Source organism: Hemiscyllium ocellatum, chromosome 26 (assembly GCF_020745735.1).
Source record: "Hemiscyllium ocellatum isolate sHemOce1 chromosome 26, sHemOce1.pat.X.cur, whole genome shotgun sequence".
NCBI classification, from domain to species: Eukaryota; Metazoa; Chordata; class Chondrichthyes; order Orectolobiformes; family Hemiscylliidae; genus Hemiscyllium; species Hemiscyllium ocellatum.
The window spans coordinates 2,977,106-3,121,284 of record NC_083426.1 but is presented as its reverse complement, the minus strand read 5'-3'; the positions used below and the strand labels follow the sequence as shown (position 1 = coordinate 3,121,284).

Below are 144,179 nucleotides of genomic sequence, written 5' to 3'. Positions count from 1 at the left end.
AGTGGGCGGCACGGTGGCACAGTGGTTAGCACTGCCGCCTCACAGCGCCTGAGACCCGGGTTCAATTCCCGACTCAGGGGACAGACTGTGTGGAGTTTGCACGTTCTCCCCGTGTCTGCGTGGGTTTCCTCCGGATGCTCCGGTTTCCTCCCACAGTCCAAAGATGTGCGGGTCAGGTGAATTGGCCATGCTAAATTGCCCGTAGTGTTAGGTAAGGGGTAAATGTAGGGGTATGGGTGGGTTGCGCTTCGGCGGGTCGGTGTGGACTTGTTGGGCCGAAGGGCCTGTTTCCACACTGTAAGTCTAAGTCTAGTCTAATCTCGACTGCCTGATTCTATGGGCACAGAGCTCATATCTCACAGACCACTTCACAAAGTGCCTCAGCTCAGAACTTTGCGCCATCCTGACGATAAAGGTGGCTTCTTTCTCTAAACGAGTAGTGGCCTTTCATTGGCTGCGTGAATTCTTTAATATAGTCTCCATCTGTGAAACTGAACTGTTTCAGTCCATTGCAATAACTTTGATATTAATGAATGATTTGCTAGACTATTTTAAGTGAAAATTAAGAACCAGTCACATGACTTTGGGTCTGGAGTGACATGTAGGCTTTACAAACATATAGGCCTGACCTATAGGACTCCTTTGGCTATAAATTCTGTGAGCATGATCTTAACCTACACAAGCATCTGATGAAGGAGCAGCGCTTTGAAAGCTAGTGCTTCCAAATAAACCTATTGGACTATAACCAGGCCTGACTGATTACGGTTAGGTTATTTCAAAGATATTATTGAACCAGAACCAGAATGCGCTTCGGCGGGTCGGTGTAGACTTGTTGGGCTGAAGGGCCTGTTTCCAAACTGTAAGTAATCTAAAAAAAAATGTTTTTTATAATATAGGGCCATCAGATTTTAAACAGATGGGCACTTTAAATCCCTCACATTACCTCACACATTATTCACCCCAGTCAACAAGCCTTTTCCACATCAGGAGAAAGTGAGGACTGCAGACGCTGGAGAGTCAGAATCGAAAAGGCTGGCATTGGAAACGCAGAGCAGGTCAGGCAGCATACAAAAACACAGAGTGCCACATACACAGCCAACACACAAAGATAACACCAATTTTATCAAAAGGTTTTTGATTGTTTGTGATTGTGCGTTTTTGTTGTCTGTTGCTGATTGTTTTGTAATGTGTTAGCCAAAGTTACATGACTTTGTTTTATTCTTGCATAGGACGTGGGCATTGCTGGCTGGCCAATGTTTATTGCCAATCCCCCATTGCAATGTGGATTTGATGTCAAGGGCAGTCCCTCCCAGCCCACCATGAACACAGGGTTGTGAAGAAACTTATATTGGACTTGAAATGTTGACTCTGTTTTCGGGAGTCTCACCCACTGGGATCGAATAGTGGAAATAGGAAACAATGAGTTTCTATTGGCTTAGAAACAGCAGAGCTCACACCTAAGTTTCTATTCATCCTTCACGGTGGCTAAGTCACTCTTTCAAAACAAGTTGAAACTAAGCCTTACCAGTGGAACACAATGGCTAGGTGGAAGTAAAAAAGTCACCATAATCTTACCAGGTCATGAGAGAGATAGAGAGAGAGAGAGAGAGAGAACCCGTGATAGTTTAACCTGAAGATCACTGAAGATGAGAGGAGATGTTGACAAAGCAGAACCTTCATGGGAATCTCATTCAGTGCAGGAACGGAATCTGCACTGTTAGCATCACTCCACATTGCAAACTAACTGTCCAGCCAACTGAACAAATCAACCCCTTAGATGACACAACATTAATGTTAAAGCAATAATCAAACTGACAAAGACATCTGGTTGATGCTTGTGAGGGCTCAGATCGACGTTAGATAGTCCACCGCTTTTGGAGACAAGCAATAGAGTGGACTGGGTGGTTTACTGTGAGTGATTTTGTGCTGTTGATGGCAGGCTGTAAACACCTATCACGTGTAGCACACAGAAACTGAAGACTGCAATGTTCACTCCATTGCTGTCAATAGCTTGTTCTCACCCAACACGATCATAAAAATCAGAATATATGATGGACCAGCACATGATTGATGCATACAGTGGCAGTCACAGAATTCTACAATGTCTAGCTGCCAGGTTTCAGTGCCTGCCGTATGTTTGCCTGACAATATAGGCTGTGCTGACAAACTTCACGATTCTCTTCTTTTCCCCTCAAGGACAAGAGGGAAAAGCATTCTCACATTAGCAGCATCACAATTTAGGCCTTAACTCCCAAACTGCATTTGTCAATAGTAATTGAAGTCTCAGAATTTTCAATGAAAATGTGTTTATGTGCCCTGATCATCACTCAAATCAATCTTTATGTGTAATTCATTTAGCCTCTCTTATTAAAAAAAGCACACAAATTATTTGCATGCATTTGTGATGAATTTTAGTCAAATGAAAATATCTTGGTCCATTATCTCTTTATTTTATGTGGCAGTTCCTTTATGCTTTGATATTATGAACATTTTTTTTAGAAGTGGAGGAAGGATTGTAAAACAAATACATTGCAAATAGCAATTCTGATCCTTGCAACTACTGTTAATAATTGATAACCCAGACAGCAAGATTATCTGCATAATACGCCAATAGAGATGTCACATCACCAATATTAACAGAACATCTATTATAAACACACAGCAAGCTACTGTAATGAAAATATTGGCTGCACAATGCTGTAGGAAATACGCAAGGTGGTAAAAGAGGAGGAGGTGTGGCATTGTTAGTCAAGGTCAGTATTACGGTAGCAGAAAGGACTTCTGAGGACACATCTACTGAGATAGTATGGGCTGAGGTCAGAAACAGGAAAGGAGATTTCACCCCATTGAAAGTTTTCTATAAGCTTTTGAAAAGTTCCAGAAATGTAGAGGAAAGGATTGCAAAGATTATTCTGGATAGGAGCGAAAGTAACAGGGTGGTTGTCATGGGGGATTTTAGCTTTCCTAACATTGACTGGAAATACAATAGTTTGAGTACCTAAGATAGGTCAGTTTTTGTCCAATGTGTGCAGTAGGGTTTCCTGACACTGCATGTACACTGTAACAAGAGGCGAGGCCACATTGGATTTGGTACTGGATAATGAATCAGGCCAGGTGTTAGATTTGGAGGTAGCTGAACACTTTGGTGATAGCGACCACAATTCAATTAAGTTTAATGTAACGATGGAAAGGGACAGGTATATACTGCAGAGCAAGGCTTATAGCTGGAGGAAAGGCAATTATGGTGATTAGGAAAGATTTAGGATGCATAGGATGGGGAAGGAAACTGCAGTGGATGGGCAAAATTAAAATGTGGAGCTTATTCAAGGAGCAGCTACTGTGTGTCCTTAATAAGTATGTACCTGTCTAGCAGGGAGGAAGTGATCAAGAGAGGGAACTGTAATTTACTCAAGAAATTGAAGCTCTTGTCAAGAGCAAGAAAGAGGCTTATGTAAAAATGAGATGTGAAGGCTCAGTTAGGGCACTTGAGAGTTATAAGTCAGCCAGGAAGGACCTAAAGATAGAGCTAAGAATAGCCAGGAGGGGACATGATAAGTCTTTGGCAGGTAGAATCAAGGAAAACCCTAAAGCTTTCTATAGTTATGTCAGGAATAAAAAAATGACTAAAGTAAGATTAGGGCCAGTCAAGGACAGTAGCGGGAAGTTGTGCACGGAGTCTGAGGAGATAGGAGAGATGCTAAATGAATATTTTTCATCAGTATTCACACTTAAAAAAGACAATGTTGTGGAGGAGAATACTGAGATACAGGCTATTAGACGAGATGAAATTGAGGTTCATAAAGAGGAGGTTTTCACAATTCTGGAAAGTCTGAAATAGATAAGTTCCCTGGGCCAAATGGGATTTATCCTCGGATTCTCTGGGAAACTAGGGAGAAGATTGCAAATCTTTTGATTTTGATCACTATGTCATTATTGTCTACAGGAATAGTGCCTGAACACTGGAGGATAGCAAATGTTGTTTCCTTGTTCAAAAAGGGGAGTAGAGAAAATCCTGGAAATTGTAGACCAGTGAGTCTTACTTTGGTTGTGAGTAAAGTGTTGGAAAGGATTACAAGAGATAGAATTTATAATCATCTACAAAGGAATAATTTGATTAGAGATAGTCAACAGTTTTGTGAAGGGTAGGTCGTGCCTCACAAACCTCATTGAGTTCTCTGAGAAGGTGACCGAACAGGTAGATGAGGGTAAAGCAGTTAATGTGGTGTATATGGATTTCAGCAAGGCATTTGATAAGGTTTCTCATGGTAAGCAATTGCACAAAATACAGAGGCATGGGATTGACAGTGATTTAGTGGTTTGGATCAGAAATTGGCTAGCTGAAAGAAGACAGAGAGTGGTGGTTGATGGGAAATGTTCATCCTGGAGTTCAGTTACTAGTGGTGTACCACAAGGATCTGTTTTGGGGCCACTGCTGTTTGTCATTTTTATAAATGACCTACATGAGGGAGTAGAAGGATGGGTTAGTAAATTTGCAGATGGCACTAAAGTCGGTGGAGTTGTGAACAGTGCAGAAGGGTGTTGCAGGTTACAGAGGGACATAGATAAGCTGCAGAGCTGGGCTGAGAGGTGGCAAATGGAGTTTAATGTGGAAAAGTGTGAGGTAATTCACTTTGGAAGGAGTAACAGGAATTCAGAATACTGGGCTAATGGCAATATTCTTAGTAATGTGGATAAGCAGAGAGATCTCGGTGTCCATGTGCATAGATCCCTGAAGGATGCCATCCAGGTTGATAGGGTTGTTAAGAAGGCTTTTATTGGTAGCGGGATTGAGTTTTGGAGCCATGGGGTCATGTTGCAGCCGTACAAAACTCTGATGCGGTTGCACTTGGTATATTGCATACAGTTCTGGTTGCTGCATTATAAAAAGGATGTGGAAGCTTTGAAAAGGGTTCAGAGGAAATTACCAGGATGTTGCCTGAAATGGAGGGAAGGACTTACAAGGTAAGGCTGAGGCACTTCAGACTGTTTTCGTTAGAGAGAAGAAGCTTGAAAGGTAACTTAATTGAGACAAACAAGATAATCTGAGGGTTGGATAGGGTGGATAGTGATAGCCTTTTTCCTAGGATGGTGATGGTTAACACAAGGGAACATAGCTTTAAACTGAGGGGTGATAGATATAGGACAGATGTCAGAGGTAGGTTCTTTACTCAGAGAGTAGTAGGGGTGTGGAATGCCCTGCCTGCAACAGTAGTAGATTCACCAACCTTAAGGGCATTTTAATGGTCATTGGATAAATATATGGATGTCACAGAAATTTGAGGGTGCATACATGAGGATCAGTGGTCGGCACAACATTGTGGGCTGAAGGGCCTGCTCTGTGCTGTGCTGTTCTATAATGGAATAGTGTAAGTTAGGTGGGCTTCAGATTGGTTTCACAGGTCAGTGCAACATCGAGGGCCGAAGGGCCTGTACTGCACTGTATTGTTCTATGTTCTGTATTCTACCTCCGCTACTGAAGCTGGGAGGAGGAAACATTTTTGTTCCTGTTGTAAACAATATCTCAAAACCAATGGATGGGTTTCAATGAATCTCAGGACGCAGGCAAGTTCGGACCTGGGAAGATCTGATAAATTTTTGGGGAAAGGTGTAAATCCAGATTGTGCATTCTTCTGAAATTAACATTAAGAGATGGATGAATTGACTATTTTTTAGAATGTTGTGATGCAAATTTTCACGGGTGTCAAAATGGGAGCAGAGTTTTCAGAGCAGGTTATCGGACATTGATTGGTTTGAAGCCACTTTAGTGAGATGATTTCTTAATAACAAAATGGTTTCTTTTTATCAATTCATGAAACAGGCAGGCCAAATGTAGACATGTGGAAGATAGGAGCAAGACTAGATTATCCAACCCTAGTGCCTGTCACATCTTTCAATATGATCACAGCTGATCATTGAGCTCAATACCCTAATGCCTGACCTGCTGCGCTTTTCCAGCAACGATGCTACCTGACCTGCTGCGCTTTTCCAGCAACACATTTTCAGCTCTGTTCTCCAGCATCTGCAGTCCTCACTTTCTCCTAGAAGATTTTGACCTACTGCGAATCCTCTTGCAAGAATGCCTTCCTTGAAGAAGCTCTCTTCCTCCCTCTACAGCAGATTCTCCTCATTCCTGAAGAAGGGCTCATGCCTGAAACATCAATTCTCCTGCTCCTTGGATGCTGCCTGACCTGCTGCACTTTTCCAGCAACACATTTTCAGCTCAATACCCTAATCACAGCCTCACCCTCAAATCTCTTCATCCCTTTAGCCACAAGAGCTAAATCTACCTCCTTCTTGAAAACACATAATGTTTTGGTCTCAACCACTCTCTGTGGCAGTGAATCTCACAGGCTCACCACCCGAAGAAACCTCCCATCTCAGGCTTAAAATGTTTACCCCTTATCCTTACACTGCGACCCTGCATCTGGACTCCCCCATCGGGAACATCCTTCCTCTCTTTACACTGTTTAATCCTGTTAGAATTCTATCGGGTTCTATGAGATTATCCCCACACCCTCATTCTTCTAATCTCCAGTGAATACAATCTGAATCAACTCAACCTTGTTCAACTTGAGAGGATGCAGAAAAGATGCTGCTGTGTTGGAGGGTTTCAGTTGTGGGGAGAAGCTGAATAAGCTGGGGCTATTTCCCCTGAAGATTCAGAGGCTAAGGGGTGACTTTATAGAAGTTTACAAGATCATGACAGATAGAGTGAATAGCCAAAGACTTTTTCCCAGGGCAGAGAAGTCTAGAGGGCATAGGTTTAAGGTGAGAGGGGAAAGATTTAAATAGGGCTTGAGGGGTAACTTTTTCACACAGAGGATGGTGCGTGTATGGAATGAGCTGCCAGAGGAAGTGGTGGAGGCTGATACAATTACGACATTTAAAAGGGATCTGGATGGGTATATGAATAGGAAGGGTTTAGAGAGATAGGGACCAAAGGCTGGCAAATGGGACAAGGTCAGATCAGATGTCTGGTTGGTGTGGACGAGTTGGCCCTCAGGGTCTTTTTCCATGCTCTATGATTCTATTATTCTCTTCATAACATCTGCACTTCTTCTATGGCAAGAACATCTTTTCTCAGATAAGGAGACCAAAACTGCACATAATATTCCAGAGGTGGTCTCATCAATGCCCTGTATAATTGCAGCAAGACAGGCCTCTACCTGTACTCAAATCCCCTCACTCTGAAAACCAATATACAGTTGCCTTCTTTACTGCCTGCTGCACCTGCACACTTACTTTCAGCGACTGGTGTACAAAGACACCTCAATTTTGTTGAACGTTATCCTCTCTCAACTTACAGCCACTCAACTAATAATCTGCCTTCCTATTTTTGCTACCAAAGTGGATGACCTCATATTTATCTACATTATACCACATGAGTCAGGCATTTTTTCACTTCATGAGACTGTGCAATCACACTGCAACATCTTTGCATCCACCTCACAGCTCACCCTTCCATCTAGCTTCATATCATCTGCACATTTTGAGGTATTACAATCAGTTCTCTCATCTAAAACATTAACATGTAGTAGGAAGAGCTGGGGTCCTCGCACTGATCTCTGTGGTACTCCACTGCCATTCATAAAAAGACTCATTTATTCATAAACAAAAAAGTGAAAGAGCTGCACATGCTGGAAATCAGAAACACAAACAGAAATTGCTGGAAAAACTCAGCAGGTCTGGCAGCATCCATGAAGAGAAATCAGAGTTAACATTTCAGGTCTTGTTCTGAAGAAGGATTATGGACCCGAAACGTTAACTCTGTTTTCTCTGCGTAGATGCTGCCCCAATCCCCCGCACTTTAATTTTACACATTAATCTCTTATGTGAAGCCTTAAGGATGAGCTGGGTAATTGTAATGATGTTGGGTTCCAACAGGCTGATGGAGATATGCATCAACTTTGTGTTCTCTTTAGCTTGTTAGTTTCTGCAATTCAACATCAATAACCCAGTATCAATGTCATTTCAGACAGTCATGGGTTTAATTTCCATTTTGGAGTCGTGACAATCCAAATGATGGAAAATATGTTGGTGATGTATTTTTGATATTGCACAGTGCTATAAGCTTTGCGTGGGAAATCTGGACCACGGCATGATAGAGCATTGAACCAGCCCATTAAATCTGTTATGATGTTTTTCACAAAGAAGCCCTCCTTTAATCTCACTCTCCCTGTCAATCACGATATATTATTAATATTCCACGCAATCTAATCTCATTCTTTTATTTATGGGTTTCCATATTTTTAATATTCAGGTGGCATAGTGGTTAGCATTGCTGCCTCACAATGCTGGGGACCCAGGTTTGATTCCAACCTCGGGTGACTGTCTGTGTGGAGTTTGCTCATTCTCCCCATGTCTGCGTGGGTTTCATCCGGCTGCTCTGGTTTCCTCCCACAGCCCAAAGATGTGGAGGTTAGATGAACTGGCCATGCTAAATTGCCCACAGTGTTAGGTGCATAAGTCAGAGGGAAATGAGTCTGGGTGGGTTACTCTTCAGAGGGTTAGTGTGGACTTGTTGGGCCAAAGGGCCTGTCTCCACACTGTTTCTTTACAAGAAACCTCTGTGAGGTACAATAATTTAATATAATACTACCTGACTATGAATTCAGATTAAAAAATCTCACCATGGCATGTTGGCCAATTTGAAATCAGCTTCAAAATCTGGAATTAAAATACTGGTAATGGGAAGTAAGCATAAAGTGATCAGAATTGTGGCTGAACTCCAGCTGGTTTAGTCATGCCCTTTAAGGAGGGAAAGCTGTTGTCCTAATTTGGTCTGGGATGATAAGTGACTCCAGACTAATATCAACCTGACTCTTGACTGTCCTCTGATGTGTAACTTATCGGCCAAACTATCACCTCCTCCAGGACAGTGAGGGGGTGGACTGCCAATTTCAGCCTCGATCACATCATGCAAGCAGCTATTTACATTCCCTCTGAACATAATATTTGGAGGCTACTTCAGCTGCTATTTCTGGCAGAGAGTATCCATTGTCTAAACAATCCCAATACGAACAGATTGTTTTCTAACACTGATGTATAATTCTTTTTATGGTTATCATGAATTTCTCTGATTACAACCTTACTGATCAAAGGAAAAAGGAAGAACTTCCATTTATATCGAACTTTTCCCAACTATAAGACATGCCAAAGCAGGTTACAACCAATAAAATACGATGAAGTGCTGTTGTAATGGAAGAACTGTGGTAGCTAACAAGGGGAAGCAATGATCTAGTGGTATTGTTGTTGGACTGTTAATGCTCTGGGGACCAGGGTTCAAATCAGGCCATCCCAAACTTGAATTCAAGAAAAATCTGGTCTAATTACCATGAAACCATTGTCGGTAAAACCATCAGGTCACTAATGTCCTATAGGGAAGGAAACTGCCCTCCTTACCTAGTTTGACCAACATGTGACTCCAGACCCACAGCAATGTGGTTAACTCTTAACTGCCCTCTGGACATTTAGAAATGGGCAATATATGCTGGCCCAGCCGGAGATGCCCACATCCTGCGAATGAATAAAACAAAAATCTGTACACCGTAAGCTCCCACAAACAGCCAGACCTTAGGCTTCAGTCGAAGCGGATAGGAACGTGAGTGATGAGAAGATGATCATCATCAATAACTGCGCTACGAGTTCAAGAGACAAGTATACAGACACAGCCATAGGCCCACACTCTGGAGACGGGAGGCAAGGCTTTAATGAGTCCAGCTCCAAGTCTCTGTCTAACTGAGGCCTACTGTGAATGCTTCATTGCATTATGTTAATCATTTCATTCTGCCTTAATCATTAGCACTGCGGGTGAGTTAGCACGCAGTGCACCATCACTGAAAGCACAGCTGAGGCACCTATTAATACTCTTGGTAACAGCGTCCAGCTCAGCCTGCACTGAAAACAAAATGAGCAGGTTCTTAAACGTGTAGATAAGAAAACATTAGAGAGCAAAAGCTGAGAGATGGTCTGACAGCAAACACAACTGAGGTCTTTCCAGCTTTCTGTACCATTTGCTGTTTTAAAACAGGAGCTCTCCCCATTACAGATCTGCTTAACCCTTCAATATCCACAGGCAAACCCAGTTGCACAAGTGAAGAACAAGGGTCTGATGGGAAGGCCATTTCACGGACCAGAACTCAGTGAGTGGATCAGGGTAGGGAATGGTTCAGGGGACTGCAGACCTGTCAAAGGATTGTGTTGATGCTGTGAAGTGCAAGGACAATATACTTGTTCTGATTTGCTTCAGAGCACACAGTTACAACAAGAATGTTGCCTCATAATGCGCTATTAATAAAACATCCCATGGCATTTTATGAGGCAGCAGCTGAGGGAAGAGGTTAATTTTCCTTTCCCAGTTGCCTCACATTTTACTGGATCTGCACTTTTTAAAAAAATGCTGAAAAATGTGTTGCTGGAAAAGCGCAGCAGGTCAGGCAGCATCTAAGGAGCAGGAGAATCGACGTTTCGGGCATAAGCCCTTCTTTTGACTTTTTAAAAAATGTCAGGTTTCTAACATCGCAACGTCACCCTGTAATGTGGCTGGATCTAACTCTGTGCAAATAGATTTTGAATGGGTTAAAATTTCACCCATTAAAATGCTGCTTTTCTCTCACTCTCTCGTGCTGTCTCCAAAGAGGCTTCCTTTCCTGAGGCAAGTTTTCCAGCATTTTTCTGTTTTCATCTCGACATCACTTCCTTGCTCTACTGGCCAATGCCCTTATGTTAAAAATAAAACTCATTTTCTATTTTGTTTCCCTTTCCTGTCTCTCACCTTTACACTTCTGAAGAGAAATTGTTTTGTTCAAATAGAAGTTGACCCTGAACTGACCTATCCTGTCACCCCCCCTCCCCCTCTGAGAGCAATCACAGATTTTGTGTGGGAGATGGAGGGGATGGCAGCGAGGCAGAGAAATGGCTGGGAAATAAAAACAGATCCCATTTTCCTTTTAAATGTGTTTTATTTTAAATCAAACAAATGCACTTAACCTGATATCACTGCCAGGGCATGCACACTGCTGCAGATCCATGATGAATAGAAACATTGAGGATGGGTCTAGTGGTCCAGCAGTGATTTCTTGATGAAGCAGGGAGATTATCTATCAGCACAGAGGCACTGAGTTGCTGTTGCACGCTGAGCTCATTCAGTTAAGCTGTCGGACCCACAGAGCCAACACCACACTTCATCAATATCCAGGAGACGTTCTGAGAGCAGAGACAGCTACACATTAGCTGTGTGCACGTGAGAGTTTATTAGAATGGCCTGCTCTTCAGTATTTTACATACACGGTCTGCTACTTAATCACAGGCTCCAATCACCTTCCTCCTCTGTCTTATCCTGTGAATGACACACTCACCTCATATATTATTAACCCTTGTGTGTATTTTTATTCACTCATGGGATGTGGGCATCACTAGCAAGGCCATTTGTTGCCAGCATCAATTTCCCTATAAAAGGTGAAGGTGAGCTGCTTTCCTGACCCGCTGTACTCCATGTAATGTAGACACATCCACAAAGCCCTTAGGGAGTTTGAAATACACAGCCCAGACCGTCACACAACCTCCCATCCATTTACACTTCTCATTGCTGTCGAAAAACTGTCAGCATCATCAAAGTCGTCGTCGTCGTCATCATCATCATCATCATCATCATCAGCATCATCAAAGTCCTTCCCACCTCGGTAATGCTCTTTCCCAACCTCTTCCGCCAGGCAGCAGAAGCTTAAAAATACCAACCAACAGATTCAAGAACAGCTTCTTCCTTGTTGTTATCAAACTGTTGAATGGGCCTCTCCAATTTCAAATATTTCAGATCTAATGTTGATCTTGCCTTTGTGTGGCTCCTGTGCAGCCGTAACCTTGTATGCCTCACTCTGTCTAAGTGCCCTATGCTCTGTAGGCCCTTATTTGTAATGATCTGCCTGCACTGCTTGCAAAACAAAACTTTTCACTTTACTTAGGTACAAGTGACAGCAATAAATCAAATCAAATTTTATGCAAAAATGTAGGATTCAAGATATAATTCTAAGTCAGGATGGTACAAGACTTGGAGGGAATTTTGCCTTGTGTTTGAGATGGTAGAGGTTCTAAGTTTGAGAGTTGGTTTTGAAGAAGATTTTGCAAGTTAATCCAGAGCATCTTTTAGATTATTGAGGAAATCTGTGAATTTATCTTGTGCTAATTAGGTTCCAATTTGTCATCTCCTGTGTTACAGATTCCACTCTGTACGCCTTTAGAAATCGTGAGTCCACCGAAACTATCTTGGTGATTTGGAATTTCCTCCAAATATTGAAGAATTATTGAAAGGAAATTGAGGTAACATGTGAATGGTGCTAAAGTCAACGAGAAAGCCTGCAGTTTGAAAACCTGCAATAACCAGTGCTGAGCAGCAAAGATAATCCCACTAAATGTCAAACTACAGTTTCCAAAACAATAGTATACAAGTCAAATGGCTGGTTAAAAGAAGTCAAGAGCAAGTGAAACAAGCTGCACCTTGTGTCTCACCTTGAACCCTGTATCCAGATGTGGTCAGACTGTATTTTGAACACTATGTCCTACTCTGCAGCGAGACATAAACATTGAGATGATAAATAGAGGAGCCATGAGGCTGATTTCTCAACGTCAGAGCCTGAGCTACAGACAAACATAACAACTTATAAACAGAAGTGGCTGATCCATCAAGATTAATTCATGACGGCTGAAACATTATGACTGGACACTTCCTCATTCCTTCTGGAGGTAATGTCCTGAAAGTGACAAAGGAAGCAGAATAGCCAAGACCAATTAAGAAAAAATACTCCACAAATATTCTTCTCAAACCTCTGTCCAGGAAATCACAGTGAATCAGTGTTATCTATAAAGATTGTCACCTTCTATCAATGATTCCATTCACTGATCCAGCTGCTTCCTAAAGACACAAAGAGTCAGTCGATCCCACACCAGTCTGCGTTGTGCTCCAGAGTTTGACTGTGCTCTCAGTAGCCAGCCAACTGTTCCTCATACTCTGACAGTTTAAACTGACATCCCCTAATCCTCCTCAATTTGTTCAATTTGAATAATCCACCAGCAGGCACATTATCCAGAGACTCCATTATGTTATAGCTCGTTGTGGGGAACCAAAAGGTTTTTATTTCTAGTTTCAGAGGAAGTTTCTGAGAAGTGACCTGATAGAGCAATGGAGGTTTCTCAAGGAAATGGAAAAGATACATCCAGAATATTGCTTAATGTTAAAATGTAATAATGGATGTGGGTGATGTGGTTTCAAACTAGCAAAAGACAATCTTAAAGCTGATATTAACAGATTCTTCTTCACAGAGAAAATGACTAACAGGTTTAATAAACTCTGAGATAAAGTATGGAAGGATAAAAAAAAGGAATCACTCAGGGAAATAAAAACAAGTGATAGCCAGCCCTTAAGCCTATTCTACCAATCATTCAAAAGATCATGGCTAAATTGTAAACTAACTCCATCTAGTCATTTTGATTTTATATCCCCTAATCCCCATACCAACAGAAATGGATCAATCTCAGTTTTAAGGTTTTCAATTGGTCCCCAGGGTCAGCAACTTTGTTGAGAGAGAGAGATCTCGATAGTGAGTTTTGAGAAGATTTATAGCTCAGGTTGAGGTTCTGGGTGTAGGTTTGCTCGCTGACATTTTGTCACCATACTAGGTAACATCATCAGTGAGCCTCCAGATGAAGCACTGGTGGGATGGCCTGCTTTCTATTCATGTGTTTAGATTTCCTTGGGCTGGTGATGTCATTTCCTGTGGTGATGTAATTTCCTATGGTGATGTAATTTCCTGTTCTTTTTCTCAGGAGGGTGGTAAATGGTTCATCCGGAGGCTCACTGATGATGTTACCTAGTATGGATGAAACATCTGAAAACAAACCTTCTAGCTCCGCAAGCAAACCTATACCTGGGGATCTTGATTTCCAATTTCCTTTGTGTGAAGAGGTACCTTTTGACATCACCCTTGAATGACCAAGCTTGAATGTTAAGTTTCTGCCCTTTGCTCTGGACACTCCTCCACCACCCACCCCAGAAGAAAGTATTTCTCACGACGCACCTCCAGTTCCATAGGGACATTGGATAATTCGATCGGGGAGGTTGTCTGTGGGGATATTTTGATTGGATTAATTAACTGTCAAGTAAGTATTTTGTGATCATTTTCATCATTGTCTCCAATAGATTTCTCCCACTCACTCTACCACCCTGCAGAGAGTAATAACAATTTTTTTGTTCATATGACATCATAAATTCTGGATGGAAGAATGTCCGCTTATTCCCATAAGATAGTCACAGTATGCATCAACGATGCATTGGTTTCTTTTCTTTTACTCTACAAACATGACATTTTCAAACATAGCAACATTTATTTCAGTGAAAATAAGCAGCTGGTGAGGAAATACATTGTACACCTGTATAAACGCTCCCTGCCATTTACTGCCATTCCTTTATCATTTGCTTAGTCAGCTGGACTCTTCCTCAGTGTCAGTCCATGGTCATGATTGGCCCAGGTATGATACTACAAATGGAGGGACAATCTGTAACACTTAACTCTTGAATTGCCTCCGTGTACTGGGATGCCTTAGGGGAAATAATTTACAAATGCCTTCTGTACAAAAGGAGAAATGGTGTGGCCGGCAAAATGCTACAACTTGCCAAAGCGAGGACCTATGTTGTAGGCATTAAATTCAAAGTTCCTCTCTTCTCCAATCTTGGCTCTCTAGACATTTTGCTGCTCATATCATTTTAATTATGTTTTGAAAGAACAGAGAAAGACTTGACTGATGTTTGAACTCTGGGATTTTGGATCAACACTTACAATCCACAAAGACACAGCGGCCAGCAGCAGAAGCTTCGTCACTGGCTGGTGTTGAACCACCAACCTCACTGTTAACAAATGAATGCACAGACCAATTGTCCCATAGAGAACACAATGATCAATCTCTACCAACACGTCTGGCTCAGAACCAGACACAAGATGAGGAAAACCCCCAATGATCAGGAATGGCAGGTCCAAAATTCATGTTTCCACTGAGCACATTACAGTCACTATGAAATCCTCTGGGAAGGAAGAAGAGATACAGAGAAAATACTGATGGGGAAAAGAGAAGAGGTGCTGAGTACAATAAAGTTTTGTGTGTTTTAATTCAGACTTCAAAGTGGCTGTGGGGGGATAGAGACAGTCACACATCTCCTTCTGGAATGTGCCTTCACAAAGGAAGTCTGGACAGAGAGGCAGTGGTTTTTGTCAAGATTCATCCCGAACAGCTCCGTGATGCAAGATTCTGTGAAGTACAGTCTGTTCCCAGGACACAGACTGAGACAAACATCAACTGCTCTTGAGGGCCACCAACTCAGTGAAAAATGCTCTTTGGTCTGCCCAAAACTTGTTGGTCTTCCAGAGCAAGTATTGCAGACTGGTACATTCCAAGGTCCCAGCTTAGGTGCTGAGAGAAGCACTAAACCTTGGGGCAGCTGCTGCCAAGGCTCAGTGAGGAAAGATCACTGTCTGAGGGCTTCTTGCCGAAGGGAAATGGGGATCCATTCAGTTATTGGACCATTCCAGGGTCTCAAATATATGTAATGTAGTCTTCTATAAATAAGAAATGCCTTGGGTATATTTATTGGATAGAGTCAAGAGTTTATTTGTTTTTTCATATGTTACTGTACAGAACCCAAACTGCTTTAATGACTGTGTATGCATATAAAGATATTTTTTATGAATAAAGTATATTTTTGAAATAAACAAAATTCAGCCACATCCTGCCAATTACACACCTACCACTGCAAATCTCTGCACAGATATACCTATCCATCTTTAACCACATTCATACTTGTAGCACAAAGTCATGCCTCAGATCTGCCTGAATTTGTACTGTTTTTGTACAGTATTGATAATACTCTGGGTGTTGCCAGCAGATATTGTATTTCCATAAGATGGCAATCACAAATGTGAAGGAGAATTTGCCAAATGATCTTTGATCAGTTAAATCAGATAATGCTGTGGTTTTTATTTTCTCTGTTCCGCTCCAATATCCAGCACGTGACCTCCTCTAATTGATGTGCAGTCCTCCTTCCTCATCTGGTCAACAGAAACTGTTGCCCAGACTGTGCCAATTCTTCACTTCCATTCAAGCACGAAGATTACACATTGAAACTAATGCAGAGCTTACAATATGCATTTAACTCCCTATAAAACGACAACTTCAAACTGAGATTTGGTACAGCACAAAGTAATGAACAGAGAGAGCAATTAATCAGATAAGAGAGAGCAACTTATCTCAAATTGGTGAAGCTAGCATTCATTATTTCTCCCTGGTTGCGCTGAGTAGGTGGGGGTTGTGCTACCTTCTTGAGTCACTGCAGCTGAAGGTGTTATTACTGATTAGGTACATTTCATTAGCTTGCTTAAGCAGACTCCAACCTGTGGACTCCTGGGGTGGGGGGAAGTGCTGAGTGAACAGGGTCAGCCATACAGATTGGGGGTGGTGGGAGCATGTTGGGGTGTTTAGGGTGTTGGGTGACAGTCCAGAGAGAACACAGGCAGTGTTCACATTCACCTCACCATCATTTAGACCATCAGGACTTCCTGTCTCTGTCAACAAGACTTTAAATGAAAAATCCCATTCTGAGCAACATGGCAAATACAGAGCCTGCAAACTGTTACCTTGGTGACCATCTCTCCAAATTATCTCCCAAGTTCCAGGACATCCAATAGCTGCTGTCCCATAATTTTACCAGATTGAGTCCTACTTTTAATCAAGTGGTATTTTTATTGATGTTTTGGGAGCCCACATTCTGTAAATTCCACTGGAAAGCAAAAAATGGTTGTTTTTTAATCAAGATTGATTTTCTGGACACTATTTTCAAACATCACGACAAGAACAGAAAAGAAAAGCAGATCCAGCTAGCTGACTGATAGCTGTAAGCAAATATCTACTTTCTTAAAAGCACAATTGAAACACTGTTCACTGCAACATTTTTGTATTATGAATATTGTACAGTATTATAGTTCAGATGAAGTATCTGTGATTAACTAATCCATTTGGAAAGAAGTCCATCTACCCAAACAGTTTGGGAATTCTACTGTTGGATTATTGGAAATGCAACTCAGCTTCAGGGAGGTGGTCACATGGGTTTTGGGCAAGAATCACATGTTGATCAAAAGCAGGTCACAACAGGAGGGCATGTTCTGAAAATGATATGAACAACAACCCACAATCTGACAGTCATTTACTGATAAAGGCTTTGCATTCAAGTCCCTCCAACTTCCCTTCCAAGCCACTGACTTTGAAGTGTATCACCTTTCCCTTAGTATCACTGGGTCACAATCCTAGAACTCCCTCATTAAGGGCACTGAGTGTCCATGTGGATTGCAGTGGTTCAAGAAGGCAACTCATCACAATTTTCTCAAGGGCAACTAGGGACGGGGAATAAATATTGACACAGACAGCAACTCCCACATCCTGAGAGTGATTTTTTTAAAATTTCAGATTTTTTGAAAATCTGAATTCCAAATTGCAAAAGCCATTGTAGAATTTCAACTTACTGTCGCTGGGTTATTAGTCCCAATGCCATACTAAGTCCAGAAGCAAAACTGCAAGACCATCTCACATAACACAGTTGAACATCATAGCTTTGATGGCAGTTACCATAACGATAGCAAGGCTGTAGTTAAGTATTTTAATTGTGGAGCCCAGGAAAAGAGGTCAATATCTCTAGGATTCCAAGAACAGAAGGGAAGAGGAGATAAATTACGCAATGGAGAGTGAACAGCAAGGCTTGGTCTTAAAAAAAATGACAGATGGTAGGAGCAAAGAAAAAAAATGAAGGCGAAGAGAATTTTCACTCCATGAAACCCCAGAAAAAGATTAAATTAGACTGAAGTGCAATGAGTGTCAGTTTCAACACAAGGAGGAGGCAGATTGTGTGAGACTCCTAACATGAAACACATTACAGGGTAGAAATGATGTCTTAGTGGTAGTATTGCTGAACTGTTAATCCAAAGACCCAGATAATGATCTGGAGACCCAGGTTCCAATGAAAAATCTGTAATTACTGGCCTACTGATGACCATGAATTCATTGATGTTTGGCAGAAAAATCCATCTGGTTCACTGATGTCTTTGAGGGAAGGAATCTGCCATTCTTACCTGGGTCTGGCCTCAATATGACTCCAGACCCACAGCAATGTGGTTGACTCTTAACTGCCATCTGGGCAATTAGGGATGGGTAATAAATGCTGAACTAGCCAGCAACACCTACATGTCATGAATTAATTTTTAAAAGAGCAATGCCCTTTCTGCTTATTTAATCAAAGGGTTTACATTGTCCGCACCAAACACTGCTAGAATAGGGACAGCATTGGGTTAGATACAGACTAAAGCTTCCTCCAAACTGCCCCAGTTAAATATTCCCAGGAGAGAGTTGGATACAAGGTAAAACTCTACTCTTAAACTGAAACTAAATCTCCTCCATCTTGTCCACATCAAACACTCACAGCACAGGGACAGCACGGGGTCAGATACAAAGTAAAGCTTTTCCTGTGCTGTTTAATATTTGCATCGTACTATATCCTGCAAAGTGCAGTCTAGTATTATCTCACAGCACTGAGGGAGCGCTGCACTGTTGGACATGCCATCTTTAATATTAAACTGAAGCTCAGTTTCTCCCCAGGCGAATGTAGAAGATCCCGTAGCATTATTCAAAGTGAAGCGAGGTTCTCTCCGTCTCCTTGTTAATCCCTCAAAAAATTCTTAAATCGTCCAATCTAGTCATTAAATCAACTGTTATTCCTTGGCACTTACTGTGATGAAATGGATTTCAGCGGGATAACAGCACCGTAAAACTACTTAATTGTATAAAACAGCGTGGGACGTCCTGGGACTGTGAAAGGTGCTACAGAAAAGCAGGAATTGCCTTTGCGTTGTATCTTCCAGCTCTGATTAAAGCAGTGACAAATAGAGTATGACATTTGGCAACAGGAGACACAATAACATCACTGCACCCCGTGGTGTTGCCGGGTTGTGTCAGGGGGACTGTAACACTGGAGGGAAGGACAATGACTGAGGCGACGGGCTTTACACGTAACTGCAACAGACGTGCAGTGGAATATTTATATTTCCTGACGGCGCACACGCGGCCAGTGCATCCGTCAACAAAATCTGTCTGTAATCTCAAACCCCATGGACCGGGTGGCTGATTACATCCGCATTTTAAAAGTTGTTGCATTTCCTCCAGCTCCCATTCTAAGGTTGGACTCATCTTTGTGGGAGTGTCATTTTCTCTGAATTCGATGGGGAATTCTGCAAAATGATTGAACATTAAAATAATTGTGGGGAGGAGGTGATAAAAGGGACAGCCTTCAAAATGATGGGAGAATTTTTTTTCGTCTCGGTGTCATTGCAGAGATTGTGAACGTACGGGACTGCAGTGAATACACCATCAAAACTGTCCCCCAAAGGGTTAACCTCTCGGCACTGCTCATTGGATGGTTGGCTTCAATCCTCTGGCCAATGGGCTGGCGGAGTTGGCAAAGAGTTGCGGATGGATGCCCCTCTCCTCCAATAAGGACAGAGCAAAGAGCAGAGAGATAAACAGACTGGGCTTTTGGAAAGAACGAGTGCGCAGGGAGCCGAATGGCCAGAGGCTGGAGGACGGAGCGGGAGAGATAGACGGGGATCTGCAATCTCAATCTGGGATCTTCCTGCCCCGGGACCTGCTGCACGGGATTTCCTGGCTCTTTCCGTCTCTCCATCCTACCTTCCCCCAAACCCAAAAGTCTGCCCGTTGCAGCCGCCTCCTCTCTCGGATCTAATGGGTTTGCAGGTTGGACGTGCCTCTGCACTGGGGAAGGGAGCAGCGCCGCTCTGTCCCTGAATGTTGATCCGCATTGAGGGAGGTTCGAAAGGCAGGCGGGGAACCGGCCGCCGGGATCACCGGGAGTCACAACATTTGATCTTCTCAGCAGAAAGTAAAACTTTTCCTGCCTGGACCAGTATGTGAGCGGTGCAAATTGGTAAATACTAGTCATGGTTCAAATCCCAGCAGTGAGTTTTGTTGTTAAATGCAGGGGGCTGGCACCGTGCCAGTTTCCACTTGCTGTCTGCACTCTGTTCAATTATTGATGGCTTCAAATGCAACAACCCCCTGGTGCCAGAAATGCCTGCTTTCAGCCGAGCTGCCTCCCTTGCGTGGTATGATTCCTGGTCTACCCTGTTACACTCAGTGACCACTTCCTAAAGCCTGACAATGTGGGTAAGCTGCCTGTGGGAGTCTCACCTGAGCAGAGGATACCATTGCGGAGTCTCCCACCTCACTGTTTTACTTCTCATCACTGTGTGCGCCAACTGCCCCCTGAGTGTGTTGTCTCTGAACTGCCACTCCGCCTGCATCTGTGCAAGCAATATCGTTAGCTGTTCTAAAAAGGAGCTGGTTAATATCCCCAAGTCTCTGCCAGAATATACAGCAGTCCTGGACCTCAGCTACAACAGCCTGACTCATTTGCGAGCGAAGTGGACCACAGTTCGCCTGTTCAGACTCCACACTCTGCTTCTCAGCCACAATGGCCTGTTCTTCACGTCTGAAGAAGCCTTCACTGAGGTGCCGCATTTGAAATACCTTGATCTGTCCTCCAACAAGCTGAAAGCTTTGGAAGAGTTACACTTCCAAGGGCTAGAAGATTTGGAGGTGCTGCTGTTGTACAACAACCAAATCTCACAGATTGACAGGACAGCGTTCGAAGGCTTGGACAGCCTGAAGAAGCTGTACCTCAGCCAGAATCTGATCGCTCGCTTCCCGCTGGAGTTGGTGAAGGAAAATACCAGGCTGACAGCACTGGAGCTTCTAGATGTGTCCAGTAACAAGATAAAGTCTCTGCCTGTTCAGGAGCTCAACAGTTTACCTGCGTACCTCAAAAACGGCCTGTACATCCACAACAACCCTCTGAGCTGCCATTGTAACCTTTATCTCATGGTCACCCAATGGCATGCTCGGCAGTTCAATTCTGCCGTGGACTTCAGGAATGAGTTCAAGTGTGTCCTTCCCTTTAACCACAAGGTGTCCATCAAGCTCTTTGAGCTGCAAGAAGACTACATGAACTGCAGTACTGTCATTGACTCTGAGGTGGAGGCCTTCCTTGAAGGGACGTTGACTTTTCACTGTGACACCAGACTGAGGAACATGAACAAAGTATGGGTGACCCCAGACAATGAGACCATCCAGCCTGGCCACAACAACCGAAGTTTGAAGGTATTTCCCAATGGCAGCCTGTGGCTTGGTAATCTGAGGCTGGAAGATTCTGGAATTTATACTTGCCTGGCCACCAGCAGCCAGTTCAATGAGACAATCCACGTCCAACTGAAAGTTCACAATTCCACAGTGAGCCCTACACACGAATCACTGAACACAGCCTACACCACGCTGGTTGGCTGCGTTGCCAGCGTGATCTTGGTTCTCATTTACTTGTACCTCACACCATGTCACTGTCGGTGCAGGAGCAAAGCCGAGAAGCAGAGGAGTCAGCAAGAGGAGAGCATTCACTCATCCATGCTGAGTGCCGCGTCCACCCATGATGTTTCTGGGGACAAAGCCGCTATGGATCGACGAGTGGCCTTCATAGAACCCTCCAAGGATATGCAAGGGCAGAATGGGAAACTCAAACCCAATGCTGTGGAGGAATTTGAGGACAAGAGACTCTTGACTGTGCCCAGAAAGAAATCTGACTGCGGTTCTGTTGGCTCCATCTCCTCAGACTGTCCCATTGTCGTTTAACAAACTTTCACCATGTTTGTATTAGGCACAGGCTCCAGGCAGGATGCAGGGTGAGGGCTGCCAATGCTTAGTATCCGAGCGTGGGAATAATCCGCAGCTGACTCTCTCAATTGGACCAAAGCTATTTGCAGAGACATAGATCAGGGACATGGTGGGTCAGCAAACTACATGGTCAGAGTGAGATCTTAATTGTCTGCAATATTACATAATATGTATTTATTTTCCTAAATTACTTCATACTCCCAGCTGACTGAGTAGGCTTTGCAGTTTCACAACGGTGACCAATCTACTTGCTGCATCTGTGACTGGGCCTGAATCAATGACTGCAGTCAATGGCATTGTCCAATCAGAGAATGCTTCAATGTGACACCTGTGCATTCGAGAAAGGCTGCTTGCAAAATCCAAATCCAATGAAAGGCTGTACCAGCGTGGGGTTGGGAGGGGTGAAGACAAGTCTCCAAATTTCTGCTGGTGAGTTGGGGGACCACGTTTTACCAGCAACGATTTCCAATAAACATCCAGGTCTCTGAAGAGTCTATGGCTTGTGAATTCATTCAAAATCAAGCTGCTGTTCTTGCCTCTGGTGATTCTAAAAGTCCAAGTGTTTGGGAAGAGTCAGCCTGTGTTTCCACTCCGTGTGTTGTATGGGCCAGTGACCACTGCATGAGCAGCTGCTGTAAAACCCTGGAGGACAGGCCCAAAGCGTCACATTGTGTGTGGTCACTGATCTCTATTGGTTCACTCTGCCTGAACAAGTCTTTTTCCCACCGACGCAGTGAGATGAAATGAATGAGGAACAAAAGGGATTTCATAGGGACACAAATCAAAAACAATATCCAGGACATACTGGGAAAGAAAGGGAGCGATTCATGTATATCTGGTAATGTTCAGCTGCACCTGTCTATAGTATTGCTTGTGTTGTCTCATTTCATGTATGTGTAATTCATTTCAGATGTGGTTCGTAATGTTGGATTCAGCATGCCCAGGGTTAAAATGCAGGTTATAATCGGGCTCCCTGCTCCCTGTCTGCAGGTCTGAATTGGGTTCTGTTGTGACCAGTTCACTGCACTCACTCATAGTATAAAGATTAAGGGAAGCTACTGGAGGGCAATATTAGCTGGTCTTGAAACTACAGCCCAGCAAGAGTTAACAGCCTTGGGTTAGGAGGAGACAAAAGTGAACAGTGGAAATGGATTTTAAAAACTCATCGGAGCCAGATACTGAGTGAGACAGACATCTTTTAAAGAAAAAGAACTTGCATTTAGGTAGCACCTTTCTCAGCCTTAGGATGGCCAAAAATGTTTCATAGTTAATGAAGTTTTTTTTTATGTGGGCTTGTTATAATGTAGGAAACACAATTCTGATCTTTCCATTGTTTAGCATCAAATATCCCTTGTCCCTGTATTTTGTGTGTTGACTTGTATAATACTGTTACTATTGCTGTCCAGTGTAGGCACTGCAGTACATGAATCATTGAAGACTCGTTGCAGCAGGCAGGGAAGCTGAATGTTGTGTGTCTCTCGCAACTTAGCCCAATGTACTGATCAGCTCAGGCAGAATCCTCCTGAATGAGAATTGCATTAACTAAAATTTCCAATGAATATGTTAAATCCAGATTATAATGAACCTTATAAAATAAAAATGTATATAAGTAAAACCTAATTAGTCACAACTTCAAATGGACGCTGCATGTACCTGGCTATACTGCATGTAGCTGCTGGTAGATGCAAGTATTTACTTTTAAAAGATATAGTGATTTATGTCTTCATGGTGTCTGTAATTGTAGATAGTCTATGTCAGAGCAACAACAGGTCTGAGGAATTTAGGCAACCACACATGGAGAATGTTGCTCATGTCTCATCATCTGTAGCTAGTTTTCTGTGAGCCTCTTCTATTTCCTCGGCTATTTTTCATCATGGCTCTGGTTTGAGGAAGGGAACGCACTGATCATTCGAGAAACATGTGATGGCAGGAAAGTATCTATTGATGCCTGGGACTGTTGTCTGGTGATCGGAGATGTGGGGTGGGGTGGTGATGAGAAGGACAGTTATTGTGTGGAAGGTCCCTGACACTTGGCATATGTGGTAGAACCATCTTTATCCAGATTTACCAGAATAATCCTTGGACACAAATGGTTAAACTCCGAGGAATAATTATCCATTTGGGGTCTGTTCGCTGGAACTCAGAAGATTATGGGGTCATTGGACCAAAGATTTCCAAGCTGTTGTGGAGAACTGTTTCAATCGATAGATGGGGACTATCACAGACTGGGCAGACTAGACTGGAGGGCACTATTTGAAACATCATGCCAGGGCTTTTCGGAGTGAAAGCAGGAAGCATTTATACTCAAAGGTGGCAGAAATCTGGAAACTTGAAAGACAATCAATGCTGAAATGATTGTTCATTTTAAATCTGAGTTCAGTAGATTTTTATATCGCCAAAGATAGTAAGAAATATGGACAAAGGAAGGCAGGCACATTTAATTTGTAGATCAGTCAAGATCTTATTGAATGGAATAACAGGCTTGAGGGGCTGAATGGTCTACCTCTATCTATACAATCCCACTCGAATTAACCTACATGACATAGAATCTTCTTGGAGCAAGTGAGGACTGCAGATGCTGGAGATGATAGCTGAAAATTTGTTGCTGGAAAAATGCAGCAGGCCAGGCAGCATCTAAGGAGCAGGAGAATCGTCGTTTCGGGCATGAGCCCTCATTCCTGAAGAAGGGCTCATGCCCGAAATGTCGATTCTCCTGCTCCTTGGATGCTGCCTGACCTGCTGCGCTTTTCCAGCAACACATTTTCAACTACATGACAGAGGTAAACTGTACAGCTAAGCTCCTTTTAATAAGTGTTGCTTAGTCCATTTAAGGGACATTGCAGTCAAAGTGCATTTGTAGTCGAGTGTTGCAGTTACAGAGGGGGATTAATATGGTGCAGTGAGCAGAGAGTTAGAATACTGGAGTACTGAGGAGATGTTAGAGATCTGATGTTTATACTCTATGAAAAATGTGATTGTGCAAATTGAATACGTAGAATGTGCAGAAAGTCACATAATAACTGAGAAATAGAAGGAACGATATCTTTGCATTACGGGCAACATCAAGCTCCTTCAAACAACACAGTGATAAGTGTCTAGATATTCTGTACTATTAATGTTGGATGCAGAATAAACATTACCCCAAGACACTGGGGGGAATTCCCCTCTCTCCTATTTGAAATAGTATCATGGATTCTGTGCACCTACCTAGAGAATAAACTTCAGATTAATGTTGCATCTGAAAGCTGGCACATCTGGCGTTACAGCACTCCCACTATCACAATGGCAGTGCCACACTGGATAATTGGCTGTAGCTGAGCCACTGTAAGCATCTGGAGAGGGTCCAAGTCTTCTTCAGCCTCTCATTATCTGCAGCATATCACCAGCCTCTGGTAAAACCAAACCCAAGAACTTTAAACCTGACCCATACCAGGAACCAGTTTTCCTGGTCCTTGCACAAGGTTCATGTGTGAGCTTACTGTACAGAGTTATGCATCTTCCTCAGCCAGTGCATGATGTAGGATTGGGATCTGGGATCCTTCAGCCCCTGAGTCAGTAATCAAACCCATCACTGTGGCTGCTTGTAAACTCAAAGATGTTTAAAGAAATCAATGTGAAAAATTGTTCTGTCCTTAGTGTTGTTGAATGTGTCAGGCCTAAAACATTGTTTATCTTGCTGGTTTTTGTCTAATGTCTTGTAAGCAGCCTAAAGGAGACTGCAACTGTGATCCATGTTCCATCTAATGTTGTGATGTTAGTGAGAATTATCTCGTTGGGTGACTATAAACTCACCTTTGCTGTGTGCACTGAATCTATACCATAATTCTCCCTCCAACCCTCAGCATGTCTTCCCATATCAAGCTACACCAGATATTATTTTCTCTCCCTTTTTCCAGCCAAGCTAACAGTTCGGCAGGTACCAGATGCCCCCTGGTGGCAATGGTCTATTTGGCTAAAGAGGGTATCACAGAAAGGCCCATTGCTTTCCATTGCTGAACACTCAACAGGAAAGTCAAGGTTTAATGAGCAGGAGATTTTGCTCAACACTGTTTCTCCTTTCGGGTTGAGAGACATGGAATCTGATTACAGATTTTCCCTAGTGAACCAGTGACACTGTTTTTGAGGATCTTTATTTTTGAAATGGCAATATTTTTAACGTGTAAGTCAACCTGTTGTTATTTTGCGAATTCCTGGCTGCTCCAGGGCTGATGAACAATTTCACCTGCAGATCTGTGCGTAGAGCTGAATTAAAGGCACATGAAATGGAAAGAAAGTGTTTCATTTGAGTTCTCTTGGGCTGAGCCTCCCCCACCCACCACCCACAGAGAGAAATCCACACACCCACATATGTGTACACACTCTCAGACCCACACACTTGCAGATCCACATACACACAAACATATTCACACTGTCAGATCCATACACAAACAAACATGTACATTCTCTCTCTCTCTCTCTCTCTCTCTCTCTCTCTCACACACACACACACAGATTCAAACACATAAGAACACTGAAACTCAAAAAACCACGCATACATGAAGAAATACATGTATACACAGTTGGAATCATATGCACAGACTTACACCAATACACACTCAGAGACACAGATACACACTGAAAACAAAAAACTGAAAAACTGGCACATGATGCACATAGAACCATAGCCACAGATACCATACAGAGAAACACAGACTTAGACAAAACCAGATAGATGCACAAATAAAGACATGCAAATGTACAAATACACAGACACACATATAAATCTAATGTAGACACATGCATACACAGACACTCACAGTTCATCACACGAGTTAGTTTGAAGCTGATTTGCTTTCAGAGTTAATTCATCACAACATTTTATTCTTCAGTAGTTCCTGGTTGAAGCTGCTCAGGTCTAGCAGCTGTAGTTGTCACCAGATGTCAGCTGTAGTGAACAGACACCATAGAGGCTGAGAGAATGAGCAACAGGCCATTCAGCTCACCTGCTCTGTACGGGTTTGAACACGGAAAGAATGAAATAGAAGGTTATGCTGACATAGTGAGATAAAAGATGGGAAGGGAAGACTTATGTGGAGCAGAAACAGCGGCACCCATCAGATTAAATGGCCTGATTTTGTCCTAGGAACTCTATTACAAAATTCTCTCAATCAGCACATCATCTTATTCATGTGTTTATCCAGTTTCATATTCACTTTAAACACTCATTGTGGTAATGAGTCCCACTTTCTCATTAATAGAAAAACAGAAAGTATTGGAGAAACTCAGCAAGTTTGACAGCGTGAGTGGAGAGAGAACCAGTGTCCCACATTCTCCTTATTCTCTCATCAAATGTTTTTTCCCCTGAATTCCCTCTTGGATTGGTGCATGTGTACTTTACAAATACCACACATTCCAGACTTGGGGTTTCCAAGTTTCATTATCACACATGTCTTTCCATTCCTACTTCCATTCTGTTCACTGTCAGAGCAGTGATCAAAACCTAACACACTGGATGCCTACCAGCAACCTACTAATTACAAGCGATCAACACACTGTTCGAAAGTCCGTTCTCTCCCGCTCCAAACGCCAGATTTTGTCCATTACAAACCGAATCACAGTCGCAACTGAAAAATGCAATTGCAATGGAATATACTGAGTTGCTCTCACACTGTGCTGTGGGGCGTGAATCAGTTTTGAGGTTGAAGCATTATATTGTATTTGTCTATTGCTTTTTGCTTTTACATGTTGTTTGACAGCCTAGTCTAAAATTAAATCTGGTAGCTGGAACTAGCCATGATTGTTCGAGACATAGAATTTCATTTTGTAATTTTCTTTCTATGAAACTCTTTCCTCAGGGGTTTGGCCTTTTGATTTTAAACAAAAAAAAGGTGACAACTGGCTGCCACAGACAGTGGTGTCAGAATATTCCGATGACACAGAACAGCAGTAACAACCTGAATTTCTGTAGCGATTTTCACCACTGTAGGACATTCCAAAGTACTTTGTGAAGTATAGTCACTGTTGTAATCTTGGAAATGTGGCAGTCAATTTGGTCACAGGCAGCTCCATAGACAATAATGTGACAATAAAAACAGACATTTGCTGGAGAAAATCAGCAGGTCTGTAAAGAGAGAAAGTAGAGTTCATGTTTTGAATCTGACATGACCCTTAAGAACTGGAATGGCTGGAAACTAGTTTATATAGTATTGACAGAGGGAGAGGGGTGGGAGTGGAAAAGACAATGAGGGACTCATAGCAAAAGACAAATGGAGTGCTAATGGTGGTAAAGAAGACATAGAGATGTGATAATGAGATATAATGTGATAATAACTGGATAGTGCCTTTTTAATGATATTAACAGATGGATAAAGTTTGGATACTGAGAATAGCTCCATGCACTCTTTGAAATAGAGCCATGGAACCTGCTACATTAGTTTGAGAGGGAGGTGAGGGTTTCAGTTAATGTTTCATCCAAATGATGGCATTTCTGACAATATAACACACCCTCAGTCCTGGAGTGTATCAACCTCTGGAGTGAGACTTCAACCCACTAACCTTTTGACTCATAGGAACGAGTATCACCCACTGAGTCTCAGTGGACAGCACGTTCAGATCCAAGGGTGCCTTTGTTTAAGGATGATTTGTTGTGGTTCTGTTCGCCGAGCTGGAAGTTTTTGCTGCAAACGTTTCGTTCCCTGGCTAGGGAACATCATCAGTGCTATTGGAGCCTCCTGTGAAGCGTTGCTTTGATGTTTCTTCCGGTATTTATAGTGGTTTGTTCTTGCCGCTTCCGGGTATCAGTTTCAGCTGTAGTAGTTTGTATGTGGGGTCCAGGTCGATGTGTCTGTTGATGAATGTTCTTGCCGCTTCCGGGTGTCAGTTTCAGCTGTAGTGGTTTGTATATGGGGTCCAGGTCTATGTGTCTGTTAATGGAGTTTGTGGATGAATGCCATGCCTCTAGGAATTCCCTGGCTGTTCTCTGTCTGGCTTGTCCTATGATGGTAGTGTTTTCCCAGTCAAATTCATGTTCCTGGTTGTCTGAGTGTATGGCTACTAGGGATAGCTGGTCATGTCGTTTTGTGGCTAGCTGATGTTCATGGATGCGGATTGTTAGCTGTCTTCCTGTTTGTCCTATATAGTGTTCGGGCTTATTAACAGACACATAGACCTGGACCCCATATACAAACCACTACAGCTGAAACTGACACCCGGAAGCGGCAAGAACATTCATCAACAGACACATCGACCTGGACCCCACATACAAACTACTACAGCTGAAACTGACACCCGGAAGCGGCAAGAACAAACCACTATAAATACCGGAAGAAACATCAAAGCAGCGCTTCACAGGAGGCTCCAATAGCACTGATGATGTTCCCTAGCCAGGGAACGAAACGTTTGCAGCAAAAACTTCCAGCTCGGCGAACAGAACCACCACAACGGACACCCGAGCTACAAATCTTCAACCAAGGATGATTTGGAGATGCCAGTGTTGGATTGGGGTGCACAAAGTTCAAAATCACACAACACCACTAGCACTAGCATTCAGAGCGCAGCTCCTTCATCAGCAGGTTGTGGAGTAGGACCATAAGACACAGAATTTATAGCAAAACATTACAGTGACATGCAACTTCCAAATAAACCCACTGGACTATAACCTGGTGTTATGTGATTTTTAATTTTGTTTAAGGAGATATAGCAATATTGTATAATTGCCAGCAGACATTCAGAGGTTCATCTTGAATAAAAATTTCTGTTACTAGTAGTGAAAATGGAATGGTTCCATGTGAGCTCTCCCAATTCCTATGCTTCTGTCGTTACTACACTACAAGGTGATAACTATATAAACAGGGACGTCTGCTGCACAGGAAATCAAATTACACTAACACAGTGGAAACAACTCAGTGAGAATTTCAGGGCCCAGTAACATACTGTATCTCAAAGAGACAGTCCTTCGCATTACCCCTGTCCCGGTTTGGGGTTGACAGGTAATGTTCCTATACTCATGCATGTAATAGACATTTAGAAATTAACCAGCTCTCCAAAATAGAGTATGGTTGTGAGATCTTAACTTGAAAATGAGATAACAGTTAATGGGGGGATGATGGGAATAGAATCCAAAACGTCTGGCCTCCAGTGCCTTCTGTTACTGACCCTAATATAAAACTTTCAACAACTTTTCCAACAGGGTTCCCACTCTGTTGGCAGATATTCCTGGAGGATTTATCATCCAGCTCCAATGTCCTACCTAATCCCTCCCCTTGTTTGAGATTGGTCACAGACATCCTAGCTGAAAATGTGTTGCTGGAAAAGCACAGCAGGTCAGGCAGCATCCAAGGAACAGGAGATTCGACGTTTCGGGCATAAGCCCTTCTTCAGAATTCCTGAAGAAGGGCTTATGCCCGAAATGTTGATTCTCCTGCTCCTTGGATGCTGCCTGACCTGCTGCGCTTTTCCAGCAACACATTTTCAGTTCTGATCTCCAGCATCTGCAGACCTCACTTTCTCCTCACAGATATCCTAGTAAAGTACCAATTAGAGAGCAAGACCCTCCTTGTTACTGGATTGGACGATGCATGAAAACCTGACTAACAGGATTTTTTTCTGCATAACACTCATATTTAAAAAATGTAAAGTCACCATAGTCTTACTAGACCATCAGGTTGCTCTCCCATTACAGAGAGAAAGAGAGATGATTGGTGGTGGTTTAACCTGACGGTCATCATGCCTCAGGTGAGGGAGAGAGATTGAGAAAGAGAGCCCATCCTGGTAACCTCTGCCGGTATGGGGATTGAACCCACACTGTTAGCCTCACTCTGTGTTATAAGCCAACAGAATTAACCAACAAACCCTTCCCCTCTTCAACCTTTCTGTTTACAGACAATGAACAAATAAGTTGAATGCAAAACAGTAAAATGACATTTTGTTTAATCCCACTCTAGATATTTCTCCTGGAAATTCCAGAAGTTTAAATCTTTAAGTCTTAAAGAGTTTAGGAATTCTAATCCTCATACAGGGTGGTTTTAGACAACTGTCTTTCACTTCAGAAAATCTGGATAATACCAGAATAATAATCCAGAAAGTCTGAAGTGCCTGAATGATAACATCAGTGGATATTTCAGTAAAACTAAATGGCACTGTTATGGCTAAATATATACACTTGTTGAAGAACACCTGAAAAAGAGATACATATATTTATGCACTTCCAATAAACAATAATCTCAAAAGGCACATCAAACGGGGCGGGAAATACTAAATCTCTTTACAACAGGCAGATTCTGGGATAATAATGAAAACTTCTGAGTTCTGAGGAAGGGTCACTTGACCCGAAACCTTAACTCTGATTTCTCTCCACAGATGCTGCCAGACCTGCTGAGCTTTCCAGCAATTATTATTTTTGTCTCTGATTTTCAACATTCACAATTCTTTTGATTTTTATTAAGGAAAACTTCCTATTGACCATAAAATTACTTTGGAACTTCTGAAGAATGAATATGAAAAATCTGCTCCTGAAATTCACACAGCTTTCAATTCTAGATAGTAATTATAAAATGTATAACTGCATGCTGCCATATCTCTGAATCTATATTTATGACTGATACCTGTTTGGGTGAATTGTACTATTCAATCTTCTCAGCAAAGTGGTGACAATATTTTTATTTTGTACTCACTGACTTTTCCAGTATTCCTTGTTAGGAACCAATGTCAAAGGATCCCAACTTCGGTCACCAATCTGTGCTGGGTGAGTTGGGATAACACTAATAATTGAACTCAATCGTTTGAGAGGGGAGTGTTCCAGGTTCCAGCACCTGATTATTACCCAGGAAGTACTCTTGCAAAGTAGAGGGGCTGATGGGACCAGAATTCACTGTGAGACCCTGCAAGGTCAAATAAGGACTTGAGAACCCTTGGTAACTGCGTTGAGAAATAGAAAATTGCTTCTGGGAGCGATGAAGGGTTGAACACTCAGTGGACACTATTTCAAAAATGAGAAGGCTCTGAGTAGAGTAGTTGGGAAATTTTCTTGCCCTCAGGACGAGGCCTAATTAGCAGGAAGCAGTGAATGTAAATTGCTTGGTTGTAGAGAGGAAGGAATTGGGAGATATAGTGCAAAGAGAAAGGAGGAATGAGAATGATGAAGGGCTGCAAGGGGGAAGTTGGGATTGCTCTCTTGTAGTTGGATAAACTAGTTCAATTGCAGAAGGAGGCTATTCAGTCCAATATACCTGCGTTAGTTCTTTGAAAATCCTATTCAATTAATTCCACTTCCCTGCCCAATCTCTATTGACTTGGAAATCTTATATCCTTTAATCATGCATCCAATTCCCTTGAAGGGGTGGTGTTGAATTTTCCATCACTGTGCTGTCAGGCAACATCCTGTATTTTAAAACCAAAACTCTCCTCTGGTCCTTTTGCCAAGTATCTTCCTTTTGTTACTGATTCTTCTGACAACGAAGAAAGTTTCCCTCTGCCTACTCCCTTTAGGAATTTAGAACACTTCTATTAATCTGCCTCAACTTTCTCTGCTCTAAAGGGAACAATCCCAGCTTTTCCAACTTGTACTGTTACTAATAAAATTTATCTACTTAAGAGACCTCTCTTTTGTAATTTTCATGACCTTATTTCAGTCACTGTTTTCATGGTTTTCAATTAGTCTGAAATTAAAGATAAATGGATGACCTGATTTGCCGGACAGATTCCTCTACATCCCAACGTGTCGTAATATTTTTAATTAAAGATATTCTCATTATACCAACACTGAGTCATTACAAAGTGATTGGTTTTAGCATGAATTATTTGCTGACAGTATGAGGAAATTTTGCCATCTAGGCACTATTAACTCACATTGTTAACTTACATTAGTTGAAAGATAAAAATTATCCAAATGCTATTATCCTTTGATCAACGTGGTATGATGTTCTCCGTGTCTCTAATGTTAGCTAAACATCTATCATCATCTCAGCCTGGTCAATAAAAAAACCCATTAAGTGATTTTGTTTTAAATACATAACCCCAAGCATGGCCCTAAATTGTAATAGCTGTGGCTTCAAGGTCTGATTTGAAGGTTTGAGTTTGAGATGACACTGATTTAAGATGACACCCTTAGTGCAGTACTGAGGGAGAGATACAACATCAGACGAGCAACCGTTTGGGTTTGATAAGGACTCGAGTCAGAGTCTTCTCTCTCAGTTAGATATAAACAATCTCAGGGCTCTATCCTGAATAAAAACAGGGGAGTTCTTTCTGGTGTTCTGTTCAATGCTAATCCCTCAACCCATATCACAAAAAAAAGTGATCTAGATATTTTCCTATGGCTGTTTGTGGGATCTTGCTGTGTGCAAATTGGTTGCTGCATTTCTACATGACAATAGTGACTACACTTAAAAAAAAATAAACACTTTAATTGGCTGCAAAATGCTTTGGGATGTCGTGAATATATGAAAGATGCTATACAAATGCACTTTCCTCATTAGTGTAATAAAGTTTTTCAAACATTAAGAGTAATAAATTTTGCTTGTAAAATTAATATGTACACTTAAAAACAACATTTTAAAAACTGCCATTATACTGTCCATAATTTCCCCACTATCTGCTTTACTGCTGTGAAATTTAAAGAAAGACATTCCAAAGATCAGATGTGGGTCACTGACCTTGACATCAAGGCTACGTCTGACCAAATGTGGCATCAAGGAGCCCTGGCAAAATTGAAGTCAATGGGAATCGGGGGGCAAGCTCTCTGTTGGTTGCTGTCATACCTGGTACATCGTCAGATGGTTGTGGTTGTTGGAGGTCAGTCACCTCAGCTCCAGGACAGCTCTGCAGAGGTTCCTCAGAGTAGTGTCCTAGGCCCAACCATCTTCAGCTGCTCCATCAAAGACTTTCACTCCATCTTAAGGTCAGAAGTTCAAATGTTTGTTAATGATTGCACAATATTCAGCACCATTCATGAATTCTTCAACGCTGGAATTATTTTGGGAGATGTAATAGGTTTTTAAACATGCACAGAGACAGCACATGATGAAGGGAGGAGGGGATGAACAAATAGAAATATCTGAGTAATAGAACTCACCAGTTAGAGGAGTCCTTAATAACAAGAGAGAGAGAGATCCCTTACTACCTCCCTCTCTAATTATTAAGGGCTCCTCTGACCGGTGGTATGGTGGCTCAGTGGGCACTGCTGTCTCACAGCCCCAGGGACCTGGGTTCAATTCCACCCTCAGGCGACTGTGTGGAGTTTGTGCATTCTCCCTGTATCTGTGTGGGTTTCCTCCCACAGTCCAAAGGTGTGCAGGTTAGGTGAATTGGCCATGCTAAATTGTGCATAGTGTTTGGTGCACTAGTCAGAGGGAACTGGGTCTGGATGAGTTACTCTTTTTTTTATAACGGGTGGCACAGTGGTTAGCACTGCTGCCTCACAGCGCTGGAGACCCAGGTTCAATTCCTGACTCAGGCGACTGTGTGGAGTTTGCACATTCTCCCCGTGTCTGCGTGGGTTTCCTCCGGGTGCTCCGGTTTCCTCCCACGGTCCAAAGGTGTGCGGGCCAGGTGAATTGGCCATGCTAAATTGCCCATAGTGTTAGGTAAAGGGATAAATGTAGGGGAATGGGTGGGTTGCACTTTGGCGGGTCAGTGTGGACTTGTTGGGCCGAAGGGCCTGTTTCCACACTATAAGTAATCTAATCTATTCTAATCTAATCTAATCTGTTACTCAACCTCTTAGCAAGGGTTCCACTTTCCCTTCTCTGAGACCTGCCGGAAAGTTTACCTACTACATTCAGAAGGGGGCGGGGGGACTCAGAGGGTCCCACTCTGCCCATCGCCATTCATTTAACTAGCATTGGGAGTTAATAATCCAATAAGACATAAAAGCAGAAGTAGGCCATTCAGCCCATCAAGCCTGCCTTGCCATGTGATGAAACCATGTCTGATGTGATAATCCTCAAGTCCACTTTCCTGCCTTTTTCTCAGAATCCTTGATTCTCTTACTTGTCAGCTGACTGCTGCCATCTCGCACAGCAGCACTTTGTTGCAACATCTCCTCAATATCCTGAAAACTATAAAAGAATACATCTCAGAAAAGGAGTGTGTTAATGACCAGCAACACGAATGTTTCAGCAATGTTTCCTATGTGCTTATTCACCAGAGAGACGAGTTGGAATCCACAGGGACAACTTGGTAAGGTTGGTAAGCAGCAAAAGCAATTCACATTTATAGTGCCTTCAACTTAGCAAAGCATCCCAAAGGTCTTCACAAGAGTATCATCAAACAAACTTTGCATGGAGCGACAAAAGAAAATGAGATCAAAACTTCAATCAAAGTAGTAAGTAATGGCATTACCATCACTGAATCCCCTATTTTCAACATCCTGAGGGGTTACCATTGACCAAGAACTGAACTGGACAGGTCACATAAGTACTGTGGCTACCACAGTAGGTCAGAGGCTAGGAATATTGCAGTGGGTAACTCACCTCCTAACTCCCAGAAGTCTGACAATAATTAACAAGACACAAGTTAGCAGTGTCATGGAATAGTCCTTAGATGGTGCAGCTCCAACAGCACTCAAGAAGCTCAACATCATCCAAGGCAAAGCAGCCCATTTGATTGAAATTGACACCACATTTACAAGCGTTCACTCCCTCTACCATTGATGCTCAGTAGCAGCAGTGTGTACCACCTAGAAGATGCACTGCAGAAATTCACCACAGTTCCTGAGATAGTAACATCCAAACAATGCTCCCTTTATTTGTTTTTGGTGCATGGATCTCCAAGATCTGTGCACAGCAATGACTGCTGAAACCAGAAGTAATAGAGTCATAGGGTGACACGATGGCTCAGTGGTTAGCACTGCTGCCTCACAGTGCCAGGGACCCGAGTTCGATTCCAGCCTTGGGCCACTGTTTATGAGGAGTTTGCACATTCTCCCAGTGTCTGCGTGGGTTCCCTCTGGGTACTCCAGTTTCCTCCCACAATCCAAAGATGTGCAGGTTAGGTGAATTGGTCATGCTAAATTGCCTGTAGAGTTAGGTGCATTAGTTAGGGGGAATGGGTCTGGGTGGGTTGCTCTTCGGAGGGTCAGTGTGGACTAGTTGAGCTAAGTAGAGTGCTACAGAACAGAGATAGGCCCTTTGGCCCAAACTGGTCCATGCTGACCAAAATGCCCATCCATGTTAACTTCATTTCCCTGCACTTGGCTCATGTTCTTCTAATCCTTTCCTATCCATGTATTTGTCCAACTGCCTTTTAAATGTTGTTAAAGTACCTGCCTCAACCACTTCCGCATGTCAGCTCATTCCATATGCGTACCACCCTCTGTGTAAAAAAGTTGTCCCTCAGATTCCCTTTTATTCTATCCCCTCTAACCTTAAACTGATGTCCTCTAATCCTCAATTCCCCAACCCTGGGAAAATGCCTGAGTGCATTCACCCTATCCATGCCTCTCATGATCTTAAACACTTCTATAATGTCCCCCCTCAGACTCCTACGCTGCAAAGAAAAAGGTCCTTCCCGAATCTGAATTCATTGTCAGTCTCAGCTGATAGTTGAAGGCACCCTTTGAAGTTCAATATGTGCAACTTATCAGACAAATGTCAATTAAAACGAGATGTGAGCTTCTTTAGATTGACCTAGTTGATTGACTTCAATAATTTTAAATAAAATAGCAGATTCAGTTCAAACACTGCTTTTTTTTCCCCACCATGTGCCAGCTGTGTGTGGAATCTTGAATAGAGCTTATGGGGAACCCAAGACCACTACCATCTAGAAACACAAGAGCAGCAGACACATGACTGGAAAAAGGGGGCCCACAACTGGAATCTTTTGAAAGCCTGTAAATTTCACCCACAATTAACGACCTAGAACCCAGTGTGACTGCCTCAGTTGGTCAAAACAAAGCAAAGACATTTTGTTCTGCAGAAAGTAACATTAGTTCTATAATTTACAGAAATTTATAGCATTTTCCATAATAAACTAGAATGAGTAAACAATGGATTCTCTAGATTACTAAGTACCAGCCTTCTTAACATGTAAATCTCATCAGTCAAGTGATAACACTGCAGTAACAGAGCTGACTATCTTCATGAAAAGCACTTGTAGAAATTTATGGATCTAGCGAACAATTTATAAATTGTGGCACACTACATTAATAATAAAATGAAGGATTCATGGTTCAATTGGGGCCAACAGAGGGAGTTTGCTATTCCAGAAACTCTCACAGGCACTCATCACACATCACTGCTCAGTTAACCTCAGGGACGCTGTTTCTAATATGGCTAGTAAAGAGAAAAAGAAAAGTATTCTGGTCCCTCCTGCAGACACAGCAGCCATTCTCCAAAGTATAATAGTGAGAAATTGGACGGCTAATGGTAATGTCACTGGGCTAGTAATCCAGGACTTCAGGCTTACGTTTATTTTAATTCATTCACAGAATGTGGTCATTGCTGGCTTGGCCAGTATTTATGATCCATCCCTAATTGCCCAACTGGTAGGTAAGAGTCAACCACATTGCTGTGGGTCTGGACTCACACGTAGGCCAGACCAGGTAAGGATGGCATTTGTGAACTAGATGGGTTTTTCCAAGCAATCGGCAATGATTTTATGGTCGTCATTGGACTCTTATTTCCAAGTCGTTATTAAAGTCAGGTTGGAACCCGGGTACCCAGAACACCATCAGGGTCTCTGGATTAATAGTCTAACAATAATATCACTAAGCCAACACCTTCCCATGTTCTGGAGCCATGGATTTGAATTCCACTGTGGCAGATGATGAAATTAATTTTTAAAAATGCTGGGCTAACAGAAACCATATGGTAACTGAAGATTGTCATAAGGATCTATCTTGTTGACTAATGTCCTTTAAGGAAGGAAACTGTCATCCTTACCTGGTCTGGCCTACATGTGACTTCAGACCCACAGCAATGGGGGTGACTCTAAACTGCCCTCTGGGCAATTAGGGATAGGAAATAAATGCTGATCTAGCTGGCAAGGCCTACATCCCATGAACTTATTTTTAAAAACTGCATTTGCCTTACACACAAAAAATGTTAATGGAAGTTAAGATACATCAAATGATTTATAAGACAGAAACAGAGAAATAATTTCTATTCTCTGCCTGTCCATGTGTCTGTCTAAATGTCTCTTAAACATTGCTCACGTATCTGCTCCTACCTCCTTCCCTGGCAGCACATTCCAGGCACATACCACCCTGTGTGTAAAAAACTTGCCTCCACATCTCCTTTAAATTCCCCTCCCCCCCCACCCCCGCTCACCTTAAACCTATGCCCCCTAATGTTTGACATATCCACCTTGGGGAAAAAGACTCCAACTATCCACCTTATTCATGCTTCTCATAATTTTGTATAGGTCAGACACCTCAGTACCTAATTCCAGCACAAGCCTATGGATTACCTCACGATGCTGCACTTCTCCAGCTTCCAGTCTGAACATGTTAAACCAACCATCACCTACAGACAAGCCCTGTGCATACACAGGATCAGTTCAGACGAGGAGGAACGCGATGGACATCTGAGGTGCTAAAGGACACCCTTATAAAAACAGGATATGATGCTCAACTCACTGATCGCCAGTTCCGATGTGCCATAGCGAAAAACCACAACAATCTCCTTAGAAGACAGACATGGGACATGACTGACAGAGTACACATCATCATCCAGTACTTCCCCAGAACAGAGAAACTACTCCATGTTCTCCGCAGCCTTCAACATGTCATCGATGATGACAAACATTTCACCTTACACCTCCACTTCTCATTTTCAAACAACCGCCAAACCTCAAACAGACCATCGTTCCTGATGTTCAGGACAACATCAATCACAATACCACACAACCCTGGCATGGCAACCTCTGCAAGACATGCCAGATCATTGACATGGACACTACCATTACATGTGGGCACACCATCCCCCACGTACACGGCAGATACACATGTAACTCCGTCAATATCGTCTATCTCGTATGTTGCACGTAAGGATGCCACAAGGTATGGTACATTAGTAAGGCCATGCAGACGCTAGGACAACGGATGAATGGACACCATGCAACAATCGTCAGACAGGAATGTTCCCTCCCAATCAGGGAACATTTCAGTGGTTAAGGACATTCAGCCTCCGATCTTTGGGTAAGCGTCCTCCGAGGTGGCCTTTGAGACACAAAACAATGCAGAATTGTCAAGTAGTAACTGACAGCCAAGTTCCCTATCCATGAAGATAACCTCAACTGTGATATTGGATTCATGTCGCATTACATGTAACCCCACCACACTGTTCTGTGTAAAACCTTTGTTACTGTCCTGTTTTGACACACCCTGATAACTTGTTATGATCTCTCTACCTTAACTAGTTTGTACAGTTTTGGATTACTTGTTACTTTGTTAAACTCTCAGCATGTGACCCTTAGACTTATCGTGTTATTCCAGCCAGTTGGTTTGTCTTCAGCATCACCTTAATTTAACTTTTTATATTATCTCTCTGCCTCAATTAATTGGATTGCAGGTTAACACTTCCCTTACTATTCAGTTGTTGGCACTTAACTCACACTGTCTGACACTCTCAATCACCTGTAGAGACTTTTTATTTGGCCTATGGACACTCCACTCATACCATACGACCTTTTGATCTCATCTCTCCACCCACTGATCTCTGCCTATAAATTCAATGCCTATGTGCTTTCTTCCACTTCCCCTGATGAAGGAGCAGTGCTTCGAAAGCTTGTGATTTCAAATAAACCTGTTGGCCTATAACTTAGTGTCATGTGACTTCTGACCATGTCCACCCCAGTCCAACACCTGCACGTCTACATCAACTTTATAAACATTGACCAGGTCGTCCCTCAGCCTTCAATGCTCTCGCAGAAACAATCCAAGTTTGTCCAACCTCTCCTTATAGCTAATATATTCCAAATCAGACAACATGCTGATAAACCTCTTTTGCACTCTCTCCAACGCCTCCACATCCTTCCCATAGTATGGCGACCAGAACTGCACACAATACTGTAAATGTGGCCTAACTAAAGTCTTATACATCTGCAATATGACTTGCTAACTTTTATAGTCAGGGCCCTGACCAATGAAGGCAAACATGCCATATGCCTTCTTTATCTCTCTATCCACTTGTGTGGTCATTTGCAGGGAGCTATGGACTTACGTCTCAAGATCTCTCTGCCTATCAATGCTTCCAAGGTCCTGCCATTTACTGTATACTTTTCTCTTCCATTTATAGAGTCATAGAGCTGTACAGCATGGAAACAGACCCTTTGGTCCAACCCGTCCATGCCGACCAGATATCCCAACACAATCTAGTCCCACCTGCCAGCACCCGGCCCATATCCCTCCAAACCCTTCCTATTCATATACCCATCCAAATGCCTCTTAAATGTTGCAATTGTACCAGCCTCCACCACATCCTCTGGCAGCTCATTCCATACACGTACCACCCTCTGCGTGAAAAAGTTGCCCCTTAGGTCTCTTTTATATCTTTCCCCTCTCACCCTAAACATATGCCCTCTAGTTCTGGACTTCCTGACCCCAGGGTAAAGACTTTGTCTATTTATCCTATCTATGCCCCTCATAATTTTGTAAACCTCTATAAGGTCACCCCTCAGCCTCCGACGCTCCAGGGAAAACAGCTCCTGCCTGTTCAGCCTCTCCCTGTAGCTCAGATCCTCCAACCCTGGCAACATCCTTGTAAATCTTTTCTGAACCCTTTCAAGTTTCACAACATCTTTTCGATAGGAAGGAAACCAGAATTGCACGCAATATTCCAACAGTGGCCTAACCAATGTCTTGTGGCCGCAACATGACCTCCCAACTCCTGTACTCAATACTCTGACCAAGAAAGGAAGGCATACCAAACACCTTCTTCACTATCCTATCTACCTGTGACTCCACTTTCAAGGAGCTGTGAACCTGCACTCCAAGGTCTCTTTGCTCAGGCAACACTCCCTAGGACCTTACCATTAAGTGTATAAGTCCTGCTAAGATTTGCTTTCCCAAAGTGCAGTACCTCGCATTTATCTGAATTAAACTCCATCTGTCACTTCTCAGCCCATTGGCCCATCTGGTCCAGATCCTGTTGTAATCTGAGGTAACCCTCTTCACTGTCCACTACACCTCCAATTTTGGTGTCATCTGCAAACTTACTAACTGTATGTCTTATGCTTGCATCCATTTATGTTGACCTCCCAAAATGCATCGGTTCACACTTGTTTGGATTAAACTGAATCTGCCATTTCTCCACTCAGCTTTCTGCTAATCTATGTCCTGCTTTTTACTTTGACAGCCTTCGTCACTATCCACAACTCCATCAATTTTCATGTCATCTGCAAAGTTATTAATCAGATCACCTACATTTTCATCAGAATCATTTATATAAATTACAAACAACAGAGATCCCAGCATTGGTCCTTGTGGAACACCACTAGTCTCATACCTCCAGTCTGAAAAACACCACTTCAGATTGCTCTTTGTCTTCCCAAGCCAATTTTGTATCCCATTTACCAAGTCACTGTGGGTCCCATGTGACCTTATCTTCTGGACCAGCCTATCGTGAGTGACCTTGTCAGATGCTTTAGTAAAGTCCATGGAGACTGCATTCACTTCCTTACCCTCTTCAATCATCTTCATCTCTTCCACAAAGATTCAATGAAATTTGGAAGACAAGACCAGCCATGCACAAAGCATTGACTATCCCTAATTGGCCATTAGTTCCAAATGCAAGTAAATCCTGTCCCTAAGAATCTTCTCTAATAATTTCTCTCGTACTGATGGAAGGCTCATTGGCCCTTAATTACTTAAACAAAGGGAACAACTTTGGCTGTTCTCTAATCTTTTTGGACCTCACCAAGGTTACAAGGATCTCTCTCAAGGCCCCAGAAATCTCCTCCCTTACCTCCCTCCATATCCTGGGACAGATCCTATCAGGCCCTGAGAATGTATCTATCTTAATGTTTTTCAAGACACCAACACCTCCTCCCTCTTAATATTGACAAGCCCTGGAATATCAACATACCCCTCCCTTATCGTACTATCATCCATGTTCTTCCCCTTGGTGAATGTCAATGTGAAGTATTCATTAAGGACCTTGCCCACGTCCTCTGGCTCCACACATAACTTCCTCTATCCTTCAAGGACCTACCCTTTCCCTAGCGATCCTCTTGCTCCTAATATTTGTATATTATGCTTTGGAATTCTCATTAATCCTACTCACCATGGGTATTTCATGGCCCATTTTAGCCCTCCTTAGTCTTCCTAAGTTCTTTTCTGACTCCTTTATACTCTTCAAGGGTTTTGTCTGATTTCAGTTTCCTAAACCTTACACAAGCTACATATCTGAGAGGGAGGCAGTTATAGTTGGGGCAGTGACAGGATGTAGTGAATTCGTTAGGAAGGTTTCTCACACTATGAAACAAAGGGATCGGTTAAAATGTGTCTGCTTTAACGCAAGGTGTGTCAGAAATAACATTGACAAACTTAGAGCATGGATCAGTACTTGGAACTAAGATGTTGTGCCCATAACGGAGACAGGGGTAGGAATGGTTGCTAAATGTTGCAGGGTTTAGAACATTTAGAAAGAACAGTGAGGGTGGAAAAAGAGGAGGGGGGGGGTGTAGCATTACTAATCAGAGAGTGCATCACAGCTACAGAAACGAAGGTTGTTGAGGAAGGTTTGTCTACTGAGTCAGTATGGGTGGAAGTTAGGAACAGTAAGGGAGCAGGCATCTCTTTGGGGGTTTTCTAGACCCCCTAATAGCAGTAGAGAGATTGAAGAACTCATAGGCCGGCAGATTTTGGAAAAATGCAGAAGTAACAGGGTTGTTGTTATGAGTGACTTCAACTTTCCCAATATCGACTGGAACCTCCTTAATGCAGATGGTTTGGATGGAGCCGCTTTTGTCAGGTGTGTTCAGGAGGGTTCCTTACTCATATGTCTACAGGCCGATGAGGTGAGAGGCCATTTTGGATTTGATGTTCGGCAACGAGCCAGGAGAGGTGTCAGATCTTGCCGTGGAAGAACAGTTTGGTGACAGTGATCACAACTGCCTCATATTTACCGTAACCTTGGAGAGGGAAAAGGAGCAGTTACCAAGGGAAGATATTTAATTGGGAAAAGGAAATTATGACGCTATCAGACGGGAGTTGGGAAGTGCAGACTGGGAGCAATTGTTCCACAGAAAGGACACAGCAGACATGTGGAGACTATGTGTGAGTGATGCACATATTTGTTCCTCTGAGACAGGTAAGAAGGGGTAAGATTCAGGAATCTTGGATGATGAGAACAGAGGAATTTCTCGTCAAAAGGAAGAAGGCAGCTTAAGTAAGGTGGAGGAAGCAAGGATCTAGCACAGCTTTAGAGGATTACAGGCTTGCTAGAAAGAAGCTCAGAATTGGACTGAGGAGAGCCGGGGGGGGCACAAAAAAGGCTTGGCAAGAAGGATTAGGGAGAACCCAAAGGCATTTTACTCGTACATGAGGAATAAGTGAATGATCAGGGAGAGGGTAGGGCCGATCAGGGATAGCGTAGGGAACTTGTGCGTGGAATCTGAGCAAATGGGGAAGCCCTAAATGAGTTTTTTGCTTCGGTTTTCATCAAGGAAAGGGAACTTGTTGGAAATGAAAACTTAGAGGGACTGGGATACAGTCTTAACCAGATCAAGAATGATGACATTGATGTGCTAGAAATTTTGGAAAACATTAAGATTGATAAGTCTCCAGGGCCAGACCAGATTTATCCTAGGCTGCTCCGGGAAGCAAGAAAGGACCAGCAATCCTTAGTAGCCACACACGCGGATGACAAGCAACAACGCTACTATTATAGGACAAGCCAAACAGAGAACAGCCAGGGAATTCCTAGAGGCATGGCACTCATCCACAGATTCTATCAACAAACACATTGACCTGGACCCAATATACCGGCCACTGCAGCGGACAGCTGGAATTGACAACAGGAGCGCTTCACAGGAGGCTCCCAAGCACTGAGGATGACACCTAGACAGGGGACGAAACGTCCGCAACACAAATTCCCAGCTCGGCGAACAGAACCACAACAACGAGCACCCAAGCTACAAATCTTCTCACAAACTTTGAGAAAGGAGATTGCTAAGCCACTGGTGAAGATCTTTGCTTCCTCACTCTCCACGGGAGTCGTACCGGAGGATTGGAAGGAGGTGAATGCTGTTCCTCTTTTCAAGAAGGTTAATAGGGAAATCCCTGGCAATTACAGACCAGTCTGTGGCCAGCAAAGTTTTGGAAAGAATTCTGAGGGATAGGACTTATGACTATTTGGAAAAGCATAGCATGATTAAAGGCAGTCAGCATGGCTTTGTGAGGGACAGGTCATGCCTCACACATCTTATTGAGTTCTTTGAGGAGGTGACAAGACAGGTCGACGAAGGTGGAGCAGTGGATGTGGTGTATATGGACTTCAGCAAGGCATTTGATAAGGTTCCCCATGGTAGGCTCATTCATAAAGTCAGGGAGTATGGGATACAGGGAGATTTGGCAATCTGGATTCAGAATTGGTTGGCTGACAGAAGGCAGAGAGTGGTTGTAGATGGAAAGTATTCTGTGTGGAGGTCAGTGGTGAGTGGGGTCCCGCAGGGCTCTATTCTTGGGCCTCTGCTCTTTGTAGTTTTTATAAATGACTTGGCTGAGGAGGTTGAGGGGTGGGCTAGTAAATTTGCAGATGACACAAAGTTTGGAGGTGTATCGATAGTATAGAGGGCTACTGCAGGCTGCAGCACGACATAGGCGGGATGCAGACCTGGGCTGAGAAATGGCAGATAGAGTTCATCCTGGATAAATGTGAAGTGATGCACTTTGGAAGGTCGAACTCAAACGCTGAATATAGGATTAAAGACAGGATTCTTGGCAGTGTGGAGGAACAGAGGGATCTTGTGTTCAAGTACATAAATCCCTCAAAGTTGCCACCCAAGTGGATAGGGTTGTTAAGAAATCATATGGTGTTTTGGCTTTCATTAACACGGGGATCGAGTATAAGAGCCGTGAGGTTTTGCTACAGGTCTACAAGTCCCTGGTGAGACCACACTTGGAATATTTTGTCCAGTTCTGGTCGCCCTACTATAGGAAAGATACAGAGGCTTTGGAGAGGGTGCAAAGAAGATTTACCAGGATGCTGCCTGGACTGTAGGGATTGCCTTTTGAAGAGAGATTGACTAAGCTCGGACTTTTCTCTCTGGAGAGGAGGAAGAGAGGTGACCTGATCAAGGTATACAAGGAAGTGAGAGGCATGGATAGAGTCCATAGCCAGAGACTTTTCCCCAGAGCAGGATTGACTGGTATGAGGGGTCATAGTTTTAAGATATTAGGAGAAAGGTATAGAGGAGATGTCAGAGGAAGATTCTTTATGCAGAGAGTTAAGAATGTATGGAATGCGTTGCCAGCGGTGGTGGTGGTGGAAGCAGAGTCATTAGGAACATTTAAGCGACTGCTGGACATGCACATGGATAGCAGTGAGTTGAGGGGTGCGTAGGTTAAGTTATTTTATTTTACATTAGGATTAAACCTTGGCACAACATCGTGGGCCAAAGGGCCTGTTCTGTGCTGTACTTTTCTATGTTCTATGCTTCCTTTTCCTTTCTTTAAGTCAGGTCCCAGACTGAAATCTGGTTTTATAGATCATATTTTAAATTAAGTTCATCTGTTATTGAAACACAAACATGCAATGCTGCAGATTTGGGTTTAACACTAGAGCAGACGTTTATTATGCAAAACAAATGAAGACAAAATAGAATAAATTGAACTATTTACACACATCACAAATTGAAAGATTTTGAAACACACTGTGAGATGCCATCTCCTCTATCCCAACGCTATCACATTAGAGTACCCAAATATCAGACAGCGTTCTCACCTCCATCACATCACCAGGTTTAATTTAACAGTTTTTTTCATTTCCTGGTATTGAGAGCTTGGTATCCTCTTCCTCAATTAGTCACACATCCAAGCTTAGGCTTTTGCAGAGATCTTGGAGATTGTACGGCTAGAGGAGATAAGAGAAAAGCTAGAAGGAGGAACAAGGCTATAGTGGAATGTCAAAATGAGATTTTACAATGGAATTGAGAACAACATCATTTCAGCTGGGAGTGAGGTAAGGGTAGCTGGTTACAGTTTGGAATGCACTGCCAGAGAGTGAGGTGGGGACAGATTCAATCATGGTTTTCCAAAGCATATTGGAAAAGGGATTTGGGAGTCCCTGTGCATAAATCACAAAAGGGTAAAAAATGAGGTCTGCAGATGCTGGAGATCACAGTTGAAAATGTGTTGCTAGTTAAAGCACAGCAGGTCAGGCAGCATCCCAGGAATAGGAAATTTGACGTTTCGGGCATAAGCCCTTCACATTCCTGATGAAGGGCTTATGCCCGAAACGTCGAATTTCCTATTCCTGGGATGCTGCCTGACCTGCTGTGCTTTAACTAGCAACACATTTTCAACATAAATCACAAAAACCTAGCATCCAAGTTCAGCAGGTAATAGGGAAAGCAAAGGTAATGCTGGCTGCTATTTCAAGGGAAATACCTTGATCAGTTTTGGTTCTCTTATTTGACTCTAATAACTCAGGACACTCAGCTGGAGAGAACATTGTTTATTGTTGAACACAAAATAGAACCATTTAAAAACAGAATATATTCATAATAGAACTAACATACTTAGGCACGTCTCAGACCAGGACAGACAGTTCTGCAGACCCATCTCTGGGCCTGCTTTACTTTCCCTTTTTATCCAGAAATGCTCTTACACACACCTGAACATTTTGGGTTTCCCATCACCAAATGACTGTGACTGTTTTTGTCATTTCTAACTGTTAACCACCACCAGTAAACCTCTCGTGTAGCCAACTGAATATTTACATGCAAATCCCATTACATACAATCCAACTCATCAGAATGTGAGGGGGGGGGGGTAGAGAGAGGGGGGAAGGGACTAAATCAAAATACAATTGGAGGGGGTAAAAAAGCACCATATTTCCCATGGTGCCCACCTCTCTCTCTCAAGGTATGGAGACCATTAATGGATACCCCGTGCTCGCTCTCCATCGAATGTAAACATGGAAGAGGGACAATGTATCTGCTTTTTTTTTCCCTTCTACCCCGAAGTGTTATCATATACAACTGAGTGACCACGCAATGCAGACAGTCCAGAGAATGTTCACCCAGTCGGGACAGTGATGAGGAGGAAATTCTTCTCTTAATGGGAGTGAATCTGTAAATGCTTTGCTGCAGAAGATAGTGGAGTTTGGTCATTAAGTATATTTATGGCTGAGATAGACATGTTTTTAATCAGTAAATGAATCAAGGGTTATGGGGAAAAGGCAAGAGAATGGAGTTGAGGATTATCATATCAGCCATGGTCTTATTAAATGGCAGAGCAGATTGAATGGGCTGAATGGCCTACTTCTGCACCTCTAACTTATGGTTGCACCCTCAACCAAAAATGCTCAAATGGTAGCAATCTACAATGGAAACCAAGGGATATTAAGGCTCTGAAAGTGCTGATGAAGCCAGTTTTAAGAAATTTGGAAACTGTAAGCAAAACATTTGACCAAAAGATTTTTGAACCAGTCTTATTGTGCAAAGCTCTGTAAAGTCCCAGAACATTCCTGAGATCATTGTATCCAGGGAATATACCCCCATAATCAGCTATTGGGCCTTTGAGACAGTCAATGACATTGTAAAAGGACATTAATGCTGAATCATAGCCTGAGCTGTTACCATAGCAATAGCATCAGCTCAGCACTTACAAAGAGAGTGGAAGAAATGCAAGGTCATTGCAATCATATAAGGAACACTCTCTTTGCGTTGTTACTGTTTCAGAGTCATCAATTTATGCCACATTTAGTTTAAAAAGGAGTGTGAAAAGTATTTGCCCTGTAAGTATAGTGGAGGGTTGGTGACAGGAGTTAATGTGCTCCGAGGCTCATGGGAATGTAACAGCAGAGAACATGCCATTCAGCTCATTGTACATGTATTTGGTCTTTGGAAAAGCAGGCATGGTCCCACACACCACATTTTGTCTGTCAGTTTATTCACTCTTCTTCCTCAACTAAGTGTCCAACTTCTTTTTGAAAGAACTTATGAGATCAACTACCTTTTTCAGGTATGGCTCTGCAGACTCAGAATGGAAAAAGAAATCTCCTGATCTCTCTTTGCCAATGATTTTCCATCAATGATCTCTGGTGATTGACCCTCTCATCCAATGATATATTGAAACCTCCCACCATTTCACAATCCTCCAACAAATTATCTCTTCACCTTCTCTGATCCAAAAGTTTTTAATCAACCCTCGGTTGTGAAGGCAATGTTGTTTCTGATACATACTAAGATTCTGACAGAATTACTTCCTGCATGCATGGTCCTGATTAATTGCCCTCATAAAGTCCATTACTGGCCATGCAAACATGTAAGAATTTTAGCAGTTTTTTTTTAGCATGCCGCTCACCATGGACCTGAGGTGGCAGAATGTGTTGGTTCTTTCCAGGTTAGATTAGAATAGATTCCCAACAGTGTAGAAACAGGCCCTTCGGCCCAACCAGTCCACACCAACCCTCCGAAGAGCAACCCACTCAGATCCATTTCTCCTCGAATGCACCTAACACTCTGGGCAATTCACCTGACCTGCGTATCTTTGGACTGTGCGAGGAAACCGTAGCAAACCCACGCAGACACGGGGAGAATGTGCAAATTCTACACAGACAGTCGCTCAAGGCTGGAATCAAACCTGGGACCCTGGTGCTGTGAGGCAGCAGTGCTAATCACTGAGCCATGTGCCGCCCTAATACCCAGCAGGTATTAGTGTGATCAGAGATGGAGATGTTCCCTGATTAGGGGCCTCCTGATGATTACAGTCAGAGGAAATGAGCTACAGGCATGGGAGAGACAGTCGAATTCTCTATTCCTGAGATGCTGCCTAACCTGCTGTGCTTTGACCAGCAACACATTTGCAGCTGGGAGAGACAGTCCATAAGCATTTTAGCTGAATTTCTGAGAGAGCAACTCGCTCTGCATCATTAGTACAGAGAAGTTCTCAGATCAGCATGTGTTGCATTTTTGTCTTCACTTTTAGTCTGGACAAACTGTACACCTTCCACAATGTTCAGCTGAACCCAGTCCATATCTGCAGGGAAGGCAAAGGTCAGGCACATGGAGATGAAGATACTCATCAAAGTTGTGGATGGCACTCAGCCCTGTGTTACTGAATCCTTCACGCTGCAACTGTCAAAAGGACCATCAAACTGCACAATGCAGCGGCTCTCTTTATTCATTCATGGGATGAGGGCATCGCCAGCTGGACAGGCATTTATTGCCCCTCTCTGGTCGTCCTTGCAAAAATGGTGGTGAGCTGCCTTCTTGAACCACTGCAGTCCACGTAGACCCACAATGCCTTTAGGAGGGAATTCCAGAATTTTAATCCAGTGACACTGAAGGAACGGCGATATATTTCCAAGTCAGGATGCTGAGTGGTTTGGAGGAGTATTTGCAGCTAGTGGAGTTTCCATGTATCGGCTTCCCTAGTTCTTTCAGGGGATAGAGTTTGTGAGAATGGAGGGTGCTTCCTAAGGGTCCTTGTTCAATTTCTGGAGCGTATCTTGTAAATAGTATGAACAACTGCTCCTCTGTTTCAATGGTGAAGGAAATGAATGTTTGTGGATGTGATGCAACTCAAGGCTTTGACTGTCAGGAGATGAATTACTTGCTGTAGGATACTTTGCAACAATCCTCTCTAAAGCAGAGGGCTCAACTGTGTTGACACTGTTCAAGTTGAGGCAACTTCTTTGGCTCAGTATGTCATAGGATGGAAGACAGTCACATAGCGAACAAAACCTTAACTCATTCTAGATTCAGCAGAATCCAGGACAGATGTGTTTTTTTTTAAATTTAGTGCAAAAGCTTTTCGATAGTTTAAAGGAGGTCTATCTGGGGTGAGATCGAAGTATAGACTCCCCTAAATGTAGGAGGTTGGTCAGAGTAGTTAATGAAATAGTTTTCCCGTGTAATAGTGGCTGAAGGACCGGAACTGGAGGGAATTTATATTAGGCAGGAAATGGTGTTGGATAGACTGTTAGGTCTGAGGGCTGAGAAGTCTACGGGACCTGATGGTCTGCATCCCAGGATACTGAAGGAGGTGGCTCTCTCGAAATCGTGGATGCATTGATGATCATTTTCTAATGTTCTATAGATTCAGGATCAGTTCCTGCGGATTGGAGGGTGGCTAATGTTGTCCCACTTTTCAAGAAAGGAGGGAGAGAGAAAACAGAGAATTATAGACCATTTAGTCTGACCTCAGTGGTGGGAAAAATGCTGGAGTCAATTATACAGGATGAAATTACGACACATCTGGATAGTAACAGAATTATGCTTGACTAATCTTCTGGAATTTTTGGAGGATGTAACTCTGAAGATGAAAAGGGAGATCCACTGGATGTAGTACACCTGGACTTTCAGAAAGCCTTCGATAAAATCCCACATAGGAGGTTAGTGAGCAAAATTAGGGCACATGGAGTTAGGGACAAAATACTGACATGGATTGAAAATTGGTTGGCTGATAGGAAACAAAGAGTAGTGATAAATGGCTCCCTTTCGGAATGGCAGAGAGTGGTGGGTGTACGGAATGCTCTGCCCCAGAAGGCTGTGGAGGCCAAGTCTCTGGATACTTTCAAGAAAGAGTTGGATAGAGCTCTTAAGGATAGTGGAATCAAGGGTTATGGGGATAAGGCAGGAACAGGGTACTGATTGAGGATGATCAACCATGATCATAATGAATGGTGGTGCTGGCTTGAAGGGCAGAATGGCCTACTCCTGCACCTATTGTCTATAAAGAGTGTAATTTGTTAAACTTTCAGATCAGGAGCATTTGGTTATAAAGTTGCTTTGGTTCTCAGTTGTGTGAATATTCAAGGGGCAAGGCCTCACAGGTCACAGGAACAGAACTGAGATAAAACCCTTAAGTCAAGCTGACAGATTTGATCAGATTTTCTATGAATTTTGATTAATGGCAAAGTGACAACATAGATGGGACTTTGTTTTCTTGTGCGTTTTGAAATCTTTCAAACTGTGTTCCGTCCAGATAGCTGTTTTTTAAAAATTTCTTTTGTGTAATAAACTGGTTTATTGTTAATATCAAATCTCCAGCCCCTGTGTTTCAGTGAAAGTCTGCCACAAAAAATTAAGAAAAATCAAATATGATCTATCAAGCCAGATTTGACTTTGGGAGCCAGTAATGAAACCATTTAGGATTCTAAGAATGAGAAGTAAGTAGATCAGCAATGCTCTTATTGAATGGTGAAGCTGGAGCAGGAGGCGGAGTAGTTTGCGCCTAATTCTGCTGCAGAGAGCCTTCGGAAGAGACGGTGATGTTTGCCTTTTTAGTTTTGCTTCTTGATTTTCTGACCTATTGTTATACTACGAATAGCTTGAATGTTACTTTTGTTTTCTTTATTTCTCTATTCTGTAACTAAGGATTGTATCTAGGTATCATTGTACCTAAGATGGCGACTTATAAACTTTTCAGTACATTTGAGTATTTATGACAGTAAAGCTAATTCAATTCAATTCAGTTCAATTTAATCTTTAAACATACTTCATATGCAGCACTTATAACAGAACCTGCTACTCCGAACTGGTTTCTTTAGCCGTATCCAATGTGCCCAGCACCTTGCATAGCTGGAAGGAAAGCTGGCAAAACTTTTGGAAATAAAAGGAAAAGACATTAAAACAGGCAATAATAAATACTTCCAAGAAGCAATTAGATGACAAGGAGGAGATTGAGAGACATAGGGAGAAGCTGGAGTTAAGGAGAAAGCGAAAAGGTGGGTAGCTGCAGATGTGGGGGCAAGGTGTATAGGTGAGGGTGATTCTATTGATGAGTGGAGTCGTGTTGTGGTCAGTGGCATGTCTCCTAAAAATAGTTATATTCTTGAGACAAGGCACCAAAGCAAATCAAAACCAACTTGCACTTCAGAATGAAAGGCAAAGAATACAGTCTGTCACATTTCCTGCAGTGAAAGGCAAATGTCAAGAGAAAGCCAGCATAGGTAGCCTTGGGCAAGAACAGCCAAGACTAATCAATGATGACACTCAACAAATAACAAGAGCAAAACCTTCAGTTCTGACAGTCACTGGACCCAAAATGTTAACTCTGACTTCTCTTCACAGATGCTGCCAGACCTGCTGAGTTTTGCCAGCAATTTATCTTTTTGTTTCTGATTTACAGCATCTGCCGTTCTTTTGGTTTTTATTTCAGAGAAATTAGTTGAATATAATCCAATGTTTATGATATCAGAGCAGTGCAGTAATTATTCCCTTTGATCAGTAATCACAATTCTGTTTCCTGAAGGACAAAAAGCTTTATACTGGCTGAGTTCCAGGTAATTTCTCATTCACCAAGACCCACTGACCCAACTGGAATAGACGCGAAGCTTGAGAGATGTTTGTTGGCTGCAAATAAATTCATTTCAGAACAAAGAAGGGATCCTGGGCTTTCATTAGGTTTTCCACTCGACTTTTTATATACATGTTTTTAATGTTACAGTTTTCTCATTTCTTTCCTGGAGTCACCAAATTCTCCATTATCTGTTATTAGGCTGTTCTTAGTAATCTTCTATAATGAAGATCGGAGGAGGTCTGTTGTTAGCTGCAAAGGGACTTAGATATGATGCAGAGCTGGCCTGAGGAGTGGCAGATGGAATTCAACCCTGTCAAGTGTGAGGTTGTCCATTTTGGAAGGACAAGTAAGAATGCGGAATACAGGGTTAACGGTAGGGTCTTTAGTAAGGTGGAGGAGCAGAGGGATCTTGGGGTCTATGTTCATAGCTCTTTGAAAGTTGCCACTCAGGTGGATAGAGCTTGCAAGAAGGCCTACGGTGTATTAGCGTTCATTAGCAGAGGGATTGAATTCAAGAGTCGTGAGGTGATGTTGCAGCTGTATAGGACCTTGGTAAGGCCACATTTGGAGTACTGTGCGCAGTTCTGGTCGCCTCATTTTAGGAAGGATGTGGAAGCTTTGGAGAGGGTGCAGAGGAAATTAACCAGGATGTTGCCTGGAATGGAGAATAGGTCATACAAAGAAAGGTTGAGAGTGCTAGGCCTTTTCCTCATTGGAACGGCGAAGGATGAGGGGTGACTTGATAGAGGTTTATAAGATGATCAGGGGAATAGATAGAGTAGACAGTCAGAGACTTTTTCTCCAGGTACAACAGAGTGTTACAAGGGGACATAAATTTAAGGTGAAGGGTGGAAGGTATAGCGGGGGGGATGTCAGGGGTAGGCTCTTTACCCAGAGAGTGGTGGGGGCATGGAATGCGCTGCCTGTGAGAGTAGCAGAGTCAGAATCCTTGGTGACCTTTAAGCAGCAATTGGATAGGTACATGGATAGGTACTTAAGCTAGGAGAAATGTTCAGCACAACATCGTGGGCCGAAGGGCCTGTTCTGTGCTGCATTGTTCTATGTTCTAATGTCACCTTGACTAGCTCAGGCAGCTGAATGCAGACACCATATGCCAGGGATTCAATTCGATACTTCATTAGTTATCTTTCCTCTTGTTATGGAGGTATTAAATTCTGTCAGGAAACGATCCAGTAACACTAACTGAAGAGAGTTAGAGAATCTCCTAATATGCCCTCGGATCACTTTTATCCTTGACCAAAAACAAATTGTACATTATCGCATTGCAGTTTGTAGGATCAATTTGGCTGCCACATTTCCCACAACAATGAGTTAATGTTTGAGGTCAAAGATTCTTCTTCAGATCAGATCTGTTTCTCTCATCATGAATGCTGCACACCGGCTGAATTTCTCCAGCATTCTCTGTTTTTATTTTAGCCAGCAAGGCATGCTGAATGGCCTCCTGATCTGCAAATTCTATAATAAACAGAGATCTCATGTGCAACATAGGGATGTGGAGGATTCATGAAACGTTGGAACCTTGAATGAGACATGGTCAATTCTACACCACTAGTTTGAAAAGCCTGTCTGTTTGCGTAAAATGAGAAGGCTTCTCAAGGATGAGGTTTTGTCCCACTTCTGAGATAAGTTAGCTAAGACCCGTTACCCACACCACGTAACTCTGAGTAGCTCTCAATGTTCAGGTCACATGGCTCTGCAAACCCATCTCATTACAGAATCAAGCTCATCATCCAGAGGTGACAGACAGTGGCAGTACTAAACACATTCTACACTGTCAGAGGTGCCAGTTCTCAGATCAGGAGGTAAACTAAGGCCCTCATTTACCTTCTCAGATGGGTGCAAAACATGCATTAGCACAAGTCAAAGAGGAGCTAGGGACATCTCCTGCTGCCCTAACCAGTTTTATTCACTTAATCAACAAGACAAAAATACATTACTTTTTCATCACCACATTGCAATTTTTGTCTGTCTTACTTTAACATTGCAGAGTACTTAATTGGCTGAGGGGCAATTTGGGATATCAGAAAGCTGCAACAGAAATGCTGATTTTAAAAAGCTAGCCAGATTCCCACCTCAGGCGACTGTCTGTGTGGAGCTCGCACGTTCTCCCCGTGTCTGCGTGGGTTTCCTCCGGGTGCTCTGGTTTCCTCCCACAGTCCAAAGATGTGCAGGTCAGGTGAATTGGCCATGCTAAATTGCCCGTAGTGTTAGGTAAGGGTAATTGTAGGGGTATAGGTGGGTTGCGCTTCAGCGGGTCGGTGTGGACTTGTTGGGCCGAAGGGCCTGTTTCCACACTAAGTAATCTAATCTAATCTAGTCTGCATTATGTTTATCCTTAGGGAAGTGGGTGTTGGGGGGATTTGATATCCTCCATTCTCACTTGGTGAGTGAGCAATACTGTCAGATTAACAATTCCCAATACATTATTATTCACAAAACCTGAGGTATGTAGAATCATAGAATTTTACAATACAGGAGAGCATTTGGCCCATCATCTCTGTACTGGCTCCTGAAAGAGCTACCCAGCTCACCCCATTCTCCAGCCCCATCTTCATAGCTCTCTAACTTCCATCACTTTCAAATACCATACCCACCTCTCTTTTTGAAACCTCCTCCCACACTCTCCCAGGCAGTACATTCCAAATCCTAACAACACTAAGAAGTTTCTCCTCAGCTCTCTCATAACAACCATGGAAATGTATGAGAATTAACATTTTTAGAATTTCTACAGTGTGGTAACAGGCCCTTCAGCCCAATAAGTCCACACCTACCCTCTGAAGTGCATCATACCCAGACCCGTTCCTGTGACAAATGCACCTAAATCTACACATCCCTGACCACTATAGACAATTTAGCATGGCCAATTCACCTAATCTGCACATCTTGGGACAGTGTAAGGAAACTGGAGCACCCGGAGGAAAGCCACGCAAACACGGAGAAAGTGCAAATTCCACAGTCACCCGAGGCTGGAATTGAACCCAGGGTCCCTACGGTGAGGCAACAGTGCTAACCACTGAGCCACCGTGCCGCACTATGGTGACCCCAAGTTACTGACTTACCAACCAGTGGAAACAATATCCTTTTTTACTGTCAATGTTGCTCATAACTTTGAACATCTCAATAAAGGTCACCTCTTAAATCTCCTCTGCTCAAAAGGAGAATAAGAGTTGAAAAACGTGGTGCTGGAAAAACACAGCAGGCCAGGCAGCATCCAAAGGACAGGAGAATCGACATTTCAGGCATAAGCCCTTCTTCAGGAATTCCAGAAGGACTTATGTCCGAAACGCCGATTCTCCTGCCCCGCTGTTTTTCCAGCGCCACATTTTTCAACTCTGGTCTCCAGCATCTGCAGTCCTCACTTTCTCCAAGGAGAATAAGCCCGATCTCTCTAATCTTTCCTTGTATCTAAAATCCCTCATTCTTGTTATCATTCTATGAGTCTGCTTTGCACTCTCTAAGGTTTTAGCATCTCCTGCATCCCATACCCACTTTGTGGAGACATTTAGATATCCCAGCTGGCACCATGTGCCCTTTTGTAAGTTGATGGGAAAATAGTCGTATGAAGATCTCTTTATATTGGAGCAAAGGTCATCGTTAAACATTAACTCTTGGTGACTTCATGGATGCTGCCAGTAACAAAGAGGGGCAAAGAGGCATGTCATGGGTGCCCCTCTGTCAGAACAGAACTAAAAACACAATCGGTGGAATTCTCAACTACATATTCACCACCTCGTTCCCTAAACAATCAAACATGAATATTTCCAATATCCAAAGTATTTGCATAAAGCATTAAATTGGAGAGTGCATTTCTTCCAGTTTCTCTGAGAACACTTCAGTCAGAGTGGGTTTTCATTTACTTCCTGAAACAAAGCAATGTTTTCCGATAAGTTACCCAGATTTTTTTCCACTCACTTATGCCACATGACAAGGGGTCCCACTTCCCCCGGGACTGTAGTGTGGATTGGGGCACTGAACGGAATTAAGAATTATGGGCTCATATGGTGGTGGAAGCAATGCTGGAATGTGGGTCCAGGACAGAAAATCAGTCACCCAGAAGAGTGATTAGATTAGATTAGACTAATGTTTTTCTCTGCCTTATGAAGCTGGCAGTTGGACTGCGCTATGCAGCATGAGGATGGAAGGGGAACGGGATCATGAGAGGGCTGATGTGCCACCACCTCTCCCTCCCCCAACCATACCATTTCATCAAGCATCCAGTCACAGCTTGCAAAGCAAATTGTACGCATAAATGGCACTAACAGATAGCTGGAAGTATTTTGACAGGGACATTGGGAGATCTCTCTGCAATTTCTTTGAAAGAATGTCAGTTTAGTATCTCATCAGAAAGACAGCACTTGTAGCATTGCCATTCCCTCACGACTGTTCTGACTTGGTTTTGTGTGCAAGTATGCTTAATGTGTCTCACACGTGACCTTGCTGCTGCAAGCTTAGGTGAACATTATGTTTACGAGGTGACTATTCCTCTAACCCCTTGAACATTGGCAGAATTGACACAGCCTGACATTTGTGATTAGTTTTCTTCCAGCTTCATAAAAACATTCAAATGGAAAGACCTCTGCGCAATTCAAGAAACCAAGATATCCTTTATTAAAGGAACATTTTAAAAGGATGGTGCAAAGTACATAATCATTTTTTTAAAATTAATAACTTTAGTGCAATCTTATTTCAATACAAATGTACAACATAAGCCTAACTGTTATTATTCAATAGATTAGAGTTGTAGAAACCTGTAACAAAGTTTGAAAGCTCATCAGAAACTAACAGGCAATACAAATAAAATCCAACACTTGTAGGTTATAATGAGTAGGACACATTGCGGCTCACACTGCAACTCTGTCAGGGACAGCTCCATGTTAGGCTTGATGCTGAACAAAAGGGACTCTTCACAAGTCCAGATGTTATAGGTAGTACGGCCCTATGGCATTATCGCAACAGGGTCAGGAAGTCTTGGCTCAGTCAACATGATCAAGAGCTTAGGTCATTGATTTCTGATGCCACATGTACGATCTTGCTATGCACAAAATTGAATTCAATAGCAAGATGAACCACATTTTAAAACACAATAATCCCTAATCACAACAAAGACGACAACAACACGTGATGGCCATCAATGGCACCAGGGTTAGAAGGGGACTAGCTGAAAGGATTAATTTTAAAAACAGTCATGGGGAATCTGACAGAACTAAATAGACTTCAGTTTTTTTTTGGGGGGGGGGGGTCAGATGCAGTGGTGGTGGCTGGGTGACTGCCTGTTCCCTGCCCCATTTATACAGCACATTTTAAAGCATCCAATTGCACGATGAAACAAACCCAGGGGCCAATGGACCCACTTTCTCTTGCTACACAAGAAGTGTCACTGCGATGATTTACAGCTAATTAACCTTACACTGCCTTGCACTGATCATATCAGGAGCACAAAGTGTTTCAGAGCTGAAAATGTGTTGCTGGTTAAAGCACAGCAGGTCAGGCAGCATCCAAGGAACAGGAAATTCGACGTTTCGGGCACTTTGCTCATTCCTGATGAAGGGATCGTGCCCGAAGTGCCCGAAACGTCGAATTTCCTGTTCCTTGGATGCTGCCTGACCTGCTGCACTTTAACCAGCAACACATTTTCAGCATCTGCAGACCTCACTTTTTACACCGTGTTTCAGTCCAATTTCATGGTTCAAAAGGAAGAATGCAAATCCATACACCCGTGATAGAGCTAAACTGATTTAGTCCCTAAAAAGCAACTCACACTGACATTGTTAGCAATGCTCACATCCCATTAATGGTAAAAAGCCATCGGTGTCATCAAATAACAGATTTCAAAGGACAGACCACAGTAATTGTTCAGTTTACATGCACAATCAAATCAAACAAAGAGCCATTTATTTTTAGTACATGAAAACATAGCATTCTCCTCAAACATTAATTAAAATCTGATAGTTTTCAAAAATAAAGTCAGTTTGCATTTCTCATAAATAAAATCAGTTTGGTTAAAACTCTGAAACTGGCAGGCACGTTACCTATCTTCAATAGATTGGACTCTTTAAATTGGTCCTTGTCATTTGATTTAAATAGTAGGAATTGCTTAAATATATCCATGCCCTAACAAAATTCCATTGACCTTAGACTCGATTCTGCCACTGAATGCACCATGCTTAACACCTGCCACTGTCCATGACCATGCACAGGTTTTTGGGAGGACATGTATTGCAAATTTCCACTATCTTGTGCTTGCTTCCTGATTTCATTCCTAAACAACCCAGTACCACACATTTATGACGGGTCTAAGGTACTGATTTTGGTCAAAACAGTTGCAAGCCTCTAACCATGTACTTGTCATCGAACTCCCAAATTGAGGGTTACAGCTTATGTGGGCTATTTGCCCACAAGTGATATCGCGATTGACCTCAATTCGGTATTTATCTAATATGCTTTTAGCATGCACACTGGTTCTCTGTGGGGTCACTTGACAGGAACAAGGGACAAGAATCCTGGCCTGACTATGGTTACTTCACACTAGCACAAGTAAAACCAGGAACCAGCTAACTCGGCACGGTGCGGTGATTGAGCTCTGTTTTGTATTCAATTATTCACTGAAGACAGTGTCGAGGAACAAACAGGTGGCTGGGAAAATGACAGACTGCAAATTTTTTAAAAGATTAAATTCTTATCTTAGAGAGTGCTTTAAATAGATTAAATCATAAAATCCAAATGACTCATTGGAGTCTTAGGTAGTAGGAAACCCAGCAGGAGGAAAGAGTTTGAACTTTACATTAATATTCAATTCATACTGCTCATATCAGCTTGTAGAGGGCTGCAGGTGAAACCGTGGAAACACTTACAGTGCAACTAGGTGCTCAAGCCAGCGGTATATTTGGGGAGGGGGGGGGATTGTGAAGACATTAGGGGGCACATTGGAAGAATTAAAGTCAGCTGAAGGACCCATCTCATTTGGGATTCTCGCCACCTTACAAACTGAACAAAGCGTGCAGTGCATAATCCTGCCTGATAAGCTAGTGCCGCATTGAAGTGCTTCATTGATTGCTGTGTGAAGTCTGACAATCTGAAATGCAATTCAATAGCCTGATTAAAGAACTGGCGTATAAACTGCACATTATAAAAATTGGGGTTGTGCTTAGCCTGCCTGCAACTTCCTTAAACATAGAAGCTTATAAGTGGACCGGCTGACTTTAATTAAAGATCATATGCACCATGAGTCCATTAAACATGTATGTACAGTACCCTTACTATTCACTGAGGATCAAACTTGAAAGAAAAAGTTGAAAACCTTTGTTAATGATGGAGAAGCTATAGCTGGTGCTATTTATTAAGTACTGTTGGAGGATATAGCTCAGGATGAGCCAACAGAACAATGCCTGTTTGACATCACCAGCAAACCACTTCAACTGTATTATAAGGTCCCATTGCAAACATCAGACTGGGTAAGTCATGTGGCCTTTAGGTATTAGAGAAGGGCAATGGCAGGGACAGCAATCAAACATTCTAAGAAAGGTTTCGCTTCCAACAGAGTAACATCTGCCCCATATTCAAACAAGCATTCAATCTGCTTGAAACTATGCCCATTTTCTGCACATTTTTAGGCTGTTGCGATTTTTCAAGTAACCCCATTATTTGGAAAGTGTACAGATCAGATAAAGGATCATTATTTGATTGCATTCATTCAAAAATCATTACAAAGTAGGGGCAAAGTGAGAGGTTCATACAACAATGTTACTTGAATGTAAGTGACATTCAAGCCTCGTTTAAAATCCTGGGGAACTACAACCTCTGGTGCCAGTAAATAGACATTGCAAGAGAACAAAGCTGCCTGTGAGAATAAAGGATCCTCATAATACAGAAAAGTAAAATGGGCACGATGGTTAATTCCTCTCCAATCATGCATAAAATGAAATTACTGAGCCACATACAATATAGCCAAGATTCAACACTGGTACAACTAAAGCTAGATCAGAAACCAGACCTTTTGTTTAAAAAAAAATCCTGCAACCTTTCGGACCAACTTAGCATTTGCAGCTAATTAGATATAAAATATCAAGTAAAAAAAAAAGCAATTTCAAAATGCCTGACAGTCCAGGATATTGACTGCATAGTTTAAATTTCTGGAAAAGTTTGGTCATTAATATAGTACAGGAGTTATTGCTGAAAACAAGGCAATGGCAAGCATACTCACTGCCCAATTCATGGACAAATAAACTCAGTACAACTGAGGTCTTTCATTTTTCAATAAAGCTCCAAACAAAAAAGTATACCTTCGCATACAATTGCACCATTCCCATTTTCTAGATCAGCTAAGCACACAGGGATGAAAGTAGAATCAAGCCTGAGTTGTGGCACATCAGAAACTGAATTGAGATGGTCATCCTTTTCACTGCCTAGACCTGGAATTCCAGGTACTAGGATCTCAATTCCAGCAGTGATGCACTCGCTCTCTAAACCAGTCTGTGCAATTTCAGCAATACATTGAGTTAAGCTCTATAATTAAAGACTTGATAAGTTCCAACAAACATTATTGCCCAGCTATTGATTTACTTAATCAAATGTGGCATGAACTGCACATTCAACTTCAACAATCCAAGCTGTAACTCATTTCCAGATTTTTGTTGCTCTACATATAATTCCAATTACTGATATATTACAATCTGTAACTTGTTTCTAGATATCCATTATTCTACATATAAACCCTCTGAACTCCTTAATTAGATCTAATTGATAACTCCCACTCTCTCCCTGCCTTGACTGTAGCTGGAACATACTTTAGATCATGGTGGATGACTCCTTCTGACAATCCAATTAATTCCAGTGCCTAAGTTTAAGTTCTATTAGGCTGCTTGAAGAAATAGATTTTTTTTAGATCCTGAAATTTGTAACAAAACCAAGCTACTGGAGAATAAAATCACATGCAGCACAACAAATGAGTATAACATTATTGGACACACTCACACATGAGCTAATCACAAACCTTATTCATTCCCTAAAAGGAGCAGAGAGGCCTGAACAAAGTTCACGAATGTAATTTTACAACTTGATTATTCACAGGATTGATTATATCTGTAACGAAGCTCTAGAGATGGTGCAAAGAATCAGAAACCTCAGATTGCAACAACTTAAAGAATTATTTGAGATGCAGCACTGCATATTTATCCTAAGAGCAATATAATCATTAGAGCATTTCCATTTTCACTGTTAACAGTTATACAAATATATAAAAATAAATCGGCATATGTTGCTGCACTTTGTGATTTTAAATATTTGCTATATTTTGACAGGCAGTACAGTGTAGCAAACCGAGCGATCCAGTTGACTAGATTCCTTCTCCCTCTGCCGCAAAGGTTTTGCAACTCTCATGTAATATAGTGTGTTCAAGGTGCTTAGAAACATCAAGCATATAGTCACCCTCCCAATGCACAGCAGCAATGCCCAAACAGCAATTCACAAAGATGCTTGTTTATATCCATCTGATCCTTAACTTAAAAATCAATTGCCCCCATTAGCAATTAAAATTGCAATTATCAGAGCCTACAGTGAGCAGAAAGGCAGCAATTTGCCAAAACCAGCAGTGATTCCCAGTTGCCACCCAGCCAAATGTGGAATCAATGGTGAAAATACAGTACTAAAGATTTTTAAAAGCTTGTTCAAGTGAGAAAGTGATTTGCTCAGGCCAATCAATTGCTGAATTACTTTGCCAGCTTCACATAAGGTTTCAAGTTCATTCTTATTTGGTCTAACAGAGGTGGTGTTCACACTGCCTGCGGCAATAACTGTTAACAGTGACACATTAAATCTCTATTTTCTTCTTGGAGAGGTAGCCATTGTTGATTTGGTTCATGATGACGAGAGCTGGAATTACTGGTACAATCAAACAAATGTACCACAAAACCCCGTTAACCTGGGATTTGAACCAATCTGAGCACAGACCCAGTACCACTGTAGCTGTGGCCATCAGATAAGTCACCAAACCACATGTAGCATGATAAAGCCGCAGCCGGGCCACAGAGTAAGTGTTAATTAATTGTGGAAACAAAAGGAAGAGTCCGCACAGTAGCTGGCCACAGACCGCGATCACAGTCCCTAGGCCAAGGAAGCTGTGCCACGAGGTCAGGTGCAGGGACTCGGAGATGTTCTTGCTGGAGACAATGAAGATAAGACCGACTGAGCCAAAAATGGCGGCAAAGACTTGCATCATCCAGTGAATTCGTACCTTGGCTTTAATCGAACAAAAGAAGAAGGGTGAACTGTCCAGTGAAAAGGTCAGAATGGCCTCAGTCATACAAAAACAAACCTGGAAAAACAAAACAGGCACAAAGTCAATGAAATCAACTTCAACCCAACCTTGATGTCAGGTTGCTATGGGGTTAGACTGACAATTCATTGCTGTATTCTTATCCTTTCAGCATCCCTGATCCTCAGCAATCCACTACTGACTGCCATGCCTTCAACTGCCAAGACCCCTAAAATCCAAGATTCACTCCCAAAATGTCTTTCTCTTAAAATCCTAACTCTGGGGGCTGGGCTGATAGGGGGATGGGATGCTCTTCAGAGGATCGGTGTGCACTCGACGGGCCGAGCGGCCTGCTTCCACACTGTAGAGAATTCCATAAACTCATCGCCAGGCCATGACTGATGGGACTGATTCTGCCTTTAACCGATACCAACAAGTTGCACATTTCTCATAGGAATCACCAATAATTCCTCAACTGGACCAGATTGGCTTCGAGCAACAATTGGACCTAGTGCTCCTTCAGTCTATATGGAAGTTGCCATAACCCAACAAGGATCACATAGACCCTTGGTTATTTCTTTGTGCAGAAACAGGAGATTTTTTTCCACATGCCAGCAACAGCTAGAGTGAGGAAAAGGAATTAAAAACCTTAGTTTTCACCAAAGCAAACTTGCACACCGCTTGCTATTGCAGCCTTTCATGAACTGAACGTTCCAACACAAACTGAGCTTTTCATTATCCAAATTTTATGAAATAAATTGCTAAACCATAATTAACATTTCCTTTTCTGCTCTGGTAGAAGCCATGAGGTAACCTGATTTCCAACAGTGCCACAACTGTCACAGTTACTGCAAAGTGACAGAGTGGCCTGTGTTCTGCATTTATGTTCACTGTTAATTCAATGGAGCACTGCTAGGACTGGTGCCACCACATCAGGTCACGAGATTCACAATGGTTATTACAGCTGTGGCCATCTCCAAATGACATCCATAATTTCACACCTCCCTAGGTAAATGACAACTGCTTCCCTTTGAAAGCAGAGAACCGAGCCACTTCTTGGAAGAATGTTCTATGCCTACACATCAACCTGACTCAGGAAAACGCAACTGACAACATCAACACAACTCTGCATTATGTGAAAGTCCCATCTTTCACGATCCATGATTTACAGGTTTGTCAAATTAGTATATGTTTAAGTCTATGCAATACAGTTAGGGGAAAGCAGAGAGCTGCTTGCTTGTACTCCAGACATCTTGCTCTAATGAAATCCATGTATATTTGTGAAGAGAAGCATTCAGTGGGAGCTGGGAAGCGTGGCATACAGAGTCACTGTCCCAAGAAACAAACGCAAGAGTCCAGTGTAGACCATGTCTAAGTCACACCAGTCCATACTTTCAGTGCACATCTTTCACACATGTAGCTGCAACTTGTAAAGGGTACCTGTGGAAAACCAATAAGGCCAATGTGAGAGATGGCCTTTTTTTGGGAAATAGCAGCTCTACTGAATCTAGGAAAACAATTAGGCAAGGGCTGTTGACATTAGTGTTGGAATACTGCACTTACACCTTATAAAAGCAGCTCATGCATGCATCAAGGAAAATGTGTTCAAGCACTGACACCAAATTAGCTCGAACAGAGATAATAACATAAGGAATAAAAGTGTACAGCTCCTTTAGCTGTTCCATCCCATTTGATGCAATCACAGCTGATGCCCTGCCTGCTCCTCATAACCCCTTCCTCCTCCAAGGAACCAAAACCCATCCATTTCAGCCTTAAATATGAACTGATTATCCAGAATGTTTGGGGATAATTCAAAAGGTTAATTTGGGTGAAGACATTTCTCATCTCAATTCTAAATGGCTGGCCCACTTATCCTAAGATAATGTCCCCATGTTCTAAATTCCCCAGAGAGGAGTTCAAATCTAAGTGTTAACCTTTTTGAGTCCAGTCAACATCTAATATGTTTCAGTTACATCACCTCATTCTTTTAAACACCAGAGTAGAGAACCAATTTACTCAGCCAATCATCCAGACACATCAATGCAGTAAAACTTTGCTGCACTGCCTTCAATGTAAAACATATTCTTCCCTGACATGGAGTCCAAAATTGCACATTAGTTGCGTTTCACCAAAAACCCTACACAAATGTAACAAGTCCATCTTGTCCTTGCATTTCAATCCCCTTCCAGTAAAGATCAGATAAATTGAGGCAGAAATCCACCCATTTCTTTCCAATCAGCAGAGGCTGAATTCACCAATTCCCAGCTTTCTCCCATGATTTGAATTAAGCAAGGTTTGTTAGACAGACCGTTGCTGTCACAATTGTCAGTGTCATCACACTGTTCCTAATGTTTTTTAAATTTTAAAATAGACCATCTCTTTTGGTTCTGAGGAAGGGTTACTCAACCTGAAACGTTAGCTCTGATTTCTCTCCATGGGTGCTGCTAGACCTGCTGAGCTTTTCCAGCAATTTCTATTTTTGTTTCTGATTTACAGCATCTGTAGTTCTTTCTGTTTTAACAATTTATTTGACATCTTTGATGAGGTGAAAGTCTCAAAGCCCCTCACAGGAACTTTACTAAATCTATTTAACATGGAGGCACAAATTAAGACCAGGTGATCAAAAATTTGGTCAAGCAATACAGCTTTAAGGAGCAGAGCAAGAGGGGCTTCGGGAATCAAGACTATTCATAACTATCAGGTGTGTTAGAGTACAGAATACACAGATATAATTAGTCCTATTTTAATGCCAAACATTTTTGCCTTATGATGCATCAATTATAAATTTACACACTCACTGAGAGTTAAATCCTGCTACTCACGATTGCAACTTCAATAATTTAAGAGATCAGGAGAATACAAGCAGTTTAAGTAGGAAGCTGTGATTATGAATGTGAACGTTGAAACTGCTAAAAGAACAGTTGGCACAAAGTGTACGCAGACAGAGAAACTTTCAAAAATCATTGTGAAAAATCATTATTCTTTCACCAGATAGCTGGCTTTTTGGGCTCCCTCAGAGAAGTGAGATTTTGCTTATCCAATATACAGGATACAATATTCTCATTAAGAGTCACTCCACATCTGTACAGGTTCAAAACCAGCAGGCCCCAAGGTCTGCACCCCTGGTCTTCACACACATGTAACAATGGTCTGTTTGTACTCATTTAAAGGTCTGCCTGAGAATTCAGTACCCAGTTTGGTTTGGAAAGGGAGTCCCGTCAATACCTTACTGGTGGATAAAGCAAAATTAAAACCAAATCCCAAGACCCTTCTAGTTATTAACTCAGGATGGGAACAGGATTGAAATTTCACAAGTGGTACAAGGATTCTGGGATCCTTGCTGTAGACCTCAATGACACTCCTACAGAAAAGGTAAAATCTGCACGTTGCAATAACTGCACACAAAAGAAATTCACTGAATTAATCAGTACATTAAATATTCTTTTCTTTATTTCAGAGCACTGGAATATTTCTGTTTCAAATTATCTGCGGGCTACAAAGCGTAACACTTACAGCTGTAGTCATGCAAGCTGGGTGCCAAGAGAAACGACCTGGAAAAGAGCAGATATTCAGAGGGTGAACATTCACAAGTGCAGCATTGAGACAAGCCAGAATAATAAAATAATGTTTGACGTGTTGTGAAAGACACTGTCTGGATGCTATTCTAACTGTGATTCTCTACTCTTTCAGCTCTTGCTGCCCATCCCTAACTGCACTTAAATTGAATACCACACTCAGCCTATTTCCAGAGGGTCGCTAACCACATCATTGTGGATCTGGAGATACCCAGTCTGACCTTCAATAAGAACAGCAGACTACCTTCCCTAAAGAAAATGAGTGAACCAGGTTTATGCAACAATAAATGGGAATTTCACAATCATTAGAGTTTCTAGCTGCTTTGATTTAAACTAGTCCATTAACTTAAGGCTCTGAATTATTGGCCCATTGACATTACCAACTTAATTAAGTTAAATCAATAGTCAGTACTGCTCTGGGCACAGTGACTAGCACCAGAAAAGGAGATAGAAGTCGGGAGTGAACCAGCTGACAGCAAATGTGTTCTCTTTATCTATCTAAAACCTCTTGCGTAGCAAAATCTGGTTTTTACAGACAGAAAAATGCACATACAACACTTCCCATTATCTGGGAGTGCTACAAAGATGACTCGTGGGATTTGGAAATAGGACACAGAAGTAGGAACATGCTTTCAGTTTGTGAACTATTACGTTAGAAGAAAACTTTAATCTGTATGTGACCTCCTCGGGAGCTAATAGAAGGGGAAGCTTTATGCTCAGTCCCTTCCTGCCAAATCTTCATTCCCTCTACCACATCATTTCATCTCAATTCATGCCTTTTCCAAGTACCAATTCAAAACAGAATATCACGCAGGAGGGTTTCAGATTTGAAAACACTGTGGCTCAGTGGTGAGCGCTGTAGCCTCACAGTACCAGGGTTCCAGGTTCACTTCCAGCCTCGGGTGACTGCGCAAACTCCACACAGACATTCTCCCCGTGTCTGCATGGGTTTCCTCCGGTTTCCTCCCATAGTCCAAAGATGTGCAGATCAGGTGAATTGTCCATACTGTTAAGTGTGTCATTTAGAGGGAAATGGGTCTGGGTGGGTTACACTTTGGCGGGTCAGTGTGGACTCGTTGGGCCAAAGGGCCTGTTTCCACACTGTAGGGAATCTAATCTAAAAACTATTTTTGTTTTAATCATTCAAGAATGTGGATATAAGTAGGCATGGGATGTAGTTTGCTCACTGAGCTGGAAGGTTTGCTTTCAGCTGTTTCATCACCATACAAGGTAACATTAGTGAGCCTCCAGGTGAAGCACCAGTGGTGAGGCTTTCTACTTATATGCTCGAGATTCCTTGGGTTGGTGATGTCAGACTCAGATGTACAGCATGGAAACAGACCCTTCGGTCCAACCTGCCCTTGCCAACCAGATATCCCAACCCAATCTAGTCCCACCTCCCAGCACCCGGCCCATATCCCTCCAAACCCTTCCTATTCATATACCCATCCAAATGCCTCTTAAATGTTGCAACTGTACCAGCCTCCACCACATCCTCTGGCAGCTCATTCCATACACGTACCACCCTCTGCATGAAAACCTTGCCCCTTAGGTCTCTTTTATATCTTTCCCCTCTCACCCTAAACCTATGCCCTCTAGCTCTGGACTCCCCGACCCCAGGGAAAAGACTTTGTCTATTTATCCTATCCATGCCCCTCATAACTTTGTAATCCTCTAAGGTCACCCCTCAGCCTCCGACGCTCCAGGGAAAACAGCTCCTGCCTGTTCAGCCTCTCCCTGTAGCTCAAATCCTCCAACCCTGGCAACATCCTTGTAAATCTTTACTGAACCCTTTCATGTTTCACAACATCTTTCCAATAGAAAGGAGACCAGAATTGCACGCAAGATTCCAACAGTGGCCTAACCAATGTACAGCTGCAACATGACCTCCCAACTCCTGTACTCAATACTCTGACCAATAAAGGAAAGCATACCAAACACCTTCTTCACTCAAACTTTGAGAGAAGGTTTGTAGCTCGGGTACTTGTTGTTGTGGTTCTGTTCACCGAGCTGGGAATTTGTGTTACAGACGTTTCGTCCCCTGAATAGGTGACATCCTCAGTGCTTGGGAGCCTCCTGTGAAGCGCTTCTGTGACCTTTCCTCCACCATTTGTAGTGGTTTGAATCTGCCGCTTCCAGTTGTCAGTTCCAGCTGCCCGCTGCAGTGGTCGGTATATTGGGTCCAGGTCGATGTGTTTACTGATTGAATCTGGATGAGTGCCATGCCTCTAGGAATTCCCTGGCTGTTCTGTTTGGCTTGTGCTATAATAATAGGGACAACACTACTAATATAGGACAAGTCAAACAGATTTTGGATTAGTGGTGCTGGAAGAGCACAGCAGTTCAGGCAGCATCCGAGCAGCAGCAAAATTGATATTTCGGGCAAAAGCCCTTCATCAGGAATAAAGGCAGAGAGCCTGAAGGGTGGAGAGATAAGCTAGAGGAGGGTGGGGGTGGGGAGAAAGTAGCATGGAGTACAATAGGTGAGTGGGGGAGGGGATGAAGGTCAGGGAGGAGGGTGGAGTGGATAGGTGGAAAAGAAGATAGGCAGGTAGGACAAGTCATGGGGACAGAGCTGAGCTGGAAGTTTGGAACTGGGGTGAGGTAGGGGGAAGGGGAAATGAGGAAACGGTTGAAGTCCACATTGATGCCCTGGGGTTGAAGTGTTCCGAGGCGGAAGATGAGGCGTTCTTCCTCCAGGCGTCTGGTGGTGAGGGAGCGGCGGTGAAGGAGGCCCAGGACTCCATGTCCTTGGCAGAGTGAGAGGGGGAGTTGAAATGTTGGGCCACAGGGCAGTGTGGTTGACCCGGAGATGTTCCCTAAAGCGCTCTGCTAGGAGGTGCCCAGTCTCCCCAATGTAGAGGAGACTGCATCGGGAGCAACAGATATAATGAATGATATTAGTGGATGTGCAGGTAAAACTTTGATGGATGTAGAAGGCTCCTTTAGGGCCTTGGATGGAGGTGAGGGAGGAGGTGTGGGCACAGGTTTGGCAGCTCCTGCGGTGGGAGGGGAAATTGCAGGGATGGGAAGGTGGGTTTGGGGGGGGGGGGGGGTGGGGGGGGGGGGGGTGGCGTGGACCTGACCAGGTAGTCACGGAGGGAACGGTCTTTGCGGAAGGCAGAAAGGGGTGGGGAAGGAAATATGTCCCTGGTGGTGGGGTCTTTTTGGAGGTGGCGGAAGTGTCGGCGGATGATTTGGTTTATGCGAAGGTTGGTAGGGTGGAAGGTGAGCATCAGGGGCGTTGTCCTTGTTACAGTTGGAGGGGTGGGGTCTGAGGGCGGAGGTGCGGGATGTGGACGAGATGTGTTGGAGGGCATCTTTAACCACGAGGGAAGGAAAATTGCGGTCTCTAAAGGAGGCTGCCATCTGGTGTGTTCTGTGGTGGAACTGATCCTCCTGGGAGCAGATACAGCGGAGGCGGAGGAATTGGGAATACAGGATGGCATTTTTGCAAGTGGTAGGGTGGGAAGAGGTGTAATCCAGGTGGCTGTGGGAGTCGGTGGGTTTGCAAAAAATGTCAGTCAAGTCGGTCGTCATTAATGGAGATGGAGAGGTCCAGGAAGGGGAGGGAGGTGTCAGAGATGGTCCAGGTAAATTTAAGGACAGGGTGGAATGTGTTGGTGAAGTTGATGAATTGCTCAACCTCCTCGTGGGAGCACGAGGTGGCGCCAATGCAGTCATCAATGTAGCGGAGGAAGTGGTGGGGAGTGGTGCCGGTGTAATTACAGAAGATCGAATGTTTTATTTTATTAGATTAGATTACTTACAGTGTGGAAACAGGCCCTTCGGCCCAACAAGTCCACACCGACCCGCCGAAGCGCAACCCACTCATACCCCTACGCTTACCCCTTTACCTAACACTATGGGCAATTTGGAATAGCCAATTCACAAGACAGTGGCCTAACCAATGTCTTGTGGCCGCAACATGACCTCCCAACTCCTGTACTCAATACTCTGACCAAGAAAGGAAGGCATACCAAACACCTTCTTCACTATCCTATCTACCTGTGACTCCACTTTCAAGGAGCTGTGAACCTGCACTCCAAGGTCTCTTTGCTCAGGCAACACTCCCTAGGACCTTACCATTAAGTGTATAAGTCCTGCTCTGATTTGCTTTCCCAAAATGCAGCACCTCTCATTTATATGAATTAAACTCCATCTGCCACTTCTCAGCCCATTGGCCCATCTGGTCCAGATCTTGTTGTAATCTGGGGTAACCCTCTTCACTGTCCACTACACCTCCAATTTTGGTGTCATCTGCAAACATACTCACTGTACCTCTTATGCTCGCATCCAAATCATTTATGTAAGTGACAAAAAGTATATGGCCCAGCACCGATCCTTGTGGCATTTCACTGGTCACAGGCCTCCAGTCTGAAAAACAACCTCCACCACCACTCTCTGTCTTCTACCTTTGAGCCAGTTTTGTATCCAAGTGGCTAGTTCGTCCTGTATTGCATAAGATCTCTGGAATTCCTCAAGAACGTGTCATTTGCTACATCAATGAGCTTCTTTCTGTCATGTGGTCAGAAGTGTGTATGCTTGCTGATGATTACACAATGTTCAACACCATTTGCAACATCTCAGATACTGACGCCAAATCTTAGGACTCCACTCCCTAACCGCATTGTGTATACCAACACAGAATGCTTTGCAGCAGCTCAACAATGCAGCTGAGCACCACCTTAAGGTCAACCAGGGATAGGCAACATGCGCTGGCCCAGCCAGTGAAACACACATCCCACAAATGTACAGAACTAAAAAAGTAAATTACAACTTGAATTAAACCTGCAGAGCTAACAGAATGGAGAAACAGGGTTCCCTGAATTGTTTTGTGGACAGCCAGCACAGATCAAATAGCCTCTTCCTGTGTCAATTCTATAAATTTAGAAGCTTCAGCAACTGCTGGATTTCACCTGATGATTGGTCAGAACACATTCCCCACAATGGAGCATTTGTCCAGTAATATATAAAAAAAAGTTACTGTACCCATTGAGAAGAGGACATACTTTTTACCTAAACCATAGCGGCACTCTGCATTTGGCAGAGAATAAGGCAATGAGACAAGTTTGAGCTGGAAAAACATTCTGACTTTGAAGTGATAGAAAACAGAACATTGAGGTAATTAAAATAAAACAAGCAGATTAGCAACTCAAACTCCACTTTAAGGATAAGGTGATTGCAGCAATTAGAGAATATGCTACAAGACAAACATGGAGCAATTAGGGTTAGGGTTAGGGTTACTTGAAACGTCAAATTCTCTATTCCTGAGATGCTGCCTGGCCTGCTGTGCTTTGACCAGCAACACATTTTCATCAATTAGACCTATCTAAACAACGTGCAGGGTGACAGGAAGAAGGTGGGGAGATTGGTATCGAGTGACTTGTGCTTGTGCATACTGAGTAGTCTCCACAGCATTATAATTGCAATCCTGCAGTTGCAAATTAAATATTGCAGATACAGATCATTACAAAGAGCAGGAATATGAGAAAGCAACACCACTTATTGAATAAATAAACTAGATATAACAGTAAGAAGGGATTTAATCTCCAGCATTTTTCCGAATCATGTCATCTACCTATTTGATTGCCCCAGCTGCAATGCATTTTGTACTCAGTCTATCAATATTATTTTGTCTTTCACATTTATCAACCACCTACAAAACCCAACTACACCCATTCTGATAACCTTCCCAGTCCTCATTTCACATCCTCCTTCCACAACCATCTCACCACTAACACCCACCATTCTATCCATTCCAGGGTCATTCACCTCCCAGCTCTCGGTAGCACTATCAACCCTCCCTCCCTTGTCATCATCGCCCAGTTACCTACTGAGTGAAGGGGGTGGTGGGGGTGAGGGTGGGGGTGAGGGTGGGGGTGGGGGTGAGGGTGGGGGTGAGGGAGGGTGAGGGGGTGAGAGGGTGGGGGTGAGGGTGGGGGTGAGAGGGTGTGGGTGAGGGTGGGGGGGGAGGGTGGGGGGTGAGGGTGGGGGGGAGGGTGGGGGGTGAGGGTGGGGGGGGGGGAGGGTGGGGGTGAGGGAGGGTGAGGGGGTGAGAGGGTGGGGGTGAGGGTGGGGGTGAGGGTGGGGGTGAGGGTGGGGGTGAGGGTGGGGGTGAGGGTGAGGGTGAGGGTGTGAGAGGGTGGGGGTGAGGGTGGGGGTGAGGGTGGGGGTGAGGGTGGGGGTGAGGGAGGGTGAGGGAGGGTGAGGGGGTGAGAGGGTGGGTGAGAGGGTGGGGGTGAGGGTGGGGGTGAGGGTGGGGGTGAGGGTGGGGGTGAGGGTGGGGGTGAGGGGGTGAGAGGGTGGGGGTGAGGGTGGGGGTGAGGGTGGGGGTGAGGGTGGGGGTGAGGGTGGGGGTGAGGGTGGGGGTGAGGGTGGGGGTGAGGGTGGGGGTGAGAGGGTGGGGGTGAGGGTGGGGGTGAGGGAGGGTGAGGGGGTGAGAGGGTGGGGGTGAGTGTGAGGTGAGTGTTCGCCTTCCCGGGTACTCACTGGTCCCGAGCCGGCTCAGCAGCCCCAGGTACACGCTCAGTCCGATCGCGCTGATATGCGCCGCCGCCACAGCCGCCTTCCTGAGGCAGGGCAGCAGGCCCCATGCCCGTGAGCTTCCCGGCTCGGCCCAACCGTTCAGGGGCTCAGGGAGTCGCTGCGGACTCCGCATCGATGGGCCTGTCCCGGTCTGCCACCGCCCGAGTCTCACAGCTCCCGCCCGCCCCAAGCTTGGCCTAACAGGCCCCACATCCGGGGCGGGACCGGAAGCGGTGTCTGGGGCGGAGACCCAAGGCTGTTGGGACCCCGGGGGCGGGGTTACTGACCCCAGGGGCGGGGCTGCTGACTGCGGGGGCGGGGCCCCAGGGATGGTGACGCTAGGGGCGGGGCTGTTGACTGCGGGGGCGGGGCTGTTGACTGCGGGGGCGGGGCCCCAGGGAAGGTGACGCTAGGGGCGGGGCTGTTGACTGCGGGGGCGGGGCTGTTGACTGCGGGGGCGGGGCCCCAGGGAAGGTGACGCTAGGGGCGGGGCTGTTGACTCCGGGGGCGGGTCTGTGGGGGATTAGGTGACTCCGGGAGCGGGCCCTGTGTATCCTGAGGATCAGAGTCGACATTTAGGGCATAAGCCCTTCATCAGGACTGAGGCTGTGGAGGGGGAGGGGGGGTTGGTAGCTGAGAGACGCTGGCGGGGGTAATGGTAATCGGTCCGATAGGAGGGCGGAGCTAATAGGTGGGAAGGAAGATGGACAGGTCATGAGGGCGGTACCAAGATCTGGGGTAAGGTAGGGGGAGGAGAGGGGAGATGTGGAAACTGGTGAACTCCAGATTGAGGTCCCGAGGCGGAAGATAAGGCATTCCTCCTCCAGGCATCGTGTGTTTAGGGTCTGGCGATGGAGGACCCGACGCCTGAGGAAGAACGCCTCGGAACCCTCCAACCCCGCGGGATCAATGTGTATTTCACCAGTTTCCACACTCCCCTCCCCCCACATCTTGGTACCGCCCTCATGACCTGTCCCACCTGTCAGCTCCGCCCTCCTCTCCGACCTATCACCTTTACCCCCACCTCCGTCTACCTATCGCACTCTCAGCTACCTTCCCAGCTCCATCCCCACCCCCACCCACTCCCATTTATCTCCCAGCCCACAGGCCTCATTCCTGATGAAGGGCCTATCCCCGAAAGGTCGATTCACCTGCTCGTGCGACCCTGCACCCGTATCGGGGAGGCGGGGCTTGGCGGGCAGACGGTAATGCGCACGCGCGGTCACTTGCAGACGTCACCGCATATTGCCGACGACGTAATGCACGTTCGGAGCCGCGCATGCGCAGTGAGGAAGTGATCGGTTATATTCGGCAATTTGAAAATATTCCCAGGCTGGTTCCCTCAGGTTCTGGAGAATTTAAATCGATTCTCCTCTTGTCACTCGCCTCCGGATACCCCCAAATATAAATCATTCAGTTATTGTAATTGATTCTCAGGCATGAATTCACTCGACACCACGCAGCAGTTTCTCAACATGTTTGGAACGCTGGAGTTTGAGAGCTTCGACGAGTTTAGCTGCAGATTGGAGCTTTTCCAGCAGGTTCCCCACCCCGTGGGGTTATAGGGGGTGGGGGAGGGGAGTGTTGGGGTGGGGGAGGGGAGGGGGGTGTTGGGGTGGGGGAGGGGAGGGTGGGGGGATGGAGGAGGGGTGGGAGGATTGATTACAGAAAGGGGGACAGGGGCAGAGGGAGAGGAGAGGCACCTGGGTTTGGCAGGCAGGAGGGGGCTGAGGGACAAGGAGTGGAGTGGAGGGGGAGGAGAGGGACCTGGGTTTGGCAGGCAGGAGGGGACTGAGGGACAAGGAGTGGAGTGGAGGGGGAGGAGAGGGACCTGGGTTTGGCAGGCAGGAGGGGACTGAGGGACAAGGAGTGGAGGGGGAGGAGAGGCACCTGACGTTGGCAGGCAGGAGGGGGCTGAGGGAAAAGGAGTGGAGGGGGGAGGTGAGAAGGGGGAGAGAGGAACAGGGTGGGGAGGCGGAGGATGGATGGTGTGTGGGGTAGGGGTTGAAGAGATTAGGGGAACGGTGGGGCAGTGAACAGGGGAAGGAGGACAGAGGGGGAGAAAGGAGAGGAAGGTGGAGAATGGTCTGAGGAGGTAAGAGAGAAGGGTTGGGGAGAAAGGGCAGGGGAGATGGATCATAGGGTGAGGTGGATGTTGGGGTTTAGGGCAGAAGAAGGGATTATGGTGGTGGGGTATAGGAGGATGCAGGCTGGAGTGACATGGGAGGGAATGGAAGTGGGAGAGATGCCATGGGGATGAGAGAGATCTGAGGCTAAGAGGTGGGAAAAGGAGGACGATGGTGTGGGGGGGAGATGGTGTTGGGGAGGACAGCAGAGTGAACAGTGATGAGGAGGGGGAAGGGTGAAGAAAGAAGTGAGAGATGGCATGTTTTCGACAGTTCTGTTTTACAGTCTCACAAATGTGGTTTCACTGTCATTTATTGTTGTACTTACAGGCAACAGGGAGCATCTTCAAAAAGTCTAGGACCCATACGGTTAAGAAGGCAAATGAGACACGTACAGTGCCAATTCCAGGTCACTTCAAATACACCTCAGTGAATCTGCAGTGTGTCCACTATGGACAGCCACGCATTCGATCCACTGGGGTGAGACCAAAACAGAGGTAATTATTCATTTTGTCAAACTTTGAATTAAGGTGAAATTTTCAACACAGATCTTGTTGTGCATTCAGATGTAGTACCCCCTTATGATAGCCACAGTTACCTGAACAAGATCACTGGTGGGGCTGGCGGCAGAACATAGAACAATCTAGCGCAGTACAGGACCTACGGCCCTCGATGTTTTGTTGGCCTTTTATCCTACTCTAAGATCAGAATAGCCTCCATACCCTTCATTGTATTATCATCCATGTGCCTATCCAAGAGTCGTTTAAATGCGCCTAATATATCTGACTCAACTGCTGCTTTTGGCAGTGCATTCCACATACCCACAGTGTGAAAAGAACCTAGCTCTGACATCTCCCCAAACCTTCTTCTAATTACCTTAAAATTATGTTCCCTCATAATAGACACTTCCACCATGGGTATCCACTCTGTCTATGCCTCTTGACATCTTGTACTCCTCTATCAAGTGACCTCTCATCTTCCTTCACTCCAATGAGAAAAGCCCTAACTCCCTCAACCTTTCTTCATAAGACATGCTCTCCAGCTCAGGCAACATCCTGGTAAATCTCCTCTGCACCCTTTCTAAAGCTTCCGCAGCTTTCCTATAATGAGGTGACCAGAACTTAACACAGTATTCCAAGTATAGTCTAACCAGAGCTCAGTAGATCTGCATCATAGTCTCACAGTTCTTAAACTCAAAGTGAATGACTTAACACTTTTCCAGGTTGAACTCCATGTGCCACTTATCAGCCCAGTTCTGCATCCTGCCAATACCCTGTTGCAACCTACAACAGCCCACCATACTATCCACAACTCCACCAACCTTCATGTCATCAGCAAACTTACTAACCCACACTTCCACTTCCTCATACACTTCATTTATAAAAATCACAAAGAGCAGAGATTCCAAAACTGATACCTGCAGAACAGTACTGGTCACCGAGCCCTAGGCTGAATACTTTTCATCTATCCCCACCCTCTGTTTTCTATGGGACAGCCAATTCTGTATCCAGATTTCCCTGTTTCCCTCCTTTCTGAATAAGCCTACCATGGGATACCTTATCAAACACCTTGTTAAAATCCGTGTACACCATATCTGCTGCTCTACTTTTATCAATTCGTTTTGTCACATCCTCAAAGAGTTCCATCAGGTTTGTAAGGCACAACCAGCCCTTCACAAAACCATGTTGACTATGTCTATTCAAACTATGGTTTTCCAAGTAATCATAAATCCTTTCTCTCAGAATTCTTTCCAATACTTTGCTCACCACTGATGTAAGACTGTCTGGTCTGTAATTCCCAGGGTTATCCCTACTCCCTTTCTTGAACAAAGGAATATCATTTGCAACCCTTTAATTATCTGGACTGCTCCAGTGGACAATGAAGACGCAAAGATCATCGCCAAAGGCAATCTCTTCCTTCACTTCCTGTAGTAACCTAGGGTATATCCCGTCTGGCCCAGGGGATTTATCTATCCTTCGGTTTTCAAAATTTTCAGCACATCCTACTTCATAACATCAACCTGTTGGAGCAAATCAGTCTGTTTCAAGCTGTTTTCAGAAACATGGAGGTCCCTCTCTGTAGTGAATACTGAAGCAATATGTTCAGTAAGGACCTCCCCTATTTCCTCTGACTCCAGGCGCAAGTTCTCTCCACTATTCCTGATCAGCCCTACCCTCACTTTGGCCATCCTCTTCCTCGCAAAAGTGAGAACCGACACCTCTTCCTCTCTGTACAGGTGGACATAGCACCTGCCATTACCATACTGGCTGAATTCGCAGTCCTCAACGTCTTGACTTGGACAAGCATGCATTCAGTATGTATGTTTTTGTTTAACCTAATTTAGGTCTCTCGCTGTGATTTCCATTCCTTGGTGAATCATGTGCAGATTTCTGATTGAGCAATGGGACAGTGTATTTGGAAGATTCGTCTGTAGTTACAGGGTTTGGCTTCTGAGATTGCCTGTTCAAGCCTGCTGCTGTCCTGCTTGTCGCATAGTTCCCTTCCCCATTCACTTTGTCGCTCCTGTCCTGTTCAGACTAACACTTGCAGTTTCGCTCAGCTTCTTCTGCCATTGGTGAAATATAATTGTTTGGGAAAGTACTAGAGCTGTTGCTGAAAGGAAACAAGGGGCTGAAGTAGGTGATATATCGTCGGTCAGTGTATTACTATGGAAATGTAGCAAAGCTTGCCAGTCTCCATTATCCTACCTTTCCTGTGATAGTTAACTAGTATTATGTTCCATTCCCAAGCAATGCAAGACAAAAGGTTTTCACGTTTACCCTATTTCTGGCCATTTTTATGAACAAGTTTACTGTTGATTTGCTGTTTTCCACATTTAAGAATTGGAGACTGGCTGCTGCTGATGTACAGAGTCTGAGATGGGAGGGGAAATATAATTGGTGAGGGTCTATCCTCAGCTCCACATCCTGAAAATCCAAAAGACAGATCCACTGGTAATCAGGGGAGATACTACTCAGTGGCGACAGTTTATTGATTCAGTAGGGATTGGTATAGTGAGGGACTTGATGGGGGAGATTTGCTGGTTATATAAGCTTTGTAGAAATTGAGGCATGATGACATAGTGAGGGGGTCAGACCCTTTTCAGTTTTTAGTGGGAGGAGTAGATACATGCTGAGGGTGGAGTTGATGGGGATTAATAGGCATTTAAGGTCTTCTAATCTTTTCTGACATTATTGTTTATGTATTGATTTCCCAGGTATCTTGCGATGGGTTGTGAAGCCTGCATCACAATTCATCTTGACCCGAACAAGAACCGGTTGTGTGTCACTGCCTACCATCTCATACACTCTGGCCACATCCTGGATCCAGATCTTTTACGGCATCTTGGCCTGTCTTTGGAACGACTGGCTCCTGACTGTCGCCAGCGCAGAACATGGCAACCCATGGCAGATGCTGTATCAGTTGTACAGCAGCAACCCTACCCTCTCACCACTGAAGAGAAACACAGTTTACTGATCACCAGATGGAAACAGCTGTCACGTACAATGCTGCAGAGTGACACAAAGCGTTTCCATAGGCAACTAGACTGGCTGGATCGGCAAATTCAACACTGGCAGCAAGAGATGGAAGACGGTATAGAATGTTTTAATGAGAATTACGGGCCCAGTGATGTGCCACTCAATTGGCAAGATACACCTCGGGAAATTGTGGAGCATTCATATGCCCGTCTGCATCCATCTCCAGATCCTGCAGCTGTTTCTCAGCTAGGGACATTTACCTCAGGGGTCAGTAAAAGTAGCATTGCCACACAAACATATGCCGCCACATGGAGTCCCTCCCATGAGACAGCCATTCAGGCACTGCTGAAGCTTCGTGATTGTCAGTTACCACCCGTTAAGCAGCAGGGAGGGCCAAATGGATCATGTGCTGAGGAGACATTCAGTAGGAAGAGGCAGTGTATGACAGAAAGACCGAAAGGGATGTATGTTGACAGTGTCAATGTTGTCATCCCTGCTCAGTCCAGTGTGCCAGGACAGCAACAAAGACAGTAAGATTGTCATACCACAAGAGGCAATGAGGAAATCCCAGAGCAAGTACAAGGAAGATACCTCTGAAGCACCTCACAAGCCACAAAGAACATGCTCTGGCCACGATAAGGATGATGCTCTCCCAACCGCTATGAGTACATCAGCCTCGCCACTAGGAACCGGCATCACCCACCACCAGGAAGATGTTGGCTTAAGGAGGACACCAGCCCAGCCCATTAGGAAGCTGCCAGGCAAGTCCAATCAGCCATGATCTTCTTGAATGGCAGAGCAGGCTCGAATAGCCTACTCTTGCTTCTATGATAGTGCTGGGCAATAAATATCTTAAACAAAAGAGAATTCACCCAGATCCACTTCACATGCAATGGTGATGTGTTTGTATCTTCCCCACTGTCAACATTCAGGGTAGTGGGGTGTTACTACTGGACCAGCTAATAAATACTGTGGCTGAAAGACCAGGTCACAGGCTGGGAATTCTGGTGTAGGTAACTAACCTCCCACTTCCCAAAACCTAACAACAGCAAAATACAAGTTTCACACTCTTAGACATTCACAGCACGTAAGAACGTAGCCTTGGAAGCCATGGCATATCAAGTACATTTCTAATTACTTATATATTACAAAGAGTTTGAGTCAGCTCCCATTTCAGGCAGTGATTTGCAGACAACCAACACCCTCTGGGCAAAGTTATTTCTCCTCGGTTTCCCTCTTAGCTTTCTAATTTTCTTAAATCTTTGGCCGGTTCGTTGACCAATCTACTAAGAGAAAGGTGCCTGCCCCTATTTATGCCCATCACAATGTTATACTCCTATTTCAGCTTCCCTCTAAACCTTCACAGATCCAAGGAAAGAAACCCTAATGTATCCAATCTTTCCTCATAGCACAAACCCTCCAGCCCAAGTAGCAAGGAGTTGTAAGACTCCTCTGCGCCCTCTCTAGTGCAATCACATCCTATAATGTGGGGATCAGAACTATGTACAGTCATGTAGTTGTGACCTAACTGGGTTTTTTTAAATACCATTTCAGTATAACTTTCTTCTTTGGCTAACAAAATCAGTATGTATATGCTTTGTCTCATGACTCACTAGTAGCAGCTTTGAAATGAAACCTTGTTTTTCCTGGAATTGTCAGAAATTAGGTGAGGTTGTGGATGCTATCTTTCCTTTTGGGAGTTTTGTAATTCGATACCTTTGAAGCTGGTTTTCCAATTTTCTTTCAAGAAGCAAATTAAAGGAGAAAGAGAAGGTATCAGGCTTTGTGGAATGTTGTCTTAACTTTTCCACGCTTAGAAAATGGAGAGAGAGAGATGCTTTCTAATTCACAAGCGACAGTGTACCTAAATACAGTGAAAATCTTGGTTTGTGAACAGTACAGGCAGATCATAGTAAGTAAGGATGTTCGGATCATAGGATAATTAGACAGAGTGAGGTATACAGGTTACACTGCACAGGAGGTGCTTGGACCATGATCAACAGTAATAAGACAGTCTTTGGTTTAAAAGTGTGTAATGTTAGAATAAGATCTGCACTCAGGAGCTTGCAAGGAGTCCTCTGGTGTTGGTGCCATCTTGAATCATCTTTACAGTCTTGTCTTCTGTATCTAAACACGCAGCAACGTTAATATCTCTCTCAACATTCCAGTCACTTATTTGAAATGCAATATCTCTTTCCACAGATTATGGTTTAGAGCAGTGTCTTTCTCTTATTTTAAAGCCACAATCTAAACAGAGACAAGATGTGAAAAGTAAGCAGTTTAACACTTCTATGTACCATGCTATGTTCAGGAATCTCTGGCTGTACTCACCAAGGTCTCTGTAATCTTCGTTAACTTCTAAGCTCTCACCTTTTGTTCTGTAACTCATTGCCCTTTTAACAATGTGCATCACCCAGTACCAAGCCCTGATAAACCCCATATAAGGGGCTTCCCCCACTACTGAGGTAAGACTCACTGGCCTACAGTTTCCTTGCATGTCTCTTCCATTTTTTTCAAGATTAGAGTGGTGCTGGAAAAGCACAGCAGGTCAGGCAGCATCCTAAGAGCAGGAAAATCGATGTTTCGGGCAAAAACCCTACATCGGGAAGGGCTTTTGCTCGAAACATTGATTTTCCTGCTCCTTGGATGCTGCCTGACCTGCTGTGCTTTCCCAGCACCACTCTAATCTTGACTGTGATCTCCAGCATCTGCAGTCCTCACTTTCGCCTCTTCCATTCTTTGTTTTAACAAAGATGTCATGTTGTCAGTTTTCCAGTACTTTGGCACCTCAACTGTGGCCAGACATATGTAAAAATTCCTGGCAGGGCCCCAGATAACCCTTTCCTTGCCTCCATTGGCACAACTCACTGTGGTAACGTGTCGGCATCAAATCTTGCTGTTCCTGGAGTCCTCATGAAAGTTACAGGCTTTTAAAGATATAGGCAAAATCTCCAAACTACCTGATTTTCAGACTCAGATTGATCGAAAGCACTCACATATTTTCTGTCCTTGACAAGAATCAATATTTATTGCAAGTATCTAGATTCCAGCTGTAGGTAACCAATTAAATTCAGTCAACTCTACAAAATAAAACTCTAAACCCCTTATGAATTCCCCCTTTCACAAACCCACAGATAAATGTAAACAGGGAAATGAAACCCATGGCCCAAGTGAATACTGGGAAAGCAGTTCTGTAGTCTTTGTTCACAGGATCTGTTTGGTTCCTGCTGATCTGAAGGTTTTGCCCAATATTCCTTTCTCTGAATGCTCCCAATTGTTTGTAAGAGGCACTGAGTGGCTGTTAAATTTATGAGAGATCTATGACTTCCCCAATTCAAAGGCACTACTCGCAGTATCCACTGAAAGAGAGATGAGCTCATTTTCTTGGATTTTTAAGAAATTCATTTTGTGAGATGTGAACATGGCCAGTGGTCCCAGCATTTATTGCCTGTCCCTAGTTACCCCTTGAGAAGGTGGTGGTGAGCTGCCTACTCAAATCGCTGCAGTCCACCTACTGTGGGTTGACCCACAATGCTATCAGGGAGGAATTTCCAGGATTTTGACCCAGTGACATTGAAGGATCGGTGATTTATTTCCAGGTCAGGATGGTGAATGACTTGGAGGGGAACTTGAAGATGGTGGGTGTTCCCATGTATCTGCTGGAAAAGCACAGCAGGTCAGGCAGCATCTGAGGAGCAGGAGAATCAATGTCTCTGGCAAGAATCCAGATGAAGGGGCTCTTGCCCAAAACATCGATTCTCCTGCTCCTCGGATGCTGCCTGACCTGCAGTGCTTTTCTAGCACCACAACTTGACTCTGATCTCCAGCATCTGCAGTCCTCACTTTCTCCTCATCCACCTGTTTGGTCACCTTCTCAAAGAACTCAATAAGGTTTGTGAGGCACGACCTACCCTTCACAAAACCGTGTTGACTAGCCCTAATCAACTTATTCCTCTGTCAATGATTATAACTCCGATTTCTTATATCCTTTTCCAACACTTTACCCACAAGATTTGTGAAGGTTTGTAGCTCAGGTTGAGGTTTAGGGTGTAGGTTTGTTTGCTGAGCTGTAGGTTTGATATCCAGACGTTTCATTACCTGGCTAGGTAACATCATCAGTGGCGACCTCCAAGTGAAGCAAAGTTGTTGTCTCCTGCTTTCTATTTATGTTTTTCTCCTGGATGGGATTCCTGGGGTTTGTGGTGATGTCATTTCCTGTTTGTTTTCTGAGGGGTTGATAGATGGTATCAAGATCTTTGTGTTTGTTTATGGCGTTGTGGTTGGAGTGTCCCACACTATGTGGAACAAACAGGAAGAAAGTTAGCCACCAGGATACACGAACACCAGCTAGCCACAAAAAGACACGACCCTTTCTCCCTCGTAGCCCTACACACGGATGAAAAAAACCCACCATTTTCACTGGGACAACACATCTATCCTGGGACAGGCTAAGCAAAGACATGCCAGAGAATTCCTAGAGGCCTGGCACTCCAACCACAACGCCATAAACAAACACATAGATCTAGATACCATCTATCAACCCCTCAGAAAATGGAACAGGAAATGACATCACCACAAACCCCAGGAACCCCATCCAGGACAAACGTATAAATAGAAAGCAGGAGACAACAGCTTCACTTCACTTGGAGGTCGCCACTGATGATACCGAGCCAGGTAATGAAACGTCTGGATATCAAACCTACAGCTCAGCGAGCAAACCTACACCCTAAACTTCACCCACAACCGAAGGCTCACTGGTCTGTAATTGCAAGGGTTGTCTCTACTCCCCTTCTTGAACAAGGCGACGTTTGTTATCCTCCAGCCTTCTGGCACAATTCCTGTAGACAATGACCACATGAAGATCAAAGCCAAAGGCTCTACAATCTCCTCCCTGACTTCCAAGAGAATCCTACGATAAACCCCATCCGGCCCAGGGAACTTACCTATTTGTGTGGCACAAATGTTACATGCACCTTGTCAGTCCAGTTGGGGGTGACTAAAGTGATGTAGTGCAGAGGACTGAGAGAGAGGTTTTGGTTGCTGCAGATTTGCTAGTTTCTCTTCTGGTCTGACCTAGTTTCTGTCAGTCTTGCTCATGGTGCAAGCAGTTCAGATAACTGACAAACCTTGAACCAGAGGACCATGAACCAATCAGCTTCACTTGCAAAATCACCCCTCTGCTGAAAACTATTAGCCCACTCATTGCTGGCCCCACAGAGTTCCAGAGTGTTCTTATCCTTTTCCAAAACGATTCTAAAACTAACTGAGTTATGCTCACTTTCTTTAACATACCACCCTGCTAATACAGCTTCCACCTGCCTGAATTGTAAATGTCACCCCTCTGTTTAAGAAAGGAGAGAGAAAAGGAGGCTATAGATGTGTCAGCCTGACTGTGTGTAGAGTTCCCTTTTCTGCTTTTTCCTTTTAAAATCTTCACTTGAAATATTATCCAGTCATTTACAAGAAACGAGAAAAAAAGAACAACGTAATTGCCTGTTCTTCTGTAATGTCCCCCATCTGATTCTTTCAGCATTCCTCCATCTGCCACTGGCAGCAGTATGTACTATATGTGATGCACTCTAATGACTGGACAAGACTGCTTCAACAGCACCCTCCAAAAACATACCTACAAAGGCAGCAGACACATGGGTGCACTACCATCTGTAAGTTCCCCTCAAAACCAATCAGCATTTTGCATATAAAGTTTTTTTTGCATGAGGCTTCACTGTTGTATTGAGTTGTAGGATTAATCTTCCTTAAAAGCAGTTATTTGGACTGAATTAGTTGAACAGAGTAGCTCACCACCATCTTGAGATCCATTATGAACAAGCAAACCATGCTATCATCAGAGGAACAACAGAATGGCAGAGGGGCAGTGAGGAACAGCAGGGCATTGGTGGGGCAACATGGAATTGCATGTTTGTGGGTGACTGGTGAATGTGTTACCTGGGCACACAGACACAATCAGTTAGTTAATCTGATTGCTGAGTTTCCCAACGTTCGTGGCTAAGCTGATGTTGGCTGTGACCTGGTGGATGGTGAAGGTACACAGTCGCCACTTGCTAAACTCTTTCTGGTGCACGCAAATCTGCTGCTGACCTGTTGTTGAACTGACAGGCATGCTAAATGTGATCGATTGCAACTTGGGATACATGTGGACTGGGGTGTGCAGACAGTGGCAAACGGAATGGGTTCGATGGGCCGAATGGCCTTACTTCCACTCCTATGTCTTATGACTGGTTGCAAACAGAGGGAAGAATGATTTTCGGCAAGTATTAGGTAAGTCTCAGAAATTCTGTCATCTAAATGTTTAGTGGACTATGTAGTGAGTGTGCACTCAGTGTAGCTTGCTTGTAGTTTCAGAATCTGATGCAAGGTTTTAAATTCTTGGATCGCTGGGGTGTGTTTTGTGGTAAGCATAAATTCTACAAGAGAGACGGTTTGCACCTTAATAGGTTAGGGACCAGCATTCTGGCAGGCAGGTTTGCTATTGCAACACCGCTACGTTTAAACTAAGTAACGGGGGGGAGGGGACAAACTGGATGTTAAGAAGGAAATTGGAGGGAAAGTTAGAACAAGGGAAGTCAAGAAAGACAACTGTATCAATGAGGCAGAAAACTCAGAAAGGGATCATGCTGTAAGGTTGAGTGAAATAGGAGTTGATGAGAAAGGTGAGGACAGTAACAAATTAAAAATACTATACATGAATGCACGAAGCATTAGAAATAAAATGGATGAGCTTGAGGCTCTTTTGGAAATCGGCAGGTATGATATTGTGGGGATAACTGGGACGTGGCCTCAAGTGGACAGGGCCTGGGAAATGAATATTCAAGGCTACATGTGCCATCGTAAGGACAGACAGACGGGCAGAGGGGTTGGGGTGGCCATGTTGGTAAGGGATGATATTCTGTCCCTTGCGTGGGGGGACCTAGAATCAGGGGATGTAGAGTCAGTGTGGATAGAGCTGAGAAATACTAAGGGTAAAAAGACCCTCTTGGGAGTTATCTACAGGCCCCCAAACAGTAGTCTGGATGTCGGATGTAAGTTAAATCAGGAGCTGAAATTGGCCTGTCACAAAGATGTTACTACAGTTGTTATGGGGGATTTCAATATGCAGGTAGACTGGGAGAATCAGGATGGTATTGGACTTCAAGAAAGAGACTTTATGGAGTGCCTCAGAGATGGATTCTTAGAACGGCTGGTGCTGGAGCCGACCAGGGAGAAGGCAATTCTGGATCTGGTATTGTGCAATGAACCTGAATTGATCAGGGACCTCTAAGTGAAGGAGCCATTGGGAAGTAGTGACCATAATACAATAAGCTTCAATCTGCAATGTGAGAGGGAGAGGGTAAGATCAGAAGTGACAATATTTGTGTTGAATAAAGGGAACTATGGAGCTATGAGGGAGGAGCTGGCCAAAGTTCAATGGTGCAATACCTTAGCAGGGATGACAGTGGAGGAACAATGGCGGATATTTCTGTGTATAATGCAGAAGTTGCAGGATCAGTTCATTCCAAAAAGGAAGAAAGATCCTAGGAGGAGGAATGATGAGGGAAGTTAAGAAACATATAAATTTAAAAGAGGAAAAAGTATAACGTAGCAAAGATAAGTGGGAAAGTGGAGGACCGGGAAGCTTTTAAAGAACAATAGAGGATTACTAAGAAGGAAATACGCGGACAAAAAATGAGGTACGAAGGTAAACTGGCCAATAATATAAAGGAGGATAGTAAAAGCTTTTTTAAGTATGTGAAAGGCAAAAAAATGGTTAAGACTAAAATTGGGCCCTTGAAGACAGAAACAGGGGAATATATTATGGGGAACAAAGAAATGGCAGAAGAATTGAATAGGTACTTCAGATCTGTGTTCACTGGGGAAGACACAAGCAATCTCCCTGAGGTAACAGTGGCTGAAGGACCTGAACTGAAGGGAATTTATATTTGCCAGGAACTGGTGTTGGAGAGACTGTTAGGTATGAAGGTTGATAAGTCTCCGGGGCCTGATGGTCTACATCCCAGGGTAGTGAAGGAGATGGCTCGAGAAATGGTGGATGCGTTGGTGATTATTTTCCAGAGTTCGATAGATTCGGGATCAGTTCCTGTGGATTGGAGGGTGTCTAATGTTGTACCACTTTTTAAGAAAGGTGGGAGAGAGAAAACAAATTATAGACCAGTTAGTCTGACCTCAGTGGTGGGAAAGATACTGGAGTCTGTTATAAAGGATGAAATTATGACATAGTAGTAACAGGATAGGTCAGAGTCAGCATGGATTAATGAAGGGGAAATTATGCTTGACTAATCTTGGAGTTTTTTGAGGATGTAACTCTGAAGATGGGCGAGGGAGATCCAGTAGATGTAGTGTACCTGGACTTTCAGAAAGCTTTTGATAAAGTCCCACATAGGAGGTTAGTGAGCAAAATTAGGGCGCATGGTATTGGGGGCAAAGTACTAACTTGGATTGAAAGTTGGTTGGCTGATAGGAAACAAAGAGTAGTGATAAACAGCTCCATTTCAGAATGGCAGGCAGTGACCAGTGGGGTACCACAGGGATCAGTGCTGGGACTGCAGCTTTTTACAATATATGTTAATGATATAGAAGATGGTATCAGCAATAACATTAGCAAATTTGCTGATGATACTAAGCTGGATGGCAGGGTGAAATGTGATGAGGATGTTCGGAGATTACAGGGTGACCTGGACAGGTTAGGTGAGTGGGCAGATGCATGGCAGATGCAGTTTAATGTGGATAAATGTATGGTTATCCACTTTGGTGGCAAGAACAGGAAGGCAGATTACTACCTAAATGGAATCAATTTAGGTAAAGGGGCAGTATAGAGAGATCTGGGTGTTCTTGTACACCAGTCAATGAAGGTAAGCATGCAGGTACAGCAGGTAGTGAAGAAGGCTAACAGTATGTTGGCCTTCATAACAAGAGGGATTGAGTATAGAAGCAAAGAGGTTCTTGTGCAGCTGTACAGGGCCCTGGTGAGACCACACCTGGAGTACTGTGTGCAGTTCTGGTCTCCAAATATGAGGAAAGACATTCTGGCTATTGAGGGAGTGCAGTATAGGTTCACAAGGTCAATTCCTGGAATGGCAGGATTACCTTACACTGAAAGACTGGAGCGACTGGGCTTGTATTCCCTTGAGTTTAGACGGCTGAGAGGGGATCTGATTGAGACATATAAGATTATTAAAGGATTGGATGCTCTGGAGGCAGGAAATGTGTTTCCGCTGATGGGTGAGTGCCGAACCAGAGGACACAGCTTAAAAATACGGGGTAGACCATTTAGGACAGAGATGAGGAGAAACTTCTTCACCCAGAGAGTGGTGGCTGTGTGGAATGCTCTGCCCCAGAGGGCAGCGGAGGCCCAGTCTCTGGATTCATTTAAGAAAGAGTTGGATAAAGCTCTCAAGGATAGTGGAATCAAGGGTTATGGAGATAAGGCAGGAACAGGATACTGATTAAGAATGATCAGCCATGATTGAATGGTGGTGCAGGCTCAAAGGGCAGAATGACCCAGTCCTGCACCTATTGTCTATTGTCATAACATAGCAGTATGTAATGACAGGAGAACAAGCTTTGAGTTTGAGGGCCTCCTCATCCTCCTGTCTGCTTGTTCAAGCTCTCCAAATGGAGCTACCCACATTGACATCCCTTCCTTACCATTTCTGTGTGTATACTTCATATTAGTCTCAATCTTACTTTGGAAAAGATGTAAGCTCATGCGTAAAACTCTGCAAAGCTGAAGGGAAGAATCAGTGATTTACATGTGATGGACTTTTTGTCACCTATGCTCCACTTGCTTACGATCAGAGCAGCCATACCTTCATGGAGAGTAATGTCTACCAGCCACTAGCTGGAGGACACTCCTCTTGGAAGGAGTCTAGATTAGAGTGGTGCTGGAAAAGCACAGCAGGTCAGCTTCCAAGGAGCAGAAAAATCAATGTTTTTGATAAAAGCCCTTCAGCATGAATGAAGGCAGGGAGCCTCCAGGGTGGAGAGATAAATGGGAGGGGGGAGGGGTGGTGGGGCTGGGGAGAAGGAAATAAAGAGTACAATAGGTGGATGGGGATGAAGGTTAGAGTGGAGTGGATAGGTGGACTGGAAGATTTATTATATTTATTGTATTAATTTTTTTTATTATATTTCCCTCCCCACCCCTTTCCGCCTTCTGCAAAGACTGCTCCCTCCGTGACTACCTGGTCAGGTCCACGCACACCCCAACAACCCACCCTCCCATCCTGGCACCTTCCCCTGCCACTGCAGGAATTGCAACACCTGTGCCCACCCCTCCTCCCTCACCTCCATCCAAGGCCCCAAAGGAGCCTTCCACATCCATCAAAGTTTCACCTGCACATCACCAATGTCATTTATTGTATCCATTGCTCCCGATGCAGTCTCCTCTACATTGGAGAAAATGGAGCCTTCTCGCAGAGCGCTTTAGGGAACATCTCTGGGACACCCGCACTAAACAACCCCACCACCCCGTGGCCCAACATTTCAACTCCTCCTCCCACTCTGCCGAGGACATGGAGGTCCTGGGCCTCCTGCATCAATGCTCCCTCACCACCCGACACCTGGAAGTAGAACGCCTCATCTTCTGCCTCGGAACATTTCAACCCCAGGGCATCAATGTGGACTTCACCAGTTTCCTCATTTCCCCTCCCCCCACCTTACCCCAGCTCCAACCTTCCAGCTCAGCTCTGTCCCCATGACTTGTCCTACCTGCCAATCTTCTTTCCCACCTATCCACTCCACCCTCCTCTCTGACCTATCACCTTCATCCCCTCCCACCCCCACCCCCCACCCCGGAGGCTTCCTGCCTTCATTTCTGATGAAGGGCCTTTGCTCGAAACATCGATTTTTTTTTTTCCCCCCCTACTCCTCGGATGCTGCCTGAACTGCTTTTTCAGCGCCACTCTAATCTAGACTCTGATTTCCAGCATCTGCAGTCCTCACCTTTGCCTAGTCCTCTTGGAAGGAACCATGAGGAAGTCTGATTCATGCACCCAGTTGGGGCAGGGGCTGTCTCTCTTTACCTGCATATGTCCTGTTACAATACATCAACTTCCTGCGAGCACAGCAACCACCGGGAGGTATGTCTGTGCTTCTCTTCATAAATTGTTTTACCTTTTGGAGGTAGTGATAGGCTGCCTTGGCACATTCATGTTGGAGGGAAAAAAATGTTTATCTCAAGAATCCATCATTCTGCCAATGGTAGAGCAAAACACTCAACTCTAAACTCACTCTGGAGTACTCCATTTGGTAGTCCAAGATACATTTTTACCTGAAAGTTAACTCCGTGCATGTTCATAGCCATTTGACAAGATATCTGTGGGTGACAGTCAGTGCAGTTTGAGCAAAGGAGATATAATGGCAGGGGCAAAGGCCCTTTGATGCATCAGCCATCTTCATTCTCATCACATTTTGCAGCACTTGGACAGTAGCCTTGTATGTTGTGGCATTTCATGTAGTCATTTAAAAACTTGTGAAATGCTGACAGGCACTAATTAAGTAGGATGCTGAGATCAGAGCTGAAGCATGTGTTGCTGGAAAAGCGCAGCAGGTCAGGCAGCATCCAAGGAGCAGGAGAATTGGCGTTTCAGGCGAAGCCCATTCAATCATCTTATCTCTAAGGAAAACATCCCTGGTCTATTCATGCAAATTTCTGCAAATATTTTCATCAGTGCAATGGAAATCCCTAATGAATTGTTTTCCAGTGTGATGCAATGTTGCTGACCTTTTCCTGCAATTTGTTTCTTATACAAGATAACCTGCTTGTCTTTTTCCATACAGAAATCCATTGGATTCAGAGGACAGAGTCATCTAAGAACAAGCAGCGAAACAAGCTAAGGTTGGATAACATTGCAATAGGATTGTGTGTGAACCTAACTGAGGCTCATGATCATCCAGTGTGAACTCAGTTGGGTTTTTCTTCACTTCTCTTCAGTTTGATGACTTGTCCCGTGTCTGTATCAGTGAGGGTCAAAGAGCAATTTCAGACAAACAGTGAAAGGAAATGGCAGTGGCCCGAGATCCGTCAGCAAACGTGGAATCATTTCCACAAAATTTATGACAACTTTGTACAAAATTATATATGGGTCCATTTTTCCAAGCTGGGATAGGAGTTCTGTCTCTTTACCTAGCCACCTCCTGTTGCAGAACATCAATGCTTTGCGAATTCAATAGAACAAGGCAACTGACAGGAGATATGTCTTTATTTCCCTTCACAAATTGTATTACCTTTGGAGGTGGTGCTAGTGTGTAGTTCTTTGAGGAGTTAGCATTTCCTGTTTGGGAAAGTCAGGCTGGCTCATTGCACTCAGAGAGTGTGTTAGACAGAGTGCCAAAATATTACAGACCAAGCAGAGTCTGGGAAACAGCAGGCTTGTCTGCAGCAGAAGGAAGAACAAAATTAGTACTGCAGATGTTCTGCAGCTCTGGTAATGAGGGTTACAAGTCTCCAAGCCTGTTCATAATTTATTCAGGTAGCTACAAATAGAATGCATTGAGTTATTTCAAGGAGAATGGAATACAAAAATGGGTTGGAATTTGAAAGTATTCGGATTTCTGGCATCCTGAAACTTCATGAAGAACACAACTGTGAAGAGTGATCAACAAACATCATTTGAGCTTATCTCACCGTTCATCACTTCAGTATATGGCTGTTGTAAATGAGCCACAACCTGCACCCTCTGCCTAGATCCCTGCATACAATAATTGAGAGTTACAATGTCACTGAAAGAATCAAAGATAGCAATTGTTTATGCATACGTTACAATGTTACAAGCCTGACTGAACAAATCGATGAGGACTAGTTCAGGAAAGTTACAGCTTTCACAGAAAGACAATAAATGTGATTTCTCGATTAATCCGGTTGCCGGATTCTCCTTTATATTTATCTCGCCTGGAAGCGTGGTCGCTGTACTAGCCTCTTATTCTCTTTTCTTTCCTATCACTGTTCACTTTACCTTATCACCTTGTAACCCTGCCCTGTGTTTCTGGTGTGATGCTCATCACGTGAAAGCATACTTGTGTGCTACAAGATGTGCTCTATTTGTATGTAACAGTGTTATCACGACAAATAAAAGATTTTTGACTTCTATGCCTTGTTTCATTTTCAATGTTTGCAGTCCAATCTTCTGTCCCCATCACATGCCCACTCTTCAAGTTCTAAAGTCACATACCACACATCCCCACATAACATTTCATTTCTCCTCATTGTCATCTCTCTCTGGCATAGCACCACCCCACCCCTTCCTCCATTAAATCTGTGTCTCTGACATAACTATGGAAAGTCTCAGGCCTGACTCCTTCAAGTTATAATGCTTAATTGGCCACTATTTTTAATATTGGCAACAAGTCCTTGTTTAAAAGTGTTTGTGCATTTTCTGGGATACATACCTGCACATGTCTGGTGTGAATAAATGCAGCATATATCTAAATAGCAAACTGCCTATCCCCATTCCTCAGTCTTCACTGTGTTAGTCAATAATTTGTTTTATAAATACCTTTAACATGGTAAAACATTGACAGGTGTTTAAATCGTACAAAATAATATTCAACCATTGGAGATATTAGAGTGGGAAGCAAAAGCTTGATGAAGGAGGTGAGGTTTATGCAGTGCCTTAAAGAAGTGAAAGAATCTCTATTATTACAGGGAATTCAGCCTGTTTTGTTTGTTCTAGTTCTCAACTTGCTGCCTTTTCCATTAAGCCTGCACATTATTTAAATATTTATCTAATACCTTGCTTCAAATGAACCTGCCTCCAGCACACCATATAAAAATGAGCTAGTCACCCATCACATTTGTGTCTTTTGCCAAAGATTTTTAAACTATGACCTCTGATTATCTATACTTCTGCAGGTGAGAAGAGTTTTCTCCCTATTTACTCTGTCCAGATCCCTCGAGAATTTGAAAATGATATCTTGCCCTCAGCCTTCTCTTCAAGGTTGGTACAGATATTTCAGCAGGGAGTTCCAGCGATTGGAACACAAGCAAATGAAAGCACGCCAATGATGGAGTGTTTGAGGTGAGGGATGCTCAAATGAAGTGCAGAGATCCTTGAATATTCGTGGGGCTGTGGGAGAGGATCGAGATAAGGATAGAAAAACCAACTGGAGATTGGGGAAGTTCCACTGGATCTTTTGGGAAAGTGTTCCTCCATATCCAAAACCATTAAACAGAATTTCATTATTCACCTCACTTTCATTCATAGGATCAAAAATTTGGATGTGAATTTTAAAATTGAAGCATTGTCAGACCCAGGAGCAAATGTAAGGCATGAGCATCCAGGAGCTTGGGAAACAGGGCTGGCTGCAGGCTAGAATTCAGGAAGACGTTTGAATGAGCTGTTTATGGAGAATGAAAGATGGAAGACCAACAATGGAGGATCATGGTTGTCACATCTAAAAGTCACAAAGTCGAGTATGTGGTGCTGGAAAAGCACAGCAGGTCAGGCAGCATCTGACGAGCAGGAGAATGGACGTTTCAGGCAAAAGCCCTTCATCAGGAAAGATCTGATGAAGGGTTTATGTTGAGTATTTCCAGCATTTTCAATTTTAATTTCAGATTCCAGCTTCGTCATCTGTATTTTGTTTTCGAACAGAAATAAGTGACCTCTGGCCACATATGCTGATCCACATTATAGATGCAACCAACAACCCTTGTCATCCTTACTACGTTACCAAATGAAGCTCTCATCACAATTTTGAACTGTTTCTTTTTCTCAGTGTCTTTCTTGCAAGTGGGTTCAATTTTCAATATCATCGGTTCTTTCTGTGCTCCAGACATCTCCAGTAAATGGCCTGACTGCACCACTTCTCCCCATCACCAGAGAATATATTTTCATTTATTCTTTAAGTCACTCACCAGAGCCCTGAGCACCCAATTTAGGCTGAGTCCCATTGTATGCTGCACTGTCAGAGGTGTTAGCTTTGAGATGAGATTAAAAACCATGGCCCGCAATGGCATTTATTTCAAAGTAGGACAGATGTTGTTGAAAATGTGGTGCTGGTTAAAGCACAGCAGGTCAGGCAGCATCCAAGGAATAGGAAATTCGACGTTTCGGGCATAAGCCCTTCATCAGGAATGAGGAGAGAGTGCCAGGCAGGCTAAGATAAAAGGTAGGGAGGAGGGACTTGGGGGAGGGGTGATGGAGATGTGATAGGTGGAAGGAGGTCAAGGTGAGGGTGATAGGCCAGAGTGGGGTGGGGGCAGAGAGGTTAGGAAGAAGATTGCAGGTTGGGAGGGCGGTGCTGAGTTGAGGGAACCGACTGAGCCAAGGTGGGGGGAGGGGAAATGAGGAAACTGGAGAAATCCGAGTTCATCCCTTGTGGTTGGAGGGTTCCCAGGCGGAAGATGAGGCGTTCTTCCTCAAACCGTCGTGTTGTTATGCGTTCTTCCTCCAACCGTCGTTGGACAGATGTTTCCCTGTTATCCTAGCCAATTCTTATTTCTCAAATAATGTTGAGACTAGTTATTTGACTACGGTCACTCACTTTGGGATCTTATGATACAGAAAATCATGAAAGACACTATTTAAATGCCTTTTCTTATTTTCAAGTGTTCCTGTTCCAGTGTGCATGTCAATTATAGATGTTGTCATTTTGGTACTGCAAGATTGATGTATTTTCAGAAACAGCATTTGGGTGCAATGCTAACCCAAGGTCAAATAAGCCTGTTGTAATTGATGGAGGCAAATAATAAAGATCCCAAAGCACCAACTGGAGATTGGGGAAGTTCCACTGGATCTTTTGGGAAAGTGTTCCTCCATATCCAAAACCATTAAACAGAATTTCATTATTCACCTCACTTTCATTCATAGGATCCATATTGTATACAAAGTGGCTGCTATGCTTGCATGTACAACAATGAGTTGACTTCAAAATGTATTGAAAGATCTGGGAAGTGCTTTGTGACATCTTGGAGTTGTCTGATATAATGTGAAGATAAGACAGGACACTACAAAAATTCTAATAAAACTTTATTTAAAAAAAATATCCAAATTGTTCACCAAACAGAGATAAACAACAAAAAAATCTTTATTCAAACTGTCTGTTTGGATGTTATAAATTATACATTTATTTGCTTATAAACCAAAGAACATTGAGGTCTAAAGTCAATATAAAAAAATCCCATAAATATTAGTCATAATAATTCAAACCAAACATTTTCAAATATGGATGGGAGGTGCAGAAAGGTTGGGGGAAGGGGTTGGTGACAGCATTCCTGGCAATGAGCCAGTTTTGCATGGGGTATGGAGGCAGCAATGTGGATGACACCCAGAATGAGTGGGTTGCAATCCGAAAGCAACATTTCCATGTAAGTTTTCCATGTCTGCAGTCACACAACAACCCAGAAGGTTTGGTAGATGCTGCCCAGAATTTGTCCCCTTTAAGATTCAAATGAACAAATAATTTTGAGGGGATATTGACTAGGGTCAGATTGTGGATTCCAATAGTTATTGATCCTGACGGGGGGATGGAGCAGGGGAGTTCTGTTAAAATCAATCTGGATTTCTACCCATGATTACAATCCAGTGATCCTTTCAAGAAAGCATATGTACTGGGAAATTATTGTGAAGAGACAATTAAGCTAAGCTGTGAGGCATTCAGTGGTGAAACAACCAATTAAACATTCACCATTGGCATGGTTTGGCCACTCTGCAAATACTCCAAATCTCAGGGATCAGCACCTTCAGTATAAGTGTGTTTCTATTTTTAGAGATGGGGACCACAAGAGGGGTTGACTCTGAACTAATGCTGATCAGCATGAAGCCTGCTGAAATCCATTTCTATTCACTGTCATTGTCCTCCTTGATCATTTCACAATAGCCACAAGTGGTTAATTCAGAAATAATTCAGCTGACCCAAAGCTGTTGTATTGCACTCTGGACTCTCAGCTTTATAACATTGTGCATGAAATTAAAAGTGCATCACGTGGAAAAAGAACATAGGCAAGGCGGACATAAAAGAATTCTTTTACACAGCACTGCTTCTGGCAACTTTAGAGAAATTTGATCTCTGTCTGAGCCGAGTTATTTTTGCTTCTTTAATCTTTATTGCAAAGGAATTGGAGTACAAGTACAGAGAAGTTTTATCGCAATTGTATAGGACACTGGTGCGACTAGAGCTGGAATATGGTGGGCAAGTTTGGTTTCTTTACATAAAAAATGATACTGTTGCACTCCTTAGGGCAGCAAAGGTTTGTTTGACTGATTTTGGAATAAGGTTTGTCCTACAAAAAGAAATTGAGTACACCAGGCCTTACATTAGAAAATGTTTGCCTTAGCTGTAGAATGTAGAACACAGGGTCACAGTCTCAAAATAAAGGGTCAGCTGTTTTTGATTGAGATGAGAAATTTATTCATTCAAGTTGTTATGAATATTTCAAATTACCCTCAAGAGTGATGGATGCTTAGTCAATGAATATATCTAAGAAAGTGGTGGGTAGATTTTCAGATACTAAGGGATATGACAATATGGCCGGACGTTGGAACTGAGATAGAAGATCAATTACAATCTTACTGAATGGTAGAGTCAGCTCGAAGAGCGAAATAACCTACACTTATTTCACATGATGTTTCCCTTACTGGGTTTCTCAAACTGGCTTCATGCAAAGCTAGTTCATTTGTCAAGGTCACGTATAGCTCTCAAAGCTGCCACATGAAGACCAACATTTCTTACTTCTCTATTGCTCAGCCCATAACTCTGCACACCAACCACACAAAGGCAGACAGAGCCAGAGTGTTCCAGGTAATGAGTACATTACAGTGGACTGTCATCTCACCTTTAACTATTCGTTTCCAGTGGGAATCACCAGACATTCACACAGACCTTTTGCCTTTCTAGGCTATAACTGTCAATAACTTATGTTCTGAAAAGCCTCCTTTAACTAACTTTAACATTGTACAGAGATAGTTTCAAGGATCAGACATTCTTATTCAGCTCAGCCACACAATGGGGAATATTTTGGCACAACAGACTTGTCCTTTTATCTGTCATCAGTTCCAAATTATAATTCAGTGATAGCCCCGTACCACGAATGAATAAGATATTATCAGGTTTCTAAAATAACTAGCAATTTTCTATTGATAAATGAGTATAGAATTAAATAATTAAGTATCAAACAAAAAGTAACTAAAAGTAATCATAAAAATAGAAAATGCAGGAAATATTCAGCAGGTCTGGCAGTGTCAGTGGAGATAAAAACAGAGTTAATGTTTTGGAACAAATCTGGCTCTTCTGTTTTTCAAAATAAAAACACATTAAATCTGAAATGTTAACTCTGTTTCTCTCTCCACTGATGCTGCCAGACCCACTGAGTTCCTCCAGCATTTCCTTTTTTTTTCAGTTTTCCAGCATCTGCAGTGTTTTGCTTCTATTTTTACTAAATATAACTGTCAGTTTACAGGCCTGGGCAGCAGCCCATGTTTGAGGTAATTGCTCGATTCCCTATCTTCTAGCTTGAAAGAACTTTAGCTGCAACTAATCCAAGTTGGAGGAGTTGGTGGTTTAGTGGTAAGGTCACTGGACTAGTAATCCAGAACCCCAGGCTGATATTCAGCACATGGCTTTGAAATTTGAATTCACTTTTTTTTTAGAAAATCTGGAATAAAAAGCCAGCCTAATGGCAACCATCGCCAATTGGTTGAATTCATCTGTTTCACGGAAGTCCTTTAGAGATGGAATTCTGCCATTCTTACCTGGTTTGTCCTACAGGTGACCCCAAACCCACAGCAATGTCACTGACTCTTAACTGACTTCAGGACGATTAGGGAATGTAGGGCTAGTCAATGAAGTCAACATCCATGAACAAATAAAAAAAAGTTAACACCAGACCCAATTTTATTTCCCTTTCCATTGGGGTGCCTTGATTTAATAAAACGAGAGAGATGAATGTTTCAATAAGATTCTTCATCTGTAAATGAAAATTTGGCTGTTGCTACTATCACAAAGCTAGTTCCTTTTTTTCCCTAAAAGCTGTTCCTTGGCTCAAGGAGACTCTGTCCTTGATTTCTTTCAGAGGGGTAATAAACCAGGCGGGGCTCCGATCAGCCAGATAAATATACAAGTGAGAAAGGAACCAAATGATATGTGATAGCTTGAGAGGAAGTAGATTAGGAGGAGAGTTGTGTGCAGTGTAAAAATCACACTGACCAACTGGGCTGGTTCTGTGCAAGAGATGGTCTACCAAGAAGTCTTCAAGATAATGAAAGATTATGATGGGTAGATAAAAAGGATTTTGAGAGGCCTTTTGTTTATGTGTAAAATGGATGAGATTTCAGGCCAAAGTGGTCATGTTTTAGAAGTGACCTGTATAAAGAAAGGGGAGCGGTCAGCTCTCTAACTGGAAAGTGGGCACCAAAAGCATGGGAGTGCCCACCAACTATTAGGGGGAGAGGTGAATTGCCAGGTGCTGGGGGAGGAGGAGTGTGGGAGGAGTCATTTTTGTTCAACCTCCCAGATTGTGGCCATGTGCAATTAGAAGCACCACTCAATACCAGGGAGGCTGGCCCAATCCTACACCCACCCCCACATCTGCCTTTGGTTTTTAAGGTGCTGATTGACTAGCCCATGCATTTCAAGCACTTTTTGTAAAAAATATTTGTCTCAAGATTTCCAACATTTTTGATTTTAGACTCTCATTCAAACACAGATTCAAGTAGAAAAGAGAAGGCAGAGGAGTGAACTGACAGAAATCTTTAAAATTACAAAGAGGTTTGATAAGAGATATGTAGTTGCAGGAGATGTGCAGCCATGAATAAATCTAGTCAGGGATTCAGGAGAAATGTCTATGCACAGATGAGAATATCAAATGTGCTACCACAGAGAATGGCTGCAGTGAATAATATAGTACGTTTATGGGAAGCCAGATAAATACACAAGTGAGAAAGGAACCAAATGATATGTGATAGCTTGAGAGGAAGTAGATTAGGAGGAGAGTTGTGTGGAGTGTAAAAATCACACTGACCAACTGGGCTGGTTCTGTGCAAGAGGTGATCTATCAAGAAGTCTTCAAGATAATGAATGATTATGATGGGTAGATATTGGTTGATCATGAAGCAGTAATAATGGGCATCCAAAATTAAAACCAGGGAAAAAAATTGTATAATCCTATTTTCTTCTCTATCTGAGCTTTTCCGACTGCTTCTTTTAACAGTTACCATGGTGTTCCACAGAGTTTAAAAATCCCATTACGTTTTCTTGGTTTTAAATTGTTTCTCACTCTGCACATTGCTATGAAATGGGCATGTAAGAGCACGTAAAATCCCCCACACTGGATTTATATCACACCTACTGTTTCCCTCCCCCGCACTTGAGACCACTCACCCTGGTTTACATCAACATGGGGAGCTTCAGGATGGACTGTGGAGTCCGTCAGCTTCCAATCAATTTGACAAAAATCAATCCAGATCCAATGTCCCAGCCTCGGTTCCCATTTGCATTAAAAAAAATTAAAAATTGAAATAATATTCGAAACCTGATTCAGGTTTTGATGCTTTGATCTATACAATAAACTACATTACTCCCATCAGTGCAACAGTCTGCATTCTGATCATTCACTGCCCTTCGGCAATTACTGAGATACCTCTCTGTTCTCTTCAATGCATTACATCTGGCATTTGTAACATTAGGTCACGATATATATGTATTTGTATTTATAGATATATATTTGACCAGTTCAAACTGTAAAATATTATAGACAAATGTACCAATACAAAAGATATTTGCATAATTATCAGTACAGAACTATTAAAAACTGTTCAGACATTTACACATCTAAGCTTTATATCTCCATGAGTGACACTAGTTCAGTATTAATATTCCCAAGGCTCTCTGTTACTCAGACACATGAATCTTTATTATGAGGGTCAACTTTAGCGCTCCACTGCATTGGCTGTTTTAAGGCAAGTGGCACTCGGGTACCAAGAGAAATGGGTTGACCAGTTCAGAACGTTAGTCAGAATCTCTCCTGTTATTTCAGGGAGCTGGGTTCCATTACAGCTGAGATTGATGGATTCAAAGGCTCCTCGATTTGCTGACCATTGGGGTGGTGTGCAAATTAAGTCGAGCACAGTCTGGATCCAGCATCTACTGCCAATGTTCTTGATTTGGGACTAACTTTCAGAAAACTGGTGATCTTAGTGAGAGAAAACAAAACCCAGCAAGTGTGGAAAATGGGAAGCTGTCACACTGGTTAGGAAGGAGGTTAGGGATGCTCATTTGAAGAGGAGAAGAGCCCTAATTCATCAGATTTACATAGTGTTCTTAAGGTACAGGGACCAAGATAGTTCACAGAGAAACAGATGAAAAATGACAGTCTGACAGTAGGGGGAGCTATGATGATAAACATAACTGGACAGTTTTTAAGGAAGTTTTTAAAGAAGGGGAGCAAGAGAGAACAGACAGTGAGGGGGATGTAGCTGAGAGAAGACAGTTCCACACACAGGTTGCAAGTCAGTAGGAGGAATAAATGCAGCTGTGACAAAAGGTCCAAGAACCAAAGTGATTGAACCTGGAGCAGGCTCTGGAGAGGTTTACAAAGATGGTAAAGAGAAAGGGTGAGGAAAGGGACTGGAAGGGATTCATAAACATGGAAATCACTCACTCTGTAGGTCAAGGAGGCTGATCTCATCAGGATTATCAGTGAACACGATCTGGTACGGCATTGAACAAGTAATAGAGGGGAGATCTTGCAAAGCAGAGACAATGGGATAGTGATTAGATTAGATTACTTACAGTGTGGAAACAGGCCCTTCGGCCCAACAAGTCCACACCAACCCGCCGAAGAGCAACCCACCCAGACCCATTTCCCTACACTTACCCCTTCACCTAACACTACACTGAACAGGGTAATCCAGAACCCCAGGCTCAAGGTCTGAAGAGATGGGCTTGAATACCATCGGGTGAACCAAAAACTAAAGGTGGCCACTGTTAATTGCTGTTTAAACCCATTGGGTCCCTAATTTCCTTTAGGGAAGGAAATCTGCCATCCCTACCTGGTCTGGCCTACATGTGACTCCACACCCACAGTAATGTGGTTGACTCTTAACTGCCCTCGGGGCAATAAAAATTAGCCTAGCAACACCCATATCCCATAAATGAATAAAGCCAGGAGCGCTTAGTAATGAGGACAAGTGATACTGGTTCCTGATATTGGAACAGCTTCATTCTCCAGTAAAACACATCCCACAAAAGCACAAACAAATCTATGGTAGAATTAACTTTCACCCATGCCACCCAGCAGGAAGCTGCAGTAATTAGACTGACACCTGATTTCACTCCATGTTCAGGCTTGTTGGATATACAAGAAAAAGTTGAAAAGAGAACATTTGCAGGGCTGTGGGAAAAGGGCAGATAGGAGTAAGACTAATGGAAGAGGTTGTTCATAGATCTGACACAGGCACAGCCCGTGTTGGCATTGTCTCATTCCTCAGTCAAAAGAGCAATATTTGCCGTGGACGTGACAGGTTAAACTAAACCTGATATATCTCAGAGTTTGTCCAAACTGTGCATAAGCTCCCTGCCACAAAAATGGAATGGCTACAGTGAAAACAGCGTGCAGATGACCAAGTCTAACAGTATACCTTTAGCTTCCATCTGCATCTGTAACCTAATCCTTTGTCACTCACAGAGCACAACAACATTGAAATTATTTTTCTGGTTTTTAAGCACCACCAGAAGAGACTTTTGACAGCTCAGTGCTGACCCTTGGTCACTAAATCATGGAACTATTTGTAGGAAATGTACAGCAAAATAATTATATGTATAAAAATAGTAATAAAAAAGTATAGCAATATAATGAAAAAAGTTATGATAAATAAAACAAAGCCATAATTTCTCAAAAAGGCTGATAAAATAGGTTGAGCAGAAACAGAAATACTGAAATAACGGAATGAAATTATAAGACTGTTGAAGCTTTCCTGCTCCAAGTGAGGAGTACTGAGCAGTAATCAAATATGTGAAATGTTTGCTCAGTTTATCATAGAGTAAGGGATGATTTGAGATTTTATAAATAGTTTGAAGGAAGACTTGAATCTCTCACTCAACCCATCAGATTTGAAAATTCCACAAATCCTCTCTCAGACTTTGTGAGACCTCTCGAGAAATACCACCTCTCTACCTGTGAACATCTGCAGCCTGCTATTTGTAACATAGTCCACATGGCGAATAATTCTGCAGTGGATATTGTAAATTAGTCCTTCCTTGCTGGATCAGGCACCAGCTCTCTGCAATGGTGACTGAATGGAACTCTCTTCAGTACAGTGTAGGCCCCACACCACCTGATGTCTCTTGTTAAAATGTGAATCTAGATGAGCACCTATTTGTCAGGGTCAGTGAGAGAGCAGAATGCTATTTCAAACTGCTCACCCAATGTGTAGCCTGATCTAGTACTGAGTCTTGCAAACCTCATAGGGGACTGTGATGGCCAGCGGTTCAATAGGTAGACTATTAATTCAGAAATTCAAGTCGTGTTCGGGAATCCAAATTTGAATCATGGCAGATGGTGGAATTTGAATTCAATAAAAATTTGGAATTGAGAGTCTAATGATAACCATGAAACCATCGCTTGTTGGAAAAACCCATCTAATTCACTCACATCCTTCAGGGAAGGAAACCGCCATCCTTACCTGGTCTGGTCTACAAGTGACTCCAGTCCCACAGAAATGGGGTTGACTCTTAACTGTTTTAACTGTCTTCTGGGCAAGTAGGGATGGGCATTAAATGGCTGGCCTAGCCAGTGAGGTCCACCTCCCGTAAATGAATAAAGACAAATACCACATGGAGCCAATGTACAATCTTAGGTAATGCACTTTAACAAATACATGTTGGCAGTGTTACCCAGTACTGGGCAGACAGGTTGTACGACAGAGTTAGAACTTTCAAAAGACTTCAGTTGTAGTGAGGGGGCAGGAAGTTAATAACATGCTTCCATAATTAATACAATTACAGGGTCACTGTTAGTGACACTATCACCAAGTGGCAGACAGCCAAGGTATTATTTGCAATCAGGTTTTAAGGGCAAACATTATTACTAGTTACCAGAGATCAAAGCATTCCTTGGCTCAGAGGATTCTACCTCAGTCTGTAAGGATTGCACAGGCAAGAGGAGATTCTTGAAAAGAAATCTTCCGTGCCAGATCTGCATTCTGGGAAATGGTGACATTGTGGCTTCTTCATTATGTAATATGTTGAGAAACGGTAAAAAAAAAGCAACCCATTCATCTCCAGATCCTGTGCGTCATCTTTCTCCTGACTCTTGGATTTGTGAGTGACACATTCTAGTTTTTCCAATTCAGTAAGAACATCAAATTGGTGACAGCCATTGGCCCTGAACCTTCACCCCTCACCGAGACTGCTCAATATGAAGAATGGGCAATGCCCAATATGGTGACTAAGGGAGCAACAGGGATACAATGCAGGGCCTCAGTGGACTGGGCGTGAGGTCAGCTCTTGTTCTTGACCATGATGCTGAATCACCTGGGAGTCACTTGAGAGGAATGGCTCCCAGGAGAAGTTACCCCAACAGGTGTCCGGCACCTAAGGGATTGACCCCTGATGTGGGTCAGGAGACAGGGGTGCAGGAGGGGACAGGGGGAAGGCACAATGCCATCAGGAGACCTGGGCCCGATGCTGGGCACCCAGACTGAAGATGTGGTCGGAACACTTCCCTTCACTCTCCACTGTTCTGGAGGCCAAATCACTGGATGTGCACCTCACCACCCATTTGGCACGTATTTGGAAACTGCCCCTGTTCCTACCACTGCACAGCAAGGATGTCACGTTAAGCAACCACAAAGGTGTAACCCCGGAGTGGACAGATCGGAAGCAGAGAACAAACAAAACAAATGGATGACAAGGTGCAGTGACTCCTGCCACAGACACAAAGGTCGACAAAATAGTTCGTACCAACTCAGGCGGCTAGTGTGAGGGTCTGCAGTGATTTGTGCATAAACAGCCTGTGGCGCAGCAGACTTCCCGATAGCCTGGACGATGTCTGGTTTGTGTGAGCGAAGGTCTGGAGGTGGCAACTGATGGATGGACATTTCCGGGAAACTAGGACCAATTTGTTCTCATGGACGCACTTTTGCCTGGAGAAGACAGGAGGAAAAGAAAGATTAACGCTGAGGAAACAAACTCACTCTCAGAACGTGCATTTTTATTTTCACAACTACAGGACATAGAGTCATAGAAATGTACTGCACAGAAACAGACAGTTCAGTCCAACTCGTCCATGCTGACCAGATATCCCAAACCAATCTAGTCCCACCTGCCAGCACTCAGCCCCTTTCCCCAGAGCACTCTGTAGAGTCATAGGTTTGTACAGCACAAAAGCAGACCCTTCAGTCCAACTCGTCCGTGCCAACCAGATATCTTAAACTAATCTAATCCCATTTGCCAGCACTTGGCCCATCTCCCTCTAACCCCTTCCTATTCATTTACCCATCCAGATGCCTTTTAAATGTTGCAACTGGACCAGCCTCCACCACTTCTCTGGCAACTCATTCCATACACATACCACCCTCTGTGTAAAAAAAGTTGCCCCTGAGGTCCCTTTTATGTCTTTCCCCTCTCACCCTAAACCCATGCCCTCTAGTTCTGGACTCCCCCACCCCAAGGAAAAGAGCCTGTCTATTTACCCTATCTATGCCCCTCATAATTTTGTAAACCTCTATAAGGTCACCCCTCAGCATCCAACACTCCAGGGAAAACAGTCCTAGCCTATTCAGCCTCTCCCTATAACTCAAATCCTCCAACCCTGGCAATATCTCTATAGTATTTCTGAAGAGTATAATGTAAGAAACATAACAATTTTCACACAATAAACCACCACAAAATGCAATGAAATAGTGACTAAATAATCTCTCCAAGTGATGTTGGTTGAGATGTAAATATTGACCCCATACACCTGATCCTCTTTGGAATGGTGCCATGGAATCATTTAAATCCACCTGAGAGGGCAGGTGGTTTAGTGTATTATCTGAAAGACAGAGCCTGTGTCTGTACAGCATTTCCACAATGCTGCAGAGGGGCAGTCTCGGCTGTGTATTGGGGCTTTAACCAGTGATCTTCAAAATCAGAGGCAAACTGTTGCTTCTGACTATCCACTGAGTCACAGGTGACATGACCAGAACATGTCAGATGTGGAGAAATGAGATTACATTAACTGAGGATCACCAATTCAGTGGAAAGACAAAGGAAAGTATTTGATTCCTAATCCCACATGCATGGTATGGATTGATCAACTCAACATTTAATCCTCCATCTGAAAACATGGTGCTCCTCCGCAGAGGCTAGAAGCAAGAAAGAATTTGCTTGTTTGAGGTGAGATTAATGATTGTTTCAAATGCCCAAAGTCTGGCTAGCACTTAGCACATGCCAGAAACTCTCATACATGGTTAGTCACGGGTTTTTTTTCTCTCCTCTGAAACCAACACCATCGAGTACAGCAGAGACAAGGCTTCCAAGGTACACACTGGTTATGGATGGGCATCCATCCTGGAGGTGCCCCTGCTCAATGACCTACGCTGGCGTCCAGTTGAGTAACACCCTGATTTTATAAAGTTCATCCTAGTTCCATCATGAGCTCATCCACCTGTCGTTTCCTTCACCAGAATCCTACTTTTTGGGTGAAAATGTACTTCTTGACAACCCCCACCGGAATAGCCTGGCTTGAATGGAAAGGTATTGGAAAGGTCTTCCCACTCTGTACAGCTGCAGCATAATTGTGCTCCAGTCCCTTGAGAGAAAGGCCAATGCTCCATTAGCCTTTGGAAATATTTCTCAACCTGTCCTCTAGATTTCCCTTCGTTCTCTGCTTAGATCTTGAAATCTCTCCAATCCTTTACAGTTCTGAACTTCCCCCTATTTAGAAAACATTAATTCAGCTTTCTGCTCAGGGAGCAAGGGGTAAGCCAGGAAACTACAGGATGGTCAGTCTAACCTCAGTGGTGGGAAACTACTGGAATCAATTCTGAGGGACTGAAATAATTTGCACTTGGAAAAACAGGGACTAATTAAAGACAACCAGCATGGTCTTGTTAAAGGGGAGACCAATTTGATTGAATGCTTTGAAGATATGATCAGATCTGTACATGAGGGCAATGCATTGAATGTAATAAACTTGGCCTTCAGCAAGGCTTTTGATAAGGTCCTGCATGAGAGAGTGATAGTGAAGGTCAAATCCATTGGGATCAGAGGAAATTTGGCCAATTAGCCCCAGAATTGGCTGAGTGGCAGGAAGATGATGACCGCAAGGTCTTTTTGTGACTGGAAGTCAGAGTCCAGTGGGATTCCACAGTTATCAGTGTTGGATCCCTTGCTGCTGTGATCCATATAAATGGTTTAGACTTAAATACAAAGGAGGGGCTTGATCACGAAGTTTGCAGATGATACAAAAATTGGTGCTGGATAATCTTAGATTATAGGAGGATATAATAGGGAGCTTCTCAAAATGGAGACCTGTCATCAGTGGTGTCCCACAGGGATCCGTGCTGGGACCACTGTTGTTTATGATATACATAAATGATTTGGAGAAGGTGTAAGTTGCCTCATTAGCAACTTTGCAGATGACACTAAGATAGTGAAGAGGACTGTCAGAGAATACAGCAGAATATAGATAGATTGGAGAATTGAGCACAGAAACGGCAGATGGAGTTCAATCCAGGCAAATGCATTTCCACAGTGAACTATACAGTAAATGGAAAAGTCCTGGGGAAAATTGTTGTCCAGAGAGATCAGGGTATTCAGGTCCATTGTTCCCTGAAAGTGGCAACGCAGGTCAGTTCAGTGGTCAGTGGTCAAGAAGGCATACTGCATGCTTTCCTTCGTCGGACAGGGTATTGAGTACAACAGTTGGCAGGTTATGTTACAGTTGTATAAGACTTTGGTTCGGCCACATTTGGAATACTGCCTACAGTTCTGGGTGCCACATCACCAAAAGGATGTGGACACTTTGGAGAGGGTGCAGAGAAGGTTTACGAGGATGTTGCCTGGTATGGAGGGTGATAGCTACGAGGAGAGGTTGAGTAGATTAGGATTATTTTCATTAGAAAGAAGGAATTTGAGGGGGGACCTGATTGAGGCATACAAAACCATGAGAGGTGTAGACAAGTTAGATAGCAGGAAACTTTTTCCAAGAGTAGGGGAGTCAATTAGTAGGGGTCACGAGTTCAAAGTGAGAGGGAAAAAGTTTAGGGGAGATATAAGTGGAAGGTTCTTTACGCAGAGGGTGGTGGGTGCCTGGAATGCGTTGCCAGCGGAGGTGGTAAGGGTGGGAACAATAGCATCATTTAAGATGTATCTAGACAGATACATGAATGGGCAGGGAGCAGAGGGATACAGATCCTTAGAAAATAGGTGGCAGGTCTAGATAGAGGATGTGGAACGGCACAAGCTTGGAGGGCCGAAGGGCCTGTTCCTGTGCTATAAGGTTTTATATAGATGGACTGGTCAGATGGGCCCATCAGTGGCAAATGGAAGCGTGAGGGAACAAGGCAAGGGAATACACAAGGAACAGTAGGACCTTGATGTGCATGCCCGATGGTCTCTTAAGGCAGTAAGACAGGTGGATAAAATGGTTAAGAAGGCACATTTGCCTCTTTAGCCAAGGCATAGAGGCTAAGAGCAGGGAGGTTATGCTGGAACTTTATAAAATGTTGGTTAAGCCTCAGTTGGAGTCGTGTTCACAGATCTAGAATCCATATTATGCACTGGAGAGGGTGCAGAGGAGAGTTACTAAAATATCACCTTGGTTGGAGAGTTTCAGTTATGAAGAGGTTGGATAGATATGGGTTGTTTTCCTTAGAGGGGCAAGATGGAAATGTTTAAAATGATCAGGGGCCTAGACATGGTGAAACCTTTTCCCTTTATCGATTTAGGAAAGGGTAGGAGGTTTTGGTGGTGGGGAGGGGATGGAATGTGAGGACAGATCTTTTCATACCGAAGGTGGTTGGGATCTGGACCTCACTGCCTGCAAGGGTGGGAGAGACCGAAATACTCACTACATTGAAGGAGGATTTGGATGTGCATTTGTGATGCCAACGCTGTGGGCAAAGTGCTGGAAAATGGGATTACAACAGTTCAGGTTTTTGACTAAGGTATTTCTGACTGGTGCAGATCAACGGGCTGACGTGCCTTCTTCTGTGATGTAGACCTCTATGACTCAATGATATCTGACTACCACAATTTGCCTCTTTTTACACCATTAACTGTTTAGATGATTGTGCAAACAGACAGTTACTATCAGCCCAGTATTTACATTCGCCAGTCACAAGGATCGTTCAGAATGGGGGTAAAAACTCTCCACCTTCTCACAAAAGGGAGGCAACAATGGCTGAAAGTTTGCTCTGGACGGAGATTGGCAGTGAGCTACACATCCTCAGAACCATCAACTGGATGTCAACATGACTCCATCCAACCCGTGCACACACACACTCACTCCGTACTCACAGGGGGAAAAGGAACCCTGGATGATAAATAGGGGTGAGAAGTCCAAATACCATTGCTCTTCCCTAGCCTAGGAAGATATAAGCCAGGTACAGCAGCACCACTGGCAAGGAGCATCCAGCTACAAAGGAGCACTCATACCTTGGAGTTATTTGATAGGTTTCCCCAGGGACTGGCTCAGCTGGGCTTGGACTTGCTGGAATTTAGAAGAATGAGGGGAATCTCATAGAAACATATAACATCCTGACAGGACTGGACAGGCTAGATGTGGGAAGCATGCTTCCAATGTTGGGAAATTCCAGAACGAGAAGTCACAGTCTAAGAATTCAGGACTGAGACGAGGAAGAATTTCTTCACTCAGAGAGTTGTGAACCTGTGGAATTCCCTCCCACAGGAAGCTATTGGGGCCAGTTCATTAGGTAGATTCAAGAGGGAGCTGGATGTGGGTCTGGAGGCTAAAGGGATCGGGGGATGGGGAGAGGGCAAGAATGGGACAGTGAGATTGCATGAGCAGCCATGCTGGTATTGAACGGTGAGGCAGGCTGGAAGGGCAGAATGGCCTACCCCTGCTTCTATCCTCTCGATTTCGCTGTGCAGGGGGAGCAGAGTTTGGGGTACCTTGTGTGGGTGAGAGTTGCTGTGAGGTCGTGTTGTTGCCAGGCTCTCCTCTCTCTTTCTCTGGACGCCTCTGACGTCGGGGCCCTTGGCTATTTTCGTGGGTTTCGAGCAGGAGGCTGCGTTCTTCCGTTTCCTGCCCTCGGTCCGTGCTGGGGAGGTGGGGGGCTGTGGGGGCGAAGCTGGGTTGAGAGCTGCACACAAGCGGGCCTCCTTTTTGGGATCAAACTGTTCTACGGTCCTGCTGTTCCCTTTGAGGGAGTTCCCTGAAAGGCCCAGAATTGCGGTCGATCCTGAGCGTCCTGCTTTGGGTCCATGGACACCGAGTCCGTTGCTCACCCTATGTGAAGAGGTATTCGAGTGAGGAGGGTAGAGGGCTGTCCCACCAGGAGGGGCAGCACTTATCCTGTCCAGACTCAACACGCAGTTTCTTTTGAGGGGGGAATCGGAGGGAGGGAGCGGGTTACAGGAGGCAGACCCCAGTTTCTTGTGTTTGCTCAGAGATATATCGCCGATGGGACCGGGCTCCAGGTGAAACCCAGGCGCCCGGCTGCTCTTAGCCCAGGGTGATCTACTCAAAGAGGGGGAGGGAATGCGGGCTGGAGGGGTCAGCGGAGGGAGTGCGCGGCAGCACACAGACGGTGGGTCAGGAGGGCCTCGAGCTCCAACAAGGCTAACAGGCGAGGATGCTACTTTCAGTTCCACGCCCGGGGAAGAAGCTGAGGCGGACAGAGATCCGGAAACAGACGAAATAGATGGGAGCGAAAGCGCGGAGGGGGCTGGAGTTGGGGCAGCGAGTGGCGTGCTCTGTGGATCCGTGGCTGGAGGAATCTTTCTGCAATGAAATCAAAAGAACAAGAGTTAGATATCATCAAGATGTCTCCATCACTCGCACACCCAGATTGCAGTATCCAGGCTGATCTTCTCATACACTGTCACAGGTCAGGGGACAGTCCAGAGGGAACAGTGCCCAGAGGGGAACAGTGCCCAGAGGGGAACAGTGCCCAGAGGGGAACAGTGCCCAGAGGGGAACAGTGCCCAGAGGGGAACAGTGCCCAGAGGGGAACAGTGCCCAGAGGGGAACAGTGCCCAGAGGGAAACAGTGCCCAGAGGGAAACAGTGCCCAGAGGGAAACAGTGCCCAGAGGGGAGTCCAGAGGGAACACTGCCCAGAGGGGAGACCAGAGGGAACATTGCCCAGAGGGAACACTGCCCAGAGGGGAGGCCAGAGGGAACACCAGAGGGAACACTGCCCAGAGGGGAGACCAGAGGGAACACTGCCCAGAGGGAACAGTGCCCAGAGGGAACAGTGCCCAGAGGGAACAGTGCCCAGAGGGGAGACCAGAGGGAACACTGCCCAGAGGGAACACTGCCCAGAGGGGAGACCAGAGGGAACACTGCCCAGAGGGAACACTGCCCAGAGGGGAGTCCAGAGGGAACAGTGCCCAGAGGGGAGACCGGAGGGAACAGTGCCCAGAGGGGAGACCGGAGGGAACACTGCCCAGAGGGAACAGTGCCCAGAGGGGAGACCAGAGGGAACAGTGCCCAGAGGGGAGACCAGAGGGAACAGTGCCCAGAGGGAACAGTGCCCAGAGGGGAGACCAGAGGGAACAGTGCCCAGAGGGGAGACCAGAGGGAACAGTGCCCAGAGGGGGTTACAGAGGGAACAGTGCATGGAGTGGGGACAGAGGGGAGTCCAGAGGGAATCCCTCACAGTCAGAGATAATGCAACACTGTTGCACAGGAAACACTGATGAAGCACATGGCAGTTGATGGGAAAATACTGAGTGAGCAGTGCTCTATGGGGGTTCAGTACACAGGTAGCAAAGCACGGCTTTAAGACAGTCCAGAGGTAATACAGTTTCATAGAGAAGGACTGTTAAGAGAGCCTGACTGAGGGAGCACTGCACTATTGAAGGTGTTGTCTTTCAGTTTAACAGAGTCATTTATGCAGGATAGTTCCGAGATTTGTTGCCCAATTTTGACATTGCAATGGGGCGATAAGTCAAAAATATTTCACAGTCTGTAAAACAGTTCAAGATTGATGTTGGGAATAGCACAACATAAATTTTCATTTGCAGGTGAGACATACACAGACACACACACAAAACTCCCACCCACATCTCAATACAAGAGAATATCCAGTCAAGAAAAAGGATAATGTTCTGACCTCCACATCTGAGAATTCAGGTGCTTTTCTACCATGGAATTGAGGGCCATACGGAAACGATCAAAGCGCCTGTTGAAGACGTAACAGCCCCGACTAATCATCCGGCTTCCAAAAGTGCAAAACTGGAACAGAGAAAGGGAACAGTGAGATGCAGATTGGTAAACCTTGCTGGCCCCCAATAAGAGGGAAGGGAATGCTGGGTTGGGGAGGTGAATCAGCAATTAATTTCTGCAAATGCAAATTACCAGAGCAGCTGGAAATCTGAAATAAATATAGAAAATGCTGAAAATACTCAGCATTGGCAGCGAGAGGGGCAGAGTTAATGGTTCAGCTCAATGAGCCAATACTTCAGGTCACCGCATTATACAAAGATTGTGGCAGCTTTGGAAAGGTATCAGAAGAGATTTACCAGGATGATGTCTGGTATGGAGGGAAGGTCTTACTAGGAAAGGCTAAGGGACTTGGGGCTGTTTTCGTTAGAGAGAAGAAGGTTGAGAGGTGACTTAATTGAGATATATAAGATAATCAGATGGATGGATAGGGTGGACAGTGAGAGCCTTTTTCCTCAGATAGCAACGAGGGGACATAGATTTAAATTGAGGGGTGATAGATGTAGGACAGATAGCAGGGCTAGTACTGTGCTGTAACGTTCTATGTTCTCTGAGCCCATAGATGCCACCTGACCCACTATTTCCAAAGTTTGTTTTTATATTTTAAAGTTATACCAGTCCACTTCTAATTCATAGTTAAACTGTGCACAATTTATGAAAGATTCTGACTTGTTGAAAATTGGATTGTTGTGACAATGCTATCCCTTTACCAAGGTTATTTTGTCTTTGGTTTTTTTTCAAGAGGGGTCGTAAAGGCCGGGGTGCAGATATGTCTGGAAGTGGCTAATTTAAGCAATGGCAGAAGAGTGGCCAGTTCAGGTTTTTCTCGTGTTTAGATTTTGTTTTAGCAGGCAGTCAGGAGCTGCTGGTAGCAGGGAAGCTGTTACAGTAAACAAGGTTCCATGCTTCAACAGATGTTTTTTGCCTGACTCTTCTCTCTGAAATCTCTCTTGCCTGTGTCCATTTGCCAAGGGGTATGTTTGTGGGCTGTTGCAGGGATTGGAACGGCTCCTTCATTAAGTTGTAATTTTCAGTCAGTTCGGTTTCCAAGTAGTTGTTATTGTAAGGTCTGTTTTTTTTTTGTTCATACTTCAACTGTAGTGTGTAAATAAATTCTGTTTTGCTTAAAGCTGAGGGGTTTAAACAGCTGCATCACTCCTGGAATATCCACTTCACATCTTCCCTTAAAATAAGAAAAAGTTAGGGTCTGTGCTCCCTTCGTAAAGAAGTTTGAGGAAGTCTGGCCTGTTCCATCCCACTGTTCATTGCCAACATTAGGCAGCACCTCTTTCTCCACGGGAACGGAGAACCCTCTCCTCCAGACAGCTGTCGTGATTAACGGGACTCAATTGAAAATTTCACTGGATACAGAATAGATGGTCTCCTCCTAGGCCTTCATACTGAGGACAGAAATGACGTCTCTTGTATCTGCCATAACTAACAGGAGAGTCTGTCGGTCTCCTTGTGGAGTGAATGAGTGAACTTGAGTGCATGAGATGCAATTTGTGTTAAAACCACCAGATCTGTCCTCATTGAGAAAGCTGTGCACTGTAGTAGGAGCTGATGTTCAGATGAGATGTTAAACTGAACCTCCACCTGCCCTCTTAAGTGAATGGTAAGATCCCACGACAATATTCAAAGAGAACAGAGGAGCCGTCTGCAGTATCTTGGCCAATATCCTTCAGACATCACTAAAACATCACTAACACAGACTATCTGCTCATTAAATCACTGTTGATGTGGGAAATTGCAAAAATGCTGCTGTTTTTCCAACATTACAGCAAATATCTTTCCTTGGTCACAGAATCTGGGACGTCATGAGGGAGGAAAGGTGCTATGCAATTGCAAGTACTATCCATTGTATATAAGGAGATATTATTTCCACATGCAGGAGGGCTCGCACTAATAGATTTTAGAAAAACATCCAAAGAAAGGAGGGATGTGAATGCAGGGAATATTTATCTTTTAGGCAGCAACTGCAGTCTGGAATACATAGCTGAGAGGGGGATAGAAGCAGATTAAACAACAACATTCAAAATAGAGTTGGATAATATCTGAAGGATAACTTGCAGAGTTAAAGGGAAAGAGCAGGAGAACGCAATTAATTGAACCACTCCTTCAAGCAGTCAGCACACATATGATGGCGCAAATGGCCTCGTTCTATGCTGTATCATTCCATTTAAGTAAATAAAAACATTTCATGGCAAGGACTGAATAAGACAACCTGGTTACAGATGTTTCCCAATCTCATGTGGTCTCCAGCAGGGTGAATTTAAAACCTGAACATTCCCAGAAAGACAAATGAGCATCAAAGAGAGCAACGGAGCTGATAGAGTACGTACTGCCAGAGGCTTTGGATGAAAGCGTGAATAGTGACAATCCAGCTTCTCAGCTTCCTCGGTCATCTCCCCATCACTCTCCTCACTCGATAGCCGGCTGTTCATCTCAAACCTGAACAAAGGGTACGGGAGCTCGGGATGTGGTACAGGATCAGAGGGTTTCTCATTTTCAATCAGATCGCTTTGCAAAAACACCCTGTGGAAAGGAAACAAAGAACATGAACAGAGCAGGGGGAGCGAGCTCAGCCCGGAGCAGCAGCTCACAAACCCTGAACCCCCAGCCAGTGGACGGAGAGGGCTGTCATCTCCATGTAATGCAGCTAAGGGTCAACTGAGTATCTGTGTTCATAAAAGAAAGGGAGAATATTGAAGGATGGGAGATTTGATTAAGCATTCTTTATTCAAATATACCACGTATAAAAATCAAACTGAATGAACTTGAAATGTTGATCATGGCATATGGCTAACATTTATTGCCCATCTGTACTTGCTCTTGAGAAGATGTGTTGTTAGTGTAACGAGCTCAGTGAGGTGGCCCTCAGAATATGAGTTCCCTGATTGGGGCTGTTAATCTGGTCCAATCAGGGAGTCCTGGCTGACAGGTATAAACAGGAGTGTCAGGGGTTCTGTTCACTCTGAGAGCTGGATCAGCGTCAAGGACTCTCCATGTGTAAATAAAGGGGCTCTTGGAGATGGGATACCAGCCTCTGTGGAGTTATTTCAATGAGCTGCCCTCCTGAATCTCTGCAGTCCACACGCTGTAGGTAAACCCACAATGTTTTTAAGGAGGGAATTCCAGGATGTTGACCAAGTGAGACTGAAGGAACAGTGAAAAACGACTAAGTATTGATGGTGTGTGTCTTGGACGGGGATTGCATAACCAGTGATGGTGATTATCACAGATACATGCCTTCAAGGAAGATTAGTAATATACTAGAGTTAATTAACAGCCTAAAGGTCAAGAGCATTATCAAATAGTGATCATAACACGACCAAAATTAATACAGTATGAAAGGATGAACCGTGAGAGTCTTGACTTAAGATAGACTGATTTCAATGAGCTCAGACAGATACAGTCTACAGTAAGCTGGGCAAATCCATTAATGTACAAAACAACAAAAATAAATTAATGCTACACAGCATCAATTTATACCTTTAAAGGGGAAAATTTCTACTTATCAAAAGTACATTTGCGGACAACTAAAGATCTCAGAAACACATTGACAGTGAAGAACAACTTTACAAAAATACAAAACGGCGCAAATACAAAAGAGACAATAAAGCACAGAGGATGACAAAACAGACAGCAAGAGCTATAAAAACGCAGCCTGAAAAGAAGCAAAAATGATATCACAATCAACATAAAAATGTTTTCAAATTAGCGAAGATAGTGGTGTCATTGTTATTGAAATCAAGGAATTGGCCAAAATACTGAATGATGACATTGCTTCAGTATTCACAGCAGAGAAAGAGATCAGCATGTCAAAACTCTTAAGGAAATTATCACTGACAGCAGGGAATCAACAACTTTAACTTCAGCAAGGTAATAGCAATGAAGACATTAATGCCATTAAACTATGAGAAGTGCACAGAAACTGATGTTTTCATATCAAGTCTTAAAAGGAAGCACGGGAGATCTTTGTACATGGGAGATCTAACTACAATCTTTCAAATTTCTCTCAATTTGAAAACGATTCCTTCAGATTGAAAACCACCCATGTCACTTTGCTATTAAAGAAAGGAGAGAACAACAAACCAGGGAATTATCAACCAGGTAGCCTAGAATCTTTTATGTGGAGTTTATAATTAACATTAGGAGTGCTCAACACCTTTAAAATATTCATTTATCACAGAGAACCTGCGAAGATTTGCAAAGAGTCAGTGTTGGTTGAAATATCTGGTTATATATTTTGAGGTGGCGTCTAAAGTCATGAACTGGAGAATGTCCACAAATGTTATTTACATTAATGTACAGAAGATGTGCAACAAGATCCCTCACTAGAGACTGTCAGTTACAACTGAGACTCATGACAATGAAGACAAATCTTTGAACCAGTTGGGGAACTGGCTGTGCCTCAGGAGATAGAGAGTACAAGTGACGACCAGGAGTTTGAATTGGCAGAACAGGACAGGCACTGCCCCAGAGGGATTCCACTCTCACATAGTCAATGCATTCACTAATGGCTTAGACAACGGGATAGACAGCCACATATCCAAGTTTGCTGATGCAATAAAGATAGGAAAGTACAAAGAGATATTGGAGGACTAGTGAATGGACAGAAGTGTGGCAAATGGCAAATGTGAGGTCATTCAATTTGGATTAAAATAAAAGAATAGACTACTTTAAATTGGTAAAAAGCTAGAAAGCACAGAGGCCCAGAGAGACTCCAGGTACACAGATTACCCAGAGAGACTCCGGGTACACAGATTACCCAGAGAGACTCCGGGTACACAGATTACCCAGAGAGACTCCGGGTACGCAGATTACCCAGAGAGACTCCGGGTACGCAGATTACCCAGAGAGACTCCGGGTACGCAGATTACCCAGAGAGACTCCGGGTACGCAGATTACCCAGAGAGACTCCGGGTACGCAGATTACCCAGAGAGACTCCGGGTACGCAGATTACCCAGAGAGACTCCGGGTACGCAGATTACCCAGAGAGACTCCGGGTACACAGATTACCCAGAGAGACTCCGGGTACGCAGATTACCCAGAGAGACTCCGGGTACGCAGATTACCCAGAGAGACTCCGGGTACGCAGATTACCCAGAGAGACTCCGGGTACGCAGATTACCCAGAGAGACTCCGGGTACGCAGATTACCCAGAGAGACTCTGGGGACACAGATTACCCAGAGAGACTCCGGGGACACAGATTACCCAGAGAGACTCCGGGGACGCAGATTACCCAGAGAGACTCCAGGGACGCAGATTACCCAGAGAGACTCCAGGGACGCAGATTACCCAGAGAGACTTCAGGTACACAGATTACCCAGAGAGACTCCAGGTACACAGATTACCCAGAGAGACTCCAGGTACACAGATTACTAAAATATTATGAGCGACAAAAATCAAAAGAAAAATCAAGAGAATACTGGCTTTTGTACCTGGAGGATTAGAATACAAGAGGGTAGGCGTAATCTTTTAGTTGTGAGAAGCATTGGTAAGAACTCACCTTGAATTACAGTGAACAGTTCTGATCACCATAGCCAAAAGGGAGTCAAAACTTATTGGGAGTAGATAAGAATATGGAGTTGAGAACATAACTGGACCAACCATTATTGAACTGAATCATGCAAAAGGCCAGAGAGGCTGACTTGCATCCTGGTTCACACAGACTGGCCTTGGATGAACTGCAGTGTTAATGTACCACAGTTATAGCTGTACTCCAAAGGTTACATTGCAATGACAAACTAGGATTATATTCCCTAAAATATGGATGGTTAAAAAGGTGATTTGGTTAAGGCTTTCAGGATAGTGGGCCAGATTTTCCAAGGAATGGCAAACTCATGTGGTTTGCCACTCCGGCCCTTCGTTAACAAAAGAGGATGCTCCACATTTCTGATAGGAGTGTGAGATCAGGGATCCGCAGGAGTACACAGCTGTACTTTTTCTCATAATGCAGGGGAAAGAAAACCACATTGCGCATTTCCCAGCAGTCAGCTGCCGTACTCTGAAATTTACAGGTTCACTTTGACAATTGCTGTGCACGTCCATGATGTTAGGGTGCTGGGACGGTAGGGTAGGGGACAGCTGAGCAGAGTACCAGGTACATGGGATGAGAAGTGGGAAGGAGATAGGGTGACAAGTGCATAGGGTGCCAAAGTACAAAGTGGTAAGTGATGCAGTTTTGGGGAGGTTCGGGTGGGTGGAAGAAATCGAGTTTGGCAGAAGACAAGAAGGGTGGGTGTCAGGTCTGGAGGAGTTTGGGTATAGCAGGATCTGGAAGGTATTGAATAGGGTCCAGCAACAGTGTGGGGGTTTGCACGGTGTTGCAGATGTTTGTGGAGTGAAATTATTAAATACGCATACAGCAGAAACAGTGGGAGAAGTCTGGAACTCTCTTCCACAAAAACAGCTGATGCCAGGTCAGTTGTTAATATTAACACAGACTGATTGTGACAGAATCTACGTATCACAAAAATCAATGTCACTCAACAATCTCCCTCCCCCAACGCCGTCTTAATCCAACTCTCTCACTGACACTTGGTAACTACTCTCCCCAGCACATTGAGTTACCTATGATTGTATCCCTACTGACATTAACCAGATTCCTTCCCAGACCAGCCATCATCAGTTAAAAGTAACACAATATAGATAGTACACCATATTTATGATTTTGTATTAAGTTACTGCACAGAATGCAATTTTATATGAAATTGATAGTTTCACTATTGTAAACTAAAAGTGTTTTTGCATGATATATTTTTGCAAAATACCTCCTTGCATTAGGTTATTTGTACAGCTTACTAGAGAGTTATCTCAAATCAAGACCAAATGGAAGATTCATATTAGTTATTTGTGCAAGATGCAATCAGCAGACCAGGAGTAAGTGTACCATCTGGTGGCACAGGCTGGAATTGTACACTGGAAGACCATAACAGCCCAATGCCTACATACTGCTACATGGGACCTACTTACTTGCATTAAAAACAAAAGGGTTTATTAATCTTGGCTGAAGTGCTGTTGAAAAATAATGTGATGCTGAGAGTGTGGAATGAAAAAGATCGCCAAATAAATCGGTTGAAATCAGGATGCTCTCAGGCTGTCAATGCCTGCTTCCTGCGTTGGAAAGGTTGATTCCCACCTGAATTAGCTGGAGAATGTGGGAGGAGGCTCATGTGGAGCATAAGCCCCAGCAGGAACCAGTTGGGCCGAATGGCCTGTTCTGTGATTTCTGTGCAACGTGAAATAAGCTGCAACATGCAAGTTTCAGATATATCGATTCTGGAAAAAAAAAATTTCAAAGTTCAAGGTCAGCTTCAGTTAATGCTCTACCCTCCTGATCACCTGAAAAGTCTAATCACTGTGCCTTATCTGCGGCAGTACTCTCTCACCTCGGGAACACATTCCATGGACCTGACACCAGAATTCAGGCTGACACTTCCAATGCAGCATTGTAGAATTCCTCATGCAGCCTTGTGAGAGCAAGCAACACAGCTCAAAGCAAAGAAACATGGGACTTAACCGGCCCAGATAGTGAAGTAACCACAGGTCCTTCAGCAACATCAATAGGGAGCAGGCAATTCAGCCCCTCAATTCTGTTACATGGACTCAGGAGGAAGCCACTTTGAGTTTCCTCTGGCAGTCTGTTCAATCATGGCCGATCTGCACTCAGCTCATTCTCCCACCTTGCACCAAAACCTCAACAGCCCTCACCCAATAAAAGTCTTTTAATCCCAGGTTTACAAATCCAATTGAGCCCAGAATTCTTCATAATTTTCTGGGGGAGACTCGTCCAGTTTTCTCCGAATCTTGATGAGGTAAAAGCAGCCTCCTCTGAAAGGTCATTGTCTGAATTTAAGATTTATTTTGGTCTAGGTTCCCTGAGCAGAGGGAATGACATCTCTGAACTCCCCCTTCCCTGTCAAAACGCTGAAACCCCAGAATCCTGGAAACTTGGACTGTACCTTGCACCAGAGCAGGCGGCAAGCTTTGGCCGGTTTGGAGAGATCCCCAACATCACCGGACCTGGAGCGGCCTCCTGACCCAGAGAGAGCGGCACCGTCTCCTTAGCCTGCAGCTTTCTCTCTTTACCAGTCTCCTTGTTCTTCAAACTTGCCCGATGTTCTGCCAGCAACTCATCAAAGGCAAGGTGGCGCCCCAGTACACTCCTCCTCTGTGTCAGCGAATGAGTCTAATACAGAAACATACAGAGAAAGTTTAACATCAGCTGATGCTGAGTAAAGAGTATGACAATCTGCATTTCCGTAGCACCACAGAACATGCTTCACAGGAGCTTAAATCAGATAGAATTTGACTTAAAGCCACACGAAAACATGTTAGGAGATGTGATGGGTCAAAGGGAGGATTTAAGGAGTGCCATACCAGAGGAAAAGAGATAAAGAAGTGTCAGGAGAGAATTTCAGAGCTTAGGATTCATGCAGCTGAAAGCACAGCTACCAATAGGAGAACAATTCCAATTGGGAATGCACAAGAGGCCAGAACTGGAGAATCACAAACACTTCAAATGTTTACGGGACTCGAGGAAATTAGGGAGGTAGGGAATGGAAAGGATGTGAAGAAATTCACAAACAAGAAAGAATTATAGGCTGGCGTGGGCCAAAAGCACAAATGGTGCAGTTAGACTGAAGGGTCAGTATATCCTAGACCATACATCTTTTACAGTTTCTGAACTGAAGCATTGCCAACCAGGTAGCACCTGAGTCAGTGGCCGCAAGTCCAAGTCTCACTCTGCATTCATTAGCACCGTCGGAGGGTCAGTGCTGAGGGAGTGCCGCACCATCAGAGGGTGAATGCTGAGGGAGCACGGCACCGTTGGAGGGTCAGTGCTGAGGGAGCGCCGCAATGTCGGAGGGTCAGTGCTGAGGGAGTGTTGCACTGTCAGAGGGTCAGTGCTGAGGGAGTGTTGCACTGTTAGAGGGTCAGTGCTGAGGGAGTGTTGCACTGTTAGAGGGTCAGTGCTGAGGGAGTGTTGCACTGCTGGAAGGTCAGTGCTGAGGGAGTGTTGCACTGTCGGAGGCTCAGTGTTGAGGGAGTGCCGCACTGTCGGAGGGTCAGTGCTGAGGTAGCGCCGCACTGTCGGAGGGTCAGTGCTGAGGTAGCGCCGCACTGTCGGAGGGTCAGTGCTGAGGGAGTGCCGCACTGTCGGAGGGTCAGTGCTGAGGTAGCGCCGCACTGTCGGAGGGTCAGTGCTGAGGGAGTGTTGCACTTCAAATATACCGTAAGGCAGTAACATCAAAAACAGGTCAAGTTAAGGACAAGAGAATAAAGCAACCTGACAGACAAGAGTCTAATATCTTAATCAAGTCTGTCCCACACCACAATGGGGAGAATTTTGAATAATCTCTTCTTCTCTACCTCTGCATCAGACCCTAACAAAAAGGAACAGGAGTGGGCCATGTGACCTTTCCAGCCTGCTCTGCCATTCGAAAGGATCAGGGCTGATCCTACATTCCACATTGCCACTTTCCTCCCCCTTCCCCATATCCTTGATTCCCTGACTGATCAAGAAGCTATCCCAGCCTTAAATATACACAGGGACTCTGCCCGCACGGTGGCACAGTGGTTAGCACTGCTGCCTCACAGCGCCTGAGACCCGGGTTCAATTCCCGACTCAGGCGACTGACTGTGTGGAGTTTGCACGTTCTCCCCGTGTCTGCGTGGGTTTCCTCCGGGTGCTCCGGTTTCCTCCCACAGTCCAAAGATGTGCGGGTCAGGTGAATTGGCCATGCTAAATTGCCCATAGTGTTAGGTAAGGGGTAAATGTAGGGGTATGGGTGAGTTGCGGGTCGGTGTGGACTTGTTGGGCCGAAGGGCCTGTTTCCACACTGTAAATCTAATCTAATCTAATCTAATCTAAAACTCTGTGGTTTGGAGTTCCAAAGACACACAACCCTCAGAGAAGAAATTCCAACTCGCCAGTCTTAAACTGGCACTCCGTTATTCTAAGTCTATGCCTTTTAGTCCCAGACAGTCCCATGAGGGGAAACATCCTCTCAGTATTTACCCTGTCAAACCCCTTTAAATCTCTTAGGGGAGGCAAAAATCTCAGCCTTAATAAAAGGGAAATAATCCTTGGGAAAACTCCTCTCTTACCCCTCAGACTATTAAAGCCAAACAAGAGATTACATGTAGAAGTGTTATCCAGCAAAGAACAAAATAAGGTTTCCTTTTCTCGAAATTATAACTGACTTCTAAAATCGATACTGCAGCCAAATCTTCAGATGATGTTGCTTGACAGCCTGTGAAGAACGTAGCGGCCTGTTTGTTTTAAATTGAGATACTGAGCAATGTGAAAACACCGCCTTAAGGAAAACATGAAAAAATAATTCAAACTAAAGGTAATGTCTGGGACAAGGAGAGAGGACGGGAGAGAGAGGGAGAGTGATATTACCTTACAAGATAGTGAACGTGTGCAGTGTTTCTTGGTGTCTGGGTCCATGACGCTGCAGTGCTTATTGAGGTCACTTTCTTTCTCTGCTGGGAGATTATACGGAGGTTAGGTGCTGTGACAGATGTTTCCTGTTAAAGACCCCAAGAAACTCAGAACTTCCCCTCCCACAACACAAACACACAAACGTTGCTGTTAGCAATCAGGTGTCCCTTGTAGTTTCCAAGAAACTTTCCTGAAGTCATAAAAGAATCTAGCATTGAGGGAGAACAAAGGTTTTTAAGCAGTGAAGGGGGCTGGGGGTGTTTAAAAGCACAGGAATCCTCAAAGCATCAACTGCTGTGCAACTGAACCATACAATAACAACTGCATTTATGTAATGCCTCCAACAAGAATGATCATTGAGCATAATTTGGATATTTACCATATAAAAACAGATACTGGGAGACATGACCAGGAGCTTGATCAAAGGTAGGTTTTAGGGAGCACCTTAAAAGAGGAAAGAAAAGATAGCGAGGTGGAGAGATTCAGGGAGGATGTGACATGACAAATATTGTCACTACTGGATCGTCTCAAACAGAGCCACATGCTCCTGCTTCCTGATGCTGCCTTCATTGATTTATTTCAATGGAAGGTGATTCTGTAGGAGAGTTCAGTTTAGCTGTGACAAACCCAGAGCAAACTATGGTCTCACAGACATTGACTCCTCACTGGAGACAAGACTCCACTCTCCACATTCTTCCTGCACTCCCAAGCCAGCTGGTTTCCTGAAAGATACCTGTTCAGGGACAATGCTCAATCACCGTCTTTCACACAACACAAGAGGGACTGCTGGATGACAATCAGGAGATTGAGATTACTCCCACTCCTTCCATGGGTTCAGGTAACTGGGGAGTCTGTATTATCTCATGACTGATTTTAACCTGACCCAGAGTCTGCACAAATTGGTTGCAGGAACACCCCAATCTGGCACCAAATTTCATACAGTCATACTCACACTCACTGTGCCATCAATACAGGATTTCTGATAAGAAAAAAATCCTTGAAAACGAGGCTATATCCTTAGGGAAAAGAGACAAGAATCTGAAGTGCTTTTTTAAAAAAGATTCTTTCTAAAGTGTTCACACACACCTGGAACACTTTTTTATGTAAAGCAACAGAAATGGATGTAGGTTTGCTCGCTGAGCTGGAAGATTCATTTTCAGGTGGTTCATCACCACACCAAGTAACATCACGCCTCCAGATGAAGCACTGGTGACATGGCCCACTTTCCATTCATGTGCTTAGGTTTCCTTGGGTTGGTGATGTCATTTCCTGTGATGACATAATTTCCTGTACATTTTCTCAGGGGGTGTTAAATGGAATCCAAGTCCATGTGTTTGTTGATAGAGTTCTGGTTGGAATGCCATGCTTCTAGGAATTCTCGTCTGTGTCTCTGTTTTGCTTATCCTAGAATGGATGTATTGCTCCAGTCGAAGTGGTGTCCTTCCTCATCTGTATGTGAGGATACTAGTGAGAGAGGGTCATGTCTTTTTGTGGCTAGTTGATGTTCATGTATCCTGGCTAGTTTTCTGCCTGTTTGTCCAATGTAGTGTTTGTTACAATTCTTGCACGGTATTTTGTAAATGACATTAGTTTTGCTTGTTGTCTGTATCGGGTCTTTCAAGTTCATTAGCTGTTGTTTTAGTGTGTTGGTGGGTTTGTGGGCTACCATGATGCCAAGGGCTCTGAGTAACCTGGCAGTCATTTCTGAGATGTCTTTGATGTAGGGGAGAGTGGCTGGGTTTTGTCTGCTTGTTGGGGTTTATTGCTGAGAAATTGGGGACTGTGTTCACTGGATATCTTTTTTTTAAACACACTGTACATGTGATTTTCCTCTGCTCTGTGTGAGTTCCTCTGTGCTGCAGTGTGTGGCGGTTCGTTGAAGTAATGCTCTGATGCAGCTTAGTGGGTGTTGGGATGATTGATTCTTTGGTTCAGCATTTGGTCCGTGTGTTGTTTTCCTGTAGACACTGGTTTGAAGTTCCCCATTAGCTATTCGCTCTACTGTGACATCTGGGAATGACAATTTGTTGTTGCTTTCCTCCTCTTTAGTGAATTTTATGCCAGTAAGGGTATTATTAATGATCTTGAAGGTTTCCTCTAATTTGTTTTGTTTAGTGATGACAAAGGTGCCATCCATGTAGCAGACCCAAAGTTTGGGTTGAATGGTTGGCAGAGCTGTTTGTTCAAGTCTCTGCATTACTGTCTCTGTTAAGAACCCTGATAGCGGAGATCCCCATGTTCTGTTGGTTTGTCTGTAGGTTTTGTTATTGAAGGTGAAGTGGGTGGTAAGGCATAGGTCCACTAGCTTGACAATACTGTCCTTGTTGATGAAGTTGATGGTGTTTGGTGTATATGTCTTTGGGTCTAATAGTGTAGTTAGTTGTTGTGGTTCTGTACGCCAAGCTGGGAGTTTTTGTTGCAAACGTTTCGTCCCCTTTCTAGGTGACGTCCTCAGTGCTTGGGAGCCTCCTGTGAAGCGCTTCTGTGCTGATTCCTCCGGCATTTATAGTGGTTTGAATCTGCCGCTTCCGGTTGTCAGTTGCTGTCCACTGCAGTGGTCAGTATATAGGGTCTAGGTCGATGTGTCTGTTGATAGAATTTGTGGATGAATGCCATGCCTCTAGGAATTCCCTGGCTGTTCTCTGTTTGGCTTGCCCTATAATAGTGGTGTTGTCCCAATCGAATTCATGTGGTTTGTCATTGGAGTGTATGGCTACTAAGGTCGTGTGGCTAGTGGCAATACCACGGTGGCACGGTGGTTAGCACTGCTGCCTCACAGCGCCAGGGACCTGCGTTCAATTCCCGCCTCAGGCGACTGACTGTGCACGTTCTCCCCATGTCTGCGTGGGTTTCCTCCGGGTGCTCCGGTTTCCTCCCACAGTCCAAAGATGTGCGGGTCAGGTGAATTGGCCGTACTAAATTGCCCGTAGTGTTAGGTAAGGGGTATGGGTGGGTTGCGCTTCGGCGGGTCGGTGTGGACTTGTTGGGCCGAAGGGCCTGTTTCCACACAGTAAGTAATCTAATCTAATCTAAAAAAAACACTATTATAGGGCAAGCCAAACAGAGAACAGCCAGGGAATTCCTAGAGGCATGACACTCATCCACAAATTCTATCAACAGACACATCGACCTAGACCCTATATACCGGCCACTGCAGCAGACAGCAACTGACAACCGGAAGCGGCAGATTCAAACCACTATAAATGCAGGAGGAATCAGCACAGAAGCGCTTCACAGGAGGCTACCAAGCACTGAGGATGTCACCTAGAAAGGGGACGAAACGTTTGCAACAAAAACTCCCAGCTCGGCGAACAGAACCACAATAACGAGCACCCAAGCTACAAATCTTCTCACAAACTTTGAGTGTAGTTAGTGCTTCCTTGGCCAGGTTGATGTTGATGGATGAGAACAGGGCTGTTACGTCAAAGGAGACATTATTTCATCCTCTTGTATCTTGGTGTCTTCAGGAATTCTTGGGTGGAATGGATGAAGTGACGTGAGTCTTCTACTAAGTGTGTTAGTCTTTGGTGTAGCTCCTTGGCCAGTCTGTAAGTGGGTGTTCCAGGTAGTGAGACTATGGGTCTGAGGGGGGATCCTGGTTTGTGAATTTTGGGTAATCCATCTGGTTTCATTTTTTGGAAGTCGGTCTTTTGCATTTCTCCAGATTTCTGAAGTTTTTGAGTAGGACGGTGATTCGGTTCTCTGTTTGTGGGGTCGGGTCTATCGTCGACCGGGACAACACATCCATCCTAGGACAAGCCAAACAGAGACAGCACGAGAATTCCTAGAAGCAAGGCATTCCATTCAGGACTCTATCAACAAACATATTGACTTGGATCTCATTTACCACCCCGGAGAAAAAGTACAGGAAATGACATCACAAATCCGAGGAAACCTAAAAAAACATAAATAGAAAGTGAGCCATGCAATCAGTGCTTCATTCGGAGGCTCACTGATGATGTTACCTCGTATGGTGAGGAAACGTCCAAAAATGAACCTTCCAACTCAACAAGCAAACCTACATCCAGAACTTCAACCTGAGCGACAAATCTTCACAAAACTTGAAATGTGATTTAGAATGGAAAATCAAAACTATGCAGTGGATTCAAAGGTCAAATGTCACTGCATGCACGTAGACGTCAGCTAACAAATACCCTCATTTTCTCCAAATTTCTTCCGCATCCCCTACTTTGTATACATTTTAAGTCTTGCTATTGCGTTTGTGAAAGAAATGTTTTTTTCTTTAATTACAACATGAGGGTTCAGATACAAAGCAAAGCTGCCCTCTACATGTCCCCATCAAATACTCCCAGGACAGCAACATCACAGGGTTAAGTACACAGTTAAGGTCCTTCTACACTCTCTCCATCAAACATTCCCAGGACAGAGACAGCACAGGGTTAGATACAGAGTAAAGCTCTCTTTATTCTTTAAACTGAAAGTAAAGCTGTCTTTACTTGTTTAAACTGAGATAAAGTTGTCTCTGCTCTTTAAAACTTAAAAGGCAAGCACCCTTGACTATTATTATTAAATGCTCCCAGCGCAGGGGCCATAGAAGAGTAGATAAATTAAACTTCCCTCTAAATACTCAACTGAAAGTTAAACTCCCTGTACACCATCCCCTTCAAACACTCACAGGACAGATACAGCATGGGATTAGATGCAGAGTAAAGGTCTCTCTCATCTGTTCCCATCAAACATCTCAGGACAGGGACAGCACAGGGTTACATACAGAGTTAAACCCTATCTACACTGACCCCATCAGTTTATTCAGTATCTGTCCTACCTGACGTGATGTTTGACTGTTGTATCCCAAACACAAGTCATCACTGCTCTCAGTCACAAAACTAATAACTGGTTGTTCCAATTAGTTTGAAATATAACAAATCATTGGCTCCTATTTCCCTTCCTTCACCATTTGACTCCTCATTAGTTCAATGAGTACAGTGATTGCAAACTCACCTACAATTCTTCGGTGGATTTTATGGCTGTTCTTCCTGTTGCTGAGCGTTGGTTCCTCCAGTGGGGGAGACCGCTCCCCTTTCCCATTCTGAATTACCGTGGATGGCTGCAGAGAATCAGCCACCTTGGAGAGTGCGCTCCCCGCCAGCGCCTTTGCTACAGGTTCAACGACGGCTACCGGACTGGGTTTACTGGGAGCCAAAGTGGGATTGGGTGGGGACAAGGAAACAGCCGGAAGCTTTGAGCTCAGCTTGATGCAGGAGCTGTCCGTCTTTCTGAAAGTCGGGATCTTTTCCAGGTTCACCACAGGAACAAACAAGCTGGAGCAGGATAAACATGAAAGTTTAATAAATAAATTCCAGGCATCTAGTTAAATCCAAGCTTGCTCCTACATGAGCCTCAGCACTGAGTTATCAATAGGCTATTTGACCAGGTTATTCAATCCTGCTACACTCACAGTCCACACATATTCAGTTTCCAGGAGAAAGCTCAATGATAAGGAAAGTGAGTGCTACTTCAGAACCTGCAGTAAGAGCTTTCCCTGTCACTGAGTGGGTAAAGGTATTGAATGTGAAACTAGACAGAGCAGAAAGCCCTCAGGTTCAAATCCTCAACTCTGAGAATTTGGACAGGGTTTTGGACCTCCCTGGTGTGAATCCCAGGCTGGCTTAGGGTTCAAGGCATAAGGTTCAGCATTTCAGACTGGGTTCAGAGTTTCGGACTATGGGGTGATGGTCAACATCTGGCAGCCAGCCAATGAACACAGCTGGAATGCAAATGGGTGTTGTGGCAGGACTTGTGAACTCATGACGGGCATGGATAGGGTGAACAGTCAAGATCTTTTCTCCAGGGGAGGGGAGTTCAAAGCTAGAGGGCGTAGGTATAAGGTAGAGAGGAAAGATTTAAAAGGGACCCAATGGGCAACTTTTTCATGCAGAGGGTGGTGTGTGTATGGAATGAGGAAGTGGTGGAGGCTGGTACAACATTTAAAAGGCATCTGGATAGGTATGTGAATAAGAAAGGTTGAGAGGGATTATGGACCAAATGCTGGCAAATGTGACTAAATTAATTTAGCATATCTGGTCAGCATGAATGAGTTGGACTGAAGGGTCTGTTTCTGTGCTGTATATTTCTATGGCTGGATGAGGACTTGGTGTGTCTGCGATGCCCTACATTGTTGAACAGTCAGGCTGTTATTGCCTCCACCTAGATGAAGGATGAACTACAAAAGCAAAATCCCAAACAGAAGCCTCGAACCTGAGAAATGGCGAATACCTCTAGAAGAGGTAAGCAAGTTTGCGGATGACACGAAAGTCGGTGGAGTTGTGGATAGTGAGGAAGGAAGTGGTAGGTTACAGCGGGATATAGATAAGTTGCAGAGCTGGGCGGAAATGTGGCAAATGGAATTCAATGTAGCTAAGTGCGAAGTCGTTCACTTTGGTAGGAATAACAAGATGATGGATTACTGGGCTAATGGTAGGCTACTTGGTAGTGTGGATGAGCAGAGGGATCTTGGTGTCTATGTACACAGATCTCTGAAAGTTGCCACCCAGGTAAATAGTGCTGTGAGGAAGGCATATGGTGTACTGGGCTTTATTGGCAGAGGAATTGAGTTCCGGAGTCCTGAGGTCATGTTGCAGTTGTATAAGACTCTGGTGAGGCCTCATCTGGAGTATTGTGTGCAGTTTTGGTCGCCATACTATAGGAAGGATGTGGAAGCTTTAGAACGAGTGCAGAGGAGGTTTACCAGGATGTTGCCTGGAATGGTAGGAAAATCTTATGAGGAAAGGCTGAGGCACTTGGGGCTGTTCTCATTGGAGAAGAGAAGGTTTAGGGGAGATCTGATAGAAGTGTATAAGATGATTAGGGGTTTAGATAGGGTAGATACTAAGAACCTTTTACCGCTAATGGAGTCAGGTGTTACATGGGGACATAGCTTTAAATTAAGGGGTGGTAGGTATAGGACAGATGTTAGGGGTAGATTCTTCACACAGCGGGTTGTGAGTTCATGGAATGCCCTGCCCGTATCAGTGGTGAACTCTCCTTCTTTATGTTCATTTAAGCAGGCATTGGATAGGCATTTGGAAGTTATTGGGCTAGTATAGGTTAGGTAGGACTCGGTCGGCGCAACATCGAGGGCCGAAGGGCCTGTACTGCGCTGTATCCTTCTATGTTCTATGTTCTATGTAAGAGTGAAGCAGTAGAATTAAAACTGTACCAGGATAATTTGGAAACTTGCTGATTTGTCACTTAAATATTAACAGTCTTTGAGGGAAAGAAAACAATCAACCAGGGTTCTTACTCCAGATCAGCACCCAGCGAACCTTGAAAGCTTGTGTAAATAACACTAGGTCAAAGTGTGATGCAACCCACAGTCAAACAGCCAGCTGGAATGCTGTCTAAAGATTCATGTCCAGAAGAGGTGGGTAATGGTTCTGTTCGCCGAGCTGGAAGTTTTTGTTGCAAACGTTTCGTCCCCTGGCTAGGAGACATCATCAGTGCTGTGGAGCCTCCTGCGAAGCGCTTCTTTGATGTTTCTTCCGGTATTTATAGTGGTCTGTCCTTGCCGCTTCCGGGTGTCAGTTTCAGCTGTCCGCTGTAGTGGTTGGTATATTGGGTCCAGGTCGACGTGTCTGTTGATGGAATTTGTGGATGAATGCCATGCCTCTAGGAATTCCCTGGCTGTTCTCTGTCTGGCTTGCCCTATGATAGTAGTGTTTTCCCAGTCTAATTCATGTTGCTTGTTGTCTGAGTGTGCGGCTACTAGGGATAGCTGGTCGTGTCATTTCGTGGCTAGTTGGTGTTCATGTATGCGGATTGTTAGCTGTCTTCCTGTTTGTCCTATATAGTGTTTTGTGCAGTCCTTGCATGGTATTTTATAAACTACATTAGTTTTGCTCATGTTGGGTATTGGCTCCTTTGTTCTATTAAGTTGTTGTCTGAGCGTGGCTGTTGGTTTGTGTGCCGTTATGAGTCTTAGGGGTCGCAGTAGTCTGGCTGTCAGTTCTGAAACGCTCCTGATGTATGGTAGTGTGGCTAGTCCTTTTGGTTGTGGCATGTCCTCGTTCCGTGGTCTATCTCTTAGGCATCTGTTGATAAAGTTGCGCGGGTATCCGTTTTTGGCGAATACCTTGTATAGGTGTTCCTCTTCCTCTTTTCGCAGTTCTGGTGTACCGCAGTGTGTTGTAGCTCTTTTGAATAGTCTCCTGACGCAGCTTCGTTTGTGTGTGTTGGGGTGGTTACTTTCGTAGTTTAGGACTTGGTCTGTGTGTGTTGTTTTCCTGTGTACCCTTGTGGTGAATTCTCCGTTCGGTGTTCTCTGTACTATCACGTCTAGGAATGGGAGTTGGCTATCCTTTTCTACTTCTCTCGTGAATCGGATTCCTGTGAGTGTGGCGTTGATGATCCGGTGTGTTTTTTCTATTTCCGTGATTTTGATGATTAGGACAGACCACTATAAATGCCGGAAGAAACATCAAAGAAGCGCTTCGCAGGAGGCTCCACAGCACTGATGATGTCTCCTAGCCAGGGGACGAAACGTTTGCAACAAAAACTTCCAGCTCGGCGAACAGAACCACTACAACAAGCAACCGAGCTACAAATCTTCGCACAAACTTTGAAGAGATGGGTAAACTCAACACAAGTTTGTACTGGTTTCATTCTGACTGTGTTGAGTTATCCTATTATTCCCATTCATCTGCTCCTTCCCTTTCGTCTTCAGCTTTCAAGTATTTATCTAATTTCCTTTGAAAGTTACTATTAAATCTGTTTCCACTGCATTTCCAGGCAGCATGTTTCAAATTGTTACATGTAAGAAAAAGTTCTCTTAGTCTTCTGGCAATTACCTTCAACCTGTGTCCTCTGGTTATTGGGAGATAGTGAGGACTGCAAATGCTGGACAGTCAGAGTTGACACTGTTTTACTACAGAAACAATTCCCCTCCCTGCCTTCACAATTCTCAACATCTCCAACAAATCTCTCCTGAACATTGTCTGCTCCAAGTAGAATAACCCTAGCTTTCTCTGTCTCTGCATGTAACTGAAGTCATTCATCACTGATTTAACTGCAGCATCTATCCCTCTAAGTTAAAATGAAGGTTTTCTCTTCTCTTGCTCTACATAATCATGGTCAAAAATGAAATTCGGTTACCAGAGATTTTCTTTTGGTCCCTTTGAAGGCACGTCTAACTGTAGCACCTTGCTACCAGGGCTCTGTAGCTTCTCTTTGGAGGAACTGGTGCCATGGTTAGAGGTCACAGCAGTTTGCACACTGTTGGATCGCGATTTCTGCAGGACAATAGAGTTTGGGGAATTCAAGGCAGGAGGTCTTCGTGCTGATAGTTTGTTCAGAGACCCATGTCTTCTCTCTGAAAATAGTCCGAGTTAATTAGATTTCTTGGCTTGACATGAAACATACAACATACAACCTGAAGAACCACTGTTCACATCCTGCCATTACCATGGTGTAGCCTTGGCCCATGGTAGCACCCTCTCACCTTCCACAGGTTTAAGACCTTCCAGAGAGGTGCGAGCACGAGCCAGACTAAGAGTCAGTGCAATGCTGGGGGACTGACTGTCCTGTCATTAGAGGTACCATCTTTCAGATAAGGCATCAAAGCCTCTACCTGGCTACTTAGGTCAAAGATCCCAGGGCCCTAGAAAAGCAGCTGCATTCCTTTCGCTGCCCTTGTCAACATTTACCCAATCACAAAACTAAATAACTTGGCCATTTATTTGACGGAGATTTGCGGGAGCATGCGGTGCATTTTCTGCTATCTTGGCATTTTGAACGGCAGTACAGAAACACAAGTCATTATTTCATAAAGTATCTGAAATTGGAAAGGTGGTATCAGTAAAAGTGGCTTTGGAGTTATTGGGTTGACATCACTGATATTCTTTAGGTGTGGAATCCTGACTATGATCCCATATCAGTATGGTCCTCCTTAACTAACTCTAAAGCAGCTGCACAAGCCACTCAGTTCAACAACTTGAAATGTAACACCCCACAATAGGAGAAAGCCCAAAGTGCTGCACATGAGTACACTAAAGTTAATAAAAGCATGAAATACAGAATAAGCTAGAGAAATTCAGCAGGTCTTGCAGTGTCTGTGGAAAGAGAAGATAAGTGAATGTTTTGAGTCTGGTGTGGCTGTTCAGAACTCTGAGATGGAGATGGGTGTTGTTACAAAGGTAACAGGAGGAGTCCTGAAGGGTCACTGGACTCAAAACGTCAACTTTCTTTTCTTTCCATTGATGCTGCCAGACTTGCTGAGTTTCTCCAGTTATTTCTGTATTTTGTTTGTGAAAGTAGGAAGTTTTGCTGACACTGGGTGTGAGAAAGACTGGGTTCAATATCAATGCCCTGCACTGACTGACTGCAAGACTGGTTAAACTGCAACAGTAGCTCTCGGCTCTCTGTATGTTTGGACATTGCTAACTGTGATAATGGATGTATTCTTAAGAAAAGGGGGAGACATGATGACCTGATGGTATTATTACCAGACTATTAATCCCGAGAACCTGGGACTGTTCTGGGCACCTGGGTTCAAATTGTGAAGGCAGATAATGGAATCTGAATTCAATAAAAGTCTGGAACAGGTTAATTGTCAACTGTTGGAAAAATCACCTGGTTTACTCATGTCCTTTAGGGAAGGAACTGTTATCCTTACCTGGTCTGGCCTACATGTAACTCCAGACCTACAGCAATGTGGTTGACACTTAACTGGTCTCTGGGCAATTAGGGATGGGCAATAAATGCTGGTCTAGCCAGCAACGCCACGTCCTGTGAATGAATTTTTAAAAATTGCTTTGGACACTGAAGACCTTTAACAGCCAGATTTCTGCACATTTGCATCAAAACATTTTTTAAATTACTTTTGAATATAGTCATTGAAGTCATCAGAGTTGAAGAACTGAATAATTTCAGCACTCAAGCTAATAGGACAGGTACAGCAAAGGCCTAGATATCAAGTAAAGCTCATGCTACACTGTCCCCATCAACTACCCCCAGGACACAGATAGCATGGAATTAGATGCAGAGTAAAGATCTCTCTAACACATCTCCACCAAACACTTTCAGGGTGGGCATAGCACAGGGCTGGATACAGATTAAAGCACCCTCCACTGTGTTAAACTGAAAGTAATGCTCTATCCACACTGTCCCCATCAAACACTCCCAAGGCAGGTACAGCATGGGGTTAGATACAGAGTAAAGTCCCCTCAGCACTGTTCTGATTATATGCTGCCAAAGGAAGGGAACAGTGATTGAAAGGCAGAGTGAATCCAAAGATGATGCTGATGTAACCTTTCTCAAGCTCAGGACTTGTGTGAGGCACAGCTGATATCTGAGAACGTTTAGGTCAGCATTTCCCTGCAGTATCCAATTCACTGAAAGCAGGTATGTCGTGTTTTCTTTGAAAGACCCAAAGATACTGAGACACAAAATAACTTACCACAGTGCATCTGGAATGCCTGAGGTTTAACTACCTGTCCACACTGGTTACACACCACAAGGAAGAACTCGTCATGGGCTGGACAATGACCAAAGATTGGCATATCTGCAACAGAGAGGAAATTAGCTAGTGCATGTGCGCGCACACACACACACACAGAAAGCTGGGAACAGGAGGATAAAGGAAGGGGTAAACTTGATCTCTGTACCTGTTTCATACCATCAATCTGCTACCTGCAACCCATAAACATTCCATTCCCCCCACCCCCCTCAACACCAGTGAAATTGGGAATTTCAAATCATTCAGAATGAAGTGACTGAACCTGTTTTCAGTCCTTCATATCCAGCCCACTCCCTTACCTTCTCTAATGAGCCTCATTGTTTCAATCTTCTTTCTCACATCTTTGCCACTATCCTCCGATTCTGTAGAAGTGAAATAAAAAATATGTTCAGACAGTCACACAACCTGAAGCAATCACCGTAAGTCAAATGAACAAACCAGTGCAGTGAAAGAAACCAATGAACTCTATCCTGGGTATCACACCAGCCCCTCTGGTATAATTGCGAGCTCATCTTGCATTTGTACAGAAAATGAGGAAGCCATTTGACCCATCAAGCCCATGCTCGCTCTTTGAAAACGCTATTGATTAATCTTACTCCCCTGCTCTGGAAAATATTTGCCCTGGTTCATTAGCTAATCGTTTTCTCTGGTTTATTTTATCAAACACAATAAAATTAAGAGAAGCTCTGTTACATCTTTCCTTAACTTTCTCTGATTTAAGGACAGCTACCTGATGAAGGAACAGCGCTCCAAAAGCTAGTACTTCCAAATAAACCTGTTGGACTATAACTTGGTGTTGTGTGATTTTTAACTTTGATTTAAGGAGAACAACTCCACCTTCCTCAGTCTCTCTGGAGTTCTGAATCCCTGGTACAGTTCCAGGAAATCTCTTCTGCACCTCCTCTAACTTCCTTCCTGAAGTCTGTGCCCAGAGCTGGACACATCACTCCAACTAAGGCTGAATCAGGGATTTTTAAAGTTTTCATATAATTTTCTTGGTTTTGCACTGAATTCCTCAGTTTACAAAGCCAAGAATACCATACAGGCTTCTAAGCAATTTCTCAATCTTTCCTGCCATCTTTGTAAATCTGTATACATCCAGCCTCTACTGCACCCTCTGCACATTTATACCATTTAGTTAAGTTTGCTTCTGCTCATTTTTTCCTATTAAAATACATCACTTCATACTTCACCACATTAAACCTAAGCTGTCATGTGTCTGCTCTCTTCAAGAGTTTGCATCCTCCTGCAGTCTGTATGTAATCTTCTACCTTGCTGTGTTTCTGATCATCCGCACGCTTCAAAATTATGTTCCATAAACATTGACCTGGATTTAGGTACATATTCAATAACAGCAGTGTTATTGAATATGTACCTAATAGTGTTCACCATTACTCCCTGCTTTCTGCCTCTTAGTCGATCTTGTAACCAAACTGTCACTGCCCCTTTAAGCTCATGGGTTTTTATTTTGCTAATAAGTCCATTATGTGGCATGATGTAATCCTGGCTGACAATCGAGTGCAGTATCGAGGGAATGCTGGATTTGAAACCTTCAGCACAATGAACAATCCAGCTAGGTGTTAAATTCAGGTCCCTGTAACAGCCGAAAGAGTTATAACAGAGCCATGATCTGCACCGTGAATGTATACCACTGCGTACAGCGACATTACAACTGCATTCACTTCAAACTCTAAAACTCGAGACCTTATTAACCTTTACAATGCCAGAGCTTTCTCAAATTAATTGTCATCCCTGGATTCCTAACCTAGTTAGATCATTGACCATCTTTTCCATAGCTCATAATGTGTTGAGTGCATTCCTGATGCCAACATATACAGAAAATATGCTTCTCAAATCAAAAACAGTTAACTGAAACATTTTTCAAACATAAAATTACCAACACCCAGTAAAGCCAAATCTTGAAAACCAAATACAATACTGAACTTACATAAACTCTACTTGTTGCACACTCCTGTCCTATTTATTATATAAAGACTATTGAAATAACATCTCTAACAGCAATCACCAACTGACTAGTCTAGGACAAGCCCCAAGGCAAAAGGTGAATTACTTTTTTTTAAACACAACTACATGCATGAAATTCACTTCCATCCTCCAGCCGCCACCCCCTCCTCTAAGCCCATTATCGCAGTCCTACAGGATCCATCTGGGCTGCGATACCTCCTGAGGCCAAATAGCCAGCCAGCAAGGCTAATGCTAGGAAGGTGACATTCCCCTAAACAATCATTCTTTAAGTGGGAGATTTGGGAGGAAATATTGGCAGGTTGTTCCAGCGAAAGGTGGAAAGAAAGACGTCCATTCCTACAGCGTCTCTCACAAGATAATTAGCAGCTAATGAAGTACATTTTTAAAAATAATCATAGCAGTTAAATAGTGCACAGTAAGATCCCAAAAACAGCAAGATGGTCATGACAAGACAATCTACTTGGCTGAGATATAAATACCTGACAGGCCATCGAGCTGAGCAGAACTTCCCTCCTCTTCAAAATAATCTCGTGGGAATGTTTGTAAATGCCCAGAAAGAGAGATGGGATTTGCCTTAACATCTCATCTGAAAGATGGCATTACCAAGCATGCTGCACTCCTCCAGCACTGCACACTGCCCATCGGCCTGGCTAATGTACTGAAGCCTCTGGACTAGATCAGAGGTGAGAATGTTACGATAACAACATTGTTTTACCCTCATAAAATCTTCCCAATGCACTTCACAAGAAAACTATGAGACCAAATGTAGGAAGTGTATTAAATATTACAAGAGCAGAGAGAGGTAGAGGTGCTGAGAGGTTTAGGGAGGGAATTTCAAAATCAGGAATCCAGGTAACTGAAGGCTGGAGAAATGGCTAATGGTGAAAATTCAAGAGAGGAGAAATGGAGGCCTCAAAGTTGAGACAAACTGAGTCCTAGCAAAAAGCAAACACTTTGTAATGTAGAGGTTTGTGTTCTCAGTTCACAGCAGGTCTAAATCATTCAGTATGGTCAAGGGGATGAGACCAAAAGGCAGATGAATTAAACACAACAACAGAATCACGCCCGCTGCCCTCTCTCACCTCCTAGGGCCAATCTGAATAGGAAGCTAGAGGGTGCAGCATGCTGCTGCTTTCTCTGTGGGGAGGCCATCTGGGACCAAACCCAAAACCACCAGCTTCAGCAGCCGGTGGATTTATTTCCCCTTTCAGCCTCTACAGTCTGGTTTTAACACAGCACAGACAGCAATGCAGACAGCATTCACACTGAGTCAGTCATAGAATCAGGGTTTACACACAAAGGAAACACACTTCAGCCTCTATACATAATGTCATAAATCATCCCCTCAATTACTTGTGCATTATGCAATAAAAGATTTGTTCCCACCAGTACTGTACCCCCGTGTTATACAGTGACAGACCGGTCCCCACCAGTACTGTACCCCCGTGTTATACAGTGACAGACCTGTCCCCACCAGTACTGTAACCCATTGTTATACAGTGACAGGCCTGTCCTCACTAGTATTGTACCTCAATGGTAAATGAACTGAATCTAGCAGCAGCCTGACATTACGTTACTGAGGTAGTAGCACTGTTCAGACATACTGATAACCACCAATCGGAAAATCCTGTTGGGTGCCTGTGACAGTGAAGAAACTTTGCTGAGTGCCAGGGAGGGCTGTATGAAAGGCATTGAGGGGTAATGGCACAGGTTCTCCAATGTTACAGCTGAGGTTATATAAATTCAGCACAACCTCCAATGCTCTTATTTAAAGGCCCTGAGTACTTTATACTCTCTATCTGTCCAAGTGTGCCATTAAATATTTTACCAAGGTAATGTAAATCAATATAAAACAAACATCATTTTATCTTATACAGTCATGTATCCAACCAAATTTACAACTCCTAAAACTTGTGAAAATTATTCATCCGAATAAAAGAGGAGAGGTATTGGTCTTTTGATTCTTAAACCTCAACATTTTAAATACAGGCAGCCAAAGGGTGAAACTGAGATGAAGTAACAGTTTCTTTGGTCACTGGCTTTTAAATAAAGGTGGTCTCCCTCAGATGAAAATCTCTGCATGTCCAGAAGGCCCAGATTTCCCACTAACCCAGTAAATTTCAATTTACACACTTTTGCATTTCGCTCTAATCCACTGAATGTCAATCATATGTTTATTATTTAATAAAAAGTACACTTCAAAAATGTTGTTACAAATATGAAATATCATCTGTGAAATTCAATCGCCTGATGGAGTGCAGTGTGGGGAAGAGATGTATAGCCATCAACAGTTAGAAATAGTTGAGCTGAGCAGATTTTGAAAACCTGACTGTGTTTAAGGCAGTGTTTTTGCTCTAAATCCTTCTTTAGCTGGTTGTACGCACTAAGCTGTAATCATGGTCAATGCAAATAAATGTCACACGTGTTGGCAATTCAGCTGAAAAAATTAGGTGTGTCATGCAATTGTCTCATTGAAGTGTACCATGTCATTGAAATGATTGGGAACCACTGTTCTATGTAGTCAGCTGGGCCTTTGGATCAGTTGGCCTGTGACGTGATCACTGTGCCACTATTCCCAGTCAGACCTTGGCCACATTCGATTTCCGGAGCAGCACCTCATCTTCCAATGAGACATTGTCACCCTCCAGACTCAACACTGAATTCAATCACTTCAGGAGATAACTACTCTCCCCTTTTTCTTTCATAGGGCTGTTGCTAGTGATGATTGTTCCCCTTTACACCCATCAGTTTATCTTTTGTCACAACTGCAGAAAATTAAAGACATAACAAGAAAGGATGGAGGCAGGTGAAAAGGAGGGAAAAAAAACAAAAGGGAAGCTACACAATCAGGTGAAAGAGAGGAAGGATGGTGTCAGGTTGTCGTGTTAAAAGATTAAATGGAAATATCTCTCTGGGCAATAATGTAATATTAAAGAGTTAGACTGCAAAGCTGAACATTCTGTCTCACAGATCTCCTGCAGGAATATGGATGCCTATCCATTGTAATTTACACTTCATTTAGACAGGTGTTTACTCCGACTATCATCAAATTAAACTCTCATTCAATCTCTTCCATACTTTCATAGCCATGCCCAGCCAATTAGGTTCACTTGCATGATTATCTCCAATGCTGAAGTGACCACACCTACATTGTCTGGGAAAGTAACGGAGCCAGAACTCATTTGTAGGGCCACCCCGAAGCTAGGACACATCACACCTACACTGTCTTGGGGAATCACAGAGTCAGGAAATCATTTGCACAACGATTCCCCAGGATTAGGGCAGTTACATTTATATTATCTCCAAAGATAACCTCATTCTACCATTGTACCTGAGGTAACATGTAACTGTGAGGGAGGGACTGGGGGTTGTCTTGAGTGGCATGTTACTGTGGGGGAGTGGCCAGAGGATCTGTATGCATTGCAACTGATCTGTATAAAGGGGATGTGTTTTCTTTGTTCAGGGCAACTTTTGACTCGACCTGCGCACCTGTGACGAGTGTCAAAGGGGGGTCACCTGGCTTATACAGGCTTTAATAAAGTTTAACTGTTTGCTGAAGTTGGTGTGTGTGAATTGCACCTCGTGTGTAAAACCACAGGAAAAGAACTGAACATTGTGGGAAATGATTTCTCACAAACTTGATTGAGTTTTTTGAAGAAGTAACAAAGAGGATTGATGAGGACAGAGTGGTAGATGTGATCTACATGGACTTCATAAGGCGTTCGACAAGGCTCCCCATGGGAGACTGATTAGCAAGGTTAAATCTCATGGAATACAGGGAAAACTAGCCATTTGGATACAGAACTGGCTCAAAGGTTGAAGGTGGAGGGTTGTTTCTAAGACTAGAGGCCTGTGACCAGTGGAGTGCCACAAGGATCAGTGCTGGGTCCTCTACCTTTTGTCATTTACATAAATGATTTGGATGCGAGCATAAGAGGTACAGTTAGTAAGTTTGCAGATGACACCAAAATTGGAGGTGTAGTGGACAACGAAGAGGGTTACCTCAGATTACAACAGGATCTGGACCAGATGAGCCAATGGGTTGAGAAGTGGCAGATGGAGTTTAATTCAGATAAATGCGAGGTGCTGCATTTTGGGAAAGCAAATCTTAGCAAGACTTATACACTTAATGGTAAGGTCCTAGGGAGTGTTGCTGAACAAAGAGACCTTGGAGTACAGGTTTATAGCTCCATGTAAGTGGAGTCGCAGGTAGATAGGATAGTGAAGGCGGCGTTTGGTATGCTTTCCTTGGTTGGTCAGAGTATTGAGTGTAGGAGTTGGGAGATCATTTTGCGGATGTACAGGACATTGGTTAGGCCACTATTGGAATATTTTTGTGCAATTCTGGTCTCCTTCCTATTGGAAAGATGTTGTGAAATTTAAAAGGGTTCAGAAAAGATTTACAAGGATGTTGCCAGGGTTGGATGTTTTGAGCTATAGGGAGAGGCTGAACAGTCTGGGGCTGTTTTCCCTGGAGGGTTGGAGGCTGAGGGGTGACCTTGTAGAGGTGTACAAAATTATGCATGGATAGGATAAATAGACAAAGTCTTTTCCCTGGGGTCGGGGAGTCCAGACTAGAGGGCATAGGTTTAGGGTGAGAGGGGAAAGATATAAAAGAGACCTAAGGGACACCTTTTTCACACAGAGGGTGGTACGTGTAATGGAGTGAGCTGCCAGAGGATGTGGTGGAGGCTGGTACAATTACAACATTTAAGAGGCATTTGGATGGGTATATGAATAGGAAGGGTTTGGAGGGATATGGGCCAAGTGCTGACAAATGGGACGAGGTCAGATTGAGATGTTTGGTCGGCGCAGATGTGTTGGACCGAAGGATCGATTTCTGTGTTGTGTGACTCTATGAGATACACGAGCTTGATACACAAGTGAGATGGGGGATTGGTAAGACCCTGCGGAAATCCAGCAGCGGGTCACCCAGCGCTAGGGCCCCGCAGAAGCCCATCCCTGAGTCACCCGGCGCTAGGACCCCACGGAAACCCATCCCTGAGTCACCCGGCGCTAGGACCCCGCGGAAGCCCATCCCTGAGTCGCCCTGCACTAGGACCCCGCGGAAGCCCATCCCTGAGTCACTCGGCGCTAGGACCCCGCAGAAGCCCATCCCTGAGTCGCCTGGCGCTAGGACCCCGCGGAAGCCCATCCCTGAGTCGCTCGGCGCTAGGACCCTGCGGAAGCCCATCCCTGAGTCGCTCGGCGCTAGGACCCTGCGGAAGCCCATCCCTGAGTCACTCGGCGCTAGGACCCCGCGGAAGCCCATCCCTGAGTCGCTCGGCGCTAGGACCCCGCGGAAGCCCATCCCTGAGTCGCTCGGCGCTAGGACCCTGCGGAAGCCCATCCCTGAGTCACTCGGCGCTAGGACCCCGCGGAAGCCCATCCCTGAGTCGCCCGGCGCTAGGACCCCGCGGAAGCCCATCCCTGAGTCGCCCGGCGCTAGGACCCCGCGGAAGCCCATCCCTGAGTCGCCCGGCGCTAGGACCCCGCGGAAGCCCCACTCTGAGCTACCAGGTGCCGGGAACCGGCGCTAGGACCCGCCGCTCTCTGGGCGGGAGGCGGCCGGCCGCAGGTTGTCCGTTTCCCTGGCGCTCGCTGCTGAACCGTTAAAGGCCCCGGAGCCTCCCCGAGCCGGGCGGGCGCCTTCCCCCCGGTTACTGAACACACTCACCGTCCGACAGCCGCAGCGCCTCCGCCCGCTCGATCCAGCTGCTCCAAGACTGGCCCACGAACGCTTCGGGACTCGGGAGCCTGCGCTCCGAGGCCGCCATCATCTCCCCGCGCGCTCCCGAGCCGCCATCACCGCGCGCGCGCCCGCCACGCTGCGTCTGTACCGCGTCTGCGTGCGGGGGGTGGGGTGGAGCGGGGACTTGGCAGGTAATCCTCCCCGCCGCTAGGGGTGCTCGGGAGGGCCCTGCAACACCGGTACACCCTCCTCCCCGCCGCTAGGGGTGCTCGGGAGGGCCCTGCAACACCGGTACACCCTCCTCCCCGCCGCTAGGGGAGCTCGGGAGCGCCCTGCAACACCGGTACACCCTCCTCCCCGCCGCTAGGGGTGCTCGGGAGCGTCCTACAACACCGGTACACCCTCCTCCCCGCCGCTAGGGGTGCTCGGGAGGGCCCTGCAACACCGGTACACCCTCCTCCCCGCCGCTAGGGGAGCTCGGGAGCGCCCTGCAACACCGGTACACCCTCCTCCCCGCCGCTAGGGGTGCTCGGGAGCGTCCTACAACACCGGTACACCCTCCTCCCCGCCGCTAGGGGTGCTCGGGAGGGCCCTGCAACACCGGTACACCCTCCTCCCCGCCGCTAGGGGTGCTCGGGAGCGCCCTACAACACCGGTACACCCTCCTCCCCGCCGCTAGGGGTGCTCGGGAGCGCCCTGCAACACCGTACACCCCCTCCCCGCCGCTAGGGGTGCTCGGGAGCGCCCTACAACACCGTACACCCTCCTCCCCGCCGCTAGGGGTGCTCGGGAGCGCCCTGCAACACCGTACACCCTCCTCCCCGCCGCTAGGGGTGCTCGGGAGCGCCCTGCAACACCGGTACACCCTCCTCCCCGCCGCTAGGGGAGCTCGGGAGCGCCCTGCAACACCGGTACACCATCCTTCCCGCCGCTAGGGGAGCTCGGGAGCGCCCTGCAACACCGGTACACCATCCTTCCCGCCGCTAGGGGAGCGCCCTGCAACACCTGCACATCCTCTTCTCAGCCGCCAGGGGAGCTCGGGTGCACCCTGCAACACTTGCACATCTTTTTCCCGGCCGCTAGAGGAGCGCCCTGCAACACCGGTGCAGTACCGGACACTGTCAGCAGGGGGGGCGCGCTAGCAGACTGGAATCCTCTCACTGATTTGACTCAAGTACAACGCAGACAGTGTATTAACTAGCGTGAAACTAGGATAGTGCATTAACTAGTTTGAAACTAGCACAGTTTATTAACTAGTCCGAAAACAGCAGTATACCAGCTAGTATAAAACTGGTATAGTGCATTAACCCCTGTCTGCAGGTAGCACAGTGCATTAATTAGTCTGTAAACAGTGCAGTGCATTGTGCAAAACTGGCATAGTGCATTAACCGGTCTTCACATTGCCCAGTGCTTCAACTGGTGTGAAACTAGCATAATGCATTTGTTAGTCTGATGAAGGGCTCTGGCCCGAAACGTCGAATTTCCTGTTCCTTGGATGCTGCCTAACCTGCTGTGCTTTAACCAGCAACGCATTTTCAGCTTAGTCTGTAAATAGTACTGCATTAACTCATCTGCAAAGAACACAGTGGGTGGCACAGTGGTTAGCACTGCTGCCTCAGCACCAGAGACCTGGTTCAATTCCCGACTGTCTGTGTGGAGTTTGCACATTCTCCCTGGCTCCCTGGCTTTCCTCCGGGTGCTTCGAGTTCCTCTCTCAGTCCAAAAATGTGCAGATTAGGTGAATTACCCGTAGTGTTAGGTGAAGGGGTAAATGTAGGGGGGTGGGTTGGGTCAGCGGGATAGGAAGAAATGGAGGGCTTGGAGTTCTACATGACGGGTGGATGTGTACAGAATGTCCCAAGTGAAGTTGGGCTATTGGGGACCAGGGAACTGAAAGGTCATGGAGGAGATGGAGAGCATGGGTGGTGTTCTGAACGTATGTGGGGAGATCCTGGATTAAGGGAGACAGGATGGTGTCAAAGTGTGTGGAGATGAGTTCGGTGGGGCCGGAGCAGGCAGAGAGGATGGGTTGACCGGGTCAGTCAAGTTTGTGAATTTTAGGTAAGAGCTACAAACAGATAGGGAGGGGTTCCTGGACTATCAGGCTGGAGGCTGGGTGGGAGATCCCAAGGTGCTGAGGTTGGGAATGGTTGGCTGATGATGGTTTGGTAATGGGAGATGAGGTCATGGTCAAGGGGGCAGTAGGAAGTGACCAGGAGTTGGTGCCTGGCTTCAGCAGTGTACAGGTCAGTGCACCAAACTACCTGTGCCTAGTCTGAAAAGAGCACAATGCATTAACCAGTCTGCAACTAGCCAAGTGCAGTAACCAGGCTGAAACTAACAGTGCATTTACTAGTATGAAATGAGCACATGGCACTAACCAGTGTGCAACTGGTACATGACTTTTGAGCCATAGAGTCCTACAGCATGGAGTCAGGCCCTTTGGCCCACTCTGGTCCATGCTGACCAAATGTCCATCCACACTAACCCCAGTTCCCTGCACTTGGCCCATATCCTACTAAACCTTTCCTGTCCATGTAATTGTCCAAATCCCTTTTAAATAGTGTTAATGTACCCCCCTCAACCACTTCAGCTGGCAGCTCATTCCATATGTGTACCACCCCTGTGTAGAAATGTTGCCCCTCAGGCTCCCTTTTATTCTTTCCCCTGTAACCTTAAACTGACGCCCTCTAGACACCGATTTCCCCATCCCTGGGAAAAAGACGGAGTGCATTCAACCCTACCCATGTCTCTCAATCTATAAGATCCTCCCTCAGTCTCCTACGCACTAAAGAATAAAGTCCTAGCTTGTCCAACCTCTCCCTGTAACTCAGACTATTGAGTCCAGGCAACATCCTTGTAAATTTCTTCTGCACTCTTTCCAGTTTAATAACATCCTCCCTATAACCAAAACTGAACACAATACAGAGGAACCTCGATTATCTGAACAAGATGGGCAGGCACTATGTCATTTGGATAATTGATTATTCGGTTAATTGATTTCCTCTGAGGCTGAGAGAAGTCTGCTCCCCGTTCAGGAGATTCGGCAGCAGCGCGCTGCGGGAGCCCGTCCCATCCCACCCCTAACCCATCCACTCCCCCAGCCCCACACCCCCACCTGCCCACAGTCCCAACCCCCATTCTGAACGCTTTCCCCTCTCCCCCCACCTGCCAACTTTCTGGGGCAGCTGGACTGGACACCTACAGCAAGACGCCTGCTGCTTTTGTGGGGTAAGTCTCCAAATAGCACGCGCGCTCACACACACAGACACAGACACACACAGTTTGACAAGTTCCACCTTTGTCCTGTACACGACAATGTTGGAGACATTATCTGAGCAAGTGGAGGGGGTTGTTTAGGGTACACCCTTGTGTAGAACTCCAGGGAAAGTGTGTGGGGGGAGAGAGAACGGGCAGAAGGCCAGTCATTTGGAGACAGTGCCTGGCCTCTCATCAGTGGCCAGGACTATTCTCAGCAGCATCTCAGTGAACAGAGTTCGTTTTTCATCATGGTACCTGGAAACAAAAGATGCGACCAGGGTTGAAACAGCTCTTTGACGTAATGTTTCTGTCGGGACCTTTTGAACCCCTTCGGATAATCTGATATTCAGATAATTGAGGTTCCTCTGTTTTCCAAGTACAGTCTCACCAACATCCTGTACAACTGCAACAGAACTTCCCAACAGTTAGAGCATCCTACTCCGCCAGCATCTTGACATTTTCAGCAACTAGTATGTAGTATTAATAATAAACACAAGTTTATCACAGTTCATTAATTAATTGGAAACTCAATGGATTAATCAACTTGCCAAAAGCACATTGAAGGTAGTTGAAAATAGCACACAATAACAATCATAGGAACAGGAGGCGGTCATACAGCCCCTCAAGCCTGGTCCACCATTCAATGCGATTATGGCTAATCTGTGGCCCTGCCTTTGGCCCATACCCTTTAATCAAAAATGTATCTATTTCAAGTTTTAAATTAACTGATCCAGCGTTCACCACCATTTGTGAGAGAGTTCCAAAGGTTTTGT

At 44.3% G+C, this 144,179-nt stretch overlaps 4 protein-coding genes across 6 annotated transcripts; 2 read left to right on the top strand and 2 right to left on the bottom strand.

The window, feature by feature from the left end:
- The first annotated feature begins 19,644 nt into the window (after nucleotides 1-19,644).
- amigo1 (adhesion molecule with Ig-like domain 1) lies at nucleotides 19,645-24,426 on the top strand. Its single transcript, XM_060845046.1, has one exon. It carries the CDS (start codon nucleotides 20,260-20,262, stop codon nucleotides 21,778-21,780), a length of 1,521 nt encoding a protein of 506 aa, XP_060701029.1. The 5' UTR covers nucleotides 19,645-20,259; the 3' UTR covers nucleotides 21,781-24,426.
- A 33,385-nt stretch (nucleotides 24,427-57,811) lies between these two features.
- Nucleotides 57,812-72,829, bottom strand: LOC132828294 (probable transmembrane reductase CYB561D1). The gene is made up of 3 exons (XM_060845274.1): nucleotides 72,548-72,829; nucleotides 65,994-66,031; nucleotides 57,812-62,540 (listed from the first exon to the last, which is right to left on the bottom strand). The coding sequence occupies exons 1-3, from the start codon at nucleotides 72,714-72,716 to the stop codon at nucleotides 62,037-62,039; spliced, it is 711 nt and encodes a 236-aa protein (XP_060701257.1). The 5' UTR covers nucleotides 72,717-72,829; the 3' UTR covers nucleotides 57,812-62,036.
- A 496-nt stretch (nucleotides 72,830-73,325) lies between these two features.
- LOC132828159 (uncharacterized) lies at nucleotides 73,326-78,943 on the top strand. Of its 3 annotated transcripts, XR_009646080.1 has the most exons (4): nucleotides 73,815-74,124; nucleotides 75,040-75,206; nucleotides 76,946-77,023; nucleotides 77,927-78,943. XR_009646080.1 is itself a non-coding variant. In XM_060845085.1 (3 exons), the coding sequence occupies exons 1-3, from the start codon at nucleotides 73,435-73,437 to the stop codon at nucleotides 78,720-78,722; spliced, it is 1,317 nt and encodes a 438-aa protein (XP_060701068.1). In that variant the 5' UTR covers nucleotides 73,326-73,434; the 3' UTR covers nucleotides 78,723-78,943. The 3 variants fall into 3 exon arrangements, 2 of the variants coding, with proteins under 2 accessions (XP_060701068.1, XP_060701069.1); XM_060845085.1 differs by lacking the exons at nucleotides 73,815-74,124; nucleotides 76,946-77,023 and adding an exon at nucleotides 73,326-73,788; XM_060845086.1 differs by lacking the exon at nucleotides 76,946-77,023.
- Nucleotides 78,944-102,794: 23,851 nt separating this feature from the next.
- Nucleotides 102,795-140,230, bottom strand: LOC132828276 (ataxin-7-like protein 1). Its single transcript, XM_060845249.1, has 11 exons — nucleotides 140,131-140,230; nucleotides 132,767-132,829; nucleotides 132,408-132,512; nucleotides 130,106-130,322; nucleotides 125,957-126,276; nucleotides 120,953-121,035; nucleotides 118,506-118,732; nucleotides 112,879-113,071; nucleotides 110,427-110,548; nucleotides 108,261-109,092; nucleotides 102,795-103,285 (listed from the first exon to the last, which is right to left on the bottom strand). The coding sequence occupies exons 1-11, from the start codon at nucleotides 140,228-140,230 to the stop codon at nucleotides 103,268-103,270; spliced, it is 2,280 nt and encodes a 759-aa protein (XP_060701232.1). The 3' UTR covers nucleotides 102,795-103,267.
- Between the last annotated feature and the right edge of the window lie 3,949 nt (nucleotides 140,231-144,179).

Excerpts from the sequence above, each read along its gene's own strand:
- amigo1 (XM_060845046.1), top strand. The coding sequence starts at position 20,260 with ATGTGGGTAAGCTGCCTGTGGGAGTCTCACCTGAGCAGAGGATACCAT.
- LOC132828294 (XM_060845274.1), bottom strand. The coding sequence starts at position 72,716 with ATGCGGAGTCCGCAGCGACTCCCTGAGCCCCTGAACGGTTGGGCCGAG. Across the intron at positions 66,032-72,547 it reads GCTGAGCCGGCTCGGGACCA|GTCGTTTCTCTTGGCACCCA; the intron begins GTGAGTACCCGG and ends GCTCTTTTCCAG. Across the intron at positions 62,541-65,993 it reads CAGCTTGCATGACTACAGCT|GTTTGTTTTTGTATGACTGA; the intron begins GTAAGTGTTACG and ends TTGTTTTTCCAG.
- LOC132828159 (XM_060845085.1), top strand. The coding sequence starts at position 73,435 with ATGGAGGACCCGACGCCTGAGGAAGAACGCCTCGGAACCCTCCAACCC. Across the intron at positions 73,789-75,039 it reads CGGGGCTTGGCGGGCAGACG|GCAACAGGGAGCATCTTCAA; the intron begins GTAATGCGCACG and ends TTGTACTTACAG. Across the intron at positions 75,207-77,926 it reads GGGGTGAGACCAAAACAGAG|GTATCTTGCGATGGGTTGTG; the intron begins GTAATTATTCAT and ends TTGATTTCCCAG.
- LOC132828276 (XM_060845249.1), bottom strand. The coding sequence starts at position 140,230 with ATGGCGGCCTCGGAGCGCAGGCTCCCGAGTCCCGAAGCGTTCGTGGGC. Across the intron at positions 126,277-130,105 it reads GGACCAAAAGAAAATCTCTG|CTTGTTTGTTCCTGTGGTGA; the intron begins GTAACCGAATTT and ends ATCCTGCTCCAG. Across the intron at positions 109,093-110,426 it reads CTGAATTCTCAGATGTGGAG|AAAGATTCCTCCAGCCACGG; the intron begins GTCAGAACATTA and ends ATTTCATTGCAG.